General features: G+C 38.2%; 5 protein-coding genes, 2 long non-coding RNA genes and 1 pseudogene across 8 annotated transcripts in view; 3 read left to right on the top strand and 5 right to left on the bottom strand.

Moving 5' to 3' along the window:
* LOC144648721 (uncharacterized) overlaps positions 1–2,141 on the bottom strand; it is a 4,230-nt gene extending 2,089 nt beyond the window's left edge. Inside the window, exons 1-2 of the long non-coding RNA XR_013569755.1 lie at positions 2,018–2,141; positions 355–467 (exon numbers count right to left, since the gene is read on the bottom strand). This is a non-coding gene — a long non-coding RNA (uncharacterized LOC144648721). The remainder of the gene's footprint in view (positions 1–354; positions 468–2,017) is intronic.
* Positions 2,142–7,218: 5,077 nt separating this feature from the next.
* On the top strand, positions 7,219–57,899 carry LOC144657437 (laminin subunit alpha-like). The gene is made up of 59 exons (XM_078517782.1): positions 7,219–7,662; positions 9,965–10,198; positions 10,804–10,863; positions 11,484–11,561; positions 13,043–13,271; positions 13,982–14,100; positions 15,782–15,872; positions 19,690–19,793; positions 20,415–20,520; positions 20,788–20,949; positions 21,519–21,618; positions 22,082–22,157; positions 22,404–22,848; positions 23,890–24,033; positions 24,674–24,810; positions 25,514–25,578; positions 25,978–26,128; positions 26,238–26,378; positions 26,585–26,647; positions 27,044–27,139; positions 27,690–27,785; positions 28,376–28,459; positions 28,966–29,096; positions 29,781–29,892; positions 30,244–30,363; positions 30,930–31,054; positions 31,996–32,076; positions 32,554–32,747; positions 33,664–33,770; positions 34,556–34,733; positions 35,511–35,654; positions 36,313–36,467; positions 36,873–36,977; positions 37,280–37,391; positions 38,094–38,440; positions 39,132–39,248; positions 40,580–40,740; positions 41,501–41,639; positions 42,254–42,365; positions 42,952–43,278; positions 44,183–44,337; positions 44,800–44,958; positions 46,636–46,772; positions 47,167–47,320; positions 47,620–47,738; positions 48,070–48,238; positions 48,850–49,130; positions 49,702–49,858; positions 50,364–50,492; positions 51,036–51,187; positions 51,892–52,071; positions 52,497–52,736; positions 53,290–53,488; positions 53,608–53,766; positions 54,895–54,977; positions 55,378–55,478; positions 55,598–55,731; positions 56,352–56,595; positions 57,045–57,899. Exons 1-59 carry the CDS (start codon positions 7,339–7,341, stop codon positions 57,197–57,199), a joined length of 8,979 nt encoding a protein of 2,992 aa, XP_078373908.1. The 5' UTR covers positions 7,219–7,338; the 3' UTR covers positions 57,200–57,899.
* Positions 57,900–59,217: 1,318 nt separating this feature from the next.
* On the top strand, positions 59,218–60,444 carry LOC144657426 (uncharacterized). The gene is made up of 2 exons (XR_013571526.1): positions 59,218–59,416; positions 60,187–60,444. It is a non-coding gene; the product is annotated as an uncharacterized LOC144657426 (long non-coding RNA).
* Positions 60,445–60,944: 500 nt separating this feature from the next.
* LOC144657416 (uncharacterized) lies at positions 60,945–67,799 on the bottom strand. The gene is made up of 2 exons (XM_078517766.1): positions 67,738–67,799; positions 60,945–65,318 (listed from the first exon to the last, which is right to left on the bottom strand). Exon 2 carries the CDS (start codon positions 65,282–65,284, stop codon positions 63,515–63,517), a length of 1,770 nt encoding a protein of 589 aa, XP_078373892.1. The 5' UTR covers positions 65,285–65,318; positions 67,738–67,799; the 3' UTR covers positions 60,945–63,514.
* Positions 67,800–68,799: 1,000 nt separating this feature from the next.
* LOC144657407 (uncharacterized) lies at positions 68,800–73,989 on the bottom strand. Its single transcript, XM_078517757.1, has 2 exons — positions 73,924–73,989; positions 68,800–72,430 (listed from the first exon to the last, which is right to left on the bottom strand). The coding sequence occupies exon 2, from the start codon at positions 72,401–72,403 to the stop codon at positions 70,634–70,636; it is 1,770 nt and encodes a 589-aa protein (XP_078373883.1). The 5' UTR covers positions 72,404–72,430; positions 73,924–73,989; the 3' UTR covers positions 68,800–70,633.
* Positions 73,990–75,332: 1,343 nt separating this feature from the next.
* On the bottom strand, positions 75,333–81,887 carry LOC144648705 (uncharacterized). Of its 2 annotated transcripts, none has more exons than XM_078508194.1 (4): positions 81,755–81,887; positions 78,097–78,156; positions 76,984–77,607; positions 75,333–75,662 (listed from the first exon to the last, which is right to left on the bottom strand). In XM_078508194.1, the coding sequence occupies exons 1-4, from the start codon at positions 81,822–81,824 to the stop codon at positions 75,451–75,453; spliced, it is 966 nt and encodes a 321-aa protein (XP_078364320.1). In that variant the 5' UTR covers positions 81,825–81,887; the 3' UTR covers positions 75,333–75,450. The 2 variants fall into 2 exon arrangements, with proteins under 2 accessions (XP_078364320.1, XP_078364316.1); XM_078508190.1 differs by lacking the exon at positions 81,755–81,887 and adding an exon at positions 79,916–80,074.
* A 7,350-nt stretch (positions 81,888–89,237) lies between these two features.
* On the top strand, positions 89,238–90,425 carry LOC144645196 (uncharacterized; annotated as a pseudogene).
* Positions 90,426–91,261: 836 nt separating this feature from the next.
* LOC144645188 (receptor-type tyrosine-protein kinase FLT3-like) lies at positions 91,262–100,156 on the bottom strand. The gene is given in 10 exon segments (XM_078504679.1): positions 91,262–91,358; positions 92,206–92,250; positions 92,844–93,055; positions 93,382–93,450; positions 93,490–93,942; positions 94,299–94,417; positions 94,420–94,482; positions 95,145–95,350; positions 98,442–98,465; positions 99,771–100,156. Coding segments are annotated over 10 exon segments (1,308 nt in total). The 5' UTR covers positions 99,791–100,156.
* Positions 100,157–101,507: the final 1,351 nt, after the last annotated feature.

Genomic DNA, 101,507 nt, shown 5'->3' with positions numbered 1-101,507 from the left:
CAGCGCTTTACAAGATTTCGGTCGAATCTTCGCAACCTACGAATATCGCAGGATATCTGTTATGTGCGGATGACAGATATCGTTAACATTTTGACCATATATGGGCAGCGCGCGCATCTGTTGAATAATAACAGCTGTTATACCTGACAAACATGGTCGACAAAAAATAATCTTGCGGTCCTCTTTTTTACAAAATAAAATTACCAATATTTACCGATATTTCACGTTTGTTTTTTTTAACAAAACAATTATTCTACTTGCGCTTGTTGGATGTGATATGATTTTTGCCAACCTCCTTGGCTATCAGACCATCTCATATCCAACGTGTCGGCTCAATGGTTGAACATTGCGTACCTTTCTGGCGATTAAATCGTCGTGATGTCGCGGAGACAACGAGTAGTGCCAGAATAACAAAACAAATCCCCTTCATGATTAGACGATAAACAAAATAGATGATCGAAAAGAATCTGTAAATACACAAAAAAGACAAAAAGCAAATATAAATCTTATAAAACCAAGTATAAATTTAGTTAACAATTATTCACCGAAGCGTAGATGAATAGTACTTTGCTAATCACCTCCGATTTAACCAATCAGCACACGCGAAAAGTACCATTAATTATGAATACCACTCTGAGCTAAATGAGTTTCTGGATAGTCTGATTAAAAACCGCTAATGACTTACTGAATAGGCCTTTTATCAGTTGTTCACGATAATAACTTCGGTTGACATAAAAGCAACTCACTTTGGAGTCATATTTTTATCAGGAATAGAAAAGGCGTACAAAACTAAGCTACCGTACAAATTTTCAAGCTTTCAACTCAAAAGGGGCATTTATATACTCGTTTAAAATTGGACGGATTTGTTCGAAAAAAAGCCTTCCTATCCAGCCGCTCTCTAATACTTTTCCTTGCAATCCCTGTATATTTTCATATTTTCAAACTGCTATAAAATCTCTGAAGTTATTGACCTGAAATGGTCGGCTATGGTTAATTTTTCTTAAGCTTTTCCTATACGCATTTTCCTTCTCTTCATTGGCCGAAAGCCTACTGCGCGACCTGCAAATAACTATCTACAAAATAATTGTCTGCTTTGCCTTATGTCCATTATCGTCCGACAGTGATTTTGCCATTCTCGACCCCAGAGCTCGTCTTATGCATGTGACTGACGGCGACAAGCGCACATGCGTGCGCAAAACTCTGGAGTCGAAAATGTGATTCTGCTGAAAATAATATTCTGCATTTTTTTTGGTAATACCTAAAACAAAGAGAATTAGATGAAAACCAGCTCGTATCATCAAATGCGAAGCTATGCATTTCTTCAGTAATATTTCAGCAAGGAAGGGCAAATTGTGCAAAATTGGTAATTGTGCGAAACAAATTCAGTCATTGAATGATAAACAGTGATTGAACTCGGTTTCCGAAAACAATCGTGATCTGTTAGTGTCTCGCAGATCAATTATTTTCCGATGGATATTTTGCTCAACCTCTTTCAATAATTGTTAATTGTATTCACTTCTACTACTAAGCGCACTGATACGTGAAGTTGTCCTTGCATGTTTGATACATGACCATAACTGGTTAAAAACCTGACTACCGTTCTAATAACTCGAGTAAAATGAACACTCCCATATTACGGTGAACATCCATGGAAGGATATACTTTACTTAGAAAAACAGTAAACAAAATCAAAGTGCGGCGATAATGATTTCCCGTGGTTACTCCGTTAATATGTACTAGCTTAGCAGGTTGGTAAAAGACTGGAGTTGGTGCCGGGCTGTTTTTAATTTAGCTGCCGTATGACATTCTGTAGTCAAGCAATCTAGTCAAGAAATTTGTGAATTTTTTGCCTTTACGACTCTCTGACAAGAGGGACAATCAACTCCACACGCGAAGGTTATTTAACCGAATAGATGATTAAGTCTCACTCGTAACAAGATCGTCATTCAAAGTCTAAACCACTGTGTCTAAAAAAGGTTCTCTTTAGCTCTGAATGTTCTGTTCAGCCCTGACTCACCTTGTGAAAATTTCAACCAGTTCTTTTATCGCTATCCGGGCTGTAAACTCCACCACACCTTTAATCGGCCTGTGAAGTTCTGATTAATTATTGCATGGCACGCTGTATATATCTTTGAAAAAATCACTGAACCATTCAACCCTTTACGAGTGTACTATTACCCCCAACGTAGGATTATTAATTAAAAGTTAACGGACCGCGATACCCAAAAGCATCGTGCACACTCGGGAACTTCATTGGTTTTCTTTCCTTGGGGGGATACCCATCTACATTCTACGAAAATATTTCACCCCTGAAGGACAATCCGGTGAATAAAGCAAACTTTTCGTCAACAGTTTGTGATAGCGTGTTTCGTTCTGGATGTTGTCCTAGCCCCAAGGCCATAATTGCTAATGGATCTCTCCAAAGCATAATAGAAATTTTTACCACCCAAGTGATCAATTGTGCATGACTATCTCTTGAACATTCCTCTCATGCATGACTCAAGTAAACAAGGACCGTGAGAACCCGTTTGTACCAACCAGCCGATCGTGTAAAAAGTATCCAATTTGACTGTTTTTCATTCCGTTCTGGAATTATTCTGGAATAAAGTGCACCGTAATCAATAATTCGAGAGTGCAAAACAGGCTGTCCAAAAAGGGCGTGGTTCTGCAAACTGTGCCCTACCGCTGAAATCACGAAACTACAAATCGACTTTCAATCCTCGCTAAAATAAGAAAAACTGTTTTGCATGTAATTTTCTGTGACTACATTTTCTGCAAGTGGTCTACCAGTTGTGGTAGAAACTTCGTGCAAGTTTCCATGTTAGGATAATAATTGTAAGGTTCACGTTAAACGGACAAAAGGCTGCATTATATATTCAATGCAAATAAAAAACGTCATCCGATATCATTTTCACATTATAAAATGTCAGAGTATATCGCATATAAAAGAGAGTTTTACTTTTGAATGATTTTAAAAACGCTTCAAAGTTGTGTCTGTTGCACAAGTTCGTTCAGTCCTGTTCAAGTCACATATTAAAGAAAAGACAGCGGCTTCTTTGTTAATTAGATTTTGCTGATAAGGGTCGCTGATGACTGAATAAAAATGAATCGATCTTTCAAACAAAGCCCTCCAGTTCACTTTTAGAGAGTTACTATTAAAAGCTGGTAAGTTTCATCCGTTATGCATCAACGAGAATAATAACAACCTTTATCTCATGTAGACTTATCTTAGACCCGAATGTTTGAGGATGTGTTTGACTGACTCGCGCTAAATACGTTTTCAACCTGGCAGTCTTTAAGAACACTAATTCTAAATGGACAGACCATGAACGTAATCGGGCGCTCCTGAAAATATCTAATTGCCGTAACCGTCATCAGTCATCAATCCTTTAAACGCCCAGTGGCGCATAGGGCATCAAATCGTCATCAGTAGGATGCCTTAAAATGTGTGCAATTCCACAATTGGTTTCGGCTCCATTAAATCCTATATCAGTTGCAGAACATTTTAGGAGGAGCCACCCACGATGTGAGCACAGTTACAGACAAGACAAAATAAAACAATCTTTCTGTTCATCCGAAATCCTTCGCCTAGGTATAATACTGGTTAAAAGACAGAAGCGAATTCTACTCAAGAGGAATCCTCTTTTGAGTTTAGCCAGCGGACCAAAACTTGATCGTGCTTGTTGAAGACAAGTTCAAGGTGATTTAGCTGATAAGATACTTTAATTAATTCATAACAATAAAACAATACTCCAATACACTAAAGAAAAAAAAACCGGCTGCTCAAGTATAAATGTAAGCAAGAAAAACTAAAATTTTTGGCACGAAAAGAGCATTATTATTCCTATTGATCTACTCTAGTCTCGTGCCTAAAGTATTAGTTCCCCTTTACCAGCATCAGGAAACGAGCGACTCTGATTAGAAGTCAGCTGATCTCGAGCCCAGAGTCCACCGGCTACTCGGTGAGCGGTAGGTCGCTAGGAAGGACTCTGAGAAAATGAATCTGATCAATTCTTTTAGAACAAAAGGGAATTGAAAACGAAGAACTTATTTTTAGGTTAAAATATCGGTCTTCAATTCAAATTGATCCTACAACGGAATTCTCGAGACTTGCTCGCGCGCGCGTTTTGTCAAGCTTGAGAAAAGCTCGAGGAATCACAAGCAAAGACTCGAAGCACGAGATTGCTATTTTGATGTAGACAAGACAAGAAATTTGAAAGCTCCTGAGCATGCATAATTATGGATTTATATATGATATTGTGGTATTTTGACACGATGACACGTAAAGCATGTCCATTTTTATTAAGTATTTTAACTGCTCACAGTCAGCCATAGACTACGGATGAGGCGAAAAATGGATAAAATGGCCGTGGGAAATCTACGGCCATTTTTCTTCCACTCGCGATTTTTTTTCGCTTTTCGGTCGGCGACGTATTATAAGAAGAAAGAGGGACTTCTCCTAACTGACCACAGCTTTTTGTTTTTTCGTTCCATGCCGAATGTACTTTTGAAAAACAATATAGAGCCTCTCTATGGGTACCCACGGTCTTCGTTTTCTTCGCAATTTTTTTTGCAAATCTTCGGTTATTTTAAACAGATCTTCGTTTTATCTTCGTTCGTTTTTTTTTTCGTGAGATGTGGTCAAATGCCAAAATTTAGAAATTCCAGATATTTTCTGTAGTGCATGTTTACTAGTTTTAGACGCCAAACTGATCCTGACGGCGTAAGCATTCAAAAATAAACAAAATGGATAAAACAACTAAGAGTGTTCAATTTGATCACGCGAATCAATTTCAGATCTTCGCTTCAATACGAGATCTTCGTTTTTTCCGCGGTGATCTTCGCGTCTTCGATTTCTTCGGAAATACCTATAGAGAGGCTCAATATATAAAATCCAATACTTATCACCTTATTTACCATAGTTTGCAGTACTGTTGTTGTAAACAATATAAAATGTACACCATGTGATCAATTTCGCCTTCACTTGTACATTTTTAACATTTTATTGTAATTTGCCCTGAAAAACCATTTTTGGAGAGGTAAATTAGACTACGAGCAGTCCCTATTTTTTCGCAGAGTCCGTCGAGCTTGAAGCGAAATTTTTTTTCGAAGAGTTCGTCGAGCTTATAGCGAAAAAATTACGCGCGGGGGGAGGAGGCGGGGCAAGGCGAGAAGCGAAAAAAATATTTTTTTTCGCTTGTCGCCTTGCCCCGACGAACTCTTCGAAAAAAAATTTCGCTTCAAGCTCGACGGACTCTGCGAAAAAATAGGGACTGCTCGTAGTCTAGAGGTAAATAAAATCTTTTATTTTTTTCTCAGCGCGTGAGCGGGCAAGATGAACCAAATCCTGCAATCTGATTGGTTCCGGGAGCGGGCGGAATTTTCCGATCTTGACCGCGGTCAACGGTACGCGGGCCGCAGGGAATCAACGGAACGGGATTCAGTCCGCGCGAAATCAGTGTGCAGCGAGACGAACGAACACATGAAAGTTTTGCTCTCCAAAATCGAAATAGCTGTTTACTCGAGTTTACCAACCGTTGTAAATTTGAAAGGACTAAAAAGCAGTGGAATTAAAGGCCTCAAAGTTCTTCAAAAGGCGAGTATTTATTTCTTTCTCAACAAAATCGAGTTGTAGTTTACCGTTCGTAGTTTGCCGTCGCGTTGTTTGTGCATTTTGCAATGATTTTCACGCCATTGCGGTAATTATATATAACCTTCACCGCGGTTTTTAGGCTCTATCTATGAGTTTAACTGTCTTGTTTATCTGTCAAGTTTTGCTAAAGCAGAACACTATTTGCCATCATTCAAGGAAATGAGATTCTTTGATTAAAAACGGACAAATTAATTATCACAATATTGTGCCGTACGTAGACACTACGCATTTCATTCAGTATGACACTGTTTATCAGAATAAAATTCTGCTGGGAAAAGTACAGAGATTATTAATTTGTTAAATACAAGTGTGAATAGATTAAAATACTGCTTTCCTGTCAAAGAGTATTTTTGAGTCAGAGAAATAGCCTTAACACCCTGTGAGCAAAAATTCTTTCAAGAGAATTTATCGAGAATTGTTTGGGAAGCCGACTGAAATCGATTTAAATGTGTTAAGTTTTGCGGCATATTTGTGCTTTATTTATAACTTCATTTGCTTTTCTTGATTCTCTGCAATGTAAATTAAATATGCTGAACCTTTTTTGAGTACGGTTCATTTTAAGTAAAGCTATTTCATTCGGAATTAAATAGCAAACAGCATTCTTCATTCTTGCTCGTCGATCAAGTCGGACTCAAATCAAGTCAAATCAAATCCGCGCGTAAAAACAAAGATTTTGCGACACATTTTTCCTTGGTTTCTTTTCCAAACAAATTAAAGTAGAAAAAAATAAAAACGTTATTTGCCGGCCTAGGTCGGTCCCTATTGGGAAAAGCTGTACCCTCGGTCTTGAGCACGGCCCTCGGCCTGCGGCCTCGGGCCGTGCTCAAGACCTCGGGTACAGTTTTTCCCAATACGGACCTCCCGGCCGGCAAATAACATATATATCTTATCTTATCTTACTTTACCAAGACAGGACAACGCCGGCATTTGATTTTGATGGCTTTTGCGATATTTTGAAAGAACAAATGCCGTACAATGCGCCGCCGGTCACGTTTGTTCCCTGATGATTCTAAAAAAGTGATGTCATCTTGTTATATTTGTAAGGGGGCAATCTGAACGATTTGCAATGTAAACTGAACAAGAGAGGTGCAGATTACAGGTATGACATCATCGAGACATCATCATGGCGTTCAGCCAACCTGGCCTGGCTACCAAGCATTCTAACTCCCCAGGCCGTTCGCGCTACTGTAGCGCGCTGTTTCGTCTGTTCCCGCTTGCGCGGGGCGGTATTTTTCCTACATATTTGCATCTTATTTAGACGTTAGCACTTCAAGGAATAAAAAGCCAAAAAAGCGATTCAAGAGATCAAACAAGACAGACTGTAAGAGGCTAAAGAAATGACTTTTGAAACGTGATAATGCTGCGAGACCCCCGGAGGGAAGGCGAAGTCGTGGCAGACCGAAGGAGACTTGGCGAAGAACTGCTGAAAGAGAAAGAGCGGCTTTGGGTTTCGGCTCGTGGAACGAGGCAGCGGTGGCTGCCCGCGACCGTGCAGCATGGCGGAGGAGAATGTCCGGCCCTTTGCCCACTTAGGGCTTATGGCCATAAGTCAAGTAAGTCAATGCTGCGAGACCGTTGGATTATGTTCAAAAAGAGTCATTTGCATAATTTATGTAAGCCTATCAAATTCCATTTCCTTAGCAGCGAACAAGCGTCTCCAACAGATCAAACGCCAAACGTCAAAGATGGCGATATGGCAAACAATTTTGATTTCCTTGTTTTTCGTTGCCAGCCATTTCCTCGCGTTGACTTGGGCCGCGAATGTGGCTCTGCATAAGCCTACTACAGCAAATGCGACTTGTGGGTCGCCTTTGGAAGAATTTTACAGCGTCGTAGAACGCCACAAATTACCGAGGCAGAGGATCTTATCTTACTGCGATGTATCAAATGCCAGTCTTTCGCACAACGCATCGAAAATGGTGGATGGCAATTTGGCAACGTGGTGGCAATCTCCAGCATCTATAGATAAAGTTTCCATCACCATAGACCTACGTGGAGACCATCAAAAGGTATGCGAGAAGCTTCGAAGCAGTAAATATTCAGTTTGTAAATCCAGCTGATAAAACCGGACACCGATTGCAAAGCTCGCGATAAACACGTCTTTGTCTTCTCCATACATCTATTTTGCTGTTGAATTTGTTATTTCAATGTATGATTGCAAGAAAGTCAAAGTATGTTGTTAATCGCGAGCATTTAACTCATGAATCTTTTGATTTATTCTCGCTTTCATGAACCGTTACATTCAAATTCCTCTGTCACTAATTATGATGGCTGGCGGACTCTGCCTCTTTATCTTGTTTATAGCTTTTATAGTTATGACTTTGTTATCCAGGTATGCCATGTATCGAACAAACTGTTTAACTGGGAGGTTTTATTTCCATTTAAGCTTAAAAACGATTGCACATTTAAACGAATGATTTGTGGATGATTTTGTAAAGTTACGTTTTGGTGTTATTCTTTCTTTGAACCCCTAAGGGGCATGTACAATTACGGTATCAATAAAAATCGGTATAAATTGATAAATCGATATCAATCAGTCAGTTAATTGACATCCCTTAGTAAATAAACCCCTTTGCTTCAGCATGAGATACAGCGTGGTCTGATGAAGGACAATAAATAAATAATTGAATAATGCCTTGAGCAGTGTCTGAAAAGCAGCAAAGTTTGACTTTTTTAACTGTGAAATTTTGTGGACAGCCTCTTCAATAGCCTGCGAACAGGCTTTCCGAAGATTTTCGAAGAGCGCTTGGACGGCGCGAAGCGCCGGCGACGAGGTACGAAGCGCCGAGAAAGAAAGCCTGCACGCATCTCTCAGGATATCGAGTGTTCGCGTCCAAATTTTGGACGCAATGTGCTGATTGGTGGATTTTAATTATTTGTGACGTTGTCGATGTTTCCGGTAGAGACAAAAATCAAAATAGAACGTGTCTGGTTTCAATTGCTCGTTCTTGAGAACGGCGTTAGCGACTGCTTGCCAATTTTTCGAGGCGATATTCTTCGCGAGAAGGATATTCTCACTTACATCTGGTGTTCGAACATTTGTTTTTCCACTGGGCCACAAGATCAGAATTTTTACTCGGGTCGATCGCAGATCAGGGTCGATAATATCCTCAATATTTGGAAGTGCGTCTTCATTCTCGTGAATCGCGACGGCCGGTGCTTGAGGTCCTTGAAATTGCATTCCCAGTGATTTTCGAGCACTGGCTCCGACTCTGGGTCTGTGAACTGCATGTTCGGAACCTGGCCGTTGGCTGTCAGAAGAAACTTTCTGTAATTTTTAGCTCGCGGGCGACCGACCATTATTTGTTTTCCTTAGTTTAAATTTGATTTCCGGCGTGCGGTTTAAATGCTTTTGTTTAAATGTGACAATTGACAAGCTAAGCAATCTGCGGGGTGTTTGTGGGCGGCATTTGCGATTCTCAGAGATGCGTGCAGGCTTTCCCCTCCATTTTTGCCCCGCCGGCCGAGCGCTCTCCAGAAAGCCTGTTCGCAGGCTACCTCTTCAAAAAGATTTCCAGCTGGAAATTTCAACCTGGGCTGTAATTCGGCCCGCGATGAAACTATCTTCATGTAATCGCAAATGTCTTTTTAAGAAGAATGATTTGTTCTGGAAGCCGAGCTGAAATCTCAGTCTGGAAAACCGGGTTGAAATTTCAGCATGAGCTGAAATTCGCCATGTAATCAGGCCCTAACTGGCTAAGTTACAAGTGAAGAAAATGAGTGCCCAGCTGTCCACAAGTTTGCCTGCATTCCCATATGATTGTACAATAACAAACATGCATCTGATTATGATATGTTCCAGCAAGAAACCATATACCCCTCTCCCAGAAGGTTTTTGGTTAAATCCCCCACCCCTTTGGAAATTCCAGCCCTTACCTTTCTTAAGCCTCCTCCGCAGGCGTCTCAAATTGAAAAAAACCCGAAGAAAAGGAGAGAAACGCGAAAATAATGAGCTCGGGCTTTCTGTGTACGTGTTATGTGAACCGGAAGCACGAGAAACCGGAACAGTTTGTTTCTCGCGCTTCCGGTTTACATAACACAGGAAGCCCAAGACAGTATTTTTGTGTTTCTCTTGTTTCTTCGTTCTTTTCAATTTGAGACGCCTGCGGAGGAGGCTAACCTTTCTTTAAAAATTTTGGCTTTTGAGACCTCCCACCCCCTCGGAATTTCCATTGGCTGGGCATGGATATTTTCTGGAACTGCACAACTTGTATCAGGCTGTAAGCCTTAGGCCACTTACACTTATGGTAGTGCAATTCTGAGAATTTCCTATTAATGTTCACTTGTTAATTTTCTTTTTTTCCAATCCAGTATTACTATGCAAACCAGTTGGTGATCCGATTTGGTGAATACTACCGCCCAGGTCAACTTGCCTTCCACAAGTCCAGTGATTATGGTCAGACTTATGAGCCGTGGCATTATTTTGTTTCAAATGCTGATGAATGCCAGGAAAAGTTTAATATGCCACTTAAAAATAATCCAGTTAGAGTCGATGAAGTCCTTTGTATGGTGTATACAACAGAATCTGTTGATCGAAATGATATTGTAAGTATCGGTATTGATTCTAAAGATATTTTCATGTGTTACAATATTTAAACCTGTCTGAAAGAATTAGGTTTGGTAAAATGCAAACAAAGGCCATCTAATGGTAATTTTGGTTGCCCATTATCACTCACAAATGAGACTCTGGGTCAATCTGGATTAAAGCCAGGCAAGAAGCCTAATTAATGTAACATTGTTGGACAAGATATTTTTTTGGCCTAAAAAAAATAAATTAAAGGTGGTTTGGCTGTGGACAGATAGTATGTCCAGTAGTGGCCTAAAACTTGAAAAAGTTGGGCCAACATTTTCAAGATTAAAAGTGCTACTTGGAAGAAAATCACTTAAAAACCGCGCATTACATCTTTTCACACCTTGGACTGGAGAATGAATTCAAGCCTTCTTTTGTTGTTCAAAGTTGTACTATTTTGATCACTGAGTGAACCCTGCCCCTTTAATTCATAAGGGGTTTATAACTGGGAGAGTCGTGCAGTATACATATTGAGAGGGATATTGCCTATTTTATGGTATTTTCTTTGTAATATACTGAAGTAATACATGTACATATGTATCTTTCTGTTGGTTGAGTTGTTTCTTCTTTTCTCTGTTAGGTATCCTTGTTCGTCGTTGGTCCGAGAGGAAATGTCAATAATCCTTCTGATAAACTGCTGGTTTGTTACGATGCTACTTATAGTATTGTTAAAATGTGCCCTGTTTGTGATTTCTAATCATTCTTAAATTGCTATTGAAATAGTTTTTACTCCGTTTAACCAAAAAAAAAACACACCACAACGCAACTCTAAAACAGCACTGGAAATTTTCTTTTGATCAAAGTGGTTATATTCCGCTGCTCACCCATTAGTAAGTTCTCTTGCCAAAATTCTTGCAATACCTAGTTTTTTAAAAATCTGTGCTGCAAGTCTAATGAAAGCCCAGATTTCCGTCTGATGGATACATTTTCCATATTTAAGCTCTGCATTGAGTAAAAAATAATGTTAGGAACTTGAAATATAATAATTTTAATTATTATTAGTATTATTATTAGTAATAAAAAATTAATTAAAAGTACTCTTTTTGTACAGTGCATGCAACTACAGTATAACCAAGAGACTACTTTTTCGTGAAGACCATGATGCTTCCTGAATTTTTTTCGGATTAATAAATGATGACAATGATAATGCAGATTATTATTGCTGTTGTAGTTATTATTATTACATGTATAATTGTTATTTTATCCAATGTATCTGATCTTGTTTTCTGCATGAAGCTAATGACTAACTATTTGTCTCAGGAATGGATGAATGTTACCAACATACGCCTGGATTTCATGTCACTTCACCGTATCTTTGATGTACTGGCTGTCAAATGGGTACGAATAGAAATTGTTAAATAGTGTGGATCTTTTAAGTTGTTTATTTTATTTTTTTTAAAAACTGACTGAACAGTGCTTCAAGCCCAAGTTTTTCAGAAGTCGCCTTTTGGCGACTTCCTTTTGTAAAAATTAATGGTCGCCACTAGAAAAATTTTGGTCGCCAAAAGCAAACCATTTTAGAAGAAGACACTTCATTTCACTTTACATGAAGTAATACCGCTGACCATGAGGTCAAACTGTATGGAAAATTAAGTCGCCCAATTTTTTTTTTCACTTGCCGCACGTGGCAACCAAAATTGTCGCAGCTTGAAGTGCTGAATGTGTGATTCAGTCAACTGACACTCTCTTAAGTTTAAAGAAATGTTCACTATCATAATGCTATTAAATAGAGGTGACCTCACCGTAATGTAGAGTTGACTCTCTTGGGAATGGAGAGAAATGATGCTTAGGACTAGAGGGCCGTAGGGGTGGGGGGTGGGGGGGGGTGGGGGCAGTTCCTGTGTGTGAACTGAAGGATTGTAAAGTGAATGTAATTTTGATTGCTTCAAATCAAATCTAACCTAATGCTGTTTTTAGTGCAGAATGCACTATTGTGATGGTTTGTTGGGGGCTGTCGTCCGCTAAACCCCTAAAGCGCTATGGTGTAAACTTTAATAGTCAATTAATTAATTAATATCAATTAATTAATTATTTCTTGTGAAGGGGGTGGGGGTGGGGAGCACCTGACCGTACCCCTAGGTAAAACCTGGAGCACATTTACCTTACTTTCATATGAAGATCTCAAACGTATATATTTGTTTCAGAAAACCCTTTGCTCTCCTTGTGGTACTACTCAACGTAATTTACACCAAACGCATGCGCAGATTAGTCTACGTTGTTTTCTGGAACTATCATGAACATTGCTTGTATTGCGTGTTTGCGGTAGGCTTCCTGCAGACTTCTTGGCGCCAAGTAAAAACCGCAAATTAATTAAATTAGATTTTGAGACTTTCACATCGCTTTCGTAATTAGGTATGCAAAAACTTGCACCGGGATTTTCGGCGTGAACACCTGATAACCAGGAAACAAATATCCTAGCTGTACTGCGTTTTAAAAAACCTGTCGAAAAATATGTTTTTTGATTAGATTTGTTTCTTTAGTTTTTGAGAATCGTCTTTCGTGCAGTCTAAACCGTAACTTAATTAAATTAAACAAATGTCATTGATGCCGCCGTAAAACAAACAAAAAACAAAAGTTTCATGTTATCGCATTTTCAAGGAAGACAAAAGTATTTTGTTACAAACGAACAAAAGTGTCGTGATACGTTTGCAAAGATTAGCGTAAGGAACACCTGGGGAAGAATACAAGTAGCCTGTGAACAGTTTTTTCGAAAGTAAAATAAAGCAAATAAACACGAACATATATAAAACATCATACTTTCAATTGTTCCATATTGCATTCTGCACTTACCAAATCATCGAGATTTTTTTTTTTCATAGCATCACTATGCAGTGAGAGAAGTTGAGGTAGATGCCTACTGCCTGTGCAATGGACAAGGAAATGGATCTGAATGTTTTTATAACGCCACACTGGGTGACAATCAGTGTACATGCCAGGAGGGAGCCTGTGGTATAGATTGCGGCACATGCTGCCCTGCTTACAATCAATATCCATGGAAACGAGGAAACAAGGGTCCCCTTTTCGCCGATAAGGATGCTGCATGTCAAGGTAAGGTTTTCATTGTTAATTGATACAATGTACATGTATGTACTTATTGTACGCGACTACAGGTATGTTTTCTTTCTGATGTGATTTTGTTGAAGATTTGTAGATCATACATGCATTGCAGGGCCCGGATAAAAACTTGGATTCCAGCTTGTCCTAATTCAGGCAAGCAGCTCTCAAATTTTACTTGCCTGACAAAAAAAAAATCAACTTGTTTACACTTGTTTAGATGACCATAGAGAACTTCATAGAGGTTAAACTGTTTTTATTTGAATGTAACATTCTTAATATATAATTATAACCACATAGAGCAATTGTGATGAATTCATTCATTAGCAATCCAAAGTTGAGAGTTTAAGTGGGACAGTTTAATAATTTTATTAGCATTTATAAGTGAAATCTAAGAAAATTCTGTAAACATTCTGTGTGCCTGCTGTCGGTAAACAATATGAATTAAGTTTTTGTTTATTCAAGTCATTCAAGGCTACAGACTGAAATTTGACCTGGATGTGTGCCATGATGATCAATACATGTACACATGACTGTACAGATGTTGAGCCGCATCAAATTCCTTATGGAATGTTTTTGGCACATGATTTTGTGATCTCTACTCTTCTTTTCATCTTTAATAGGAATGATAACCCAACAGAATTGACTGCCCGACTGATAGAATTAATAACAATAACAATTAAAATGCTTATTTTTATTTACAGCTTGCAACTGTCATGACCACAGTTCAGTATGCGTTTATAATGAAACAGTCGCACAGATGAATATGAGTTTAGACATCCATGGAAACTACTCTGGTGGAGGAGTCTGTCAGAACTGTCAGGTAATTACCTACAGTGTGTGTATCAGAGTTCATAATGTAATAGTAAAAACTTTATTTGTGTCTTTTTATTAGCCCTTATGAGATAATTGGGAACACCTACAACTCTTAAAAATATTAATTCTTAAAAAAAATTGAACAGAAAGTAACTACAGTAAGATACTTTGAAAAATGGCTGTAACGTAGAAATGCAGTGTATAAATGATTAAAAACAAAACAGTGTCCATGTGCCTACAGTATAATATGGTACCAAGAAGTACTGGCTGCAGAGCTTTTAATGAAATTTAAAGTTTAGGTGGCTGCCCATGTTTAGTGTACAGTGGAACCTCGATTTAACGAACCTCTATATAACGAAGTCCTCGGTATAACGAACGATATTTTTCAGCCCGGCCAAAGTTACAGTAAAATGTATGGAACAGTCCCTCGATATAACGAACCTCGATATAACGAAATCCTTGTTATAACGAACACAATCCGGAAGCCAAAACGTAAAATGTACCCCGATATAACGAATTTCAGTTAACAAGAGACAAAAGATGAACGTAGAACAGACCAACAAGGATAAAAAATTTTAAATCCTAATAGGTAATTAAACAACTTTGAAGACATATGTCCATACCTTTGTGGGTATTAGACATCAAAGCAAAATGTTATTTTTGACAGTTGTTCAGATTATTAAATTCTGGGAAGTGCAACGCAACAGCGTGAAAAACAATTATTAACTATACCTCGATATAACGAACATTTTGGTTGTTTTTCCGCAAATTCGTTATATCGGGGTTTTCGATATAACGAACCCTCTATATAACGAACACATTTCCACAGTCCCTTGGCACTTCGTTAAATCGAGGTTTCTCTGTACTGGGCTCTGTATCAAGCAGTCTGGGTTTGTACTGGGCTGGCCAGGGTTACTTCACTACATGACTTGTATGTTCTTGGACAAGACACTTTACTCTGACTCATAGTGCCTTGATCTCTCCACCCCGTGTATAAATGGGTACCAGCTGGGGGTAGCCCTGCAATAGACTGGCGTCTCATTCAGTTCAGGGGGGGGGGGGGGAGTAGAAATACTCCTACATGTAGTCGCTAGCTAGTAATGCTACGGAAACCAGGATGTTATGCTCTGGCCTGATAGACCACTAGGCCAGAATACAGACTTAACCAGGTGGCTGCCCTTGTGCAGCACCCATCTGAGAGCAAGATAAAAAGCTGAAAACATCTTCCCTTAAAAAGGAGCTGCATGTCTGAATAATTTGGCTGGTGATTCATGAGAGAGAATACCTATCTTGGCCATAAGCTAAAGGGGCATGTACTCAAACCCAAAACATTGAAACAACCAAACCACTGAAATGAAACGATTCCTACATTGTTACCAACGATAAAAGCTGACTGCAAGCAAACAGAAGTGAAAGCTAACCGCAACTTATCTGGAGTGGAACTAACTGCAAGCAAACTGGATAGAAAGTTTTGTTTAGTTTCTGCGGTTTGATCTCGTTTTATATTGGGTATTATGCCATAATAAGGAAAACATACATGTAGTATACTGAAAAGCTTGTAATGAATGAGTCTTCATATAGTCGAGGAAATATTATAATTAATTATATTAAATAATATTTTACTTACAGGTAATGTAAGATTGTATTACTCAAATTGTTAAGGTATCTGTAATTCTGTATCTTTTTAGGATAATACTACAGGGATAAATTGTGAAAAGTGTACGCTTTATTTCTATCGACCAAGAAACACATCTCATTGGAAAAAAGATGCTTGCAAAGGTAAACATTTATTAATTTATTACTCGAGAACTTTCACCAACATGTGTTTCAGGTACTATTAAAAACTAGCAATGGTATATATTGCACTTCCTGCGTTTTGATTGGTTAACAGGCAATGGTAAATGAGCTCATATATAGTGGGGGGGACAGGGGGGTCTGAACCTCCCGCCTACCGTACCTTTTACTCCTACCTCCCGGCCCTTTCCGCAGCTGTTCTCCCCTGTTTGTTCCATTGTTCCATGTCTATTGCGAAATATAATGAAATGTTACGAAATTTCACTAGTTTTCTCCCGGTTCCCGCCACCTTAAGAATCCCGCTTCCCGCCCCTTTTCTCCCGGGCTGCCGCCCCCTGTCCCCCTCTACTACATGTACATGTATATACCATTGACCACAAAATTAATATTAATAGTAGTCGATACACGTCAACGAAATTAGCTGGGGAGCTCAAATATTGCAATTCTTTGGGCATTTTTAATAATAAAAACAATTATTCCACTCGTGCTTGTTGGATATGAGATTGTAAGTTATAGCCAACGCGCGCTCGTAGAATATTTGTTAAGTAGTACTTCTACATTTTTTCATGTTTTTGTGCACATGTATTAAAAGAACTTTGGAAACTAATTGTTTTAAAAAATGCTAAATTCATTCAGACCTGCCAACTTGATAGTCAGGTACCCAGGAGTCCAAAATGTGACACCCACGGCATTTGTCTGATTTTTGGCAACATAGCATTTTTACTAAATCGAGTACGCTGATTTCGAAAACAATTTGCCAAGCTTAATCTTGTGTTAAGATGATGTTTTGATGCATTTAATTATGACATCATGGTCCAAATAAGAATTTTCTTTCCTTTAGCTATTTTAACATAAAAATAGAAATCATTTAAAGATTGCCAGTGTACTGTGAAAGATTTTAAAATTTTCTGAGAGTTTTAACGCTGTTTTTGTGAAAATCAAGCCCTTTAGTGACAACTGACCCGCCCTCTTAAAAAAATTCACCCTATCACGGGAACCTTATCACGGGTGTAGTTTTGTTATTTTGTCAATGAACAAATGCGATTTTTGTATTAAACGCTATATTGAAAAAAAAAAAATGTTGTATTTCCACGCTGAAGCTACGAGCTACGAGCATAAAACCTAAATTTTCATATTCGAGTTCCCTTGTTACTCATTTTGTGGTAATGGAAAAATATATATTCTCGCTAAGCTTATTATTTTTCTTATTTATTATTTAATCACTTTCTTAGTATACTTGGGAAATAAAATTTTTGTATTTTTAAAACTGAATCTTTTTAAAATTACGCTTTACGCAGGAAGATACGTCGGTCTTGTGCATCTACACACCCAGTGCACTATCGATTTAACATACGAGAGGCACAACATGTCAACATCTACCTCTTATAATTTACGGATGAAATTATCGTACATTTTCCCTATTTCCTACACCCCACACACTTCGAAATTTCGAAAACAAATCTCTTCCTCTTTTTCACCGACTGCGCTCCAAGGAAATCGAGGTAGGATTTACGACCGCTCAAACTACTTTCAACGCTCTGCTCTCCGCGCAAATATATTAGAGTGGACTAGGTCAGAATTCTCCGGTCAGTTATTTTTTGGGGGCCTCGGCTCTTTTGACTATTTGAAAAATTTTATGGATAGGTCTTAGCATTTTGTCCGTCTGTGCTGTTAGCTTCGTCCTGTTTTGTTTGTTTCTTCCTTGCGACTTCGTCTGGCCGAAATTCGCTGAACTTTGCCTGTGCTCGCTTATGCTTTTGCTGTATTTCCTTTTTTTCCTTCGTTCCAAGAGGAGTTTCCTCGTCCGGAGGGCACACACTCTTCTTTCGGAGCAATTTAGGATAACTCTACGACCTACTTACAGCGGTGGAAGCTACTTGTGGGTAAGTCAGCTGTGTGCTGTTTTGAGGTAGATAGTGCAAAGTGTCCGGTAATAGGGCAACATACTGTATTCATCCCGGATGCCGGGACGTGTGTCCCGCCGAGGAGTTCTCGCCCGTGCTACAACAAAATTTTCCCGGACTGTTAATGGCGTTTCCGTCCCCCTCGGTGCTTAGCAGATGATCTCGTGGTTCCGCTCCCAGATCTCCCGACAAGTCTCGGGATCTTTGCCCTTTTTAATTCAAAAACGTTTTCTGCGGAGGTAGTGGTGTCAACTTCATCTGCGACCAGGAGAAGAACAAAGTGTTCTTACAGTGAAGAGGTGCTGTAGGGGATGGTGTGAGATGGTAACAATGGAACTTGACGAGTATCAGGGATTTACTGGTCCTCTAAAGGTAACGGATTCTTGCTCCTGCCCAAACCCACACTGTTGATGAGAACTTAGCGCGCGTGTGCAGGAGATTCAAGCATCTCCGCTTGACCCGCTAACTATGAAGAAAAATATTTCCTCTTGTTGATCTCAAGCTACATCTAGCCAATCTGGCATCACAATACTCGGTCTGCTGCGAGTAGTTCATCTGGCGCGGTCCGCTTTCTCCGTGCCCCTCTCGCCACTTCCGCGATCCTCTCTTCTTTCTCCGCCGCGCCGTTCTCTCCCCTTCCTCCCCCTCTCCTCTCTTTCACGCCGCCCACCCGTCGGCCCTTCCCACGCTGTCTCTACACTACCTTTTCTCCGTCTCTATACTTTTTCATACTTGTGGGGTTCTCTCGAGTGGCACCGGCATTATACCTCAGATGCTACTTGCTTCATGTTTTCTCGCGCCTGCCTTCAAACACCGTCACAAACAACATAAACTCTTCCATGAATTTAATCTTTCTCTTTTTGGGGCTGTTGCAGCACTTACTTCAAAGGCTGGCAAATAGAGGTGGATTATTCTTGCGAACAGGGTCACGAACGGTCTTCCATCCCTTCTTCCCGTTCTCGTTCTTCCTCTCTGTCTGAAGATAGTAGCCTCCATTTCACATCGTCTGTTGTCCAATCGAAAGATCTTTTTTTATTTCTAGAGTCACGAGATCTTTCTTGGCAATTTTTTGCAATGTCTCATTTGTCTGTGAAAAAACCGATTTGTTGTGTGGAATTTAGAGAATTCTCAGATTCATTATCTTGCTTCTATCTCTCCTTACCACTCTTTTGTGGATAAAGCAGTCGTATAGGTATGCCAAACATCGCTGATGTTTGTGGAGTTAATTACAACTTTCCATTAATACAAGAATCACATTCATTTTTCAATGTACATATACCCGTGATAAGTGAATTTTTTGAGGGGCATGGTCTTCTACTGACGGCTTGATATTCATAGAAACGGTATAAAAAGTGTCAGAAAATTCTTAAAATCATTTTTACAGTATACTAATAATGCTTTGAACGAATTTCTTGATGAATACGCTTAAAATATCTAAAGGAAAGAAAATTCCTTATTTGAAAAATGACGTCATAATTAAATGCATCAAAACATCATCTTAACGCAAGAATTAAGCTTGGCAACATTGATTTTCGAAATCAGCGTACTCGATTTAGTAAAAATAGCTATGTTGCCAAAAATCAGACAAAAATGCCCGTGGGTGTCACATTTTGGACTCCTGGGTACCTGACTATGATTTTTGTACTTTTTTCATAGCCTGATCATTTAACAGATAGTGGAAACAGCACTTTCCCTAGTACCAGTTGTTTGCTATGGGAACTGACATTGATTTTTAGCAACTGATAAATCACCAGGCTTCTACATTCATCCCAGAGGATAATACACTGAAAAAATAATTAATATTTCTTACTTGATGTGCTGTTATGTGTTTATTATTAATGAGAAATAATTTATTATAAATTATAATTTGTATTTTGATTACTATTTATCCCTTTTAGCATGTAACTGCAGTGTAGAAGGAACCAAAAATGCAACCCTTCCTGGAGTATTATATCTTGATTGTTTAAGAGATGAGAATACTGTTCCTCCACGTCCAGGAATGGTAAGTATGATCAACAAACCCGCAGTAATCTTTGGTATAAAGATATTTATTTAGTTTTTGATTTACATATAATACAGTCGAAGCTCTCGTAAGCGGACACCCTTGGGACGCGAAAAGTGTCCGTAACTGGAGCTGGCCGCTTACGGATGGTTCTCGTACGCGGCTAGTGAGGGGTAGGGGATAGATGGCCGCTACGGGAGCTTGCCCAGCTAACAATAACCGGACGGACGTGGATGACGACAAACAAACACTGAAATATGGTAATGTCATGATTGTTAAATCTTGTGACGAACGACAATGAGAAGTTGATTGATAAAAACAAAAAGGGAGGTTTTTGTAGGATTTTCTTCGGGGTGTCCGCTTATGGGAGCTTAAAAACAAAAAAAAAGTCTAAGTAGTAATCTGTGAAAGTGTCCGCGGCCGCTTACGGGAATGTCCGCTTACGAGAATGTAAAAATACAGAGTTTGTATGGGAGTTAAAACGGGGTTTCAAACAAGGCGGCCGTAAGTAGAGCTGTCCGCTTACGAGAGTGTCCGTTAAGAGAGCTTTGACTGTACTGGAGAGACTGAAAAGCATTTGTGAAGTCTGCAGTATAAAATTACATGTTATTTTTTTTTCAGGAACCTGGGGACTGTATTTGCAAAAATAACACAATGGGAAGAAGATGTGACCTCTGCAAACCAGGATATCACAATTTATCAGCTGAAAATCCTGCTGGTTGCCAAGGTAACACATTAATAATTACATGATTGTATGTGACAATATTATTACTGTAGTTGTTGTAGGTTGTAGATTGTCTGGCACGCCTGATTAACCAGTACAGTTGATGTCAGTTCTTAATATTAGCTGTCGGTATTGCCGATTTTGGGGTCATTTCTCACTGACTGTGTAAAAACTTATTAATAAATAATAAACAAAGGTTCAATGCTAATTTTAATACAGCACTGTACTGTCCTCAAGTATTGCTAATTGATGTGTTTATCTGTTTTTTAGAATGCACTTGTCACACACCTGGTACAGTGAATGGCTCCAATGTGTGTGAGCCTGGTGTGGAAGGTTACTGTACTTGTAAGGAGAACGTTGAAGGACTGCGCTGTATGTCTTGTAAGGATACATACTATGACCTGCGTGAGGATAACATTTATGGCTGCACAGGTAAGTTCTTATTGCAGAAATGCCAGCATAAAGCATATTCTCTAAAACTCTTTGTCAGTCTGAAATTTACAGCTGTATAAAAATGGCAAAAAGGTTCTGTTGCAAGTTGCAGATGATTATATTGACATAATAAATAATTTATGGAACACAAAGTATTGGCCAATGAAATTAGTCTCTATATATGTTTTATGTACACTGTACAATGTGAATTGTGCTGTAATGTTTATTGATACATAAAACATTAAACGTTAAGTTCTATGTACACTAGCTGCACAGTTTATAAACTTACATGTAGGTAACATTTAAACTGTTACTGACCATTGAAGCAATGCAAAGCAAACACAATCATAAAATCAGTTCAATCAAAATGTAATTGACTGGCAGTGCTGACCATGCTTTTTGTGCATGCTAGATTTCACTGAAATTCATATGATGAAGATACAGAATGATATACTGTATCAGACTTGTCTTGACCCTTTTTGTAGTCATTGTAGTGAATTGTATGTAGTTTCTCTTAATATTTGAATTCAGATTAAAAGTGAGCTGTGTTTCTGTTTGTTTGTTATTAGAATGTGATTGTGATATTGGTGGTGCGTATGGCAATATTTGTAACAAGACATCTGGCCAGTGTGAATGCAAAGAAAACATCACTCAGCGACAATGCAACAGGTTTATAGTTCAATCAATTTTTTTGTTAATATTATTGAATTTTGCCTTCACTACACAACCGAACACACACAAAGACTATGAGGCATGGGCACATCGGTGACAAAGTTGTGACGATACATGGCACACTAGATTGTCAACTCCATTCAAGTTTAAATTGTTTTTAATGTTTAACTCAGTTTGTAAATGAACTGTACATAGTGCCAACAACTTGAAAGTGCTACAGTCTACAATGTACGTGTAGTTCTTTTTTCAGGTCCTGCATCATTATAGAATAAATATTTTCTTATTTATGTGCTAGAAAATTTACCAGTAATAATGCGGTGCTCAGCTGTTTAGGGGAACTTGATATTTATTTTTATATACAATTAATTTTGCTTTTATTAGTGTTTTGATAAGAAGAGAGATGATTGAATTTGAATTAATTTTGTAGTTATAAATGTTATCCTTGTTCTGTTGTGTTCAGTCCCCAGGTTGGATTCTATTTTCCTACCCTTCACTTTATCAGTGGTCAGGATTCACGTGTTGTCACCACTCAGCAGGTACTGTTTAATGTATTATGTTATTTTATATTATGTGTTTTCTTTAAAATGCATTTGCTAAAATAATAACATTGATAAGTTCCAAGCTGATTTCCAAACTCACTTTTATAAAATAAAATGTTTATAAATTGCCACAAGAAAGTTGTTCAACAGTCATGTTTTTTTTTTTTTTATAATTAAGTACTATCATATTCATTCATCATTAAATTTTATCTTGTTTTTTTTTTTTTTTTTTTTTAATTTTAGGGGAACAAGACATGGACAACAACAGTGCATATTGTCCAAGGAGTAAATTCCACTGGCTTATTTACTCTAGTTCTATCTTACGCTAGTGCTTCAAGAGTTTCGACTTGGATCAGTGTGGGGTCAAACTCGGGTGTGGTGTCCCTAGAGAGCTGTCCCCAGCGCTGTTATCAGAACCTGTCAGCAGTCTTTGGAGAAATGTCGCTAACAGGACCTGTAGTGGTTACTGTTACTTACAATGCATCAATAGTTGACTTTACTCCAGTTAAAGTGGTTGCCATACCACAAGAATTTTATCATGCATCGTTACTTAAAAATTCAACAAGGCAGGATTTCTTGGCAAATTGCTCTGTTATTGACAACGATATGGGAGTTGGAACTGGTCAGGAAGATTTCTGTCTTGCACAAGTTTTCTCTCTTACTGTCAACTACCTTGGAGGAGCTTTGCGTATGTTCAAATTGTTTGTTTGTGTATTTCTTCATGTGCCATGCAGTAGTGCTCTTCAAGTGCAGTTTATACAAAACAATGCCTTTTAAGATTACTGCATAGGTTACCAAGACTGACGGAAGTCTAGTTTTTCAATAACATTATGAAATCCACAATTAAAATGTATTGTAAAACATTATTCCTCAGCTAAAAGGATGCAAAAACCCATAAGGGTTGAACATGTAACTCCCTATGATTCGCATTGTACAAAGCATTTGCACATTCGTTTACACTAAGTACCATAATTATTTGGAAAATCACAAGAAACATTAATTTAACCAAATAAATCCAAATTACTATATTTGGATTAAATTCACAGCGCGCGCTAGCTCGAGCTCGATGGCGTAATCTTGTTTTCGAACAAGCTTGGTTGAATTAAGTTAAATTGGGGTAAATTCTTCTGTTTCATTTTCTTGAAGTAGTCAGGAGAACTTCGCTTCAATACACTTAATGTATTTCTTTAGTTTCTGTAAGGAATTTACTGCGTTTACGTCGAAAGTCAAGCAACTTAGCGCAAAACCAAAAATTATGTTGCGTGTGTCATTACGTGTATAAAGCATTCGCCGTGTTTCCAAATAATTATGGTACTTAGCAAACAAACACTGTGTGTGGGTGTTACAAGTTTCAACCCTTATGGGTTTCTAAAGGATGTGAATAATTGTATGTTGCTGAATGTTCAACAAAGTAATACAATTTTTTATTGATTTTTTTGTTCTGTTTTTGAAGTTCCAAAAGATTACTTATAAAGTTAGGATTTTTTTATAGAATCATCAAATTAAACTAATTCAAGTAGTTAACAGTTAAATGTAGGCTGAGAATCATTTATTAGATGTATGTACAGACAGCCCAACTTGTTAGCGAGTTCAATAGGACTCAGGCAATCCACTGCTATGAATTGCATGCAGCCTGCTAATCTTTGTATAATAAAAGCTGGAGCTAAATTTATTTTGTCTAATAATGATGTGAAGACTAACAGATGTTATTTTATGCTGTTCACTTTAGCTTGCGAATGTGATATGACCGGTTCAGTAAACGGCACATGCCAAAAGTATGGCGGCCAGTGTCACTGTAAGGCTGGAGTAACTGGAAGAACATGTGACCAGTGTATTGCAGGATTTTATAATTTCACTTCACAAGGATGCTCAGGTAACCTGGCTTCATCTGAATAATCAGAGATTTGATGCAAACAACAATACGATACTGCATGAATATAGACTGAGTAAGTCTTTTATCGTATTATTTCATCCGGCTACAGGTGTACACCTGCACATAACTGTAATAAGGTGTTTAGTAATTTAATAGTTACTATTAATTTTAATAATAATAATTTCTCTCTTTTTTTATTATCAGCTTAGGGACTGTTTTGTACTTTACTGTACAAAAATTCATAAAAAAATAATCAGCCAATCAGGAGCCTTGGTTTTTGTCTTGATTAATACATCATCATTTGAATTCTAAGTCTCCTCTGGGAAAATAGGGCCATCTTGATTATTAATACATATACATAATTAATTATTTTGGTCTTACCATGGGTACTTGCAATGGGCTCAACTTCATCTCGCAAAAATACGAACCACGACTTGACCAAACATGCCTGATATCCCGCCAAAGCAAACCAAAAAGGTGTGATTAGGTACAAGAATGACTTGGGCGGCGCTTGATGAGTCATAATGATAAAATCCTCTTGTGGCTTATACCTGAGATTTAGTGCTTAGTGTAACAGTAATCATTGTTGTAATTTATCTTAAACCGTGATGGGAATTTTTCCATTATATTTTTTCTTCAGAATGCAGTTGTGAGGGAGACAATAAAATTTGCGACGAGGTCTCTGGCCAGTGTACCTGCCCTCCAAACACTGTTGGTCGCACATGCAACCAATGTAATCACACATTTTGGGGATGGAACGAAACTCTTGGTTGTCAGGTAATGTCATTTTCTTGGCCTGACAAGTTTTGGAATTGAGAGCCTTATAGGAAGAGAAGAAAAAAAAAAAAAAAAAAAAAAGAAGAAAAAAAAAAAAAAAAAAAAAAAAAAGGAAAAAAAAAAAAAAAAAAAAAAAAAAAAAAAAAAAAAAAGAAAAAAAAAAAAAAAAAAAAAAAAAAAAAAAAAAAAAAAAAAAAAAAAAAAAAAAAAAAAAAAAAAAAATTTAAAAACGTAAATTTTAAAGCAAACGAGTATGAACCCTATTTTATACGGTGCTATGATGCATTTGCCATTAAAAATGTGAAGAAGACAGGTGTCTTCAAGAGATAAATTGCCAACTAGCCTAAGGGTAAATTGTCTTGATGTTACAGCAAATTCTTACAATGTTACATGTACCATTAAAGTAGAAAGAATTAAGATTTTGGGTTAAGGATTGATAGTCCCACTTTTGCCAGAGCATTTCTTGAGTCAACATTGCAAATTGTTGACTCAACCTTTTTTGTAATATTAGCTGTTCACTGAATGCTAGAACGTAAAAAGGTCAATACCCCTGTGTTCAAAAGTGTTCTCCCTCTTAAGTTATGATCATTAGTTATTAAACTGCAATGCTGAGTCCTGAAGGATTTTTCTGGTTTACTTTATTGATGCAGATGATACCATCATGATGGTTTTTTTTTGTTCTCTCTTTAAACTTGTCCTTTAGGCTTGTAACTGCAGCACAGTTGGATCAACAGATTTACAGTGCAACCTGACCACAGGGCTATGCAGGTACAGTATCACAGTATTTCTTCCTACTTGCACTAAATCTGTGATGCTCAAACAGACTGCTTGCACTTACAGGTCAACACTTAAATAATATTGTACTTGTCTGTAATACACTGCAATAAACCCTATCAGTTATAAGAATAATCTTGATATCGTAATGTTTTCATATGCTTTTTTGGGTGTTTTTCTTTTGTTTGGAGGTGGGGGGGGGGGGGGGTCAAACCAAAAAAATCCTTCTGTTGGAGAGGTATCGTAGATATTTTTCTGGGGAAGTTTAAACATCTTTATTCCTCTGGAACATTTTTATTTGACCCTGTTGGTATCATCAGCACATGGTGGAAGGTAACAGGTAGATTTGTAATTAATTTTTGATGTTTATTTTCCTGTTATGGCTTTTTACAGCTGTCAACCTGGTGTACGAGGTGATAAGTGCACTGAATGCATGGATGGATACAAGAATTTCTCAAGTTCTGGCTGCACTCCATGTAACTGTGATAAGAATGGAAGTTTAAATGCAGATTGTAATGAGTTCACTCACCAATGTCCTTGTAAGGTTAGTACACAAACTGGAGTTCCTCAACACAGATCAGTGTATGTAACTCAAGTGGTCTTAAATTCAAGTAATAATTTTTATGAAGTTATCTTTTTTAAATGTTTAACAGAACAACTCAGCTGGTTTGCTTTGTGACGAGTGTAAGAGTGGATATTTCTACTTGACAAGCAATAACCCTGAAGGATGTACAAACTGTGTGTGTATGGGAATCACTTCAAACTGCAGCAGTACAACATATCACCACAAACAGGTACAGTGTAATAATTACATAAGTTTAAGAGTAAAGGGTAGACCTACAGTATCATAATAACTGTTTGCTTACCTTATGCTAGCTAGCTCGTCTCCTGTATACGTACAGGATTGAACATGTACATGTAGCCCGTAGGTGGCTTATCATCAGCATTTCACAGTAATTTTTTTTAACTGAATACTTGAATTTTTTCATCCTTGTCTTAGAATGAGGTTGGCCTTAGTGTTTGGAGTTTGGGATCAGCTGATCTTGCTCAGATCTCTGTAATGGTAAGCAAATTATTAAATCAGCCTACTAAATCTCAAAACAATATACATGACTTTTGATGTGTGAAATGTACACCTGCTTGTTTTAAAGTTCTTAGTCTGTTTCTGAAGCACAATGCAGGTCACTTGCTAAAATTTTGTTATGATCTTTACTTCCATTTAATGTTAAAAAAATCACTCATCGAAAGTACCAGTATGTTTTTCTTATCTATTGAACTAATGTCATAACTACAGCAAGTCCTTAAAAAGCAGGCACACCTCAAAAGATGACTGTTGCCCTTGCCTATCTATTATAATTAGAGGTGTTTGAAATTTGCAGTCTGTAGTATTAACATTGATCTGTTTTTTTGTGTCAGTAGTAATGATTATGGTTGACATCAAGTGCTCTGTTTTCTCTAGGATGATGATAAAGCTGTGGGCATGATTGCTGCAAACATTTCAACCAATGAAACTCTTTACTGGAAAGCAAATTTCAACTTCACTGATCGCAGCCTGGTAAGAGCTCCAGCCATGAAATTCAAAGATATTATCCTTTTCTCTGTATGATGTCAATACGCAGGGTTCTATCTAGATTTTTCGTTTTGGGGAGAAGTTGTGGTGGCCGAGGCCCGCTCTAGGGGGTCAGGATATGGATAGTGCTGAGAGCTGTTAGAAAACCTGATATAATTATTACAGTAATTTTATATTGGGTATTGGTCATCACATAATTAGGTTTTGACAATGTTAGCTCGGCTGAGATGAGAGTTCCTATTGCGCTATTATACGCACTACAGAGTGAATAGAGAAACAGCGGCAATGTTTCAGTTCTTCTTATCTTCGTGCGTGGAATTTCTGATAGATGTAACTGCATGTACACTGACCTGAACATTTGATATATTGATTTATCACAATTTTTTTTTTTTTTGGGGGGGGGGGGAAGCTGGGCTGTTTGGAGGGGCTTCTACCCCTGAACACCTCTACTAGAACCCTGATGTGATGGGAATTACTCTGATGATAGAGAGTATACTCTACTGCCTAACTGTGCCATCTGCAATTTATTTTTTAGGTTGGAGCTTATGGTGGAAATTTGAAATTAAAACTGTTTTTCAAGCCATTGTTGAATGGAACACTGATAACATCACAGCCGAAAGTTATCTTGAAGGTAGGTAACTGAAATAGCATGAGTGAAATTTAGTAATCATTTTTAATATTGGATTTTGAGAGAAAAGGGACTATTTATTGTGGTTTTCAGAGTCCTGCGAACTCTGTTCAAATTTCAAAACCCAACTAACGATTGCATCTTTCACTGCCGCCAACAAACCCTGAAAATCTGAAACAAATTGCAAGCGACAGCTGTGAACTTATGACCCGGTTGAAGTGTCAACTTCTTTTTCCCGAGAGGGATTGATTGTTGCACTGGCAGTGTTTTCCTCAAAGGCATACCTTTCGGGTTCATTATGGTTAAAAGTCCAGTTCTTTGGTTGGTTGGTTTTTTGCAGTAATTCAGTATTATTAATTATTAATAAAAATTTGAAGCTAATCTACTTATTATAATAATAAAAAGGGTACGTGACCCAGAAAGTTTGGCTGAAATTTAGTTGCCATATGACTTGTACATTATTATAAAATAACACAAAACGGGATACCTTTGCGTTTTTCCACAATGTGCTTTAAAATAGTAAATAAAGTTCTGTGTACATTGTATGTTTTTTTGAACATTACTTATTATAGCATATTTGATCTTTTCCACAGGGAGTCAAAAACATTTCAATTGAGCATGCCCTGACGACTGTGTCAGCTGACGAGTTATCTACAAGGACTGTGTTGATGAAAGAAGTAGGTGCTCGCATAACTGCATGCTGTCCTGGTTTGGAAAATTTAATCTCTGTACAGCTAAAGTGCAGTGATCAATGCAATTATTGATAACATCAATTTAAAATATCCCCTAGTGAAGCAAATTTATGAATAATAAAATGCAAGACATACAAAAGACTTGATTGAACTTTGTCAAAAGTCTTTTCTTCAGTGGGCAAGGTTACATATACATGTATCTAAGTCCTTACAATGATTGATTACTAATTGTGAAAAACACAGATTGAAGTTGTTGCTAACAAGTTTATTTAACTAGCTGTAAGATCAGACCGTGCACAAGTTTAAGATGCGTTTTCATTGCCAAAGTAACAACTTTGAAAAATTTAGGCTATACATTATTTTTAAGATCCTGTAACCACAATGCAGTGTCTTCTTACAGTAAAGTTTACTTTTCGCTTTTATTTCATTTATCTATTTACCTATAATGAATTTTATTTTATAATGCTTTTTTCCATTTGAATCTTGTGCAGAGTTCCTGGGTTCACAGTGGCAGCTCATCAGCAGTGTCTAGAGAAGACTTCCTTCTTGTGCTGGCCAGACTTCAAGGTCTTCTTATCACAGCATCATTTTATTCTGATGGTCAAGGCACTTACCACACAAGGTGAGCTGACTAGCAATTATTATTTTATGTTAACTTCGAAAACAAAGACTTCTAGTAATTAGGAGTAGCTCGTAAATCAGTGCTAGTGTTCCCAACCAGTAAGTTGCTCAGCGTTATTTTTTTATCAGGTTGTTCAAGTTCCCTCCAGTTTCTGTAACTCCCAAATTCTCAAAACAATGTTCCTTTTCCTTGGAGGTTTGAAAAATCAGGATTCCACAACCCTCCAAGTTTATTTTTTTCCTTAGTGGCCATTTGGCCACCAACTGCTCAAGTTTGGTCGCCAGTGAAAAATTTTAGTCACAAAATTAAGCTCGCTTTCAATCCTTCTTCTCAATTTAAGTCGCCAGGCTGGCGACTTTGATTTCAATTTAGTCGACAGCTCCAAAATTTTGGTCGCCATGGCGACTAAAATGGTCTTAACTTGGAGGGTTGCTCCACTGAAGATGTGAATGACTCAGGAATTAACAAATGAACTTACAAACTACGTACATAGATATGATATACAAAATACAGATAATTTCCTACGTATCTTTGCATTTTGTTTATTCTGCAAGCTGGAAAAACAGTTTGTTGTTTTATTAAAGAAAGACTATGGATTATCGTACAGAAATATATCATTTTACTGTGTACAGAAAAAAAATATGTCATTATAGTTAATTGAAATAATGTACAATTCATTTTCAGCCTTGGTGATGTTGAAGTTTCTGAAGTTAGTGACATGGTGTCAGATGCAGGAAGAGCTTATGATGTTGAACAGTGCAGCTGTGGAGCAGGATACACTGGTTTATCTTGTGAGGTATGATGTACTTACTGTAATTAATAACAAAGAGTGAGGCACAACATCATCATTCTATCAATATTCAATCAGGTGCAAATATTATGCATTGCTACTTGGCGTTTTTCTGCAATTGCGCACCTTAGAGAAACATGCCAGTGTTCCAGGCCTCTGTAAAATAGAAAATGGAAGAAACAAATTTTCCAATGACAAGTTGGTATCTGCTGTCATCTACATGTAGTACATGTATCACTAACACTGATTGTTGTTTTATTGTCTTTATCACAGGGGTTTCAGTTGTAAGGACAATTTCTTAAGCTTTCTCTTAGACATCATAGTCCTCATAAATTGTCTCTTTCTTTTTTTTTTTAGCGATGTGCAAGAGGTTATCACAGAGTGAATGTGTCAAGTGACATGTATCTTGGCAAGTGCAAGCTGTGTAACTGTAATGGCCACACTGAGGACTGCGATCCTGCTACAGGACAGTGCTTGGTAAGGGATGATTGAAATTAATGTCATGGAACTTGTTATGATTGGAGTACTAAAACAGGGAATTACAGAACGCTTTCTGTGGCTGTGCTCGATACTAACAAGCCACAGTTAATTGTTAATTCCCTTTTGTCTACATAAAAAGCAATTTTTGATTGAGTGTCGTAAAACCAAAACGAAAGTTATCACTCTGGCCAATCACAAGACATATAATCCAGTGAATCATTTTAAACCTAAAGCAAATACAGTCATATAGCTGGCACAAAGTGCAGAAAAACGTGTGTAAGTGAGTCACCTTGGTTTTGGTTTTGCTTTTTTATTGAATGAGAATGTAGTAATAAAGGTAGAAATGCAAAACTCAAAAGAAAACATGAATTACTTTCGACACTCGAGTGAAAATTGCTCAGAGTTGCAGATGTTATGTTTGTAATGGCCTGCCTCTTCTTACGAGTCCATTTCTTGTTGACCGAGTGTAAGGTGGTGGTGGTGGGGGTGGGGGGGGGGGGGTGGGATTCTAAGTGATTAAACATTGAACTAGAAAATATTTCACTTGATTTGTTTGTTTACAGAATTGCGCTCACAACACTACTGGGTTTCACTGTGAGATCTGCTTGGATGGTTTCTATGGTAACGCCACTGATGGAACTCCTGGCGACTGCAAGAAATGTCCATGTGAGAGTCCACGAACAACAACGTGAGTATTCACCACTTCAATACACAAGGACTTCAACAGAAAAAAATTACAATGTGCAGGCAAGCCAATGATGCAAAATAATGAATTCAGAAAAAAGTGCAGGTCAGAGTTATTGACAAAACAGGTAACAGTGTGTTTTGGGGAGAGAGTGGCATGCCTCCAAATTGCAGATTTTCAACGACGTTACAAACCACAGGGCTCAAAATAATTGAATACTGGCCGGTCATGTTGACCGGCCAAATCAATTTTTGCTCGGTCATGTCTCGTTTTTGAGCGGTCAAAATATTGAGTATTATGATTTTCTCAGGATCGTGCTGGTGAAAACACGCTACGAACTCGTACTTTCTAAAGGTGTATATAGTTTTTTAAATCCACTAACGAGTGCTATTTTTCTTGGCCCGCCTGACAGTTGAAACTGTAATTGCGTACGCGTGTTAAATTAATAGCAGACGTTGATTGATGCCATGTTCCTTGTTGTCTGTTTAGCGTATTTACAGACGTGGATGCAAACCGCTAACAAATCCGCGTGACCGTCTCATCTGTATTCAACAAATTTGTGACTGCAAGAGCTTGCTGCTATGATATTTTATGATTTTACTGTAAAATGTCATAAATACAGTGAATAAATTTTTTTTGCGTGTGTTATTTATTTGAAAGCCGTGTACGTGACCGGTCAAAATGACCGCCGAACCAAAATTTTGTCCGGACAAATCGTCATTTTGGCCGGACATTGTCCTTTGACCGGCCGTTATTTTGAGCCCTGAACCAAGGCTTTCGACTTTAAGATGCATACTAAATCTAATCTACTTATACACGACAGACCAATAGCTGTAATCTGCTGGCAGTGTCCTGTCCCTCTCAGAGGGGTTGGCCTATAATTTGTCTAAGCAGGCAGAATGTGTTTAAACCCCTTTATTTTATTATTCTTTTTTTTTTATCAGTGCACTCTGTAAGGCTGGCGCTGATGGTCAGCCAAGATGCCTGAACTGCTCTGAAGGGTACGAGGGAGGCATTTGTGGAAGGTGAGGATTTATTGCACCTTGAGAAGTTGCTTTGATGTAATCACTGTTTGGTGTGTACATACCAAGCATTTTACCTCTCTTTCAAGATCCTTGCAACCACAAAAATGCAAAATAATTGCTTTACATGTAAGTGTGGCTTATTTGTTGCCAACAAAATTTGCAAGTGACATACACTTAAGTTGCACCACATCAAACTACGTGTGGCAAGCATCGTGTGTTGCCATCACTGTGTTCCTAGTGTTCCTAATTGTTACTGACGTTAAAAACACTTCAGTCAATTTTGCTTTTAGTGGTCAATTGTGATGGAACTTTAACCAATGTGAATGGTCTGACACTGGTTTTTGTTATAATTATTCTTCCAGCTGAGCCTCCGCAACAATTTTTGTTCTTGTTGAGTTACATGTCTCATTTTATCATTTCCAGAGCTCTTCTCAGATGTCCAGTTTTGATGATGTAGAACTTTCTTTTGTGTTACAGCTGTGTTCTAGGTTTCTTTGGTGAACCTCTGACTCCAGGAGGAAACTGCTCCACGTGTCGTTGTAATAACAACTCCGATATCTGCAACAGAACAACAGGAGAGTGTATCAACTGTCAGCATAATACCACTGGATTTAACTGTGAACGCTGCGAGAACGGTACATGGGGCAATGCTACAGAACAGCAGTGTCAAGGTACATGTAACGTAAATAAACTCGCATACTGTAAAACTACCCACATATACCGTATTTATTCGGTTAAAAGGCGCACCCGGTTATAAGACACACCCTAAACTTGGCACCTTTGCCATGCTAGGTTTTTAGTAAAAGACTTGCAATCAGTGTCAAGTAGATATGATGTCAGTAATTCCTCATTAGCACTTCATTATAACATATATATCAACCCTCACATTTACCTATTGCGGTTTTTAGAGACATGCCAACTTTGAAATTCAAATTATGATTGACGGCAGCGAAAAACACAATCGTTAGTTGGGTTTTGAACTTCAGAGTTCCCATGTTTTTTTAAATCCGCAATAAAAGTTCTCAAGTATTGCATGTATATATTTACCTAACGGGACAAATTATAATAGACAACAAGTGAATTCATGCATCTGCAAGTGACATTACAGATTATCCATTGCAATTGTTTTCGTTATAGCAGTATTAAACAATAATATTGGCTTTATTATTATTTTCATCTCTCCGTTACCAAACAAATTAAGAAGGGTGATCAAGGGTGATAAAGGTTTATTATGGTGGTCAAGCTAAATTGCCCAAATTTAAGTTATACTTTATTGTTACTTATTTTCGCGGGACTTAATTTTCGCGATTTTCAAAAAATCGCAAAATTAAAGACCCGCGAAAATTTATTTTAAACGTTTTCTATTGTATTTTTTATGTTAATAACTTACGTATTTTTGGCCAAATCGCGAAAATAAAGTCCCGTGAAATAAACCCATTCCATTTTCGCGAAATTAAGTTCCCGCGAAAATAAGTAACAATAAGGTAAATCCAATTTCATGTTACTATAAGAAAACTATTCAAAAGCTAATCCAAAGCGACCATGTATTAAGCAATTTACCATGGACATGTCAACTCTTGCTTTCAGCTTGTACCTGTGATGTAATTGGTGCACATCACAATGTGTGCAATCACGTGACTGGACAGTGTGAATGCAAGCCTCACGTGACAGGATTAAACTGTTCCAGATGTGAGGTAATGAATAAAGTTATTACCGTATTTTCTCAAATAAACGCCCCCGGCGTTTATTTCAAACTTGACTTCGTGAACCCGGCGTTTATTTGAAGCCGGCGTTTAATCGGGGCCCGGCGTTTATTAACGGACAGCAATTTTCTGCCAATTTTTTCAGATTGATTTATTGTTACCGCGCTGCGAGACCAAGCAGCATTTTGTCAAGGCGGGACAATTTTTCTCTTCGTTCTGCCCCGAAAAAGTGTCCCTGGGTATCTAAAGGATTATTTCCCAAAGGTGCACTATTACGGATTAGATAGTTTATGTTGCAATCGAGATTTGTGACAAACAGAATATATTTACTTGTTAGCTTGACCTCAAATAAACGCCGGGACCTCCAACAAACGTCCCCGGCGTTTATTTAAAAACTAGCAATTTTGACCCGGCGTTTATACGAGGCCGGCGTTTAATCGGGGTCCGGCGTTTAATCGAGAAAATACGGTATATCATGTAAGGCTTTTGGACTCTGCTACACCTGACTCGTCCCCAGTTGTCTTTTGAGACCGTCTTGAGCATAAGTCTTGGGACGCTGAACACGAAGGGAATCATGGGAAAGTAAAAGAGAGCCTTTCCTCCTTCCCATCATCCTTCGCGTATTGCAATTTTAGAATAAGAGACGACTGGGGACGAGTCAGGTGTAGCAGAGTGTATACAGAGCTGCTACATGAGCTCTATATGATATGGCTTAGGAAACTTATTCAGACGGACAACCTTGTTTTGTTTATAATTGTTGCTGTTATTGTTTGTAGCCTAACAGTTATAACTTCACCTCAAGTGGTTGTACACCTTGTGAATGTAACAGATTTGGATCCAGTAAACTTCAGTGTAATGAGTCAGGCATCTGTGAGTGTAATAACCACACCCTCGGTGAGAAGTGTGATCTGTGTGAATGGGGATTCTATGGTCTTCCTAATGCCACGTGTCAAGGTAAGGGATGCTTTACTCGATAATTAAAACTTAGTGGGGGTTTTAGTTAATAAAAAGCAAGCAAAGAATCAATTCCTTCCTTCAAGTTTGGTGATTCTTCTTGTATAATAGGCCTTATCACGGTTTTTGACGCCGTCTTGACGAGTAGGCAAAGCGGGTAGAAATTACAGTGTTTGTATAGGAATTGGACGGAGAATATCTTGTACCAAAATTGAATTCTTAACAGCTTATGAATTGTAAAGTTAAGATACTAGGCAAAAGTTTTTATTTGCCGAGTTTGAAGGATATGGCTGGGCTAAACATTTCTATACATTTGTCTGTAATTTTTCCGCATGATTGACGCGGTTCGCGAGAAAAATTATAGACAAATGTATGAGAAATTAAAAACGTAACTGAACGCTTTCTAGCCCAGCTACATCCTTCAAACTCGGCAAATAATATCAGTTAGTAACAGTTACAAAATCATCCAAACAGTTTTTGAAAAACCCGTATCGCAAGTTGTTTTTAGTCTTCAATTTTTGTCCATCCGTACCTTCTTTTTTTCTTTTGTCTTTTTTGACTATTGAAATGTTCCTTCGCTGTTTTAAGTGGTTATTTTTATATTTCACTTAATTTGGTTGCATTTTCTTATGTCTAAATTTTGCTAAAATCCGCGACGTAGTCCCTATAAGTTTGTGCATGCCAATCTTTGTTACTCTATATCAATCCATTAAAAAAAAGAAATTGATGTGCATACACTTGTAGTTATTCGCATCTAACAGAATTCTGCCTTTTTAGCTTGTAATTGCAACGAGACTGGTTCAAACTCCACACGATGTGACCGCACCTCCGGCCAGTGTAACTGTAAGCCTGGCGTGACCAGTAGAATGTGTGACCGCTGCATGTTACAACACACTAACTTCACTGACAATGGCTGTGACGGTAAGTACATGCTACTTTTTACTTAAAGGAACTCATTGATTTTGAAAAAAACAAGTTTGTCTGTCGTAATCCGTCTTAATCTTCGTCAGACGAAACCATCCATGGTTATTTTCGGGTTTTGATTATTTCTTTGTTGTTTTCATACATTACACAACTATTATTTTGAGGTTTCCTTCAATTTGGAAGTAATCAGAAAAATGACTTAAAATATCGTGACAATGCTGACCATGTCCCTTAAAGACACAACAACTCATTGGGGGTTTCTGGGTCTTTATTGTAATGACCAACACGCGAATTCCAAAAAAAAAATAAAAAATTTACAGTTGCTAACTACGCTCTTGCTGTTGTTGCTCGCTTAGTAGCTATCGCAATATGCCAGTTACTTGTGGTTGCGTCGGTGCATATATCTGTTGGGCTTGGCTAGCATTTCCGCCTATTGTAATTCATCATGATAAACAAGTCTGTCATGCACTTTGCACCATGTGCTAGAGAAAGCATCAATTGGCGCACCAGAGCGAGCGCAAAGTACGAGAGTGTTGTGGTTTTTGTTTTCCTTAATGATATTAAGAGAGAATGTAGAAGGCTGTGAATATATACTGTATGGATGTTGACTATGATGTACACAGATCATCCTCTGACATTATTTGTTTGCTTTCAGCTTGTCATCAGTGTACCAGACTTGGTTTACAAGGCGATCTGAATAAAACACTAGAAACCTTAAATGATGCACAGAAAGATGCTGATAAGGTTTCTAACCTGGAGCAGTTATGGCCAGAGTTGATTAACGTGGAGGCTCTTATCACCGAAGCTCAGGTTAGATTGTCTACTCAGTCTTGTTCAAAAAGTCTTCAGAGGCTTACTGATAAAAGTAACGGGATAGAGTAGACACTTAATGACTGGTCCCTAGGGCTCCGAGGGAAACATTGAGATTCGAGGGAATCAAAATTAACTGGTTTCCCGAGGGACCAGTCATTAAGTGATTTGATATATTGGACAATAAAGGCATTACCCTCTGACGTCGCGGATTTTGCAATGTTGTGCGCTCAGAGACTTTTAGCGGGAAAACGGTTGTTGTAAGATGTCATGTGATCTCGAAGTAGCCAATGAGAGTGTGCCCTGTTGGGGAAAAATTCCAGCATATATCAATAATTTAATGCAAGATTGAAATTGAAGCTAAAAGGGTTCATTGTATTAAATACATATGTTTTATTTTTGCAGTCATCCTCAGCAGAATTCGACACGCTGGTCAAAGGTCTTCTTGCGAACATTACCCAGCTAAAGGAAAGTACTCCAAACGAGACAGTCAGTGATCTGCAAGTCTTGGTAAGATTTGAAAATAGTGAAGAATTTCAAACTAAAGATAGCTGTTTTTCGTTCAGTTGCATTCTCTCATACGTGTTGTGGCCAAATTTTAAGGTCTGTTTCCTTTGTTTGTTTGTTTTTTTTTCGCGTCAGCTTACCAAACAAGCATTAGAATAAGTATCATTGCTCTTCTATACAGCATGACGATAAAAACGTATCGAAATTAGTGTAAATGCCGTGTTAAGGGTCACTGGAATATTGACGAATATTGTTTGTAACATCAGGTTAATGTTATGCATAATATTATTTTTCTTTGTCCTCAGTTGTCAGACACGTCGCAACAAAGTGAGAATTTGAAAGTGCTTGTGTCTCGTGAGTTGAGCCGCATTGAAGATCTGAACGCAAATACTCAGGCTTCAAAGGATAATGTGACTGGTTAGTAGTGCAGATTGAGCACATGAAACCAAATCAACTTATTTTTATCTTATTATTCGAACGGGACAGACCACGAACACAATTGTTGCTCCTGTAAATATCTAATTGCCGTAACTGTTCATCAGAAAGATGCCTAAAATGCGTCCAATTCCACAATTGGTTTCGATTCCATTAAATCCTATACCAACTGTAGAACAATTTAGGAGGAGCCACCCACGATGCACAGTTAACGATAAAAGTAATTTTAGAGAGGGTCTTGGAAGGGGGGGGGGGGGGGGGCATATAAATCCCATTTTCACTGCCCACATTTTCACATTTTGCCTAAATCCCATTTCTCAGCCTGTTTTTTTTCCCAAATCCCAGTCCCAATTCAATTGTTTTTTGTTTGTGATTCCCAGTCCCAGTGACCCAAATCCGATCTTCCTAGTGAAAATGTGGCCCAAATCTCAGTTCCCATTTTACCCCTTCAGGCCCCTCTTTAGACACCCAGGGCAACCAGTGTTGTAAGAGTGAAAAAAAAAATTAAACAAAATGAACGAGGGACGAACTTGCCAACCGACAAGATGGTTAATTTACGTTTTAACACTTCAAGTTTATTTAAACTAATTGCTAGCAATGAAAAGCTTTATCTTGCAATGGTATATCCAATGCATTTTAATGTGACAAATATTTATAAATTATTGTAAAATTCTATATTTACAGCATTGAATGCTACAGTTGCTGAAATATTGACTCAACTAACAAGACTGAAGGATGATGCAGACAATGTGTTAGCTGGTATAAATGGCATCCTACACAAGTCTTATGATAGTGAAATGCAACAAGTTGATGAGGAGCTACAGAATGTACAGTCTGCTTCCTCCCTGGCTATGTCGGCGAAATACAATGTAACTTCTCACAAGAACACCTCAACAGACCTCAATAGTACTGTGCTGGGAGCAGAGGGAAGCTTCATGCTTTCAAATTCAGTATTCGATGAAATGAAACCCCGGATTAACACAGTCACTAGCTTGACCAATGAGGCTCTTGCTCTGATAAACCAAACAAAGGTATGCTGTACTGTGCTTTAGATTGTTAATAAGAAATACGAGATTAGGAATCAGGACTCTGTTTAAACTAGCTTGTAAGCTAAAGCAGATGTTTCTGGATAAATAAGTAAAAAAAAATCACAGCAAATAATTTACTTACATTGCTGCGAGATGTGAGATTCTAACTCTCTGTTCTTTTGTTACCACCTTTGGAAAACTCTTTACTCACATACTGCCTCTATCCTACCACGTGTATGAATGGGTATTGTCTGGCAAATTTTTGTGAAAACCTGGAAAATATACTTAAAAGTAACCTGCAGTGAGTTAGCTTCCCATCCAGTAGGGAGTGATCTTTATTTCTTTTTACGGAATTTAAAATACTAAAATGACCATGTTGCTAGAACAAACAGAAGCAAAAGGGAATTTTTTGTGTGTTTCCACTAGCAGAAATAAAAACATCTCTTGTTTTCATGTTTCAAAACCCAGTTTGATAGAGATTTTAAATACTATCCTTGCTCTGCTACATGCAGTTCAATGCTTAGTCTTACAGTTCTTTCAATTTAATCCCTGTGTTTTGTTGCTAAGTGCACTCCCCTCTTTCAGACATAATTTTCACGTTTGGTTAATAAAGTTGACACTGGTTAAATTGTTATATTCTCAAAGGTGTGAGTACCTGTTGGCTGAACTAATACGTGAACTCTTTGTTTCACAGAATCTAATAAGTGAGGCAAGAAATTCAACTGATCAAGCTCTCCAGCTTCTTCAAACCGTCAGTGGAGTCTTAAACAGAAGTCGCCAGCATGTTTCCACTGGTGAAAACAACTACCAGGTACTTGTGCAGGTGTTTGATATACACTAAATTAAAGAAACGTTGACCCCGCGAAAAGCATAAACCATGAACGATAACACCGAATTGAATTCTGGGACGTCATCATGGTTAAGCTTAGTAATGTTCCTTTTGTTGAAATTCAAAATCAAGATATTTTCTTTTTTGAGAGCCTTAACAGCATGATTTATGCGACCTGTCTTATTGTCATGTTTACTCTTTCACAGACGACTATGTCTTCCGATTTTCCAGTAAACATTTGGGTCGCATCGTTCATGGTTTTTGCTTTTCATGGGTCAGCGTTTCTTCAGTCAGGTGTATTTTGTATGACGAAACAGAGACGCAAGTCAAAGAAATTAACAACTACAGTGGAACCCCGATATAACGATATGCCAAGGGAGCAGTAAAATTATATCGTTATATCGAGGAATCGTTATATCGAACTCCCGATATAACGATATGGCCGAAAATAACCGAACATATCGCTATATCGGGGTAAACCTAACAAGTACTTTTTACTACATATTTAAGGAGGATAAAGAAGATAAAGTTGATATCACTTTCGTATATCATCGTACAAAGCTGTTTACAGAAAAGTTAGAGATGACTCGATTACTGTAATGTTATTGCATTCCATTCGATGTTTTGCTTAAATTGTGACTGTGTACTGATGATATCGTTATATCGGGAAAGATTTTACGTTTGGTCCGCTAAATTGTCATCGTTATATCGGGGATATCGTTATATCGAAGATCGTTATATCGGGTTTCTGTCCCATACATTTTACTGTAACTTTTGCCGGGACGTAGAATACTCATCATTATATCGGGAATATCGTTATATCGAGGATCGTTATATCGGGGTTTCACTACATACCACAAAATATAGAGTCATTTGTACAGTGTATAAAATTATTTTCAAATCGAATAAAACTTTTAGTGATCTGCTAGGCATGTTCTTTCCTAAATGTGACAAATTTCTTATTGTTGTAACCTTTAATCAGCATTAAAACAAACCCCGTTGTAAAAAAAAAACAACAATCCACTAAACCTCCGCATGGCTGGTTCTTGTCTATGTTTAAACAATTTGCTGTTTAGATTTATTGGCATTTGCTTACTCTGCAAAACAACTCAACGTTTCGCGCAGTTCAAGTATTGAAAAATATCACCGTTTGTCCATGCCTGAAATGTTTGCCGAAATGTGACGTATGGTGTAATATAAGAATTAAAATACAAAATAGAATGAATTTAGGATGAGTCTAGGTGGTTATGTCGAAGAAAAGTGATTGTAAGCGTTGTGTAATAAAAAGATAATCGAACATTTTTGGTCTGCAGAATGCCAGCGACCTTCTAGGTGGCTTAAACACAGATATTAGCACTTTGGAGAACTCTCTTACAGCCGCGGGTCCAGAATTATCCGCTGCGAATCAAAGCGTGATGGAAAATGCCACAAAACATGCAGCTGATCTCACTGCTTTGGCTGAAGAAAGGCAAAGGTAAGCGAGGTGAAATGTGAATGATGTCCTTTTCGAACGATTTATTCAGTCGCGCTCAAAAAATATTTTTTTATTCTTGATAGTCTTGAAATTGTTAAAGATGTAACGTTATTTGCGAACCCGACCTGAAGTTATACATCCTTAGTATTCCAGTCAGCCTTGTATGTACATTATGTTTTTCTAAAATCCTATAAAAAGCCGGGTTTTGCCAGCAGTAACAGAGATAGTGTTTTGCTTACTTACATCTGTAGTTAACGATATAATACTCTGTTTTAAAGGAGTTATAATGTTGAAAATTGCCTTTAGATCAAAGCAAGACACGACAATAGTTTTCTAATATAAAAATACCAAAAGACCAAAGACACAAAAACGAACAAGGATAGTTATGACTGGGTTGAAAAACTTAGGCTTAACTTATTCGCTGTTCATATTAAATGACATAAACCTGTCGAGAACAATTTACAGTGTGACTATTCCAACTAAAGCAACCCAAGCAAATTCTTTACAGATTGGTCAATAGTGTTTGCATGTTAAAACATTGCTTCTGTAGCATGCGGCTTGTGTAGATCCACAATTTGTGGTAATTCTATTAATAACATACGAGGTTTTCATTCCCTATTTTGCACAGAATTTGTCAGGTGGCCTTGGTTGTTTTTGGGCAACTTTCTCCGTAACTGACCACCAGCACCGCGGTTTATTTTTCACTAAGACAATTTTTTATCTTTATTTTTTAAACTTCCTGCATGTGTTTTGTATTTAGTGTGTTTAACGCCACTCTATCCCACGGAGCACGCGCAGTTGACGCTATCAAAACATTCGAGGAAGTTGTTGTACTGGGGAATCAGTCACTGGAAACCTCACGGCAAGTCAACGAGTCATTACAAGAAATTATGAACCGGGTAAGATATTTCCTCTTTTACTCCAGCAGTCACTGATTTTGTTTTGTCTTGTGGCTTTGTTGTCTAATAGCAAGTTTAAGGTATCTAGAAGTTGCAAAACCCAAGATAAGTTTGAAAACTTCTTTGTTGCCAATGCCATTAAGGAGGTAGTGTTTTTTGTTCAACTTCTCCTCCGGTCCGACCGTGGAGATGTAAGTAAACATGACCATCCCGAGCACAGTTCCTCGGCCACTCTAATTTACATAGCATAGCCAACTGATCTGCCTACCACAATTTGCGAATCTAAACAAGTATAGGTTTCATGACGTAAAGTATATGAAATAATTCACATATGTGAACTGCGGATGAGATGTAAAGTGAAGAAATGATCCTCGCAGTGAATTCAATTATAAAGACATTGCAAAGAGAAAAAAAAAAAAAAAACAGAAAAAATTCCCGCTTCAACGGGATTCGAATCCCTTGAAGCCAGAATTTTTTCTATAAGTTCAGTTTGAAATGTGCGTTTATTTAAGTGTCATACCTGTGGACTATCTGGTTTCTGCGTAAAGTAAGCGTTATATAGCTATCTGCATCCCTTTTAACAACTTATGATCTGTTTTGTAACTATATTCCAGCTCCAGAATCTCACGCTAGTTAGCTCTGATCTTCAAACAAGAGTTGCTGCTTCCAGAGACGAGAGCGAAGCTCTTCTTAACAGTACTTTGGATAGAGATACAGACTTGCAAGGTAAAAATTTGCTTATCAGCCATTCATCTACACCCAGCGCTACCCTGTGCATCCCCAACAGGATACAAAGAGGACGCTTGACAAAATCTAATGTGCTAAATGTAACTTACAGTAATATAACTGGATCAATGACAGCTGAGGTCGAAGTTGCCTTCTTTAGGATACTGAGTGAGCTACCGCGTGTACAATGGTGCTAAAATATTAAAGTGGCTAAGACACTCAAGCACACAATGGCTGAGGTGTAAACACTCAAATCTATACATACATCGCAGAAAAAATGTGGAACAGCATATCAACTGTATGAAATAGGGTAGCTGTTTCAACTAAAACGTCTCTAACAAACGTTTTGCAAGTTTTGCCCATCCATGCACCTTTTAGCCTTTCTGTTCCTTTTGAGTTCTTCTACAGTTTTAAGCCGTTATTGTGACATTTCAGTTGGTCAGTGCCGAAATTGCATAAAATTGCGTGACATAGCCCCTCTGAAGGAGTCTATTGCGTAGCATATTTCAATATATTAAGCACGACTAACACCCAGTAGAACTTCAAGTGCTGACGGTGTTGTAACTTACATGTGCACTCTGTTTAGGACTCCGTGGCAATGTCACCTCGTCAGACCAGACATACAGGGATGCAGTAACGACTGGGGAGTCAGTTGATTCTCTTTACAGCTCGTTACAATCCAGTCGAGACTCTCTGCTCCAAGCTGCTGAGGTCGGAAGCCGTCCTCACTCCATCGCCTCTGATTCTCAGGCTGCCAGCGATTTATCCAAGGAGGCAGTGTACCGTTCTGATCCAGTTAACAACGGAGTGCCAGCTCTGTTGAATCAAGTGAACAGACTCGAGACGAAGATGCAGTCCATTAATCAGTCAGCTGAGAGGGCCGCGGTGATGACTAAACAGGCATTTGACAATGGTAAGCCTGTGATGTACATGTATGCTAGTTCTTGTAAAGGGTTTTAATCGCACGTTTTCCTGCGTTGTAAAGTGAAAGCTTTTTATGTCCGTCGACCTTCTGTATTGGATTTAGCAATATTCAATTGATATATTTATTCAAGAAAACTGACGTTTTTGAAATAAAACTTTATTTCATCATTCTAAGATTTTTTTTAAAGTTGTGTGTTAATTACACTAGTCTCCCTATCTTCTTTCTTTCTTTGCGGGTTTCTTGGGTGTACATAGAACTCGTAACTGACCAGCTGTCATTGGCTTCATAGCTCAGTGGTAGAGCCACAAAAATCGCTTGCAGCTGAATAGGCTTTCTTTTCACCTGCTATGAAATGTTTTTTTTTTCTTAAAAAGTGCTAAAATGTTTTCTCGTTTAGCGCAACGTTTTGGGAATAACCCCTTCATCAGTCGCAAAGTAAAAACCGTTGAGCGATTATCAAACGTTACGTTGCGCGCGCAACGTAACGTAGATGCCATATAAAGGTCGCGCGCGCGAAAGAAACTAAAATCAAACTAAATATTATTTCTTTTCACCTGTTTCAGTTAGAATATAACTGTGAAGGCCTAGCCTGCAAACGCAGTCACATTTCCGGCTGTCGGATGTTTTACGCCACCGAAAAAAACAGCAACAACCCCGCCTTCGTTCACAGGCTGGGAAGACTTCGTCGTTTTTTCACTTTTTCCACCACAGTTCACATGCATGACTTTTTTCATATGTCCATCATCATCATGTTGTTGTGGTTGTTGTTGTTGCTGTTTGTTTGTTTGTTTATCAGATATACCGTCAAAATGCAGATTTTTTATGATCGTGTAACTCTTACGAACTTTAGCCTGGATTAGTTTGTGACTTGTTAATCTTTTTCTTGTAACAGTGCAAAATACAAGTAGATCTTTGGGGACTGTGGATGACAAAGTACAGGAAGCGGGTAGACTCAAGAATGTAACAGCCAACTTACAGGCCCAACTCAGACAAAACATGTCGGCGCTGGAGGAAAAACTGAGAAAAGCCAGAGAATATGTTGCCAAGGTAAAACATCCCCTAAATTAAAAACGCTAAAAAAAGGCTTTCAAAAGTCTTGAAACTTTACTTTATCCAATGAGAGTGAAGCTGTGATTTATTCAGCCAATCAGGTGTGAGAGAAATCCAGCTGCGTTTCGGCTGGTACCACGTTTCCCGCGCTTTCCGCCGTTGCAAGTTATCGCAATTCGTGGACACACGGTAGACTTTAAACGAAAGCCAAAGAAATCGTAACTGGGAAATCATAACAAATGCAAATAACGCAGTCAACTAATCAGAGCCTCGAAGAAGAAGTGGCAACCCACGCCAAACGCTGGTCGTGACTTGCTGTTGTTTGATCAAATGAACTGCATGCTTTCTTTTAGTCTTGAAAAACTCTTCCAGGACTAGCCTGAGTTACGCTGTGATCGTATGAAAGATCTCGAAGCTTGAGTAAATTTTGTACCAAGGGCAATGTTGTTTGTGTTTCAGATTCGCCTTGCTCTGAATGTTCAAGGAAGTACAGCGGTGCAGTACAACCCAACATCCCGCTTGATAAACGAGACGAAATACACTGAAATCAAAGTGGATTTCAGAGCTACACGTGTGCGGGGCTCGCTGTTCTACCTGTCAGATGGGGCCAGTAGTGCGGTGAGCTGATAATATATATGGGTTATTGACCAAGCGTGAGGTCAAGATGGCAGGATATTGGCCAAGTTCTTTTTTTGCGTGGTTATGGAGCGAGACGAAGTCGAGGTCCATAAACACGCAAAAAAAGAACGAGGCCAATATCCTGCCATCTTGACCGAACAAGCTTGGTCAATAAAGGATTTATTATATGACTTTTTTCGAGTACTGAAAAGGAAGCCAGTTGCATGCACATTCAATGGCGCACGCTAAAATCATTTCATTGGTTTAAAAGTTTAATGACTGACTGTCAAATTCTTGAATGAATCGAGCCGAAGTAAAACGACGCGACAACAGCGAAATTCACCTCTTTTTAACCCTCAAAAGGACACTAAAATTGCAAATCGACGTTGAGTTTGAAGCCTTAAAACAAGAATGTCCATTCTATCTGGCCGCCAGCTTTTGATTATTGGATGTTTTGCAGAGTATTTACTCGCTTCTGGCGCTTCAGTGGTGCAAACCTGCCCGAACGGTGACACGAGCTGAATATTGAAATTGTGATTGTTGAAAGCGTTTGGGACTTATAAATTCACGGGAAGAGCTTGAACATTCCTACATCATTGATTTAAATGTTCGACACGACCTTATTCGACGTGAGCATTAGAGGCTTCGGTGAGAAGATGTTTTAAAAACTTACAGTGCCTAAAATGGTTCGCCGTGCCGACCGCTTTCTCCATCAAGATTTCAATCAAGATTTACACAAACGACAAGTTTTCCGAATTGTTGTCTTCAGGTATGTCACTGACTTCTCTCCCTTTTTCCGCCGAACAAAACCCGATATCATGTCTTCAAGTCGCTTTTCGTTTTAATTTTAGTATTTAAGCTTATAGCTGGTTGTTGTGGCAAATAAAATTCACGAAACTCGTTCAGAACATTTGCTGTTTAATTAGTTTGTTCTCGTTCGCTTCAAGACCTATTTCTTTGTAATTGGACTCTCTTTCGCTAGAAACAGGCAGAAAATATTTGTGTTGTTTCGGTAAATGGTTTCATAGCTCAAGTTTACGACGGAAAAGCTTTTTGTAGTAGCGTCGACGGAACTGAAAAGTTTTTTCGCTTGCGGGAACACAGCGGGCGATCCCGAGCGGTCAAGATGGCTTCATCTTGACCGCTCGGGTAGCCAATCAGAGCACGGGATTCGTTTCATCTTGACCGCTCACGGAGCTAGTCATATAATAATTAAAATTATTGCATGGTTGTCATTTCAGGCACGGTAATATTATCCAAGCTTATAATAAGTGAGCTTGTTGGATGACTGAGCTAAACGTGACTGTTAAACTCAAGTTAAACTTACTTCTTAAAAATCTCTACGGAAATGATTCAAATTGTGGCATACTAGTCTTACTAGACAAAAAAAAGTTTTAATACTGAGTTGGCATACATTGTATTGTCTCTCTGGTGTCGTGTACATAGTGGCTTTACATGAATACCGAGAGTGAGTTTACTAGCAGTTAATGAACTGAACGTGAATTAGCAGCTACGTACAGCCACATTTTGCAAGTTGAAACGGCTAACACTACCAGTGCCACGCAGTCTTGATCATTTATCAAGTTTTAGTATCGTGAGCTTGGGCTGCCTGTGTTTTTCGTTACTCATTCCCTTGCCTTCACATCGCATTCATGTATTGTGCTAATTTTAACATAGGCTCGAAGCGTGGCTCTGACTTTAGAGAGCGGATCATACGTGAAGTTCCAGTACAACCTTGGAACAGGACCTATTGACATCACCAACTGGGCTGTAAGAGTACGGCCTGGGCACTGGTATACAGCGTACGCTACACGGTTAGTTACTCGATGTGTTTCTATAGCGCGTGTTTACATGACGTCACAGCGACCATATTACTGCTCCCAAGCAATGAAATTTCTGGTTTTTTGGAATTGAGTTATTTGCCTATGTAAAATATCCAATTTTCTGGAACCGTGAAATCACCCTATAGTTGTCTACTGTAACGGAAAACGTCGGCCTTCAACAAAAAAACCCTCTTTAACTAAATAACGGCAAAAGAAGTTATTCAGGCTAATTCTATGAGTGGCAAGATTTGTTTAAAAGGTCGAACCAATCTAATCCAAAAGCCAAACTTATTTGTCAGTTGGACGGTGCACAACATTGTCACTTGTAAACAGCGCGTAGTTCCATTTTATGATACGCCTGACATGTACGTTTTTATTTCTGTAGCTATGAGAAGGAAGGACGGTTGACAGTGACAGATCACAGTCGGAACTTGAGCCGCACATACGAGGGTACCACAGACATAATCCCTGCATTCCTGACCACGGACTTCGACGTTGACGATCATATTTTTGTCGGAGGTCTTCCTGATGGAGTTATGGTGAGTACCATCTCGTTGCACATTTCTATATCGATCCCTAGCAAGTGTAGTGGCCTTTGCACTATTGCATTTAACATTTTAACATCTGAAACAAAGTACACGAACATGTATGTTCCACGCAGCCATTGGTTCGTTACGTAACCTTTCCAACGATTGCGTGACTAGCTGGGGTCATCATCATCATCACCTCATCATCATCTCATCAACATCATCATTACAATGTTGACATAATCCTCTGTTAACAGGTCACTTCATCATGTAATAACCTAGTTGTACTGATAATTTATTTTGCCTCCCAGATAAACAAGACTGACCGGTATTTTGACGGCTGCATCGACAACATTGTGCTAAACCAGGAGTCCCTGAATCTGTGGAACCCAGTAGAGGTGCAAGGAAATCGATCTTTCTGCACCAGAAGGTAGAACAACTCATTTTGATATTGTATTCTTACCCTCATTCAGCATGACCAGATGAAAGCGAATTATTTTGAGCACAAGCAATTGTGCACAAACTGTTCAAGTTGCTTGCTGCTTAACATTTCAAATGTAAGGAGTAAGGATTTTGTTGGTATAGACCTGTCCACTTGTACTGATTTTCGCCAAAAATTGTGTGCAGAGACTCGTGGTACAGACGTTAGCCCCTCAGGTATTTATTTAATGTATAATAAGCTTTAAGTATGTAAGGAAGATGTAAAAACGGGAACTGTCTTATAATTTTTATTGATTAGAATATGCTGTTTGTCTGAATAGGCCTCCTGACCAGGAAGACGTTATTCCAGGAACCAGTTTCTTTGGTATTCCAGAAGGACATGTGAAGCAGAAGATGGGAGAGTTTAACATTACTGGCGAGTCAGAAATGGAGTTTGAGTTCAGAACATTCCACAAAACGGCTTTCATCGCAAGTGTTTTGAATGGGCAGGTCTGTCGGCGTTTTTGTTTTATCAACGGTATCAAACCACAGTTCACATATGCAATCATCCATGCAACTCTCATCATTCTGTTTCCCACACAGGAACCAATAAACCCACAATAGCAGCTCATTTAGCCTTATCATATTTACCTGTTACTTGTTCAACTACCCCAATCTCGCTTTCGACTTGTAAACAGTTTGTAGGTGCCAAAGGTTTAAGAGGGATTTTGTGCAATAGTGGTTTGAACTGAAGTTTGCGATGTAGCGTAATAAGGATAAGGCCTGTTCCAAATGTGTGGGACCTTACAGCTTAGCAAAATACAGTGTGCCACCGGCAATGCACAGTTCATGGGTTCAAATCCCGTCGAAGCCCTTAGTTCCCTTTTACTATGTTTAAGCAATTGCATAGTTCACGTAGACGGTGTTTAGACGTGGCTTAAAGACCACTTTCCGAAGATGTGATTGATTTTCATCCGCGTCATGACTGGTTACCATCCAGATTCGTGCAGTTTTTGCTGGGTTTCCTATAATCTAGTTATGTTTTAGACTTACGCGACGTACGCGGAAACGATAATTACTAGTCATATGAACTGACACTGTATTCTGTTTGACTTTTTCAGAACTATGTGTATGGAGTGTACTTGAATGACAGCAGGGTGGCTTTCTACTTTAAGACAGCCAATCAAACGTACACAGTACATAGTAACGGCAACTCATACAGTGATGGTCGCTGGTACAGAGTGCACGTGGTACGCGGTCTGAGGAACGCCAGTCTGACGATCAGACCTGTGGGTCCGTCTGACAGTGGTGCAGTCGATCGTAACACGATGATGATATCACCCACACCTGTGTATCTTCCTGTAGGACAGTCTCTGCTCTTTGGTGGTAAAGATCCCAACAGGTAAGCTAGTGTATGTTTAGATTTACACCCACTTTCAGTGTTAAATGCATAGCGGCTTTCTATCGACATCCCTCTTTTGACGTGCTAAACAAACAACACGGATCGAAATCCGCCAATCACAGCCGCTTGCATGACTTTCGGACCTTGTGTGCTCATTTGCATAAAACCAAGAACGGTATGCATTGGTTTTGATTGTCTCATTTCAAACAGCACGTCGAAAGACGATATAGAAAGATGATGTCGAAAGTTGGATGTAGAAAGAAAGCTATGCACGTAACACTGAAAGCGGGTGTAAAGCTTCAGTCATCTGTCACCTTGTGGATATCTGGCGTTTTTGGACAGTGGTGTATCTCTATTTCTGTTGTTGTTGTTGGTTTTTCAGTAGCCGAAATCGCATTTTGTGTGCGAGGGAAGTTCGCGTTTAACTGCTAACTGGAGATACATTTTTATAAAAAAATAACCTCATTTCATGTTTTATGTTCTAGTTTTTCAGACGCATTTTGTGTTAGAGAACGCCTGTTATTTTAATTACTGGAAATATGTTTATGTTCGTTTTCGTCTTTCCCTGCAGCCCAATCAATTCTCCTGTAAGCACTTCATTTGCTGGTGGTCTACGGCATATCAACATCAGTAGTAATACATCTGAATCTCTCGTGGAGCGGTCACTCAACAACGCAAACTTAACCATCACAGCAGAGGGTGTGAGCTTCTCTGGTTTGCTTCCAGTGGTAAGACGAAGTTAAATACTAGTATAATGAAGCAAAAGGAATGACTGATCTTTACCAGCTAAGCTTTGTAAGGCTTGATAAGTTAGGAGCAGATTAATAATTGTAGATCAAGGCCCAGTTGTTCAAAAGGTCGATAACGCTACCCATTGGATAAATCGCTATCCAGTGGATAAGTCTTTTTAAAACATACTACGCTATCCGCCGGATAGTGATTTATCCAGTAGATAGCCGAAGCGCTATCCACCCTTTGAACAACTGGGGCCAGATCAACAGAATAACTTGGAGATTACTTTGATGTTTGCTTCTTTGGATTAAAGGAAGTGCGTCATTGATTTTAGCCAAATTTAGGCATAATAAAATGGCCACCAAATTGGGTGAAATATAACTTAAAATAGTGAGAACATTTCAATAAGATAGCAAATAAGTAATTCTAGCTAGCATTAAGTTTCATAGCCTGGCAGAACTTAATAAAATAGACTCAATTCAGCCTTTTTTTTTTCATTAGGTCGAGGAAGGTACTCGTTTCCTTGGCGACAGCTATGCTGCTGTGGAAACAGGTCAAGCACAGATGACGTCACTGGAATTCACGTTTAAAACACTCTCGCCTAGCAGTGTCCTTGTTTATAGTGGAGAGGTAACGTACGGTCAATAACGACTTTTTGAATGATCGAGAACGAGATTGAGAACGAGAACGAGTTTTGAATCTTAGTGCTTATGCCATTGGCTTATCGCTTATCGCTCTTCATACCAGTCATGTACGGATAATTTTCTGTTGCAGCCTTTGTTTGGGCTCGTCACGCAACGCTCCCTCCCCCGAGTCGTTGCGTGACGACCAAATAACCGCTGCGAAGGAAAATACGTACACGGCGATAAACCCCTATTTAACTTGTCAGCAACAGGGAGGAGGGAGGACTCTGAGAACGTAACTGGATAAGAATTTGAAAGTCATAGTCGTACTCCATCTCGTACTCATTGTATTACTCTGTAATGTTATTTTTATACAGCTTCAATTACGGTTATTTGTTTGGTTTTTATCTTTGCTATTCGTAAAAGCCTACCCTAAACTTTCAAATGTAACAGAAAATCTTTTTGAATGATTATTTCCAGCAGTTTACAACACTGGCATGCATTTGTAGTTGTTTAATATTCTGTTAACAAACTTTTGGTATTATTGCAGGGTCCGTTTTTCTATGTGGCACTTCTTCATGGGAATATTTATTTAGTGCACACCACAGATGTGAGTACAGCGTTCACTCCCATTGTAAGCGAAGGAGAAACACTCAATGATGGCGCCTACCACACTGTAAAAATCGAATTGAGAGCGGTGGGGTGAGTGAATTTTGTCATCTCTGACTTTCACTTACGTTTTCAAAAAGCTGTTTATCACTAAAGAGACAGTTTCCCGGCTGATCGTATGTTTATAAGTATGGCCTGTAGCTACAGCTATAAACTTGCTTGGTATCTGATTGGAAACCATTAAACCTTATTTATTGTTATTTTTACAAATTGTTCGTAATTCAGTCTTATGACTGCAATGCATGATATTTTTTAATAGAGGGGATTATTATATAATCTTGTAATACCACAGAAAGAACACCAAAACCGGTGAAAGCAAAGATTAAAAATTTCCCCAGAATGGCAATTATGATTTCTTGACATCTTGTTACAAAGTCAACCTTGATGACCTGTAGTTCACTTGCATCTCGTAATCCTCTACTTCTTCCCTTGAATATATGTTCTATTTTGGTCTGAAGAATCTTTTATCCAATTTAATTGTTTTCTTGGTTGCATTTGACAGTATCGTACGGAAATTAGTAAAGAGAACTTTTGATAATCAGCCGGGTCATTTTGATACACTATTTTAAAGGACCAATGTCATGGCTACGATAAGTTTCAACAAACTTGAAACGTTACAGTAAGGCTAAATTTTGAACATAACCTCCAATTTCAAGAATAATTCACACCTTATTTCTTTCTTATTTCTTGTTTCTTTTCTTTTCTTTCTTTCTTTTTTTTTTTTTTCATTTTACTAGGAGCAACGTAATTCTTGATGGCAATGCCTTGTCGATACCTGATGGTTTTCCCGCGGGCGCTGTTCGTCTCAATGGAAGTGTGTTGATAGGAGGCGTGGACGAACGAACAACCGTACCGAGGGCTTTTCCGGTTATAAACTCGTTTGAAGGAGGGATGAATGTCCTGAAGCTGAACGGAATGTAAGTTGCTGTTACGAAAGAAATTGAAACGACAAAGCATTTTTGGTGAATGTGTGACCGATGCCAAGCGCGGGGAAATGTATGATTGACTGGTGCCAAGCGCAGGGAAAAGGCGGCCAAGGAAAGGAATGGTATGCTGGGTGCCAGTCCCGGTGACATCTTCGACTTCTTCGTCTTCCATTGGTTTTCCATTGACAGTGACGCAATGAAAGAGGGAGCTTGATAGTGTCAAAAATAATCAAATTTTCTGTAGTAGCAACGGTACAGCATGTCTGTTTAAAAAAAGCTGCAGTTTCACTGGCAAGAAAAATGCATTCTGTTGCCTTATTTGATGTCACTTATTTTGCATTGTCATGTGTTGTTATGAAAATGACAACGAGGACATCTTCGTTTAATTTAACACGTGGTTGTGTTTCTTTTTACAGAAATGTCAACATCTTCTCAGGACGAAGCAGACGTGTATCATTGGCTGGAGTGTCACCTGAACTGAACGTCATACCAACAGCCCTCCCCACCACCCCACCCCCCACACTACCACCTCCCACTTGTGGTAACCCGTATCCACCCCTGCGAAATTCATCAGCAGAAGATGAAGTTCGCTTGGAAGGCACTGATTACATCGCCTTCTATGCAACTGCTGATGTATTAAACTATACCCAAAATCGGTGAGTACTTATGATTTTGGGTGATCTTGGTTTAAGTGTTAAGTTCAGAGCGGTTCTTTATAAAATTACTGCAGTAAAGCTAAAAACAAAGCCATCCCAAAGCTAATTAGCTCAGCGGCATTTTGACATTAATTAAACAAAAAAGTACTCGCAGTAAACCATGTTACTGTTGCAAGGCTGATAAAACAGTCAATTTATGGCAAGCGCGCCAAAGCAGGCAACCTGTGACAAGCGTGGGAAAACAGGTAACCTGTGGCAAGCGCGGGAAAATGTGCAGCCTGCGGCAACTGGCCAGCTCGAGAAAATCGCGTGAACCAAATCACCTGTTATTTGGATATAGGTATGTTATTTGGACCAATCACTCTTTTAGCAAATGTAAAACGACAGCAAGCGCATAGTTACTTTAATTAGACACTTGAAATCCACAGAAGTACTCATTTCCTAGACGTTTCTTTAAGAAAACGACGATCATAAATTATGGGTCTGCAATTGAAATACTGTTTAAGATTCTGTCTTTAGATTACTAATCTTGTGATGCTGTGTTTTCTATCAGGTTTGTGATCTCCGTAAGGTTCCGTTCACTTGTACCGAATGGAGTGCTGCTCTATGCAGCAAATGACATGCAAAATCCGACTCATTTTATCATTTTGGAACTCGTAAATGGCCGCTTGGTGTTCAAATACAATGCAGGATACAAAACAGTTAAAGTGATGAGCACTCTTAGCAGCTACTCTGACGGTCAAGAATATACGGTACGGCCATTATTATTGCATTATTGTTCTCCCGACTAATTCACGGATTTTAGCCAAAGATAAGTTGAGGTCAGAAAATGATTACCGGCAAACCTGACGCATTTTTTTCTTTAACTTAGGTTCAACTGCTAAGAATTGATCAATTCGGCGCCATGTTGGTTTCAACGAATAACGACTACGCCAAACAGCGAGCAGGAGACTTAAAACCAGCAATGATTATCAACAGTCCGTACTACTATGGAGGGGTACCCCCGGGTACCAATGTATCCGTGTTCGAGGTAGAAACAACATTCATTGTCATGTAGTGATTTACGAGCTTGGTACATGTAAATATCGTTGCACAAAATATAAAATATAATGCTGGTTAGTTTTGTACACATAGCCTATAGTCCAGCGCTCGAGACTAACGGTAGCTAACTGGCCACAGGCTAGTAGCACAGTTTTGGCTAGTAGGTTCTGGGATTTCATGAGCCAAAATGGCTAGTTAAAATTTCAGGAATTTGATTGGAAGAAAACCATACATCAAAATCAACTCTAAGAGAACAGTACTAACAAGTACAAGTGTCTTCACGTATAAAATTATCGGAGACTGTGACCAAGCTGAAATTACCAAAAAGTAACCTAAAATTAACCCTAACGGTGATGATAACAGGGCCAGTAAAGACAGCAAAATGCCTATGCTGAAACATAGGTTTGCTTGAGAATTCGGGCTAGTAAAAAATTGTTTTTTGCTAGTGAAAAAAAAGCTGTCACTAGCCAAGAAGCTAGCTAGTCTCGAGCCCTATAGAGCGGTTTTCACTTGAGTGTCGAAAGTAAATTGCGTTTGCTTTGGTTTTGCATTACTACGCTTAGTGATTGGCTTAAAAATCTTGCGCCACTTTCTCAGCCAATCAGAACTAAAACCAAAACCAATCGTGACTCGCTCGCGCACGTTTTCCCGCACTTCGTGCCAGCTACGTGTATTTGCTTCGAGTTTTGATTGGTTCACTGGATTGTCTGTGTCGTTTGTGATTGGTCAGAGTAATTACTTTGGTTTTGGTTTTACGATACTCAATTGAAAACTGCTCTATACAGTGGCTATGTGGATAACACTATCCAACGGATAGTTCACAGTGAAATCCCGATTTCTGGAACCTCTTAGGGAAACGAAGATCTTGTGGAAAAATCGGGGTAAAATTGGAGTGTTTAACTTGACTGAGTGATACATACGACTTTTAGTTTGAATTATCAGTAGGCTTGAGAAATCAAGGGTTCGAGAAATTGGAATTATAGATAAGTGTTAATCAGCTTAGGATTTGTCCAGTTCATGTCGTTGTGCAATCTTTGAACAGCCCTTACCTGACAATCTGTCCCGTTATTTCTTCAACGATTTAATTTCTGTAAATTTTGTGTCTTTTTGTTGATAGAGCAATGGAGTTGGTTTTATTGGATGTCTGGGAGCTCTTGTAATTCAAACTGCGGACTCTCGAACCAAGACCTTCAATCCTCGGTATGAAACTTATTAGAAATTAATAAAATTTAATCTTCTTTTAGCTATCCGTTTAGCATCATTTCCTATGGCAAACGTCAGATTTCTGTGGATTGTGTTTGCTTTAATATTATCTTAAGTCCATCGAAAGAAGTAAAAAAATTCTCGAGTTCAGAGCAAACTATAAGCTACTTACTTTCATGTAATATATCAAACACGAGAGATATTGTTCCATTTCATTTTCAAACACCGAGAGGACAGAAGGAGTATTTCTCGACGAAATTCGAGTTGCTTGGAAGTGTGATAAAACACTCCCGAGTGTTTGATATACCTTCTCAATCGAAGCTAACACTAAAGAATAAACGGAGAAACGTAATCGTAAAAGCCCGTGCTAATTGAGATTTCTTTTTCTTGCTTTTAGAACTGACAGAGACGAAGGGGATTCCAACTACGATTTCAAACCATGTTATAGCGAGATACAAGCCCAGGCTGGTTTCCATGGTGATGGACACATCGTGTATGGTAAGAAACAATATTGAAACCACAGCATTTTCAGTTGGAAATTGCGTTGCTAGTGAGTGGTTCGCCATTCTTTGTGTCCTTTACTTACATTTTTTTTTTTTTTTTGCTTTGTTTCACAGATGCAAACTACTCACTGCCTGCTGAAACGGATTTACAGATCAACTTCCGAACCACCACTCGTTCCGGGCTCCTCTTATCCATTACCAACAGCTCAGGACCTGGGTCCGTCACCGTGGAGCAGCTGGACGGGCAGGTGAGATGAGACATACAGTGCCGTCAATCAGCAGACAGTTAGCTTTTTGCCAGGCTCCGGGTGTTCAATGACGGATAACGCTATTCGATTCACTAGATAGTGATTTTCCGACGATAACTCACTATCGACTGGGTGAGAGCTGACAAAGCTAACTTCGCTATCCACTGTATAGTGATTTATCCAATGAATAGAGTTATCTATCATTTGAATAACCTACGAACGCAGACGGTTTTCCGCCTGATGTTTTATCCTGCCGCGGAGATCCGTCTGCTTTCACAAGTTATCCTTTGAACTGGATCCAGGATGAGATGAAAGATGTTAACCATCCCGCGAAGTAACAAAGTGGTTATGATTCTCCTCTGTCCTGGGGGAATACAACTTTATGTTTATGACCGTCGTCGTGGGCCCAAGTCAAAATGCGCCAAATAAAAAAAAAAAACACTTTCTTGAATAAGTTTGCCTTATGTCGGGTATACGTAGTCTCTCGCTTAGTGGCCCAGCCTGCCGTTCTTTAGGCTTGTTACGCAATGATTCCTAGAGAGGATTGCAGGATTGTGTGACTAGTCAAAAGAACTTCTGTTTAGAAAACCTTCTTACAAACCCGTTGATTGCACTTTCAGATAATTCTCATTTTCAACGATGAACGCAACTCGTCTGTGATCCGCTGGACCGACCCATCCATCCCAGTGGACGGACAGTACAACGCTTCATTTCATCTCTGTGATAATAAGTTTCACCGAGTTCGGGTGAAAAGGAACATAACTATCGTTGAGTTACAAGTGGATGAGCACTCGCCTGTTACTGGCTCAGTACCATCTGACTACACACTAGAGCATGGAACATTTCACATTGGAGGTGTACCAGGTAACACACACAAAATAACAACATGCTTCTGTGTTTTGGACTCTGTCTCTTTCCTCCTCCTCTCTTTTCCTTTTTCTATCTATTTCATCCTACATGTAAATAGTAATAAATTCCTGCTTCGCCCTTCCGTCCGTTTGAAATAGGCAAGTTCCAGTAAAAAAAACCTGCTTTTTCGTTGGGAAAGTTACCTTTAAAAGGAGTGTGAATGGTTATAATTACATGAGGCTTATTTGAACAGATTGCATCGAGATCAATATGTGGAGGGAAGGGGAAACCTTGGTTAGAAGTGGTCTTAGAGCTTATGTTCCCTTTATAATAATGTTTATATTAAATAATAAAGATGGTAAATTTTAAGCTCGGTAATAAATAATAAAGATAAGATGTTCTACATGACACGAGCATGGGACAAAGAAAAATTATTTTAATGTTTATATTGTTATGTTTTTCAGATGGTTCTGGTTTTGAGACTCATAGTGGCATGTCTCATAAAGGACTCACTGGCTGTGTACAGACCGTAAAAATTGACGGACAGTCGGCAAGCCTCATAAGAAATGCTCAGCTGCATAAGGTGCAGAGAGGTTGTAATGCACCTAGGACGGCTTAGTGTAGGAGCCGTAAATAAAGGAGTGACGAAATGTATTTTTATATAATTAAGTAGAAAATTGTCATGTGATATGTTTGTTTTCCACAGTGTTTACTTATTTTTGTTGTTGTTGTTGTTTTGTTTTTTGTTTTTTTATCATAGCTGTTTTTGTGACATGTTTTCAAAATTTAGAAAGGGTGAACTTTGTGTGAAATTCTGCGCTGATTCTGCGATACAACATTTGTGATGTTTGACTGCTCGCCTGTTTTCTAAAATAACGTAATTGTTTGTTTGCCTTATTATAGAATTTGACGTATATCAGTCAAATGTTTGAATTGTATTCGCGTAGGGCCCTTCATCCCCTAAAGATTTCCTTATTTCACAAAAACACTCTGTAGGTTTTGACTGTAATAGCCTGTTGGAGTGCAACGGATACTATAATCTCATTGATTTAAGTTTCTTTCTAGCTTTTCCGTCCAATCAGATTACTTTTCAAATTTTATATCTAACAATGCTGTGAAAAGCGTTATTTTTTAAACGCTAAATTGATTTGATAGCTTGGCCGCAAATTGTAAACTAGGTAAATCGAATATAGTGCTTTTAATAATTTAATATAATAAACTAATAATTTCATTTAATTTGGTGGCAATTATGTAAATGCCGCCAAACGCTCGACAGTGTGTACGAAGTGTGAACATAAATAAAACTTCACTGAACTTTACGTGTCATTGTTTTGTTGCTTACAATCCGTTTAGACGCAGTTTTGCGGATCCCACTTGAATTTATTGCGCGAAGGCGAAAAAATGATAGGACTTCTTGCAGTCTAGAGTGGTTAGGTCGACAGACTGCAAATCTGAAGATCCCAAGTTTACGTGCCGTTCTGATCGCTAGCTATACGGCAAGCGTGAGCTTGCCTTTCATTTTGTTACCTTTTTAATCGAATTCCAAAATTAATCCCTCATAAAAATAGGGGAAAAATCCCACTTTCACGTCAAAGTACGAACGGCAGAAGTTGAACTTTTGCCGTTCGCGGCAAAACTAATCCGGGAATCCTAAACATGCTCAATCTCTCTAATGATGTTTCATGGTAGACCCGAGTTCAGCTCTTGGCCACGCTGAATTTGATTGCAAGAAAACTGAGTAAAAGTACTCACTCGAAGGTTCCATGTATACGTTACGGCGAGCCTGGGTAAACGCGTTCGGCAGGGATGTAGAAGGGGACTGATTCCAGCAACGAATCTATGGTAGACGCCAAGGGGTGGGCGCCCTTCTTTTCACTCAATTAGACATAACGTCACTAAAAATTTAAGTTTGGGCCGAAGAAAGTCACGGGCAATGATGTTGATGGTACAAACGAAATTAGGTGTTTTGTTTTGTTTTTGAAGGAAAACTGTATCAAGATTAAGATACTTTTTGACAATTTCAAAGATAGTGCACGTGGCCAAATTTAGGTCATGGAAAACTTTGAATAGTCATTTTTTTTTTTTTTTTTTTTTTTTATTATAATGAGTTTTTTTTTTAATATAATTTTAAAAACCTAAAAAAAATTTTTTAAAAAAAATTTTTTTTTTTTTTTTTTTTTTTTAAAAACCCAAAAAAAAAAAAAAAAAAAATATAAAAATAAAAAAAAATAAAAAAAAAAAAAAAAAAAAAAAAAAAAAAAAATTAAAAAAAAAAATTGGAAAGGTTATGAAAAGTCAACAAAAGAGTTTAAAAGATGCTGGAAATTAATGGATGTTTCGCTAACTTTTGTATAAAACATAACTTACCTATTGTCCACCAATGAAAGAACTAAAAAATTCGGACAGTTTGTCCCACTTAACAAGTCACAATTCCAACAAACGAAAGCGAACTTTATCGAGCGTAATATGTAGTATCCATACCCCTTTCATTGCTTAAGTCGAACAAAGATTGCTTGACTAGTAGAACAATTTGAAAATGATCTCATTTAAAGAGTGACGTCACGCGTTTGAGTATGACGTGTATCATTAAGCACGCGCCTAGCCGTTCAATTAGCACAATTACTCGTTACGCCATTGTTTGTCTTTTAATTAACTCTGCCAAACAGATCAAGCTATCGGGTATTGTGTAACCTTAAACATTGAAGAAGTTAATTTTAAAATGAAGAAAGTCATCGTCGCTAGTGTGACCATAGCTGTTGCAGTTGGCGCGGGGGTCTGGCTCTACAAGTATTGGAGGAAGAGAGGCAGCGACAAAAACAGCAGTTCTGAGGATGAGGTAAGTAACTCGTAAACAGAAAGACAAGCATGGTGACAAATAACGAGAGAAAATATTTGTACAAAGATGTTCATCATTAGATAGTGAGAGCGACAGTGGGAAAGAAGACAAGCAGTTTTGCAGTTTTTACGACTGTGCGTGTGACTCGCAATTCGTGCTCGATAGAGCGGTTTTCAAACGAGTGTTGTAGAACCGAAACCATACTACAGAGATCACACAGACAATGCAGTGAGCCAATCAAAACACGAACTATATAGATGTAGCCAGCACGGGGTACGATTGCTTTTGGTTTTACTTCCGATTGGATGAGAAAAAGGCGCGAGATTTTTGAACCAATGCAAAACCAAGGCAAATGTGAGTTACTTTCGACACTCGAGTGAAAAATGTATGGTATTATTAGTAATGTAAGTGTAGTAGTGTAGTGTTAGCTGTCGTATTGCAAGTTGTGTTTTGGTGTGTTGTAAAAAATAAAACGTTCACGAGTGATCTTGGTAACAATGTTCGCGCGTTCTACCGTAAACCGACTCTCCTGCAGGATAAAAGTCTCAAAGTTTTCGAAAAAACTTTAGGCATACTACTAACGACATAATCAAAGGCTTATCCGGGACAAGTTCTCTTTAACTTCGAGCCAACAAACAAGATACAAGATACAGAGTAAGCTCAACTAGCATGGAAAGAAATTCTTAAAATGTTTGCGTTTTATAAAATGTGTGATGCTTCTTTCTGCCTTTTCTTTATTATAACTGTTTTTTTTGGTTTTATGTTTTTAGCCTGGTGTGCAGAAGGTTTATTGAGAAAGAAAAATTAATATATGACAAGCGAACAGAAAAGTACAAGACAGGCTTCCAAAGAATAAAATCAAAAAAACTTTTTCCATCTACTTTCTTTATCATGAAATTTATTTCAACCAAAGAAAGATATCAAAAAGAAAGGAAACAAACCACAGCAAATGACTTGAAGAAAAGAAAAGAAAAGAGACATTACTGGAAGATATAATACTTTTAGTATTGTTATTTATTAATGCTATTATAGTTACTATAGTTTCTAAATAATTATCCAAACCACAAAGTGATACAATTACAGAAGAAAATAAAAAGAAAGAGAGTTATTTAAATTGAGGACACATACACCTTTTGTACTATCATTGTTTTATATCTATTTTTCCATAATTTATCCCAACCGAAGAATAGCAAAAAAAAAAAAACAACAACAGTTAACATTTCAATTTAAAAAAGCAAAAAAAAAAATCAAGATAACAAAATGTTCAAAACACCCCCAAAAAAAAAGCAATATAAATGTAGTTCGTTAAAAACAAACCCAAAAAATGAAAACAAAAAAAAAACAATCAAGAATTATTTTTTAAGAAAAAATAGCACCATCAGTAAAATAAGGGAAATAAAATAAGGATTTTCTGTTTTGTTTTGTCACTGTAATTGTGTGCTGGGTAAAACTGTTAGTAAATCTGGGATATCTTGCCAAGGGGATAAAACAAGCTAATGAGTAGTGAACAGGAGAATTGTTTTTGTAAAGGTTGGTCCCAAGTCCTTACAAAGCAGTTGGCCACCGTATTCAATGAGGGATTCTCGAAACCATGGTAACATGAAAAGGATATTGCCCATGTTCCTTTCGTCATCTTTAATCACTCAATCTGCTACTGCATTGCTAACACATTCAGTGTAACCCTCTTAAATCCCTTTACTAATTCCCTCGGCTTATTTTAAAATTTTCATTTGTTAGAATGTGTATGCCAATATAATAAGAAACATCACAGCACCATTCGAAAGTATGTACATGCCGGGGCATGCCGACATCACAAACAATGACGTAGCTTAGCGTAACATTTCATTTAACGACTATATAAAAAAAATTGCACAATATCAAAACCCGAGAAAGACTTTCTGGTCCTTAGCGCCTTCAAGAACATGGTATCTTGTTCTAAAATGCCCCTTTATCTCTTGGGAGTTGCCAGACCGGGGGGAGCACCTCCCTACCTCTACTTTTCCCTATTACGTATAAAACATACGGAAGTTCAGATATTTTCTCGGTGCAATTCGCACTGTTTTTATCCTTTTACTTATTGCGTTCGACGGTAGGAGAACGCATCCTAATCTTGCGGTGGCCTGTGGCCCCGTGGTTGTCCTGTGAACGCACAAGCGAAAGTGGTTCTATGTGTGGTATTATGTATGTCGGTATGTGTCAAGTTGGCCTCGATCTCATGTGATTAGACATTAGAAAGCAATTAATTGCGTCACAGCAACGTCAACAAAGACAGCGCGCGCAAAAACAATTCATGAAGCCGAAAACGCTAGGCTGTAAACAATTTTTGTGTTCGACGGTAGGAAAACAAATCCTAATCTTGTGGTGGCGTGTGGTCCCGTGACTGTCCAGTGAAAGTCGTTTTATGTGTCGTTCTATGTATCTTGGTATGTTGCAGGTTGGCTAATTAATGACGTCGCACTTTTTTGCGAGAGACCCTGGGAGCGAGGTTGATTCGTTCTAACGATCTTCTTCGGTTTGCGTTTGTGAATTTGCCATGTAAGTTGTGCTGAAAAATACACGTTTCGGCAGTCCTCCTTTTAACAGTAGTAAAAAAATTGCCGTGCTGCCTCGTGCACTGTTGGATTGAGATTGTTTCTCTGATAGTTTCAAGTGATGTTGGATGCGCGCTTTATGTTGCACACGCTGTCGTTTTAAATTTGTATGACGATATAAACAGTCGTGTAACTCGGATTACGTTTGCTAGCCTTATCATGTGTATCTATCTTGGGTCGAACGCACTCCAATAATCTCTGCGGATTATTACTAGTCAATAATCATTTTCCTACTACCATATCATACTTAAGAGACGGGAATATGGGTCAAGGCTGTCAATGCGCAGCTAAAGTACATATATTTTCTATTGGGCAAATACAACTGCACAGATGAATGGTCCAAATTATAGCCTTGCGAATAAACGGAGGGGGGAAGATAAGGGTCGCATCTCCACGAATAATTCTCGTTTTTTTTTTTGTTCATTCATCGTTCCTTGCGTTGCTCTCAAACTAACCAAACGCCTGGAACAGGCTTCCTTGTATAAGAATATAACGAAGCATTTTAACAACGCGAACAAAATTTACGCGTAATAAAATTAACGCGAATTTAAGAAAAGTTAAGTTCTGGTTAAAATCTTATCGTAAAAAAGTTAACTTCAATAAAATTAAAGCGAATTTTTGAAATTCGCGTTAATCATGTATCGTTAATTTCCTATAATAAGGTAAATGTAAAAGAAAAGCTAGTTGAAGTAGATACAAAAAAGAGTTAAATGAATAGTTCAATTTGTCCACGATGACATTTTAAGTGTTCTTGTAGTTCGGAATGGCATATTGATATTAAAGTTATATGCAGTACGGTTTATGTGTACATTTGAAAATTAGACCGTGACGTTTTAACCCCCTTTCCCCCTCCCCCCTCTTTGGTTACCTCTTTACAAAATTAAATTAACTCATTAAGGTTACTTAAATCACAAAATTGCAAAATATGACATGTAATGTTGAAACATATTACAGTGCGACGCGCTGTACCGTTGGCAGTTCATAAAGTTCTTAATCATTAATTTTTCGCAAACTCATTAAAATTCATAAAGTTAAAACAAAGTTAACCGTGAAGGAGGGCTGGATATCTGGTCTTACTGTAATTGCGTTTGATATATTACTTGACAACCTTTCGGCATCTTTGTGACAACTTTTTGATAGCCTCTGTTTTCAATGGCCAATAAATGTGATAAGTGAGGTGGAGTTGACAATTGTCGTAGAGCAAACGTGGAACTTGACAACTTCGCCTCTCGTAGTTCTTGGAACTTTAATGGCCAGTTCAAACAAAAACCATTAGAAAATGTTGTAAAAAAGATGAGGAGAAGTTGTCAAAAGTCAATCAAAAACTTTATCAAGTGGCAATGGTAAGGAAGGCAGTACTGTAATATGTATACGGCAATAGAAATGTTAATCCTAGATGACTCTGTAATGTCCTTAAGATTTAAAACCAAGTACCTGTCATTTTGTTCATGGTTTTCAGGTAATGTTTCGCTGTCTTTACCAGAATTGACTTCCAGTCAGCAATCATTCACATTTCGTTGGTTTCATTGTAACGCTCATCTGCGACTTTCATCACCGCTTCCCAGCGCAAAATGCCCCAGATAGTAAACGTACGGATTGGTGGAGTTTCGTACTGGAAGACATGCGCCTCATACGGTTCACACCAGCACTTTTGGAATCGATCATACTTTAAAATGTCACCCCAGAGTGGGCGCGACACTTTGAATCTCACTTTAATCTTTCTTGCATTGGAAGGGATATGAATGCGTTTTCCACTCCCTCTCTCTTGTTTTGTGATTTCTTCTCCGTTTACAAAAAAGCTTACAATCATTTTGGAGACCCAGTATCCCTGGGATATGTATCTAACATTTCCATCGAACAGTTTTTCAGAGATGGCTTTGGTAACTGCATCACGCCATTCTTGAGTAAGGCCTTGGCCAACTACATAGTGCTCTTCCGCGCTTTTACTTTCCACAGAATCATCCAGCTGCTTCTCAGTAAACTCAGCCATTTTCCTGATCACCAGTTTCGTTCCCTTCGAGGCTAGAGGACTTGGAATGCGCCGGGCCAGACTGCTTGCTTTCGACGGTTGAGAAACTGGTTCTCCAATTGTTCCAACAAGATCTGCAGACGTAGCAGCAGTTTGATTACTGGCCATCGCCTTGGCAACACCAATCCCTGCCATCGTTGCAGCTGAGCCTGCTACAGCTGCAGCAGCAGCGTGACCCATTGCCTGATTAAAGGGGACATTCTGGCCATCGACAAACTTTTTTCCTGCATCGGAAACTAGAGACGTTGCCGCTCCGCTTAAAGCGCCAATAGCTGCTCTACATACCAGGAACTCACCCAGTTTGAGGGCAGTGGACTCCAAAAGTGCCACTCCTACTGCGGCACCTCCAGGCATAGCTGCAAGTACATAACCAATCCCTGTGTTCAATAACCACTTGTGCACGTCGCACCCATCTGCAATGGCCTCCTTGCTGATAGTCTGCTTTAACGAAGACAACCCACCCGAGATATTAGCAACTAGCCACGGGGATGACAAACCAGCAGTAAGAACCACTCCCACGATGCCTAAAATTGTAAGCCCCGCCGACAAAGCGAGCAAACCCATTCTTTTAATCCAGGCTAACCTTTGCTCTATGGTTTCGCACTCGGGCCAAAAGATAGATTTGAAGTGCTTGACCGACAGCCAGCCACTGTCGTAGTCAGCCATGTTGTGGTACCTTGCACGCTTTTCTCTATCTTGCAGAATATCGTACGCCATTATCACCTCCCGGACTATTGCTTCGTCACCATCGTCGTTGAATTCGGGGTGCCATATCCGGAGTTCTCGAATGAACGCCGTTCTAATTTCTTCATCTTGCTTTTCCTTTGACATGGCACGCACTTCTTCCATGTCTAGCCTTAAAATGTTGTATAGATTACGGCCTCGATCAAGGGATCCTAGCTCTTCGTCCCTGTTCATTTTTCGACGGCATTCCTTTTCCTCTTCTGGATAATTGACAATGTCGTCTTCTTTGAGATTAAGTGTATTTGATATCTTTATTACCCTGTCTCCAACCCATTGCTGAGGTTTTAGTAAGACAACCTTTCTCGGTCGTTTATCTTTGCATCTTACAACGACTTCAAACTTGCAATCTTTGTCGCTTGAATGAAGAAACTTAGTATTCGGCCCGATTGATTTTGATGTGTATGGCAGCCAACAAACAACATCCCAGGTGACGTAGAGGTTAAGGGTGACGTGAGCATTCTCCGATTCGTTTATGATTAGCAACGATTTTTGTTTTCGTACCATTTCTGACTGAGCTAAGTAAAGATTTGATCAGTTCCTGTAGAACAAATAAATATGTTGTAAGGATATTGCCAGGCTCATTTTGAAGAATACCGAAACATGTATATAATATAACTGAAAGCAAATTTTTATGTGAAGAAGTTGCCTCAAGGTTCCTTGCTTCTCTCCCCAGTAATGAAACTTAGATTCTTCTGTTTCAATTGAGTGCAATTAAGAGTGATTAACGATCGGCCGGGCAAAAATTTGATTTCGTGGCAGAACTTGGAAAATGGATTTTCTTCGTTGTTGCTCATTTATAGCTTTAAGGTAGATAAGAAAACTGATGTAGTTTGTTTCCCCTAGAAATCTTCTTATTTTAGGAAACAAAGAAAATCGATATCGGTGGTCGAAGTCACAAATTTCCTAAATTTTTAACCCGAAATTAGCTATTATGAACACTCCTCGCGTTCGCTCACAAAACCGCGCAGAAAAATTTGGTCACTTCCTATCAACATAAAAACTTTTTTTTTCAGTAGAATATAACTTCAGGGCTTTAGCCCAACTCTTTCAACTGAAAAAAAAAGAACAGACGAGGAATGCCCGTCGACGATAACAAAAATTGGAATGAAAAAGTGATTTTCATCAACAGTATTTAGCACGAGCTATAACTTTATAGCTATAATTCTCGCTCAAACATGCATATAGATATTCTTATTAAACATACCTGAGAATTGGCTTGGGTTATTGGAAGGATTCTAACTTAGAGGGCATTAAACTTCAGCAAATTTCCACAACATGATCGTAAACTGTGTATACACTTCCAATAAAGGACGGATCATTATTTTCTTGGAGGGGGGGGGGGGGGTGATGAAAAATTTTCCTCTGCAAACATTTTTTCAAAATTCTTACTATTTTTTGGTTTACATATCGTGTTTGCAAACAATTAAATTTGTCTTTCCAGGCCCTGCAAACAATTTTTTTTCAATATTTTTCATCCCCCCCCCCCCCCCCAAAAAAAAATAATGGTCCGTCCCTTACCAAACGCCACGATAATGAAATACATCAGGTTTCTTATCTACCTAAAAGCTATTAATAAACAAAAATGAAGGAGTTGATTTTTCAACTTCTGCGGTTTTTATTTAAAGTTCTTCTTAAACTGAATGCTACAACTCGGTTGCAAATCACTGAAACCAAGCTGGCAAAATTAGGAATAGCTCCATCGAGAAATAATTTTGGATAAGAAGACGTATGGAAATCAACAACATTACAAAACAAAATAAAATTTTGCAGTGTCAAAGAGAGAACAAAACAATTAAGGCTGGCTGAAAATTGACTCGCTGTCTGGAGTTTGAATAAGGTTTGAGTTCAGTTCCTGCTGCGATAAAACGGCTCCGTGTCTTCATAACGAATTAAATGTCTTTTTTAGTCCTTCTCAGAATTTTTAGCGGGTTCCAGGAACCGACTAAAAGTTGTCACAACGAGATTTGTAAATATAACAAGCTATACACTAATGGTACAGGCTGCTTTGATAAGCGTGGAACGATGCTTTATTAGAGGCTGGACACGAGGCGTGGGTAATATAAAAAACAAACACTCGTCGATGTACCCAAACTCAGACAAATATGAACCGTAATTCAAAACGAGATAGTCCGACACATCATATGTGACATATGACCCTTCATTAATCAAGTTATCCATAAAGACAAACATCACTCTTTTGTTGCACATAGGAAAAAAACCCAAACGTAACTCTTTAACTATTTGTAGCAATTATTTTGTGAGAGGGGATTTCTTTTAATGCTAATTTGTGTCAAATTAGGCAAATTGAGCTGTAAAACAAACAGAAGTTCCAGGGCTGCTTTAAATGAATGACTACGAGCTGATCGGAGAATCCTTGTCGCTTTACGAATTACAGGCTGCATATTGTGCTGATGGAAACTAATCATCAATCGCTTTTTCCCGTGTATGCTAGCATTCATGGATTAAATTTAGTGGAACAACGTTACATGTATACCTGCACGATATTTTAAGGTTATTCTTTTAGAATCATGAGATGCATATGGTATTTGCAGCCACGAAAAGAAATGATTACGATCCTCTGCCTTTTATAAACAAACACGATTACTTGAAATCCAACCTCCTGCCACGATTCTCAAGCTAAGTGAATTAAAGAATCCGAAAAACCAGTGCCATAAAAATCCATAAGATAAATAAGCCATATGCTGGGGTGCTTAAAATCTTCTTCAATCTGTGGTAAACGTGTAAAATATGTGTGATTTCTAGAGAGTGTTTTGGAGCGAGGGTCGTCCGCCCTGTTAGCCCGTTATGTTTTAGAAGAAAGCCTCTTGTCATGTCAACGTACGTAAGTGAGTGCGTAGTAATGACAGTTATGAATTCGTAAGCAATTCCTTGCGGCTACTTTCAGTAATGTTACGTATCTCATCATGCGATTATTCAAATGAAACAAATCATCTTACCTGAGCAAAATTGCCAAAATCTCGGAAACGAACGCTAAATGACTACGTTGCAGTAAAACAACATTCCGACGGTATTAAATTTACCGGAAACAAAACCTCTCAGACTCGATTGACCTATATCGCGTGATGCTTGATAAATAATCACGCAGGTACATATGCTGTGGTTCAATTTTAATACCCTTGATATATGATAATGAATACAAAACAAAGGAAAATACCAGATAGATTGTACCAAAGGTTAAATTAAACCACAACATATGCGTGCAGACACATATTTAAGTAGAAAATGCCCTCTATTATAGAGTGGCACAGGTAGTACTGTTTTCTGCATAATTATCCTTGGAGACTAGAGGAGGCAATTAATTATGGTATACAAAAAAATATAATATATATGGCAGTTCAAAAACAATTTTGATGCAGGCCCAAGAAACTTGTAATACTTTTCAGGTCACTTACACGACGATACTCTTGGTCACAACATTGGTCTTGCCCGGGAATTCTCGGTGTCAAATGTGTTAACGGGAAAATGGTTATGCGTGCTCGCATAAAATGAATCCACCGTAAAATTTATAAATGTGAATAGTTGCGCGGGCGTCAATTCTGATTACGTGATTTTTGGAAAGAATTATTCTTAAACAGAGATAAAGGTAGAGATAAAGACAAGATATGGTGAACTTCGATACTAAAAGAAGCTTCGATTAAATTTTGTTTTTGGCCATGCCATATATCAATATTAAACATGATGGAAGCATAGTGCCACCGAATAATATGACTTGTGATTTGTCAAGGCTAACGTCTTCCCACACAGCCAAGTCTCCTCCAAGTCTCAAGAAGGTACTAAGAATCGTTAAGCCGCGAAAGATGTCAAACGATAATCTTCTGAAGCAAATTGAACAGAAGTGTATGTGCACCAGGAGAAGATGAAGCCAGCTGGATTGGGCTGAGATTCGAAAGGATAACAGCAACCATACTGAATAAAACTGCACTAAGTGGGAGAGCTGGGGTAAAACGAAAAGAGGGTGCCTAATTACAACGTCATTCATAACTGCAGAAAGCAGGTTGGTCCCAAGTCCTTACAAAGCAGTTGGCCACTGTATTCAATGAGGGATTCTCGAAACCATGGTAACATTAATAGGATATTGCCCATGTTCCTTTCGTCATCTTTAATCACTCAATCTGCTACTGCACTGTTAACACATTCAGTGTAACCCTCTTAAATCCCTTAACTAATTCCCTCGGCTTATTTTAAAAATTTCATTTGTTAGAATGTGTATGCCAATATAATAAGAAACATCACAGCACCATTCGAAAGTATGTACATGCCGGGACATGCCGACATCACAAACAATGACGTAGCTTAGCGTAACATTTCATTTAACTACTATATAAAAAATTTGCACAATATCAAAACCCGAGAAAGACTTTCTGGTCCTTAGCGCCTTCAAGAACATGGTATCTTGTTCTAAAATGCCCCTTTATCTCTTGGGAGTTACCAGACCGGGGGGAGGCACCTCCCTACCTCTACTTTTCCCTATTACGTATAAAACATACGGAAGTTCAGATATTTTCTCGGTGCAATTCGCACTGTTTTAATCATTTTACTTATCAATAATCATTTCATACTACTATATCATACTAAAGAGATGGGAATATGGGTCAAGGCTATCAATGCGCAGCTAAAGTATAGATATATTTTCTATTGGGGAAATACAACTGCACAGATGAATGGTCCAAATTATCGCCTTGCGAATAAACGGAGGGGAAAGATAAGGGTCGCATCTCCACTAATAACTCTCGTTTTTTTTTTTGTTCATTCATCGTTCTTTGCGTTGCTCTCAAACTAACCAAACGCCTGGAACAGGCTACCTTATCTAAGAATATAACGAAGCATTTTAACAACGTGAACAAAATTTACGCGTAATAAAATTAACGCGAATTTAAGAAAAGTTTTAAAAGTTCTGGTTAAATTCTTATCGTAAAAAAGTTAACATCAATAAAATTAAAGCGAATTTTTGAAATTCGCGTTAATATCATGTATCATTAATTTCCTATAATAAGCTAAATGTAAAAGAAAAGCTAGTTGAAGTAGATACAAAAAGAGTTGAATGAATAGTTTAATTTGTCCACTATGACATTGTAAGTGTTCTGGTAGTTCGGAATGGCATATTGATATTAAAGTTATATTTAAGCAGTACGGTTTATGTGTACATTTGAAAATTAGACCGTGACATTTTAACCCCCTTTCCCCCTCCCCCTCTTTGGATACCTCTTTACAAAATTAACTCATTAAGGTTACTTAAATCACAAAATTGCAAAATATTACATGTAATGTTGAAACATATTACAGTGCGACGCGCTGTACCGTTGGCACTTCATAAAGTTCTAAATTTTTTCTCAAACTCATTGAAATTTATAAAGTTAAAACAAAGTTAACCGTGAAGAAGGGCTGGATATCTGGTCTTACTGTTATTGCGTTTGATATGTTACTTGACAACCTTTCGGCATCTTTGTGACAACTTTTAAATGGCCTCTGTTTTCAATGGCCAATAAATGTGATAAGTGAGGTGGAATTGACAATTGTCGTAGAGCAAACGTGGAACTTGACAACTTTGCCTCTCATAGTTCTTGGAATTTTAATGGCCAGTTCAAACAAAAGCCATTAGCAAATGTTGTGAAAAAGATGAGGAGAAGTTGTCAAAAGTCAATCAAAAACTTTATTAAGTGGCAATGGTAAGGAAGGCAGTACTGTAATATGTATACGGCAATAGAAATGTTAATCCTAGATGCCTCTGTAATGTCCTTTAAGATTTAAAATCAAGTACCTGCCATTTTGTTCATGGTTTTCAGGTAATGTTTCGCTGTCTTTCAGGAGAATTGACTTCCAGTCAGCAATCATTCACATTTCGTTGGTTTCATTGTAGCGCTCATCTGTGACTTTCATCACCGCTTCCCAGCGCAAAATGCCCCAGATAGTAAACGTACGGATTGGTGGAGTTTCGTACTGAAAGACATGCGGCTCATACGGTACACACCAGCACTTTTGGAATCGATCATACTTTAAAATGTCACCCCAGAGTGGGCGCGACACCTTGAATCTTACTTTAATCTTTCTTGCACCGGAAGGGATATGAATACGCTTTCCACTTCCTCTCACTTGTTTTGTGATTTCTTTTCCGTTTACAAAAAAGCTTACAATCATTTTAGAGAACCAGAATCCCCGGGATATGTATCTAACATTTCCATCGAAGAGTTTTTCAGTGATGGCTTTGGTAATTGCATCACGCCATTCTTGAGTAAGGCCTTGGCCAACTACGAAGTGCTCTTCGGGGCTTCCACTTTCCACATAATCATCCAGCTGCTTCTCAGTAAACTCAGCCGCTTTCTCGATCACCATTTTCGTGCCCTTCGCAGCCAAAGGACTTGGAATGCTCTTGGCCAGACGGTTTGCTTCCGACGGTTGGGAAACCGGTTCTCCGACTGCTCCTACAAGATCTGCAGACGCAGTAGCAGTTTGAGTACTGGCCATCGCCTTAGCAACACCAATCCCTGCCATAGTTGCAGCTGAGCTTGCAGTAGCTGCAGCAGCTGCATGAACCATTGCCTGTTTAAATGTTACATCCTGTCCATCAACAAACTTTTTCTTAGCATCGGAGACCAGGGATGCCACAGCTCCACTTAAAGCGCCAATAGCTGCCCTACATGCCAGGAACTCACCCAGTTTGAGGGCAGTGGACTGCAAAAGTGCGACTCCTACTGCGGCCCCTCCAGGCATAACTGCAAGTAGGTAACCAATCCCTGTCTTCATTAACCACTTTTGTACGTCGCACCCATTTGCAATGGCCTCCTTACTGATAGTCTGCTTTAACGAAGACAACCCACCCACGATACTAGTGACTAGCCACGGGGATGAGAAACCAGCAGTAAGAACCACTCCCACGATGCCTCCAATTGTAAGCCCAGCCGACAAAGCGAGCAAACCCATCCTCTTAATCCACGCTAACTTTTGCTCCATAGTTTCGTACTCGGGACAAAAGACAGCTTTGAAGCGCTTTACCGACAGCCAGCCGTTGTCGTAGTCAGCCATGTTATTGTATTTTGCACGCTTTTCTCGATCTTGTAGAACGTCGTACGCTACTATCACCTCCCGGGCTACTGCTTCGTCACCATCTTCGTTGAATTCGGGGTGCCATATCCGGAGTTCTCGAATGAGCGCCGTTCTAATTTCTTCATTTTGCTTTTTCTTTGACATGGCACGCACTTCTTCCATGTCTAGCCTTAAAATGTTGTATAGATTACGGCCTCGATCAAGGGATCCTAGCTCTTCGTCCCTGTTCATTTTTCGACGGCATTCCTTTTCCTCTTCTGGATAATTGACAATGTCGTCTTCTTTGAGATTAAGTGTATTTGATATCTTTATTACCCTGTCTCCAACCCATTGCTGAGGTTTTAGTAAGACAACCTTTCTCGGTCGTTTATCTTTGAAGCTTGCGACGACTTCAAACTTGCAATCTTTGTCGCTTGAATGAAGGAACTTAGTATTCGGCCTGATTGATTTTGATGTGTATGGCAGCCAACAAACAACATCCCAGGTGACGTAGAGATTGAGGGTGATTTGAGCTTTCTCCGATTCGTTCATGATTAGCAACGATTTTTGTTTTCGTGCCATTACTGACTGAGCAAGAGTAAAGAGTTCCTGTAGAACGAATAACATGCTGTAAGGATATTGCCAGTCTTATTTTCAAGATACCGAAACGCAAATTTAATGTAACTGAAAGTAATGCATAACTGAAACAGTTGCCTAAGGCTTCTTGCGTTCCTCGTCAGTTGGGAAATTTGAATTCTTCTGCCTCAGTATTGCTCAAGATAATGGAATGCTTTGAAGACGAATTGACTCCGGCCAGGAGAAGCTCTTATATTTAATGCCTACATTAATTCGTTTCCAAAAAAAGCTAGCGAATGCAAAAAGTAATATTAATTGGATAAGAAGACAATAATAAAGATCAACAACAATTTAAAATCAAAATCAAAAATGGTACGGTGGAAAAACGAGAGCAAAAGAATTAGGACAGGCTGAAAATTGACTCGAATCCTGCTATGATTAAACTCCGTGTCCACCTGACGAACAATCTCTTTTGTAGTCCTTCTTAGAACTGTTTAGCGAGTTCCAGGAACCGGCTACGGTAGTCCAATACGAAACAGACTAACACATAACAGTGACATATGATTCTTCTGTAATCAATCTCCATTATAATCCATTTCAGACAAACATTATTCTTATGTTGTGCATAGCTAGGAAACCAACTTTAAAAATTCTTTAACTGTTTCACTGGTTGAAGCAATTATTTTTGTAGTTTCAACAAACGGATTTTTTATGCTAATTTGTGTCAATTTTAACAAATGGAAGCTAAGTCTAAAGAAAACACAACTTCGATTAAATTTTCGTTTTAGGGCCTCCTTGGATTTAACTGGTTATGTGTATCGAAAAAGCTTTGCTGCCTTACAGTTTGCATTTGCCGATAAAAAATCAATCTTTTTTTCTTTGACCCCGTTCATGCTAATAAATAAATTTAATGGAACAACATGGCATCTATATCAACACTTGGATAGGTAGATGAAAATATTAGCGACCTTAGTAACGGTGGAATGCAAGGAATATGCCTTCCCGTTTTTGCAGTTTCGAGAGACTGTTCGCTCTACGTACTTCAGTTATGCCATCTGGCATTTAAAGGACAATATTAATGTTTTAAGCTTAATTCTCTGGATTGAATAGAACATATTTGCAGCCAGGCAGAGAAATGAGTACGATTTTCTACCTAATACGTGCAAGCAAACAAACACAATTCCTCGAAATCTCACACCTTGCAACGATTCCCAAGCTTAAAACGAATTAACGAATCCGGAAACGGCAATACCATAAAAATACAGAGATAAAAAGTTCATAAGAGGTGCATAAACCTTTTTCAGTTTGTAGTAAAAGTGTAAAATGTGTTTGATTTTCTGGAGCGAGACGCGATTTCTGGAGCGGGACTCGCCCGCCCTGCAGTCCTTTAACGTTACATGTTTCTAAGAAAGTTTCATGTAAACAGTTATGGATGCGTAGTATTGAATTGGTGAGCAGGTCCTTGCGGCTACTTTAATTAATCGCATCCCTTCATGCAATTATTCAAGGGAGGCAAACGAACTTACCTGAGCAAAACTGCCGAACTCTAAAGTAACGAACGCTAAATGACTACGTTGCAGTAATACAACATTCCGACAGTATTAAACGACAGGAAATAAAAAACTATTAGACTCACTGAACCATAACGGAAGCCCCATAAGGGGTTATCAGGATACGGGACATTTGGGTGAAAAATTATAAGGATACGGATATTTTTTAGGGGGGAGGAATTAAAGGGATATGGGATATTTAGAATAGAAATTCCAGGATATAAATCATAAAACTTGGGGATACAAACCACGGGAATTAACGGGATACGGGATATTTAGGGAAAAAAAACCCGGACACCCGCCCCCCGCCCCCCACCAACCCCCACCCCCCCATGGGGCCTTATATCGCGTAATGCATGGCCAATAAACACGCACGTGATAATGGGTCACAAATGTATATAATTCTGAGAACCAAGATACCTGGAATGCTGATCATGTCACTTACATGTGTAAACGGGATACATTAGGATAAATAATTTCAAATGCATAGAATAAGATCTGAATAACTAAAATAAATGTTTAATTCCTTTAAAGGAATAAAAAAATCGTTCGTGGTTTCAACTGAGTTACGAATTATTGGTGAGAGTTTAGCTCGAAGCTCAATTGTTAGAAATAGGTATCTAAACTTTGAGCAGGAGGAAATGGAAGAGGAATGGGAAGAAGCTAGGCAATGTTACATGAAGTAGCCACCAGTTACAAAGTGGGACAATAATTCAGTCTGGTTAGCTCATAGCGGTAACGACATCTTTCATTTATTTATCGTTTTAAAAATTTGAACAACTGCGTATTTGCTACTCTTTCTTCATCATCAAAGAGATGCAATCTACAATTAATCACTCCTAAGATGTTTACACAAGTACGAAGAGACATGTTGCAGACACCTGTAGCAGCGTCATATAGCAGAGACAAAATCACAAAATGTATACACACACGAGAAAATGTAGCCGGGACGTGTTGCGGCGGTGCTTCCTTTCGTGTGTGCTTTCCAGAGGACGTGCCGCTACAACATGTCCCTGCCAGATTTTCTCGTTTGTGCCCATGTTGTGATTTTGTTCCTGCTACATGTCGCTGTAACATGTCCCAATGTGTGTCAACACCTTCATGCCAAATCGACTAAGCCACACTTACTTTGATTTCCCAGCTAAGGCATTCATTACCAGCTCCAAGATGGCGGCGTTCAGTTGTCGAGTTTTGGGGAAGATTTCGTAGGGTAATAGCAAACGTTGGAGGCTGAAATTTTGGTGAATAACATATCTTTATGTAAACGTTTTATTGGCGTAAAGAAAATAAATGACATTCTGAAGGGAACTTCTCCTTTAAATAGTTTTTGAACTAATAAAGAAACAATCAAACCAGAGACGAAGTAACAAACAAGTGACTCACGCTTGAGTTTTACAGATACCCTTTTATTTGTTTTAGTGATTCACAGGTTTCTGTGAATCAAATGCCTGTATCTGCATTACAACTGATTTACAGCAACATATGCGGTGTTGATATGAATTCTTAAATAATGGTAGCAGTATGCCTGTTGATGGTCATAAAGCAGACAAATCTGTAAGGGATGGCACCGTTTGCAGCTCTTCTTGGATCTCGAATCCTGTCTCCATTTCCATCCCTGTCAGTCGCGTGAGTTCTTCCAGGTTTGTGAGACCAGTATCCGTTATTATCCAAACGGTACCAGTGATAATCTCGATCATATGGAGAATTTGGATCACCTATACAAGATTAACATTGATTACATTAAATTGTATTTCTTTTCAAATTTACTATTCTGCTTAGATTAAAAAAGTAAATCTGCCAATTTGTAAACAAAAGAAGAAACACTTTTTAAAGCAACTGCGTGAAAAACAGTTTGAAAAACAGTTTGGTTTCTACTGCGTACGTGCACAACCAACAATCTACTTCATAAATTAAGGAAAAGGTATGGACCAGAGTAAAACCATTAAGACAAATACTATATTCCAACAAATGCGAAGTCACATTTTGTGACTTTTACGAAGCAAAAATCTCAACTCATGGGTCGACCGAAATTACATTTGCCGAATGTGACTGTTTGAGAAAGTGATCTTTTCAATCTTTTCATGTACTTATATGACGGTGTTGGATTTAACGTAATAACAAAAAAAATTACAACCTTAATTTATTAATTTATATAGCGCTTTCATTTTAAAATATTCTAATAAAAGGAAATTTACTACAGATATATTTTAAAAGACGAATAAAAAATACTTTTATTCCTAATTAATTTGAGACAGTAAAATAAATGCATTTGTAAAAAAATATTGATCATATATAGTTAAAAAGTTGCCTAGTAAAATAAAAGATCTGTTAAAAACTCGATAGTATAAAATATATTTAGAGCTATGCTAATTAAAATCCCATAATATGAATATCATGCAAAGGAACGGATTGCTTCCTGACGAATTGATTGATTGACTGATTGAATGAATTGATTGATTGATTGATTGATTGATTGTTGCATGCTTAATAACTATATGTATTATTAACGTTTATGTTATACGTTTAATAACTATAGCTTTATGCTAAAAAAAGATATGTATAGATCATTAAAAATAAAAATGGGAAAAACAAGCATTAAGTCATATTTTAAAGTGGGAATTATTTTTCTATTAATAAATACGCTCTCAATCTCGTTTCCTCCCTCATTGGCAGTTATTTTTCAGTGATTTGCCATTTTTTGTGTTCGAATCTGGTCTCGTTGACTCGGATTTCGACAGCAGAAAATACGAAAACTTTTTGGCCCTGTTTCCCGTCCTTGACTCTTAATTAAGTATAAGGTTACAGGTTACTGAGGTACAAGCGCCAAAATCCGACCATATATTCAACAACATTTCTTTTGAGAATTTTAGAAGTTATAGTAATCCTGCAAGAGGATAGAGCAAGTTATCTTGTCTACACGTCGTTACTTTGCTAATTCATTAAGCCCAATTCAACTACCATTTCTGATTGATGATGCCACAGTTTTTTTTTTTTTTTTAAACAAATACAAACGGTCAAGAGGTTTTTTTTACTAACCTTCATAATGTACCAGAGCTACCAAGTGTTCCGGTCCGTCTGGGGCGTTCATCTGAGGTCGGGCAGTTTCAAATTGCAAGCGATCAGCCATTGCCGAAAGTTTGACGTCGTTTGCATTAAACAAACTAGGAAGCGGCCGTCCTCCCCTTCGACCAGGCTGAGCAAAAGTATCGGTCCTGATGGTACTTGCAAAATTGTAGCAGTTATTACGTTCGATATGATTCTCTACGTTCCAATACCAGGGATTGTACGCCGGTGCAAAACGTTTCTTTGCCTGACTTTCAAATACGGCCGAGACTTTTCCACCTTGGATTTCCTTCTGAACAATGCTGTAAATTTTTTCCGATATCATACCTTTAGGTATGCTCTTGAGTAAAAGAAGTTGTAGCTTAACTGTTCCGCGACCTACGATTAACACTTCCGGTTGCTTTTTTCCGTTTTTCACCTCTTGCACAAGAAATCCTTCGAAACCAAGCTTTCCGGGCGCGTTTTCTGGACCATATGATCTTCCACGGTGCAAACCCTTTTTTATATCCATGTACTTTGAATTATTCCGTAAAATCATCCATTGTGGGTCCGGAACACCAGAAAATACCTCCAAAGTCACGATAAAACCGTCAGCGCCTATAAAAACAAATCAAAACCATGGTATTGACATCAGCTGTTTGCATAAATAAACAAACTGAAGGCTTGGATTAAGATGGTTTCCGCACAATTTTCGAGCAATACAGGCAAAAATAAAGTTACCAAAAAGACCTCTTAGCATGGCAACAGTTTTAGTACAGCTAACAAAAACCTGCCAAAAATTGAGCACTCAAGCTGACCCCACGAGAGAAAAATGGATTTGAAGTTGTCTTTATTTCAGTTAAAACGGACGTTTTGCGCCGGTTCAAAACAAAATGCGCGCGTTTTATACATTTTTTCGAGGTTTGACTTTAATTTTCTCGAGAATGCTTTAGAATTTAATTGCGGGGTCTCTAAGACAAATGAATTTTGATGAGATCTTTTAAATAGTATACAAAATGTTGCCGTGCAATGACTGGATTTTTGGTACTTAATTTTCGCACTCATTGCTCGATTTTTCAGCGGAATCCGTCTTAAATTCTATATTACCTGGTGGTATGTCTATGGTAGTTTCAGCAGTTTCCATGGGTTTACTTGTCGTTTTTACCACTGCAACAAAAAAAAAGTAGTTTCAAACGTAATTTATTTTAAAAAAATTGATTTTTTTTAATCCAAATACGTGTCGTGTTGAAATGGGAGAAGGGAGAACGTTCTTTAATAACGTGACATGAATGTTTTTTAAAGCCTTTATAGCTCTTAACTCAAGGACCTCATCAAACCACAGATGAGGGCAGCTTTGGCCACGAACCGCAAGGTACAGTGTTATAAGAGTTTTCGCCTGTAGTCTCAACAATTTCATGGCTTCCCCTTGTGATGTCATTATTGAATATCATACCCAGTCTTGCCCGAGTGGTGACGACAGCACTGATATGTCTAATTTTCCCGGTGTTTTGTTTGGCGTCAGTTTTAAGACAATTTTTGTGGATGTTATTTTCATGCGAACTCTAAGTTCGGTCATTTATGGTGTTGAAGATTGTTTTGAAATTGAACCTGAAAAAAGTTTCCGTCCCTGATTTTATTTATAATTATACTAATAACGAAAACTGCATGGTTTATGACCTAAAATCGATCAAGATCTCATGTCTCGCTAAAACACCCAAGAATGAAAAAAAAAACGAAGCCTAGTAATGTGAAGTAAACTCTTTTCAGTGTATCAGTTAAGAGAAAATGTCAATTGAGACCGCGTGGGTGGTGGCACATGATGAAAAATCAAAATTCTTTATATTTCGCCCAAAGAAAGTCTATGGTAGGCTTAGAAACGTGGTGGGATTTTTGTTCTTCAAATATTTTTTAAACCGGTCAAAAACTACAAATTCTGGTACACAATTGCGTACTCCTCGAAAAGGCACGTACGCCTCTGGAAGACGTTTTGGACAATGATATGGTCGGAAGAATGTAGCCATTGTCTACATTTCAGTGACAGGTAATGTTGTAATTATAAGTATTTTGAGAGCGTTCGCACTCAGCCTTAAAGAGAGCACGAAACAAATTTAAACACCAGGTTTAGAACGTAGTTTCAAGTAATTTGAAGTTTTTCCGGGTAGAAAAATTGTCTTTCGAAAAAGAGCGCCAAATAAAAAATTTCGAGCATACCATACCATAAACTTTCTTTCGGCGGAAATAAAGAATTTGGATTTTTCACCATGTGCTACTTATTCTTTTAGAAAATCCTCTCTATATGGCACATAATGACAACTGTTTATGAACAAGAAAGCAAAGAAACTTAACGCTCTCAAAGGTATTTATCTTCCACATTTAGTTTTTATTGTTGCCAATCAGTGAAAAAGTGTAACCAAACAGCACTAAAACATAAAAAATTCATTAGCTCCCGTTTTTAATGAGCCTAAGTTCTCTATTAAGGCTACCAATCTCAAAAGGACTCTTTTAAAAAAAGAAATAAGCTTCCTGAGTGCTTAATAGAGCTTTTACATGAAATTCGTCAAGTTAATTTGATCTCTAACTTCTCATTACGTGGGTTTCAATTTTCTTCGCGTACTTTTTCTTAAAATTTACAAGCTCTAAAGCACAAAAGGTATTAATATATTAGGAGCTATTCGCCCCTGTTGTGAACTTTACAATTGGATTACACCTATAAAATAGTGTTTGCAACCACATCAAAAAAGTTAAAAAATGGTAAGTGAAACAGATTGCGGAATTTCAATAGACAGAATTCTTCGGTTAACTAGGCCAAAAACGCGCTGAGAGGACTGAAGTTAAAGACATAAACTGTATGCCCAAATGGTATAGTTTTTGTAATTAACTACGTTTAAAACTTAAAGAAATTGGTTTTTATCCCTTTTCTGCTTACCGTTAGCAATTCCTTCAGTAAAAAGGATAGTAAAGCCCAGAAAAACGGTAAAACACCATCGAGTCATCATTGCATCAAAGTGGCTCTTCCAAACAAGTTGTCGGAGGTGTTTCTTTCGACAAACAATTTAACAATGGTCGTAGAATGGATGCGGTCACCAGAGTTTTTGCCGTTCATAATTGATGTAAGTATTTAGGTAATTGAAAAACTAGGGTTTTAAGTGGCCTTCAAAAGATTGTAAGACATTAACCTGTTATTGGGCGTTACGGTTCAGTAGAGCAGAAAAGTGTCATTGCGGTTTGACAACTTAGGTGTTGAGCCATAGTAATTCACGAATTAAAGTACTTCGTTGCATACGAATTATGGCATATGGTAATCTTGGTGAAGGTATGAAAACAAAATTGAATCATTTACTCGATCGGTTAAGTAGTCCAAATAAACTCCAGCTCGATTTGTCTTTCTTAAAACTGACAGGGAGGTTTAAGAGGTTGTTGCAATGCCCTGTCAAACTTATGATCTCAGGCCGGAATGAAAGTAAAAAACATCTTCCCTAAAACATCTTCTCCCTGAACCTCGCTTTTCTCACAAGCATAAAAACAAACCATCTGAAATAAAACTCACGATCAGATATTGCAGTATGTGCTACGGTTTGGTTCAATTTTTATCTTCCTTTATTGATGTGTATGGTAATATGGTAATGAATGTGGAACAATCGAAAATAAATATTGAACCACAACAGTGTAATATATTTTGCAACGTTTAACACAATAAAAAGTACTAACAATGCTATCAAGGATTCGGAGAAAAAAGAATACTTTGCAAAGATAACCAAACAAGTACAAATCCAACAAAAACGAGCAATACAGTATGCTACACTTTGAACAGGAATTTAGATGATAATTTGTTTCTCCTCAGAATTACATACCCGAAGCAAGTATGTGAATACTTTGGAAGATTAAACCCAACGCAGTCGTAAAATACCATCCTGTCATAAGTTTATAAAGTCAAGGAAACCTTGTGCTAGCAATTTAATAAACAATTGTTTGTGGTCACCAGCTATTTTTTCTTTAAAAGTTTCAACATACCTTTTTATGGCCAAAATTGTCCCAACTTGTAACTTTTTTCGTTTCTAAGAGTCGAGCGTATAAAGTTTTATATCAATCTTTCATATAAAAAAAACACTATCGTGAAAATGCGATAAAAAAGATTTCTATAATCAGAGAAATACAGTGCGACATGTTTTACTGTAAACTTGGTATATACAAATGTTTACTTAGTATAAGGTTTTTAATGGTTCTCTCAAAACGTTTTTCTGAGCCGATAGGCGCTTAAACTACAGTTCGATTTATTTGTTATTTGGCTTATTTGAAAGATTTGTCAAAGGGTAAGTCAAGTTTGTGGATCTTAAGGAGACATTCGCTTAAAAAGAAATAAGCTTCCCGATTGCTTAATAGAGCTTTTACATTAAATTCGTCAAGTTAATTTGATTAACTTCTCATTACGTGGGTTTTAATTTTCTTCGCGTACGTTTTCTTAAAATTTACAAGCTCTAAAGTACAAAAGGAATTAATATATTACGAGCTATTCGCCCCTGTTGTGAACTTTACAATTGGATTACACCTATAAAATAGTGTTTGCCACAACATCAAAAAAGTTAAAAAAAGGTAAGTGAAACAGATTGCGGAATTTCAATAGACAGAATTCTTCGGTTAACTAGGCCAAAAACGCGCTGTGAGGACTGAAGGTAAAGACATAAATTGCATGCCCAAATGGTATAGTTTTTGTAATAAACTAAGTTTGAAACTTAAAGATATTGGTTTTTACCCCTTTTCTGCTTACCGCTAGCAATTCCTTCAGTAAAAAGGAGAGTAAAGCCCAGAAAAACTATAAAACACCATCGAGTCATCATTGCCTCAAAGTGGCTCTTCCAAACAAATTGTCGGAGGTGTTTCTTTCGACAACCAATTTCACAATGGTCGTAGAATGGATGCGGTCACCAGAGTTTTTGCCGTTCATAAATGATGTAAGTATTTCGGTAATTGAAAAACTAGAGTTTTAAGTGGCCTTCAAAAGATTGTAAGACATTAACCTGTTATTGGGCGTTACGGTTCAGTAGAGCAGAAAAGTGTCATTGCATTTTGACAACTCAGGTGTTGAGCCATAGTAATTCACGAATTAAAGTACTTCGTTGGATACAAATTATGGCATTTGGTAATCCTGGTGAAGATATGAAAACAAAATTGATTTATTTACTCGATCGGTTAAGTAGTCCAAATAAACTCCAGCTCGATTTGTCTTTCTTAAAACTGACAGGGAGGTTTAAGAGGTTGTTGCAATGCCCTGTCAAACTCATGATCTCAGGCCGGAATGAAAGTAAAAAACATCTTCCCTAAAACATCTTTTCCCTGAACCTCGCTTTTCTCACAAGCATAAAAACAAACCAGCTGAAATAAAACTCACGATCAAATACTGCATTATGTGCTACGTTTTGGTTCAATCTTTATCTTCCTTTATTGATGTGTATGGTAATATGGTAATGAATGTGGAACAATCGACAATAAATATTGAACCACAACAGTGTAATATATTTTGCAACGTTTAACACAATAAAAATACTGACAATGCTATTAAGGATTCGGAGAAAAAAGAATACTTTGCAAAGATAACCAAACAAGTACAAATCCAACAAAAACGAGCAATACAGTTTGAACAGGAATTTAGATGATAATTTGTTTCTCCTCAGAATTACATACCCGAAGCAAGTATGTGAATACTTTGGAAGATTAAACCCATCGCAGTCGTAAAATACCATCCTGTCATAGTTTATAAAGTCAAGGAAACCTTGTGCTAGCAATTTAATAAACAATTGTTTGTGGTCACCAGCTATTTCTTCTTTAAAAAAAGTTTCAACATACCTTTTTATGGCCAAAATTGTCCCAACTTATAACTTTTTTCGTTTCTTAGAGTCGAGCGTATAAAGTTTTATATCAATCTTTCATATAAAGAAAACACTATTGTGGAAATGCGATAAAATTTTTTTCTATAATCAGAGAAATACAGTGCGACATGTTTTACTGTAAACTTGGTATATACAAATGTTTACTTAGTATAAGGTTTTTAATGGTTCTCTCAAAACGTTTTTCTGAGCTGATAGGCGCTTAAACTACAGTTCGATTTATTTGTTCGATCTTTGAATAAAATTAAATTCTCTCGAGATGTTTACTGTTTCATGTCAGTCGAATCTTTGATTGCATTTTGCTTTATGTAGTCACTCTCACTGTACATTGGATATTGCAAATTTTACCTGAAATGTCTTATGGCTGATGGCAGCGTTATGTATTTTCGAAGCAAGTGCAACATAACGCTCGAAACTTCAACTTTTCAAATTCGCCACGGCGGTTCATTTACCTTCATCAATTTTCAGTTAAAAATCAAGTAAGTCTTTATATACTGTCTAAACGTAAATACCTTTTTAAGAGTAAAAAAGGACGTTTTTATTCGAATCGTTGGTAAGGGTTAAATATTGTATTTCGAGCTGATATATTTTCGTTCTCCTCCTGAATAGTCAAAATGAGATTACACTTTGGCTCGCTCAACTGTATCTTCCAACAACAGGTTCTTGTCTTGTGGCCACTTAGCAGCCTTTTTCAGTTGCAACAGCGTACATAATTCATTAACGTGTAAAATATTTTTAACTAAATGTGATTATTTTAGCTGTACCAAGAGAAATGTGTTCTGAAATCTCTAGCACAAACATTCCCTACGACACTGTGTTTTGTGGAGCTTTATTCCAGGTCCTTTGATTTCAAGAACTTCAAGTTGCCGACGGTTAGTCACAACCCCCGAGGAATATGGGGCTATATCGGGTACGTGCCGTGGGATATGGTTGTTGAGGTTTTCAGTCCTTATATAAGGTTTTCTTTTTCCCCTTTTGGCATTGTAATCCCTTTGTGATGCTTTGATAGGGTTCCATTACAGTGTTTACTAACATTGGTAGTGACTAAAAGTCTACCGAAGCGAGAAAGATACGGTCTATTTAAATTGAATGACCGGTTCAATTTTTAACAAAGCGATTTTGTAAAAAATGTTAGTAATGCTTTGTTCTCTTGGTCCTTGTTTTTGGCTGAAACATTGGTATAAACAAATGTTTATTTTACTTAGTATAAGTTGTTTAATGGAAATGAGCGTTAAGTTTTTTTGCGCTGATCTCTCAAAACGTATTTCTTGGCTGATAGACGCTTAAACTACAGTTCGACTTATTTGTTATTTGGCTTATTTGAAAGATTTGTCAAAGGGTAAGCCAAAATAAAATGCAAACTAATTCCTTAAAGATTGAAAGAAGTTTATTACATTTACCTGATCTTTGAATTAAATTAAATTCTCTCGAGATGTTTACTGTTTCGTGTCAGTCGAATCTTTGATTGCATTTTGCTTTATGTAGTCACTCTCACTGTACATTGGATATTGCAAATTTTACCTGAAATGTCTTATGGCTGATGGCAGCGTTACGTTTTATTCGAAACAAGTGCAACATAACGCTCGAAACTTCCGCTTTTCAAATTCGCTACGGCGGTTCATTTACCTTCATCAATTTTCAGTTAATAAACTGTCATTTCAGTCTTAATAAACTGTCTAAACGTAAATACGTTTTTAAGAGTAAAACAAGGGGATCCTTTATTCGAATCGTTGGTAATAGTTAAATATTGTATTTCGAGCAGATATATTTTCGTTCTCCTCCTGAATAGTCAAAATAGTCAACTGTATCCCCCAACAACAGGTTCTTGTCTTGTGGCCACTTGGCAGCTCTTTTCAATTGCAACAGCGTACATAATTCATTAACGTGTAAAATATTATTTAACTACATGTGATTATTTTAGCTGTACCAAGAGAAATGTGTTCTGAAATCTCTAGCAAAAACACTCCCTACGAAATTGTGTTTTGTGGAGCTTTATTCCAGGTCCTTTGATTTCAAGAACTTCAAGTTGCCGACGGTAAGTCACAACCCACCGAGGAATGTGGGGCTATATCGGGTTCGTGCCGTGGGATATGGTTGCTGAGTTTTTCAGTCCTTATATATATAAGGTTTCCTTTTTTTTCCCTTTTGGCATTTTGATGCCAAAATATGGTTCCATTACAGTGGTACTATTTACAGTGGTACTTCTATTTAAATTGAATGACCCTTCCAAGTTTTATCAAAGCGATTTTGTCAGGGGGGGGGGGGGAGGGCGGAAAGAAACGGTCTGGGACCGAGTAGCGATGCTCTCACAACTTGCAAAGCGATCAGTTCACGATGTAGTCAGCGGTTTTTGGACGATGATGCAACAGGCAATATTTTCCCGCGAAATGGAAGCTGCTATGCCGTGGAATCACTTATTATAAAGGGGTTCAATTCTCTTAACTAAAAATCTAAAAGCAGCTTGTTTATCCGAAAATTTCGTCATCGTCGTGTAGTTTTAAGAACGCAGAATTTTGTGATGCCGTGCTACTTTTCAGTGCTAAAATGCAAATGTTTGTACCATGATTTTCAACTGGCCCACATGGGGATTGTAAATGAAGTAAAACAAAGAAAGACCAAGTCAACAAACAACTTCGAAACAATAGAGCAAGAACAATAGCTCCGACCAGCGCGGGAATATTCAATCGCCACGTTTTCATTACCATTCCCATGATGGTTTTATTTCATAACAGACACCACATATTGACACCAAGAACCTTTCCGGAGAAATTTTCGCTGCTTTAAAGACAAAACTTAGAAAGTCTTTTTTATTACTACATATATAAAAAATCGAACTCTCTCACTGGTCCCATGTTGTTATTGTTTTGGTAAGTTCACAAAGAAAGGAGCTGCTCATGCGCCTTAGAGACATCTAACCTGCGATCAGGCTTTCTTTTTTTCGCGGCGGAGGGAAGGAGAAAAAAGGAAAGCCTGATACAATTACTTGTCAAGTCGTCTGCCGCCCCCTAATTAAAATATCTGTCAACGTCGTCGAGAATGTCGGCGATGCCATCAGATAAGCGTGATTAGCGCCTTCAAATTATATTTTTGCTCTCACAAGCATGTGTTTGAATTACCCCTTTTTGAACGAGCTGATCGGATGGTTTTTAAAATTTGTTTTCTGCAAAGACTGATTTTGTGTAAGGCTCAGGTCAGACATTTCAAGGTCGTAGTTTTCGTCACTGTGTACTGGCACGATAGTCTTTGGTGGTGTGATGTAATACTCTTCGACACCATTGGTGATAGATCACGCTCTTGCCGAATTCCGTCGGAAGCACCGCCAAAACATCTTTTCTTTCACAAACTATTCGTCGAATACACTCCCTTTGTTCGTCTTTAATATAAATGTTTTGTGAACAAAACTCTTGAGAGATTTTCTAAAAGCTAGAAGAACTCGCTTTCTCGCTTTCTACTTCATTTCGCTCAACAACCGCCATGATAACAATCATCTACGCGCGATATTTTTGGACCAGAAATTAAGGTGGATTTCCACTGACGCGTAAATATTTACGTACGTAAAACGTGCGTAAAAAAATATACGTAGGCAAATTTCCACTGTCGCGTAAAAAGTAATAAAAAGCGTTTCCTTTTTACGCGCGTTGAACGTGCGTAAATGCCCGCCATACTGAATTATCAAGTTGGTGAATAGAGTGCGTGATTGTCGGCCATATTGGAGAAGTGAAACAATAAGTTGTTTTTCCTTTGGGAAAAATCATTAACATTTTTATGCAAATATCTTGTTGTTTGACTCTTCCAACATGGCTGCCATGAAAACACTTTGTACCAAACGCTAGAAAAAGAAATGCGTGAATATGACCAAGAGGCATTTTATAAATACTTCCGAAAGACACCATCAAGTAAAAGAGGATTTGAGGCGACCTTCCCGGATTCCCGGTTCAAAGTCTACGTGACCTGACGCCAGGCGTTTTCTTTCACTACTGCGTTCGTGTAATTTGGTTCTGTAGCCAGTTCTATAGATTATTTCTTGAAATGTTAAGACTTTCTCGATGAGAAGTGTTTTTACATCTGAATGTTTTCCCAAGTAAATCGATGGGCGATTTAAAACAAAATGGTTTTCCACATGGTTAGTGGTGTCATGTGACGAAATCCAAAAGTATGATTGGGTAAATCGTTGCGTAACCGCAGACAGCCGCGAAAAAAGTTGAACTCGGTTCAACTTTTTTCAAAACCCCCAAAATCGCTACGCGCGTAAACGTGCGCGTCACGTGCGTAAATACCTGGAAAAAAACGTGGCATTGGAAATTGGACAACGTAAATTCGACGCACGTAATCGCGCGCGTAAAATTTCATTTTACGTACGTTTATATTTTTTACGCGCGTTAACGTGCGTAAACAAAAACGCGACAGTGGAAATCCACCTTTAGACTTGAACTCAATTAGCCAATCAAGATAGAGTTCTATTGTTGCCTTTTGTTTTCTGATCAATCAGAAAAAAGTCCAGATTCTCGACTTTTTACAGACGACTCGACAAGTAATTGTATCAGGCGTTCATTTTTCCGTTGACCCGTCCGCCGCGAGAAAAATAACGCCTGATCGCAGGTTAAGAGACATCCGCTGACTACCGTCCCGATGATTGCTTTGCAAGTTGTGAGAGCATCGCTCAGATTTCATATGAGAGAATGTATGGGAAGTTGCTTCCCCCCCTGGATTTTGTAAAAATATTAGTTATGTTCTGTTCATTTGGTTCTTGTTTTTTAAGTGTCATTGTCAGAGAAGACCTTGGTAGTCGGGGTTAACCGATTTTACTGAAACTTACTGCAGAAGTTGGCCTTGATGAGATATTCCAAAAGCCATTTGAGTTTGGTTTTCTGACTTTTATTTTCAAAGTTCCAGGGATGGTCCCATATTGAGCCTTCAAATCATGAAAAATCCTGTTTTTGAAGGAGTAAGTTTGCACTTGTATAAAATCAAACACTCAAAACCTTTTGACTAAAATAAATATTTATAAGCTGTGATTTTACTTTAAATGCTCTTTCATTTCATATATGCCGATTTGGCATAAAGGGTTCTGACAGTGTGAGGCATGGCACGAAATTTGGCCAACTTTTGATGAGAAAAGCACTACCCAAAATTGCCAAAATTTAGATGTTTATATTTTTTAACTGCCTAACTAGCAAAAAAGGACACTTATTTCAGGAGTTATCCCAGTGCATGTAGAACAAAATTCAGTTGAGAAAAATTTGGGCCGTGTAATTTTTTTAGTTCTTTAATGACCCATTTTGAAGCACACCCTGAGCTAATTTGCATATTGTCAAAACCAAAAGTTTAACATTCATACTTATTTTATTTATTTTTAACCACTTTAATTTGCCTTGGTGAAGCCTAAAGTTTTTAGTAAATCTGTTATTAGCAGTAATAAGGCGAGTAAACATAAGTCTGATGAATTAAATCCTGGGACGAGTCAATACAATTTTGTGAGTCAATAGGCGAAGAAACTGGAGAACAAGAAGAAAACACTGAAGTCACGTTACGTGAAACACGTGCGCGAGTTAGTTACCTGGAATTGCCAGGGACGGTGAGGGGGGGGGGGGGGGGTTCAACATCCGGTGTCTGACGTAAAGGGCATTGTTCGGAATTTTCGCGATGGGCACGTTTCTTCCGTTCACGAACCCAACAGGTCGCACAAATATGACGGATGAATTTTGTTTCCCCGCGCAATAAACCCGAATGATCATGGGAGAAATTACACGTGCCACGCTGATAATCCCGGCAAAATAACACGGGCCGCGAATCTTTAGGTGCTGATTGGCGAACACTAGCTCCAGACGATTTAATGTGCCCTTGAAGAATACGCGCATCTTAATGATGAAATGAATCACCCCATGCAGCGTGACCACGCTCAATTAAAGTTTCTTTGAGGTAAAAGTTCGCGCGCTTATTTGAACAATTGCGTGTAGTGCTCATGTAAACGCTGACGAAAACCTAAAAGAAAAAACAAACAAAACAAAGTTTTGAATTATTTCAAACTTGAATTATTCCTCAAAATCTTTCAGGATTATGGAGAAATGGTTTTTTCTTATGTTTAGCTTTTCAAATTCACAGGAAAATCGAGAAAACAAGTAAATACTCGTGGAGTAGTGGCACTTTCTCGTGCCATGCCGTATCAGATCAGCGCGCGCGCTCAGGTTGGAACATACGTAAGCGTGCACCCATGGGCAAATAGTAGACGCTAAATAAACCAATCAGAACGCACGCTTTACTTTAGTTGTGCTATAAGAAGCCTTTCGGCAACTTCTTGTCTTATAAACTGCTTTCAGAAATACTTAATTCACGTTTCGGTATTTTTTGAAAATGGCTCAGTTAGAAATGGAACGAAAACAAAAATCATTGCTTATCATACACGAATCGGAGAATGCGTATGTCACCCTCAACCTTAATGTCACCTGGGATGTTGTCTGTTGGCTGCCATACACATCAAAAACATTAAGGCCGAAAACTAAGTTCCTTCATTCAAGCGACAAAAAATTGCAAGTTTGAAGTCGTTGCAAGATGCAAAGATAAACGACCGAAAAAGGTTTTGTTACCGAAACCTTAGCAATGGGTTGAATACAGGTTAATAAAGATTACAAATTCACCTGATATTGAAGAGGACGACCTTGCCTATACCCAAAAGAGGAAAAAGAATGCCTTCGAAAAATTGACAGAGACGAAGAACTGGGATCTCTTGATGAAGGTCGTAATCTGTACAACATTTTAAGGCTAGACATGGAAAAAGTGCGTGCCATGTCAAAGGGAAAGCAAGATGAAGAAATTAGAACGGCGTTTATTCGAGAACTCCGGATATGGCACCTCGAATTCAACGACGATGGCGACGAAGCAATAGTCCGGGGGGTGATAATGGCGTACGATATTCTGCAAGATAGAGAAAAACGTGCAAGGTACCACAACCAGTGGCTGGCTGTCGGTCAAGCACTTCAAAGCTATCTTTTGGCCAGAGTGCGAAACCATAGAGCAAAGGTTAGCCTGGATTAAAAGAATGGGTTTGCTTCCTTTGTCGGCTGGGATAACAATTCTAGGCATTGTGGGAGTTGTTCTTACTGCGGGTTTGTCATCGCCGTGGTTTGTAACTAGTATCGCGGGTGGGTTGTATTCCTTATCAGCAAGGAGGCCACTGCAAATGGGTGCGACGTACACAAGTGGTTGATGAAAATAAGGATTGGTTATGTACTTGCAGTTATGCCTGGAGGGGCCGCAATAGGCGTAACACTTTTGGAGTCCGCTTCACTCAAAGTGGGCGAGTTCATCGCATGTAGAGCAGCTATTGGCGCTTTAAGCGGAGCTTCGGCATCTCTGGTCTCCGATAGTAAGAAAAAAATTGTCGATGGAGAGGATATCACATGTAATCAGGCAATGGGTCACGCAGCTGCTGCAGCTGCAGCAGGCTTAGCTGCAACGATGGCAGGGCTTCACGTTGCTAAGGTGATGGCCAGTAATCAAACTGCTACTGCATCTGCAGATCATAGTAATGACGTCATAGACTCAACCGTATTTTGATCAAATATGAAGGAAGTGATATCTCAGCCAATTGTTATGAGAAGCCTCTAATTTTTTTGCAGTAACACTCTGCTAGTTGTGTTTCACAATATAAACTTAACAATTTGGTTGCCATGGCAACACGCTAGGTTCCAGATCTCCCCACTGCTGAGGGCTTTTCATTCTGTTTTCTTATTTGTCAATAATGCTTCACATGGGTGACCTGGCAAGCCTATGAATAGATAAGGCGGACGTCTTACCCGGGTTTCATTTTTCCAAACTGAAAAATATCTAAAATATTTAAAACAAAATTGGTGGGGATTGGAAAAGAGTGAGTTGCCATGGTAACATAATTTGATTATAACTGTACATGTGTCACGAGTAGAATTATAGGTTTGCCAAGTTTCACTGGTCTCTGCAGAACAAAAACCGAGATAACTCACTTTTTGTACCTGACAAAAATTGGGTTGAGTAGATGACGTCATCAGTCCCCTTATGTGCATATTTTACGATTTTTTTAACCTTAAATATTTCCGGAACTAAAAAAATATATGTATGGGAAATTAAAAACGTCACTGAACGCTTTCCAGCAAAGCTACATCCTTCAAGCTCGGCGAATAAAAACTTTTGCCTAGTATTTTAACTTAACAATTCATAAGTGGTCCAGAATTCAATTTATGTACAAGCCGTCGGCTTCCCATACAAACACTGTAATTTCAACCCGCTTTGCCTTCTCGTCAAGATGGCGTCGAAAACCGCGTATAAGGCCTATTCATGTCTGTGTTGCAAAATTTCATGAAATTTTCGAAATGTATGTTTACACTCTTTACATGACTAAAAAACAAACAGTGATATATTTACAGTTCGTCGAAACATGTGTTCGGTTTTTCCATGCGATACTCAGTCTTAAGAAGCCTATACAACTTTTTGTGGCTTATTCCTGGATATGAAATGAAATTCAAAGAGAAAACAATCTTAAGGAGAGTAAGCAGTTCAGCAAATCTTTCTATCATGTACCACGATTGTTAAGTGACGAAAAGGCGAGATTTTTCATAATGCAATATAAAGTAACTTAAACATATATCCATATTTCCTTGTTAGCACTAGTAAAATTACTAATTTTAAAAACACGAAACAACGTTTTAAAGACATGTTTCGGCATGACTTATGCCATCTTCAGTTTATTGAGAATTTAAAATCTAGGGCTATATATATACCCAAGCTACAAATACAAAAATAGAAATGTATACAAAGTAAAATTACAATAACAAAAGATAATGGTAAAGCCGTTACAAAGTGGCAGGTACTGTCTGGTACTGTCTAGAACAGTAATTACACACAGTGCGAGCTTTAAACCGTTACTAATAGAACAAAAGATTAAAGATTTATTTTAATCTTTTGTTCTATTAGTAACGGTTTAAAGCTCGCACTGTGTGTAATTACTGTTCTAGACAGTACCAGACAGTACCTGCCACTTTGTAACGGCTTTACCATTATCTTTTGTTATTGTAATTTTACTTTGTATACATTTCTATTTTTGTATTTGTAGCTTGGGTATATATAGAGCCCTAGATTTTAAATTCTCAATAAACTGAAGATGGCATAAGTCATGCCGAAACATGTCTTTAAAAAGTTGTTTCGTGTTTTTAAAATTAGTAATTAAAAATATATATAGTACAAATTCATATGCCACTTATGTGCCTATTTGTACAAAGCTACATTATCGCGGTAAATAATAGTATAATTTCTTCTGTATGAATAACAAATAAGTAGATAGCTATTTCTGGGTGATTGACAATTCTTACCCATTGTGGTTAACTCCCACAGGAGAACACTGAAGGACCATCTGAAATGAAATAATGAATCAGTCAAAAAAGCTTTATAAAAAGAGCGACTGACAAGATCTTAGAAGAATCTGTTTATTCGCAATTATTCATATATTTGTGAAGATTGACGTGACTTACAGGAACCTGTAGAGGCCATTTTGCCATGCCAGCTCTAAAAGCAATGAGATGATTATGTGAATTGAATCTATGAAGTGCAATTGTAAGTAGTTGTGTAATTAACTGTCTGTCAGAGTGACAGATACGGTGTCACGGTAGAACCCCTAAAATTTAGACGCACAAAAATAAAAGTACAAATGCAAATGCCACCGTAAATTAGTCATCAATTGTTTTTGTGAATCGATTTTCTGGATTTTTATTACAAAAGTCAACAATGTAAAGTAATCGATTTTATAAATACTGTATATATCCAAGATTGCTGTCATCTTATCCTTCCTTTCTATTTCAACACCATTTCAACCAACAGATTTTCTCTTGATGTGCCACCAAATACTCTGAACTAACATTGACTTTCTTCAGGGATCCTCCATCTCAGCCCTCTGTCCCAGTATTTAACGATCTCTTCGTCCAACAATATACGCTTCAGTTTACTTACACGTCACTTTTAATAGTGTATATGCTGTTGTGTAAGGCCTCAGGAGCCGTCCATTTGATTGGCAGTTTTTTCTTCTGTTTCATTTCGAATACATTGCCCTGAGTGTCGCGCAGAAGACCAAAGTCGGCGATCTTAACCACTCTATCCTCACCGAGAAGAATGTTACGTGCTGCCAGATCACGGTGAACAAATCCTTTGCTGGCCAAGTAATCCTGTAAAAATAACAATACAGGGAAAAACGAAACAGGCATTATGAGCAAGTTTTGTGACAATTTCGTCTGGAACGTAACAACATTTGTCGTGTAACGAATTACTGTATACCAGTGCCCTCTTTTTCTGCTTGGAGCCGGTGCGCGCTGCACCGGAAATGCTACAAGTCGTAAATGTAATATATGAGATCAAGATATCTGACAAATTGAATCTTACAATTTCTGAAAGGTTGTTTATGACATCGCGACTCATAAAAAGAATCAAACATGCACTTAGCGGCTTTAAAGATAATTATTGACACCACTGAGTCTCCGATGGCATTACTTACCATTCCTTTCGCTATTTGCCAAGCAAAACAGAGCAAATCGTTGGAATGAAAGTTGTCAGCATGCAACATCTCGTCAAGATGATAGTCCTAAGGCATGTCTATCTTCACCTCCTTCGGATCCTTTTCTTTGGGCGACATGTTGTTTTCACATCCAGATGGACTGTTGGTCTGATGTGCGTTTTTATCAATCCCGGAAGAACCCCCCACTGCCAGGCAGAAACATGGTGACTCTCCATGATTAGGATAGCCGCAATTATTCCCCTCATAATGAACTTCTTTTCTTCCCGTTTCTTCTTTCTCATACTCTCCTTTTTCCATTTTTACGTCACTTTCCTGGCTACCATGAGTGCAGTCATAAATACCAAGACGTGCAGGTTCTTCCGTTGGTACCCCGAGCTCTCCTTTTGTAGACAAGATCACCTCCATGCCTCCATAGTAGCGCTGCTCGGGTGCATCATTTTCAGTGCCTTCTTCAAAGTTTTTGTTGGTGGCATGCTCACTTGCGATTTGTTGCAAATCTTTAAAAAATTTCCCATCGATACTATTCCTTACCTTGATCACCTGCAATTGAAATAAAACGCCTTTTGTCATCAATATTTTACGCAGATACACTATGAAAACAAATTACTTGAAATATCAAGATCCTGAAATCCAAAAACTTATCGGTAACTCTTAAATAAGAAGTAATGAATTCGATAATTTTTGAAAATATGCCGAGTTTGTAAGTCTGTTTTACCAATTAAAAATAGGCGTTAATAGATCGTATAATTATTATCTCCTATTTTAAGTCCCTTTAAAAAATGTGCTTGCCATTGCGAAACTGAATATCAGTCTTGCGCTTTTTGGGCGTTAAATGTGAATGCATTGCATCTGCCCATAACTAGTTGCACAAGTTGAAGAAATTGATATTTTCTTACCTGTTGCCTTTTGCTTCTAAGCCACTGAAGAAGATCGCCGTGTGGAACATATTCTAAGATTAACATGATGGGTTCTGACACTACCCAATAACCGAGCATGCTGAGAACATTCCTGTGAGACCAATTTGCATCATGAACTCGATTTCCCGCAAGAAAAGATCTTTTCCTTCGTTGCCGGCTGTTTCTGAAATTACATGAAACATAAAGAAACTGATAATGAAAAAAAAATATATTGAGATCAAAACTAGACATAATGTCCTGAAGTGGATCTCCTGCAACACCCAACTTATCATAATTTGTTTCCAGCCGATTAAATTGGTAAGGGATATGACTGATAATAAATGTAAACACATATACCTGGATACCTGGATTCCGTGAACACCCATTGTGGAGATACCTGGTGAAGTTATTTCTTAGAAAACACAAGTTTTCCTTGTCTTTTACAGCAAGGTGTCCAAAAGTGTGACCACTTTTAATTTATTCACATTCTTTCGTGCAGATTAAATCCAATGAGAAGTCACCAGGAAACTGTCCTCGGCTTTTGACTTGATAATGACTGCACGAAAGAATGTAAATTAATTATAAAAGTGGTCACACTTTTGGGCTCTTTGCCGTAAACCCCTGCCTTGCCTTGGTGGCATGTCAGTGTGTGGTGTACCGACCTTGCCGCAGTTGGCCAGGAAAAAAAGACAGCCTGCACTGTTCGTTCTTTCGTTCGTTCTTTCTTTCTTTCTTTCTTTCGTTCTTTCGTTCGTTCGTTCGTTCGTTCGGTCATTCAATAAATCGATCTCGTTTGAATACTTGAAAAGTGTGTGGTTATCAGTAATCTGTTACATGTTTACTAACCAAGTAACGTTTTGATGGCAACCACTTTTGCTTCTGTTATTTCCACTCTTTGGTGCTTGGGCTTGTAAAACACTTCTACTGTTGGTAATTCCTTCAGGTCCCCTCTGTGGACTTTACCAAAAGCCCCTCGACCCAGTTCCTCCAAAAACGTTATTCGTTCTGGTGGAACTTCCCGTTGCAATAAGGGAATGATGTCGGACTTAGACCTGAAGAAAGAAAATTCATTTGTAAATTAGCCAGCTTCTCCACACACAAAAAAGAACACTGTAGAGTTTTTTAGTCATCCGGATACATGTTTGTTTAAACAATATCAAATTCAATGTTTTTCACTGAAATATAACAAGTAAAGCACTATGTTTTAACTATCTGTTTGTGTACATTTGTACATTTTTGTGTACAAGCAATAATACCCATTGAAATTCTTAAAGATGACCGTAAGCGTTTCCTGTAATGAAACCTTCTCCGGCCTGCACTTCTGTTTTTGTTTTCTTCACAGAGATACATGTGGTTTATTGCATATTATATATTTCAGGGCAAAAAAGTAGGAAAACTCATAGACTAGTTTTAAATAAAAGTTTTCGCAAAACGACGTTACTTCTGTAAGTAAACTGAGCAACCCTATTGTGTAACGAAAACGCTCTCATATAAACTTTTTTTCAAAATTTGCAGTCTAAGAGATCGTCATCTATATTATAAGAGACATAAATTCGTTTCAAAGGTTTCGGTTTGGATGTCGAGGAAATGGCTGAATTGGAAAGAAACATAATTTGATTTTACAGCAGTAGAACATGTTTTTGTTGGAACATTTTTTTTTTCAAAGCAAGGGGGCAGCAGTCGAAAGTTTACTTTAATAATTAACTGAGCGAAACAGCGCATAGTTTAGACCGGCAAACTAACCGACCGATTTGATATAGCTGATATCGGTGACACTGTGTCAGTCATCGTTCCACTGAACGATTTTTTTTTCTAAAAATTGTGGAGAGAAAGAGAAAGTTAAAATCAAATATTTAATTAAATCCTTATTGCTCAATTACCTTTTAGACAAGAGGGCACGACGTTTTCTATTTCTTTTCCTCTTTCTATGGCAACCGATTCCCGTAATTACCATGACACCAAGGGCAATACTTCCAGCAATTATTCCAGCTGTTTTTTCCAAGGAGTTTTCTCTTTCTCTTTTTTCGCCTGTTGTTCCTTAAAATATACCAAGAATTAAGATCCTGATTTAAAAGCAGGTTTACTAGGGTTGTTTATCATTTGCCGTAATAGACCGGTTGGAATGATTGTTGAGTAATGGTAAGTATTTTCAAGAGTCAGATCGATACCATTTACATTCCAGTCTCCGGTTTGCCCTTGCCCTTGGGAGACTGGAAATGAGGAAACCGAACAAATGGTGCAGAATTTTCCGACGGTTCGTACCAACCGGAATGAAAGGACAGCGTAAACTTTTTTGCCTTGTGTCCGAAATTTCCAAGCTTTTGGTTGAATGGTAAGCACCCTCAACCGATTGGAAAGTTACTTTAACGTATAGTGAAGATGTGTTTTATAAAAACTGACTTGAAGAATAGAAGATGTTTGACTACAATTGAAGTAACCGTAACACAGAGGAGTAAATAGAGCTGCTGGACTAGTGACAGGTGCTTTGCAGTAATTTTAGATCAACACTGAATTTATAATGATTATTGTTACATCATAGGCGGCAGATCAGATTATGGTTTACCATTTGATGGCGGGCTCAAGTCCTATTTTGTATGTCTATGGACACTTAATTTAGATTTAAATAAAGGGGAAAGTAAATAACCGGTGAGCTCCGCTTTAAGGTTGGCTTAATATATTGAATAAAAGTAATCGACATGAATAGTACAAAAATCTCGAGAAACATAATCAAAAAATGTTATTAAGAATACCTGTAGTAGCCCACTTGGTTTTGACGTTAACGTGCCAGGAGTTTGACATCCCACTTTCCCTTTCTTCATCTTTAGCAGACATTGCAATCTCGTACTTCGTGTCACATTTAAGTGGTATAACATAAGAGGCCATGTTAAGCTGGGTGATATGGATTTGAAGCCAGTCAGCTTTGTTGCCTCCGGATTTAATTAATTTCTCTGTAGTATATTATGTACATCGTAAGAGGACATTCATTATCCATTGGAGGACTCCACGTAAAATTTATAACGCAGACATTAATTTCTATTTCGTTTTTGGCAACTACAGGGTGTGATAATTTACCTGCAATAATTCAATAAAAGTATAAGTTGGGTCAGCTATACACCTAATTGCAATAACGTTGTCTTGATAAAAAGAAAAATTGAAAACAATTGTTAAATAGCTTGATCATCAGTCATAGTTGTGTCGAGATATTGATAGCAAAGAAAGATTTCCAACAATGAGTTCTTCAAATTGACAGAGAGACATAAGTATTGTTCTTACACGGAAAAGATGGAGTTGGGTTGGTCATGTGCTACGCAGCGAATCCTTAAGCAACCCCAAAATTGCTCTCAGATGTACACAAGAGGGTAAAAGGCAAGGGGGCCTTCCTAAGTCCATCTGGAGAAGAACTGCAGAGGCAGAGCTTTAGTCACTGCATCTTACCTTGGGGCAAGCTTCAAAGCTTGCAAAGTACAAACAGGAATGGAGACAGCATGTTAAGTGCCTATGCGCCACTGGGCGTTTAAAGGACTCATGGTGATGAATAGACGTTTAGCGTTCATTAGTGTTTATTTTGGAGGGTTTTGACATTAGGTATCGTATGACTTTTGGGGTTTGCCACAAAAGTGATCGAAGCGAGAAAAAAATGTTCTTGAGCTTTTAGTTTTGGGTGATAAATTTTGGATAAGTTTTGAATGATTAAAGCAGTTCACAACACAAGTTGCACCTCCGACGGGACAGATATCAGTCAGAGTGCTCGAACTAGGGCAACAATCCGAACCGAGTAAGGATGACGGAGAAGCCGTGCATTGTAGCAGAGTTAGATGGCCAAATCAAAATGCGTTTGTTTTCCAAGTTTAACAAAACGGATGCTATTATCAGCAAACGAGACCGTCAAGCCTTAGACCAAACAGCAATAACTGTTGAATTCAATACTGTGGACACGAAACTGCCGTTTATTACCGGAACAAATCCAAGAAGGTCAAATATGTTCTATAAGCTACTACGATCCAATGTGAAAAGTTTGGATACGCTTGGATGGCTCGCGGATGTCAAAAGAATCGTGAGATCTACTTTGGATAAGCACAAAGGAATCGAATCCGATCTGGTGCGTGGGAATGAAAGATATACTAACAGATATACTAACAGAACTGAAGAAGTGGACTGGGATCAATCCTGAGGAAGAAAGTGTTGCAGAAAAGAGCACAGGATCAGGAAATGGATATTCACTTCCATTTCCACCATCGCGGGGCTCACGTGTTTTCAAACACAGTCAAAGTATCCTTAGCAGGAGCCTCGTTGCAGAAACCAGTGTGTTTACTGAGAAGATTCCAAACACAGATCAATTGATTGCACGGTGGTCACTGGTGGTCACCTGTTATATTAAGAAAACAATGTGGAGCTGTTGGCCCAAGAAGTACTTGCGCAGCCTTTGCGAGAGATAAGGGACTGGGTGACGTAGTAGAGCATTTAGTTTTTAATTATAAATTTTAAATACCTTCTGGAATCATTTAAGCGGTTTTTAACAATTGAAAGTATTTACAGGAAACTCGCAAGTTTATATCTTGTACACTTATTAATCGTGTAATATGATAAATTGATTTATTTGTTATGTGAGGAGGCCATTTCTTGGTCATACGGCTCAATTATTCCTATTTGCCTTTTTCAATTTTTTTTTCTATGCAACATTATTGCAATTAGGTGTATGTTAAATTATAACTAAAAAATGATTTGCTCTTATTGACTAAGATGCCCGTGCAATTATTGTTATTGACGTTTGAATTTAAGGTATCAGTATACCCCAAATGACCAGTGTGCGTTGGAGCTGCCTTACCGTCTGTTAATTAAAGCAAACCCCAGCAAAGTATATATTTTCTGAAAGCTTAGGAATTGTAGATTGCGAAGATACATTTATTTTAAGTTCAAATATTAATGTTGTCCAAAAAGAGCGTGTTTTTTCCAAAAGTACCGAGGCTCATAAATCGGGTTCGTTTCCGGACAATTTTGAACGGAAAGAAGCGATCAACATCGCTATGTGTTCTTCACACCTTTCTATAAAAAACTGTGTCGGGGAAAATTGATTACTTGTCTGGTTTGTTTTTGACACGCAGTTAAACTTCAAGAGTGTAAGAAACAACTATTCTCTGCGTTAAAACAGCCATAACTTTTGAAAGAAGAAAAAAATAAAAATTCGCCGACACAGTTTTGTTGCTCAATTATCGGGCAACATTCTTGCCAAATTTCAACGAAAATTGTTGAAACTCCATTGAAAACGAACTTAAAATGTGCGCCTCTCTCTTCGAAACTCTGTTTTCGAGATACGAACGAAAATGTATTTTGGGCCGTTCTTCCGGTGTAATGAGATTAATTACACAAGACGTGTGAAAATGACCAGGCGTTGAGCGATAAAATGAAGGTTCATTTTACTTTAACAATATAACTTGTTCAAAGCGGTGTCAAATGTTGCTTCTGGCCGGAAACAGACTGTTGCATGATTTCATACTCACATTCTACCGCTTGCGTTATAACAATTTTCGTCTCAGTGCAACAGTTTTAAATCTAAAACAACGATAACGTGGAATCACAAGAATCCTAAAGTAGTCAAAGTAAGCCGAGGAACTGCGGGTCGTGATTCCAGGTCGTGCTGTTACCCATTCAAGCGGTGAAAAACCCGTTGTCGCTATCTACTAGCGCATCTGCCAAATCTTTTGTCCTTTCCCGTTTTTGCAACATTCTTCGAACTTGAGATAGGAATGGGAAAATGTTTCTTTACTGACGTCTGAAAAAATATGCATTTTACCAGCGCAAAACACCTAAAGCAACTCGTTGAAAACCAAGAACTCTGATAGTCACGCAACGGTAGCATCGCCGCGCTCCTTTAGACAACCTGTTGACAGCTATCAATATCAAAATATAAATTATAATTAATGGCAAGAAATGTTTTTTTCTTCATAACTCTGTGTGAGTGAATCTTTTTCCATAACATTTTTTTTGAATGAAAGGTCTTAATGAGATCTATCCGAAAATACCAAAATATATTTTTCTTTGAAATGGTCAATTTTGGGGTATACTGATACCTTAAGATGGCCTAGTAACAGTATAATACAGTTTTGACAGGAGCATGCCTGTTCTTGTTGGTTAATTTAGCTGTCACCTGTTCATCCTCAACACAAAAGGCCAATAGTAATACATGTAGTTACACGTCCTGTTCCTAGCTCTGACTGTAGTTACCTCCTCCAGTTTTGACTTTCCACAGATTTCTTTGGCTCAGAGGTGTTACTCCGTTTTCACTCCGTGCAAAAAACTGTTATTTCATATTCCTTGTAGCAGTGAAGGTGAACATTGTAATTGGTTGTGTTGTGTTGTGACATGTAAACTGCATTCCATTGGTCTTTTTTTACTCCCGAAATTACTTCTCTGTAGTAGACCGTGTACCAAAGGACACGACACTCTCCTTCGAATTCTGGCAACCACGTGATGCTTACATTACGTTCCTTTACTGCCAAGCTTTTGATCTGTGGGATACCTAAAGAGCACGTGAAAAGATTGACATTAATCAGTAAAATGCGAGAACATACCACCCCCGTTAAAAATCTCTAAAACGTAAAACGTCAAGTTGCCAAAACCACAAGAATATACCGATACTAAACGAATCAAAAAAGGGCCCAAACAAGGGCGGGAAACCATTTCAACTTTTTTCAAATGGCTATAAACGGTTTTATTCGAATCCCCAGGGTGCACTGATTAATTTCCAAACCCTTTTAAGTGATTCTATATTCACACCTTTAACAATAAAGCCAAAAACTTATCAGAAAAGGGCCCAAACAAGGGCGGGAAACCATTTCAACTTTTTCAAATGGCTATAAATGGTTTTATTTGAATCCCCAAGGTGCAATGATTAATTTCCACACCCTTTTAAGTGATTCTATATTCACACTTTTGACAAAAAAGCCAAAAACTTATCAGAAAAGGGCCCAAACAAGGGCAGGAAACCATTTCAACTTTTCCAAATGGCTATAAATGGTTTTATTCGAGTCCCCAGGGTGCACTGATTAATTTCCACACCCTTTTAAGTGATTTTATATTCACACCTTTGACAATAAAGCCAAAGACTCGTCAAAAAAGTGCCAAAACAAAGGCGGGAAACCGTGTCAATATTTTCAAATGGCTATAAATGGTTTTATTCGAATCCCCAGAGAGCACTGATTAATTTCCAAA

Source organism: Oculina patagonica, chromosome 1 (genome assembly GCF_052425735.1).
Source record: "Oculina patagonica isolate OP01 chromosome 1, crgOcupat, whole genome shotgun sequence".
NCBI classification, from domain to species: Eukaryota; Metazoa; Cnidaria; class Anthozoa; order Scleractinia; family Oculinidae; genus Oculina; species Oculina patagonica.
This window is presented reverse-complemented; position numbering and strand designations above follow the sequence as displayed.

Excerpts from the sequence above, each read along its gene's own strand:
- LOC144657416 (XM_078517766.1), bottom strand. The coding sequence starts at position 65,284 with ATGGTACGAAAACAAAAATCGTTGCTAATCATAAACGAATCGGAGAAT.
- LOC144648705 (XM_078508194.1), bottom strand. The coding sequence starts at position 81,824 with ATGATGACTCGATGGTGTTTTATAGTTTTTCTGGGCTTTACTCTCCTT. Across the intron at positions 77,608-78,096 it reads TACCATAGACATACCACCAG|GCGCTGACGGTTTTATCGTG; the intron begins GTAATATAGAAT and ends TTGTTTTTATAG. Across the intron at positions 75,663-76,983 it reads AGCTCTGGTACATTATGAAG|GTGATCCAAATTCTCCATAT; the intron begins GTTAGTAAAAAA and ends AATCTTGTATAG.
- LOC144657407 (XM_078517757.1), bottom strand. The coding sequence starts at position 72,403 with ATGGCACGAAAACAAAAATCGTTGCTAATCATGAACGAATCGGAGAAA.
- LOC144657437 (XM_078517782.1), top strand. The coding sequence starts at position 7,339 with ATGGCGATATGGCAAACAATTTTGATTTCCTTGTTTTTCGTTGCCAGC. Across the intron at positions 42,366-42,951 it reads TAGAGATACAGACTTGCAAG|GACTCCGTGGCAATGTCACC; the intron begins GTAAAAATTTGC and ends CACTCTGTTTAG. Across the intron at positions 49,131-49,701 it reads GGTGGTAAAGATCCCAACAG|CCCAATCAATTCTCCTGTAA; the intron begins GTAAGCTAGTGT and ends CTTTCCCTGCAG.